This window comes from Phyllostomus hastatus, unplaced genomic scaffold (assembly GCF_019186645.2).
Source record: "Phyllostomus hastatus isolate PE091 unplaced genomic scaffold, TTU_PhHast_1.1 phas_scaffold_78, whole genome shotgun sequence".
In the NCBI taxonomy this organism is placed as follows: Eukaryota; Metazoa; Chordata; class Mammalia; order Chiroptera; family Phyllostomidae; genus Phyllostomus; species Phyllostomus hastatus.
The window spans coordinates 65579341-65682279 of record NW_025334041.1 but is presented as its reverse complement, the minus strand read 5'-3'; the positions used below and the strand labels follow the sequence as shown (position 1 = coordinate 65682279).

At 44.6% G+C, this 102939-nt stretch overlaps 2 protein-coding genes, 1 non-coding gene and 1 pseudogene across 7 annotated transcripts; 3 read left to right on the top strand and 1 right to left on the bottom strand.

Annotated features, from left to right (window-relative positions):
- Positions 1-4852: 4852 nt before the first annotated feature.
- On the top strand, positions 4853-32235 carry LMAN2L (lectin, mannose binding 2 like). Of its 5 annotated transcripts, none has more exons than XM_045827172.1 (9): positions 4854-4873; positions 6285-6403; positions 9269-9386; positions 10413-10495; positions 24837-24869; positions 25837-25998; positions 26081-26195; positions 31038-31157; positions 31471-32235. In XM_045827172.1, exons 2-9 carry the CDS (start codon positions 6320-6322, stop codon positions 31611-31613), a joined length of 858 nt encoding a protein of 285 aa, XP_045683128.1. In that variant the 5' UTR covers positions 4854-4873; positions 6285-6319; the 3' UTR covers positions 31614-32235. The 5 variants fall into 5 exon arrangements, with proteins under 5 accessions (XP_045683130.1, XP_045683128.1, XP_045683129.1 ...); XM_045827170.1 differs by lacking the exon at positions 4854-4873 and adding an exon at positions 4880-5063; XM_045827174.1 differs by lacking the exon at positions 24837-24869 and having other exon boundaries at positions 4853-5063.
- On the top strand, positions 21473-21579 carry LOC123812214. The gene has a single exon (XR_006784503.1). It is a non-coding gene; the product is annotated as a U6 spliceosomal RNA (small nuclear RNA).
- Positions 32236-33053: 818 nt separating the features above from the next.
- FER1L5 (fer-1 like family member 5) lies at positions 33054-87976 on the bottom strand. Its single transcript, XM_045827169.1, has 53 exons — positions 87892-87976; positions 86290-86342; positions 85585-85676; positions 84752-84860; positions 83533-83587; positions 82992-83101; positions 81023-81151; positions 80291-80353; positions 79275-79325; positions 75083-75113; positions 74341-74456; positions 74018-74138; positions 73555-73607; positions 72278-72346; positions 69084-69127; positions 68916-68998; positions 68742-68836; positions 67771-67899; positions 65963-66140; positions 52091-52215; positions 51104-51204; positions 50270-50447; positions 50040-50195; positions 48803-48934; positions 47734-47897; positions 47297-47411; positions 46350-46452; positions 45585-45781; positions 45365-45514; positions 44989-45130; positions 44789-44866; positions 43639-43820; positions 43287-43468; positions 42943-43033; positions 41209-41355; positions 40969-41131; positions 40826-40848; positions 40180-40230; positions 39970-40071; positions 39504-39623; positions 38810-38971; positions 38481-38572; positions 37891-38061; positions 37544-37692; positions 37186-37325; positions 36030-36118; positions 35695-35790; positions 35354-35495; positions 35057-35156; positions 34791-34984; positions 34520-34629; positions 34079-34226; positions 33054-33968 (listed from the first exon to the last, which is right to left on the bottom strand). Exons 1-53 carry the CDS (start codon positions 87974-87976, stop codon positions 33741-33743), a joined length of 6189 nt encoding a protein of 2062 aa, XP_045683125.1. The 3' UTR covers positions 33054-33740.
- LOC123811161 lies at positions 76110-76837 on the top strand (annotated as a pseudogene).
- Positions 87977-102939: the final 14963 nt, after the last annotated feature.

Sequence of the window (102939 nt, the reverse complement as noted above, 5' to 3'; positions counted from 1 at the left end):
AATTATAAACCCCAGTGACAGGATTTGCACATTATATACTTCCACTCTGTACCCCAGATTCCTCAGTGATATCCTCAAGTGAGCCAGTGGTTTCTACTTCATTTATAAACCGACTTCTGACACATGTACTTTTTTCTAAAGGGACCAAACCCACTCTCCCAAACACATTTCAGAACACAAGCAGGCAAGCCTTAACAAACAGTAATAATTTAGACATATATAGAACTCTCTAGAATCTATAGTATGCCTATGCATTCCTTATACAATCTTTCACATAATGGCTCACAATAATCAGGTGTGGTAGGCATCATCACTCTCAATTTACAGAGAGGAAATTTGAGGCTCAGAGAGATTATGTAATGTGCCCAAGGTCATACAGTAGAGCCTGGTCTCAAAAGGGTAGATGTTTCTATTCTGACTCAAATATGTGAAAGTTCTCCCTCTTGCCCACCTATTCTGCAGTCTTTGGTGACCTTACTGCCTTCATTCAGTGACAAGCAGGCACATGGATGCCTAGAGGCAATCCCTAAATTTTGGGATTTCTGCCACTTCATGGAGTCACCACAGATCTGAGATCTAGTCCTCAGGACATCAATTTTTATCAATTCACTAAAAGGTGAAGAGACTGGGGAGAGAAAGTCACACTGACTAAACAAGTAACTAAGTGATAAATCTAAATGTTAATTTCTTAATTAATATACTAATATTAGCAATAAAATAATATGCTAATACTAATTCCTTGATATACTGAGAAATCAAACTGCTCAGAGAGCTAGAATGTTAAGTGGGAAGTCCTTACTAAGGTGTTAGGTGGGTAGGCTTGATTTGAATAACCAACACAGGACACTTAGAAATACTTTGTCCCCTGAACAGAACTGACATGCTCTGACATATTTTCATCTTTTGATTGCTCTCCTAGATTGCAGACTCTTCTCTTTTTAGTTATGACAACTATATTGGATGGATCATAATGAACTTTACTAGATTATAGTTAATTATAGTTTTCATTCCTTGGAAGAAATTTAGAAAACACCACAAATGCATACCCAGCATATTTTCTAATCATCACCAAGGGAGATTTTTAAAAGTTTTTTATTATGGCAACTCCCAAACATACAGAGAGCAAGAGGGACTCCCCATGTACCCATATCCCGGCTTCAACATTGATCAACAACCTGCAGCTTTCTTTCATCTATCCTACCTGCCCCCCAACTTGCATATAATCTTACTCTAAACTATTTTAAAGTAAATCTCCAAATCTTATTTTTCAATTCAGACGCTGTACCCTGTTTGAAATTCACTCTCTGAACTGAGGATGAGTACAAATGCCCAACGCACCAAGACATGTGATGTGAAATGAGATTTGCTGTTTATCAGATACTCTGGGGGGAGATTTTCAAAACCAAACCCCTGGGCCTTACACCAGACCTATGAATCAGGTGTCTGGGAGTGGGAACCAGGCATCTGGCCATGCCAAAAGTATTCCAGGCTATTTAATTGTGACTTTTTCAGAGGCCAGAATTTGTAAGTCACCACTGGAAAGTAGTTAGTCAGTGTTAGAGCTACTGTCCCCTTCTATGCTCCAGAGTCTGCTCCAGGGTCACATTAGCTTCAACTTTAGGGATAAAGATGGGCCCAACCTCAGGGCCCAATGTGGATCCCTGAGGAGGGACTAATGGTCTACCTAGCTTTGGGAGGGCTGTTGGTAGGCTCTGCTTTGGACCTAGGCTTGGGGTAGGGGTGGATTTAAATGGAATGGCATGGTTTAAAAGTGAAGAGTGTGAGGGATGGAAAGGATGGGGTCAAGAGGCTGTCTTGGAGCCCCTGTCATGGAGGGTGGGGTGGGCATCAGGCTTTAAGGTGCTCCTAAGTGAAGATACCAGTTAGGCTTTGAAGACAGGGAAGTAGAGGAATCACACAGAACTGTTAGAATGCACATCTCACATTGTATATGAATGCCCCATACCCTGTTAGTGTGCAGTCCTAGGTCATGGGAGATGATTCCATGGAGAAAAAGAAGGATATTAAACAGCTGAAAGGGTGGTAGGTCAAGACCTGACTGAGCTTTCAGAAGGTGCCCCTAGGTATGTATAGAGCAGTGTTGGTAGGGGCATGGCTCTTTTTTCTCTTTCCCTCCACCTGCCCTCAATAACTTGATGGTGTTGAGCTTTGTCTGAACCCCATGCTTCTGGAAAGCAGCTACAGTCAAGATATTCCCCCCAACCCTTTTGTGCCCCCACCCACACACCCCATTTTGAATTCTAAGAAACAGCTGACCTTAAAAGAGTATTCCAAGATAAGACCCACTTCTACCTTTCCTCAATGACTCAGATAAGACCCTCCATCTTTCCTTACAATGACTCTGTTGTTGACCTGCCTCCATACCAGGCCACCTTCCTTTTCTTTGATACATTCCTCATTAATGAGCATTCTCCCTATTGGAAGAATCTGAACAAAATCATTAAATTTATTGTCCTGTGCATTTTGTCTTTCACATGCTCTCTTTTGTTCTCCCTTTCTTCATCATAATGAATTTTACAATGAGAGATATGCTGAGATAATATATTGAAAATCCAGTTGATAGGTTGCATTACGGTATGAGTGTACTAATGCCTCTGAACTGAATACTTAAAATGGTAAACTTAAAATAATGGATATTTTACCACACTAAAAATTTCCAGCTGACCTACAAATACAATGAAAATTATTTTATTCAAAACAATTAGGACCCCTACTACGTGCTGGATGATGGGTTAGGGTGAGGGGGAAGTAGGTGGGGCCTAAGATACGAAATGAGTAAGACCTGCTTCCTGTGGTCCAGGAGCTCCCAGCCTTGTTGGGGAGACAAATACATAATCGGCTAATTGAGCTACATGATTCAGGGTGACATATTGTAATAGATATGTGCACCGCCCGATTTAAGCCAGGTTGTGAAAGGCCTTGAATGCTACACTAAGGAGTTTGGATTTTAAAGCAAGGGTGTGACAACGAATAGATTCATTGCAATACCTAATGTCTTATCACCAAACATCTGCTCTGTGGAGTGTGTAGAAGATCAATGACCGCAACAGCTTTAATTTTTAAAGTAGATTCCCTATACAGCAAGCTTTCATCCATGTTTCTCTTATTAAACATATTTCTGCTCAAGAAAGAAAGAGTCAACTTGGTTAAGTCTGTTGGCAAGCGCTCTGTAAGAAATATGCTTGGGGCACATTGAATGCTTAGAGTGGGGCACCTGCCTGAAGGAGTCAAGGGAGGCCTCCAGGAGGAATGGGCTGGGGAAAAGAAGAGGGAAGAGGTGACGCTGGACCATAGAGGTGAAGGGAGGGACCTGTGGGCAATAAAGCCAGAGGAGGGTCAGGGCCAATGGCAGGGGACTTTGTGTGTCAGGATAAGGGCCCTGAATCTTTTCTCCACAGGTGATGGTTAGCCAAAAAGGGCTCTATTAATAATAATGATGATAATAATATAGTGTTTACTATGTGCCAGGCACTACTGTAAGAGCCTTATCAATTTCGACTTATTTTACCTTATTTTAACTTAGGAAATAGCATGGTAGACGGTTTAGATAAGTTGGGTAGCCATGTGGATGATGGTGGCCAGGAACACAATACTAGGGACACATGTTGTGGTTCCAGAGAAATTGCAGAATGGACAGGATGCAATGGCTTTGCAAAATAGAAATAAAGACATCAAGACTTGATTCATTATTGGTTGCATGGTGAGGAAAAGGTAAAACGGGGATGACTCACTTTTTTTGGCTTTGGGAACTGGGTATGTATATTATTGTGCTTACCCAGGTGAAGGATTGATTACTCTGTTCTATTTCTTTTTTTTTAAGATTTTATTTATTTATTTTTGAGAGATGGGGAAGAAGGAAGAAAGAGAGGGAGTGAAACATCAATGTATGGTTGCCTCTAGCACACCCCATACTGGGGATATAGCCTGCAACCCAGGCCCTGACTGGGACTCAAACCAGGAATGCTTTGGTTTGCAAGACTGCACTCAATCCACTGAGCTACACCAGCCAGGGCCTCTGTTCCATTTCTTAGAGGACTTGCTTAAGTCTTCTAGTACCTCCTACTCACTCCTGGGTTATTTAAAAGTGAGTTGTTCAATTTTCAAATATTTGGGATTTCTCCTAAATATTTTTGTTATTGATTTCTAGTCAAATTCCATCACAATAGAACATCATTTATGTACTTTCAATTCTTTTAAATTTGTGAAGGTTTTGTGTGTGGGTGGTGGTGGCGGCAGGGGGAGTTTGCTGTTTGTTGACCCAAACTATCTTGGCAAATGTTTCTTTTGCACTTGAAGAGGACATGTTTTCTGCTGTTGTCGGGTGAAGTTTCTATTAAGGTCATCAGGTCCAGTTGTTTGATAGTGCTGTTCAAGTGTTTTATAAATCTGCTAATTTTCCTGACAATTTTCCAGCTACTTCCATTGTGTAATTTCTCTTCTCTATTTCTCCTTTCAGTTCTATATCCTCCCGATAGTTTCGCAGTCAGGAGGGTACTATGGCAGAGAGGTTAAAACGTTTGCGTGGGGCAGGAAGAAACATTTAAATTTAATCTGGATAAGAGAAGAAACATTTTATCTCTTTAAATTTTCTTCAGATTGCAAAGACAAAATGAAAATCACTACATACACCAGTATGCCTAGCGGAACTCAGGACAAAAGCAAATACGGGAGTCCAGGCACTTGGCCACGCCCCCTTCCTGGGTTGGCAAGGCAACTGATATCAAGCCAGCCAATCAATAAGATACTCACCTGCGGCGCCGGAGAATTGACCAGAGCCAATGGGACGCGGAGCAGATGGTTCCATGGGCCAATGGCTTGTGAGGCAGGGCGGAGTTTTGATGAAGGGACAGTGGTGAGAAAGATGGCGCCCACTTTAGGACCCTCGGGGTGGCGGTGGCGGCGGGGTTTGTCGGCTCGGGATGGGTCCAGGATATTTCTCCTTTTTCTTTTGTTGGGGTCTGAGCAGGGACCCCGAAAAGTCGGGGCGGGTCAGACGTTCGAGTACTTGAAACGGGAGCACTCGCTGTCGAAGCCCTACCAGGGTGAGGCGCCCGGGACTAGGTGGTCGTGCTCGGGGAGGGCTTCAGGACCTGAGTTCCTCGGTACAGACGGGCGGCCTCGGGCTTCGCGGCTTCGGAAACTGCCACCGGTGGGAGGGGGCCCATGGGGACTCCTGCCGCTTTGGGGAGCCACGGGCCTGCAGGGCAGGGGTCAGGCTTCCTCCACACCTACCCTCTCGCACCGCCCCGTACTTAGCGGTGGGTGTTTCCAGCGGGTAGTAACTGGGCTTTTGGAAGCGGGTAGGGCTAGGCCTGAACAAAGAGGAGAACGGTGTTGGACAGGAGGAATGTGGGAAGGGGAGGGGACTGCGAATAGGGGGCGAGCGATGGAAGCCCAGTAACAAGGAGCTTGTCTCTGGAGCTGTAGTTGTACTAGAAATAAAGCAAGAGGCAGAGCTGAGGTCGAACTTGGCCGAACTGAGACAGAAGATAAATCTGTTGCGGTTTAAAACACCTGTTTCCCAGTCTAGGAACCATATTGATGAAAGAGACTGGTAGCTTTGCTCTGTTTAGGGTTCGTAGGCCCTTAGGCTCAGCTTATCAACCAGAAAATGTGTATACTTGGCTGCAGAGAGGACCAAATCAGTGCAGATGGCGTGACACAAAGCCATCTTTGGTTGGGTAGGAGGACAGCAAACAAACACACACAAACTCCAAGTGCAAGAGCATTTGTTAAGCACCCTTAACACTGCTGTTAAGGGTGATTATTCGCTTAGCAGATGCATGGAGTGCCTCCTGTGTGTGGGTCTCTGCTAATGCTGTGGGTTATACAGACACAGTTCTCACTCCCAAGGGGCTTATAGTCTGAGGTATCTGGTGAAGTCGTGCTTGGATTGTTTAAAGAAACAAGGTGATTAAGCCCCAGAGGCCTGAGGATCAAGCTCTTTTTGGCTTAACCAGGGATTTTTTTTTAATGGTGCTACAATTAGTCACACATAAAAAAGGGAAGAATGGATTTGAGCAATGGTTAACAGTGGCATGGATAAAGTGATAGCTCTGATGTGCTTTGGGGTCTTTACCTGAGAAGGGCTTTGTGAAAGGAAGCTGTAAAGATCATAAGGATATAAAGTTTATGATAGAAAGTGGGAGATTGACATGAAAAGGGAAAAAAAGATGATAACTCCAGCTTTTGGAAGGCCTTGTGGTGGCTTTCTGAATGGGTTGGTGTTGAAGAATGTGAACTGATCTACTTCCTCTATGTAGGTGTGGGCACTGGAAGTTCCTCATTGTGGAATCTGATGGGCAATGCCATGGTGATGACGCAATATATCCGCCTTACCCCAGATATGCAAAGTAAACAGGGTGCCCTATGGAACCGGATGGTAAGAATCTTCCTCCTGTGTTGGTGACTCCAAAAATCCTAGAAAGTTCACCAGGGGCATGTTGACTTAATTTTACTGTTTATTTCCAGTATTCTATCTTCTGTGTTTATCAGGGGTTTTCATTTCATAGACTTTGATGACCTTCATAATGAAATCAAATATTTAGGGAAATGCTCTCCATTGCCCTAATTATAACAAATAACTCATTTTGATTCTGTTTTCTGAAATGTCTTCAATTCCTTATTGACTTGATAGTATGACTTCTTGAAGGTTAATAACTCATGTTTAGTTACTTTGCTTTGTAAAGTAGAAGACTTGTCTTCTAAATTTATCCCAAATTTCATTCCAGTTTCTTCTTCCCCTTCTTTGTTATTTCACTTTGAGGAGTCTAATTTTAAGTTTTATTTTCATGTGAAAGCCACTTTGCACCCTTGGTCATTTTATTTGTCCTTTGGACCTTTTCTAGTACATTGTCTTTCTTGAGGTGTGACGGCAAGAAGTGAATGTGGTGTTTCTGGTGCAGCTGCATTTTGTGTACAAGTGTAAGATGATGCTTTCTTTTTGGTTTCCAGGGCTCTTTGTAAGTCTTTTACTACCACTTTACTTTTGGGAATGACCTTGACGTCACCCTTGCATACCTTCTTTTGGGTTCACATAAGCTAAGAACTCACTATTCTGTGTTTTTTTTTTAATCATTAGGTTTAGATAAGTTGAATCTCGGAAAAGAGCACTATTTCTTCTGCCTGTTCATGTTATGTGTAGAGAATACTAAAGGAGCATAGGGAGAAGAGAAGTTTCAGCATGAGCCATTTGCACAAGCTGGTCCCTTAACCCAGACTATGGGGCTGAGCTTATTCCTAGACAGAGTGTAGGATGGTGTGTTGTGGTAGAGGAGGTGAAGGGCTGCCAGTTGAAAGACTCAGGTTGCAGATCTAGCTGTTTATCACCCACTGTGAGCCCTAGGAGGTTAGTTAACCTCTCAGTTTTCAGTTTCTCCATTTGTCAGATGTACTTCATAATTCTTGTTCTACTTGCCCACCAGGGTTGTTCTGAGAATAGGCATGAAAAAGCTGTGGAAAGTTAAAATGGTTACAGAAATGCACGTTGTTATGTTCTATATCCCTTACAAGGTTCATTGATGGAGGTCTCTCAGTTACTAAATGATTGTATCCAGGGCTAGCACTTTGCTTCTCTCTTGCTAGCAGTCTCTACATAACTTTTAGCAGCACTTCTAGTCTAGTTTCCAGTTTTCCTTTTTTGGATTTGCTGCTACCTGTATTTTTTGATAACTGACTGCCAGAAAGAACCTTGGGATTCGTTTCTGAGTTATTTAGATAGGAAGCACTGGTTTGAGCAGTGGTTCTCCAGTTTGGCTGACCATTGGAGTTGATACCTGGATCCCACCCCCAGAAATTCTGATTTAATTGGAATGGGGTGCTGTCTGGCCATTGGGATTTTTTAAAGCCCTCTAGGACTGGGTGAATCTAATGTGCAGCAAAGTTTCAGAACCACTATTAGACATAGTCCGGAGCAAAATTGTATAGCATTGTGCTACATGAGGCCAAGGATAAGTGGCAGACACCTGTTGGGTCAATGTGAACCTCTCTGGCCCTGCCCTCTTTCCAGGGGCATAAAGTCCACCCATTAGCTCCCTACCACTGAATTTTACTCTTGCCCTGAAATATAAATGTAACAGGAGAAAGATGAGAACCCAGAATGACTATAGAGAGGCTGAGTTCATCAGAGTAGGGTAAGCTGATGGAGATTTCAGGGTTTACTGGTGAATTTAGAAGTATCTGCACTCCTTTCATTTGGACCATGTACTCCCAATTTTAACACTTTTTGGAAGATTTCCCAGAAATTAAACTGAAAACTGAAAATGATCTAGCAACATGTTGCTTGAGAGCCAGAACAATCTATTTGGAGAGACTTCAGCTGAATCCTATTGGTCTGTCCACTCCTCCTTCTCTTTTTTCATGGTGAACTTTAACCAGGAACCTCTCTAAACCAAATACTCACTGTGGTTTCTACTTGAAAGTGTTCAAAATAGTGTCAACAATAAAATTTTTTTTTAAATAATTAAAAAAAGAAAGTGTTAGACTATTTGGAGTACTTACCTCCTTCTTCATTTTTCCAAGGTTTGCTACACAGTTCAAAAATAGAAACAGGTGTCTGATTCATACCCACCTCCTTAAATAAGGTTTTCCCATCAGAAGCTGTCCCTGTTGTGGGGGTGGGGTTGTTCTCTTTTGGTACATTTATGCTTCTTGATCACAGGCATGAGGTTTTGGGGGATTGTAACTTATGCCTCCTCATGGGAACTCCAGCTTATTCCTTAGCTTGCCATAGAGCCAAGTCTAACTAATTAGAGGTATGTATAGCATCTGTTAATTATTCTTGGAAACCTTTGTAAAATGACTTTGTCTTTCTTATTCTTTCACAATTCATAAGGCTTTGACCTTTCTTTAAATTCAAGCTTTTTAGAGTATATCTGTCAGAGAGGTGTTCTTAAGCTACAGATGAGATATTTTAGCCACCTGTACTCTACGGCCTGAGATGTTTTTCTGGATCTGTGTAGAATGATAGCAGCCTCATGTGGTGGTCTCGTGTCTTTTCCCACTTCAGAGCACTATACTGTTCCTATTGGGAGACATTGAGGGAAATTAAGAGGTTGATTTACTTTTTATATTAAATTTCATATAGAGTTGAATGACTCTATTTATTTAACTTTGTGACACAAACACTTAGCAAGTTTTAACCCTTAGCCTCATGTTACCTGCATGTATATTTTCCTAGTCCGTAGACTGCTGATGAGGGGTTTCACATTCATGCCCTTTATTGATCCCAATGTGTTTTTCACTTCAGCCATGTTTCCTGAGAGACTGGGAATTGCAGGTGCACTTCAAAATCCATGGACAAGGAAAGAAGAATCTGCATGGGGATGGCTTGGCAATCTGGTACACAAAGGATCGGATGCAGCCAGGTATTGGGACCCTAGGTTGCTTTTGTGTAAGGGGTGAATGACTGCTTTCTTTCTTTTTCTTTATTTAAAAGATTTTGTTTATTTATTTTTAGAGAGAGAGGAGGGGAGGGAAAAAGAGAGGGAAAGAAACATTGAGGTGCAAGAGAAACATCCATCGGTTTCCTCTTGTACACCCCCAGCCAGGGACATGTGCCCTGACCAGGAATCGGAACGGCAACCTTTTGGTTTGTGGGATGATACCCAACCCATTGAGCCACACCGGTCAGGACCCAACCTGCTTTCTCATGTGCCCTCTTTTTGAGAAGGGTACATCCCCACAATGCCAGCAATTTTTCCTCTCCCTTGATGTCTGTGGGTGCAGACTGGCCTGTCTAGTCTCTAGAGTGGGGTCTGAATCCTCATAAGGAGCCGAATTTGACTCATCCTGAGGTGATTCTTGCTTATTAGTTCTTTCTGATTTTCCTGTGACCCAATCTGGCCTGTTGACTAGGTGAAAGCAATGGCTCTCCCGAAGACTGATGACCCGGTGAGCAGATTCCTTCTGGGTGTTCATAGTGACCGATCTCAGCACTCCTGAGTTAGGAAAACAGTGTCTGTTTTTCCCTATTGTGTGGGAGCCCCAAGCAGATGGAAAATTCCAGCTGATTCAGCCTGATCTCTTTTGCAACAAGAAGTCAAATTTGGGAAATCAAATCTCTCTTAGGGGCATGGCCATCACCAAGTGTTGTGAAGCAGAATTCTTTAGGGGCGCCTCAGCAGCTAGTCAGGATCGGGGAGCAGATATAGTGCTAAACAAGGTCGCAGTGGCCTTTTCTCTTTCCCCTACCTTCAGTCGAAGCCACAGCTATTTATTGGCTGCTTGTTATAGGCCCTGTACTTTTCTGGGTGCTTTTACATGTATTTTCTCATCTTAATTGAGGCCTGAGAGGCATTTGAATTTTACTTTTTCTCCATCATAGTGATATATTATTCTTATTTCAACTCTTGACTTTTTTTCATTGTTCATCATCTGTTCTCTCTCTCTAGGGCCTGTGTTTGGAAACATGGACAAATTTGTGGGGCTGGGAGTATTTGTAGACACCTACCCCAATGAGGAGAAGCAGCAAGAGGTAATGGCAAGTGTCAGAGCTTAGGTCAGCCACATGGACGTTCCCATTCTCTGCTGTAGGAATGCTGTTCAGAAGGGAACAGAGAGGCTAGGAAGTGAGGGGTTCACTTCTGCTTTCTTCATCTACCGAACTTCAAAAGTTAATATCTTTGTCAGTGTTTTTACTGGAGAGATCTGTTTATGGTGCATAGTCTTTTGGGAATGGCTGTCTGAATGAGGGCTTTCTCTTCAATATTAATGGTGTTCTATGTTGGGCACATTAGGTGGTTGCTGGAAGTGAGCATGTTTGGCTAGTTGGTGATATGTCTGCGAGGCCAGCAGCACCAGAGCAAGCTGAATTTATGTAACTAAGCTCCCCTGATGATGTAATATATCACTGCTCTGTTTTGCAGCTTGCTCACCCTTTCCAGCATCCTTTTCTTCCTCCTCTTCTCAGACCTGAACAGCATTTCTCTTCTTCTCTAGAAAAGGCTATCAAATGAAAGGGATGGAATCTCAGGATTTTGTGGGAACCCAGTATCTGGCTGTTGGCAGAAGCTTCTTTCTATTTGTTAGCAAATCCTAGGGGTTCTTTAGTATTTTCTTATGCTAGCAACAGGTTGGTACTCTCTGCCCAATGGTCCCGCCATCATATGGTGGGAAAATGATAATGACAGGTTGTTGCTGGACATCCTATAACTGAATAATATTTAGCAAGAAAGGCAGGATTAGGAGTGGAGGTAGAACTCACTTTATTTTTAAGCCCTAAAATTTTCAAACTTATAAAAATATTGGGAGAACAGATCACTGTATATGCAACACCCAGATTCAGCAGTTTTTAACATTTTCCACAGAGTTCACCTTAGAGGATGTGGAGAGTAAGACCTGAGTTAGAATAAACTTTTGTTGTGGGTCAGTTACCAGAGTTGTTTCTGAGTCCCTCTTCACTCCACCGTCCTCAGGCCCTGAGAATCTTGAGCAAGACCAATATGATCCTTGTACTCAGTAGCACTGATGTGTGAGAATGCTGGTGGGGGTCTAGGGGATGTGGAAGGAAGACGGCAGCAGCATCTGATTGGGGCAGGACTTTGATGGTGGTGGTGGCTGTTGGGGAAGATTTTTTCCAGGACATGACATTTACATTGAAGTCTGCAAAATGAGGAACCAGTGAGGAAAGAGCATGTATTAAGGTGATGAAGTGAGAGAAGGGGTAACAATTGTAAGGACAAAAAAGGAATCAGAAAGAGATGAGGCCAAAGAGAAGAATAGAGCCAGCAGTGTTGCCATCGTGCACAGTTCCAGGAGCCACCGTTCACATTGCACTCTTTTGTATTAACACTGTTCTTTCTTGAGCATATTAACTGGCCACTGAGATTGAACACTGTCTCTTTGGGTGGGCAGTGGTTTGGCTATTTAGACCAGCACCAGAGCAGTCTGCATGTATGTGACTTACCCTCAGCACGCACACTGTTGGGCCAGGTATTGAAGGTGTTCCCATTAAGAAATATGGACTGTATTCTAAGGGGGTAAGTGCATTAAAGGATTTTAATGAGGAGCTTATCATGACTGGGTGTTTACTTGTGCTGAGGAAGTATTGGTGGTTAGAAGTGCATCAGAATAAGAGGTCTGGGCTTCAGGGACTAACTACAGTTTTAAATCTGCCTCTGTTTCTTCCAGAAATGAATTGTTCAAACTGTCTTGGCTTCCATTTCACTGTCAGATACTAGTAATTCTGGTTTGAGAGGGCAAATCCAATGAGCTTATTTTATAAGGATAGTAGCTGTTAATAAAAATTAGTTTCAGGTGGTAAAAAGTGGGCCTTCTTTTCTGGCTAGCAATTGTGGTTCTGACTCCCAACTGCACATTGGAATTACCTAGATAGTGTTTAAAAATGCTAGTGTCCAGACATAACCTCAGAGAGTCTGATTCCATTTGTCTTAGGTGAAATTTAGGCAACCTTACTTTCCAAAAGTCTCAAAGCTCTCCAGGTGAGTCACATGTATTGGCTATATATTGAGAACCCCTCACCCAACATCAGGTCCTTTTTTTTTATTGTTTGTTTATTAAACAAATTTTAAAATTAAAACTAAATTTAAAAAATGAATAAAACCAGTTTTGTTTACTACTTTGGCTATTTTGTGCTGGGCACTTTACAAGTACTGTCTTAATCCTCATCAAATCTCCTTGTAGTCAGTATTATTTTTCCCATTTTACCAGTGAGTAAACAGACACTTAGATAAATTAACTGTCTCAGAACAAGTAATATAAGATGGTGTCAGATTTTGAACACAGGTCCACCTGATTCCAGAAACGTGCTTTTAATTATGATGCTCTATTACTTCCCACCCACTGTTTTCTTCTGCAGGGTAGATTTCCTTGAGAATGTAGGCATTCACTATTCTCATGTGATCTGTGCAATTTCAGTTCTTAGAGCTTCTACTTGGTGAGTGCAGAGAACATAGAAAGTGTATTCCTTTCCACATATTAACAACCTGGACTATCTTAGATGTGTTTTGTTAGCAGCATGGTTTACTATGATATGATATGATATGATATGTAAGGGTGCCAGCTATTGTTCCATGCACTTTTACAGTTATTATTTGCGTATCAAAACAGTACTTTGGAGCATATATTATTTGTATCTGTACATTATGGGTAAGAAACTGAAGTCCAGAAGGCTAAAAAACTTGTGACACACAAATAGTGGGTTTAACTCCAATAATCTCAGCCTCATTATTTTCTTTATTATTTTCAGCACATGAGGAGAAGGTGACAAGTACAATACCTCTTAATAACTTGCAGATGTTATGTCATGTTTAGAAGATGTGCTGGATGAGGAGGACAAGGAGCTGATAGGAGGGGTGTGGAATAATAATTCATCAAATCCCTTAAGCTATTGTAGTGAAAATGTTTCCCTGGTTTCTTGTTTCTTTGTCACCAGAGTGTACATGACCTTGTTGCTCAACTCACTTGGTAGCACATTTGTTCATGAGGAAATACTGGGAGAATGCTAGCAACTAATAATGCATCTCGGAAGAGGTGAAGGGAGTTCAGCATATGAGTAGAGTTTGGGCTTAGCTATCTGAAATCAGGACAGATTGTCCAAAGTCACATAGTTTCCCCACCAATGATACAGGAATTGCAATTTAGGTGATTAAATGAGGAGCTTCAGTATTTGGGAGTACACGGTACTACTACCTGTGCTGCAATGAGGTTGCCAGATCATAAATGGTTGTTGAAATAATACTTGAAGAAATAGAAAATCTGGATAGATCTATATAAATAAAGTGATTGAATTAGTAATTTAAAATAATTCACAAAGAAAGGCCCAGGACCAGATGGTTTCACTGATAAATTCTAACAAATATATAAAGTAGAATTAATACAGAATTCTCCAACCCTTACAAAATGTAGAAGGAAGGGACACTACCAACTAATTCTTGAATTGGTATTACCCTGATACTAAAACTAGATAAGGATATCATAAGAAAACTATAGAATAATATCTCTTATAATTATAGGTGGAAAATCTATACAAAACACTAGCAAACCAAATCCAGCAGCATGTGAAGAGGATTATATACTATGACTGAGTATGTTTATCCTAAAATTAATGTTTGGTTTAATATCTGACAATTAATATGCTAGACTGTAGTAATAGAATAAAAGGCAAAAGTCATTTGATCATAGTAATAGATGTAGAGAAAAGTATTAGACAAAATATAATACTTCTGTGATAAGAAAAGTACTCAACAGATTAGGAATAGAAGGGAACTTCCTCAACCTGGTAAAGGGCATCTGGAAAACCCCCAGATAACATTACACTTCATTATAAAAGATTGAAAGCTTTCCTCCTAAGGTCAGGAACAAGACAAGTATTCTACTCTTGCCACTTCTATTCATCATAGCCCTAGGTGGTCTAGTCAGCACAAGTAGGCAGGAAAATAGAAGACATCTAGATTAGAAAGAAAGAAGTAAAACTCTTTCTGCTTGCAGTTGACATTATCTTGCATGTCAAAAACCCTAAAGAACCCACAAACTTAGAACTAATAAATGAATTCAGCAAGGTTGCAGGACACAGGAGCAACATACAAAAATCAGTTATATTTCTATATGTTTGCATTGAACAATTGGAAAATGAAAGTAAGAAAATTCCATTTATACTATTACCAAAAAGGAATAAAATGTTAGAAATAAATTTAAAGAACATATATTCTGAAAACTATGATATATTGTTAAAAGAAATTAAAGAATATCTAAGTAAATGGAAAGACATACCAGATCATGAATTAGAAACTTAGTATTGTTACGATTGTGACATTCCTCATATTAATCTACAGATTTGGTTATCAGAAGCCTTATTAGAAGCCAATCCCTATCAGAAGCCTAGCTGGCTTCTTTGATAAATTGATAAGCTGATCCTAAGATCAACAAAAATGCAAGAGAATCAGAATAGCTAAAATAATTTTAATAAAGAGCAAAGTTGGGGCACTCACACTTTCTGATTTTAAAATGTACTACAGACTCCAGTCAAGATGGCAGCGTAGGCAGACATGGCTTGTGTCTTTGCATGACCACATCAAAATTACAACTAAAAGAAGAACAGCCATCACTCAGGAATGGCAGAAATTGAGCTGAATAGAAGCCTGACTATGGAATTAAAGAAAGCACATCCATCCAGACTGGTAGGAGGGGCACAGAGGCAGAACAGGCTGGTCCCACACCCACGTGAATAAAAATTCAGGAGGGATATTTTGGGAGTGAGGAGTCACAGACCCACACCAGGACCCCCAGCCCAGGATTCCAATGCGAGGAAGATAAGTCTCCATAACTTCTGGCTCCAAAAACCAGTGAGGATTGAGTTTGTGGAAGAAACTTCTAGAGCCCCAGCAGCTCCTTGTAAAGAACCAACACACAGATTCACTTAGACATCATTGGCATATAGGGAAAAACTGAAGTGTCTGGCATCATGGTGAGCCTAGGCCATTGTCCCTTTGCTAAACCTCCCTCACAACAGAACCATTAAGCTGGTGGCATATCTGAGACTCTATCAACCTGGGTAACACTGACTCACCTTGGAGAGCCTCAAAGGCTTTGCCCCACCCAATTCACAGGCCCACGTAAATCACTTTTCCATAAGAATCGCTGGTCTTAGCTCCTAAATTCTATCCAACAGGCAACAGTTGCCTTTCAGTGAGCCCTAGTGACAGCCAGATTGCTTTACAGCTCAGTCAGGGTGGCCCTGGGCAATACACAGGCGGGGGCTAACCTTGGTCTGCACCATCTGAGAAACCCCATAGCCATCAAATCCAGTGGACAGCTACAGACCACATTGGAGCACCACCACCCTGCCCCTGCATAGCTGGTCCTCCGTGGAGGGCAGAGGTTGGTGGTGAGTGGTCACAGCCAATCCTTGCAGCTGACTGGCCTGGGTAAATCCCTCCCATTGATCAGCCCACACAAAGGGCGTACCTCGAACACCCAGCGTGAGTGATAGGGGAGATTGTGCCACTGGACCCTACAGGACACCTACTACATTTGGCCACACTATCAACACCTGGAGTCAAAGCAGCTGTAACTAATACATAGAAACAAACACAGGGAGGCTGCTAAAATTAGGAGACAAACACCGCCCAAATGAAAGAACAGATAAAAACTCCAGGAAAAGGTAAATGAAAGGGATATAAGCAACCTATCAGATGCAGAATCCAAAACACTATAAAGATGCTCAAGGGACTTAGTGAGGACCTTGGCAGCATAAAAATGGCCCAGTCAGAAAAGGAGGATACACTAATTGAAATACAGAACAATTTACAGGGAAACAACAGTAGAATGGATGAAGCTGATAATCAGATCAATGATTTGAACATAAGGAAGCAAAAACCAACCAATCAGAACAACAAGAAGAAAAAAGAATTAAAAAAATGAGGATAGTACAAACAGCCTCTGGGACAACTTCAAGAGATCCAACATTTGCATCATAGGGGTGCCCGAAGGAGAAGAGAAAGCAAGAAATTGGAAATCTACCTGAAAAAAATAGTGAAAGAAAACTTACCTAATTTGGTGAAGGAAATAGACCTGAAAGTCCAGGAAGCACAGAGAGTCCCAATTATGATGGGTGCAAAGAGACCCACTCCAAGACATCATAATTAAAAGGCCAAAGGTTAAAGATAAAGAGAGACCTTTTTTTTTGCAAACTGCTTTATTTTTTTTAAACTTTTAAAAACTTGCTCCAGTTATAGAGAAACTCTTAAAAGTAGCACAAGAAAAGAAGTTACCAGGTGGTTGCCAGATGGGAGGAGGGAGGGGGAGAATGGGTGAGGAGGTGAGTATTAAGAAGTACAAATAGGTGCCCTGGCCAGTGTGGCTCAGTGGATTGAGCTCCAGCCTGTGAACCAAAAGGTTGCTGGTTCAATTCCCAGTCAAGGCACATGCCTAGGTTTCAGGCCTGGTCCCTAGTGTGGGGGGTGGGGCGTGAGAAGCAACCACACATTGATGTTTCTCTCCCTCTCCCTCTCTCTACCTACTCCTCTGTCTAAAACTAAATAAATAAAATCTTAATAAAACAAAACAAAACACAGGCAGTTACAGAATAACCATGGGGATGTAAAGTACAGTGTAGGAAAAGGAGTAGCCAAGAACTTACACGCATGACCCATGGACATGAACATGGGGGGATTGCCTGAGGGAGTAGGGGGCGCTGGGTGGAGGAGGGCAAAGGGGAGAAAATCAGGATAAAAGTAATAGCATAATCAATTATAATTTTAAAAAATTACTACAAACCTCTGATAATAAAACAGTGTGGTATTGGCATAAAGACAGACCTGTAGATCAATGGAATACAATTGAAAGTTCAGAAGTAAATCATCACTTTTTTGAGCAATTGATTTTTGATAAGGGGGCTAAGACAATTCAATGGGGAGAGAATCGTCTTTTCAGCAAATGGTGTTGGGACAACTAGAAACCCACAGGGAGAATAATGAAGTTTCCCCAGCTCCACACCATACACTCAAGTGGATCAAAGAACTAAAAGTAAAAGCTAAAACTATAAAACTCTTAGGAAAATATAGGGTTAATTCTTCATGACCTTGGATCAGACAATGGTTTCTTAGATTTGACATCAAAAACAAGAGCCACAAAAGAAAAAAAAATAGATAAGTTGGACTTCATTAAAAAATGTGCTTCAAAGGTTACCATCAAGGAAGTGAGAGGACAACGCACAGGCTGGGAGAAAATAAATGTACATCATATATCTGATCAGGAACTTGTAGCAGTTTTTTATATATTCTAGATACAGTGCAATAATGAAAGAGACAACCCAATTAAAAAAATGGCCAAAACATCCGAATAGGTTATTTTCCCAAAGAAGTTATACAGATAACCAATAAACACAGGAAAAGATGGCTTCACATCTTAGCCAATAGGGACATACAGATAAAAACCACAATGAGGCCCTGGCTGGCGTAGCTCAGTGGATTGAGCGCGGGCTGGGAACCAAAGTGTCCCAGGTTCGATTCCCAGCCAGGGTACATTCCTGGGTTGCAGGCCATAACCCCCAGCAACCGCACATTGATGTCTCTCTCTCTCTCTCTCTCTCTCTCTCTCTCTCTCTCTCTCTCTCTCTCTCTCTCTCTCTATCTCTCTCTCTCCCTCCTTTCCCTCCCTAAAAATAAATAAATAAAATCTTAAAACAAAAAACAAAACTTTCACTGTTTCTGAATGAAAGTTTAAAAAAAAAAAACCACAATGAGATGCCACTTCACACTCACTTATACGGCTAAAACAGAAAAATCAGATTATAACATGTTGACAAATCTGTGGAGTTCTTGGAACCCTCATGCACAGCTGGTAGGAATGTAAAATGGACTAGTTGTTTTGGAAAACAGTTGAGCAGTTCTTCAAATGGTTAAACAGAGAGTTTATATGATCCAGCAATTCCAGTCCTAGGTATATACCCAAGAGAAATGAAAACATGTCTACATGAAAACTTTCATGTGAATGTTCATAGCATTATTCATGATAGCCAAAAAAATGACAACCACCCAGATGACCATCAACTGATGAGTGAATAAATAAATAGGATATATCCTTACAATGAGGTATTATTCAGCATTAAAGAGAAGCATTAATATGTGCTCCAATGTGGATGACCCTTGAAAATATGCTAAGTGAAAGAAGCCAGCCAGCAAGGTGACATTTTGTGATCCCATGTGTATGAACTGTCTAGAACAGGCAAATCTAGGAACAGAAATTAGAAGAGTAGATGCCTGAGACTGGGTTAGAGGATGGGAGTGGGGAGAGTGGCTGCTAGTGGGCACAGGGTTTCTTTTTGAGGCAATGAAAATGCCCTAAAATTCATGGTGGTAATAATAATCTTAACTCTGAATATACTAAAGGCCAATGAATCATAGACTTCAAATAGGTGAATGGTGTGGTGTATGAATTATATCATAGTATTGCTGTTTTGTTAAAATTGTTGACTAAAGCATGGCTTGATCATTTTTTCTCAGCTCTGTGGAGTCATCAGCTGATGGTCATGGTTTTTCATGAGAACCCAGATTTTGGTGAAAAGTTTCAGGGAACTCTAAGAGGGGAGTGTCTTTTTCAGTTGAAATAAGAGTAAGATGATAGAGAGCTTCTGGAAGGAGAGCTCAAAAGTGCAGCCCTTTGCAGCCTTGGCCCTCATTCTTCCCAGAGGCAGACACTGGGGCCTCACTCTGTGGAGGTGAGGCAAGTGGTAGGAGAGTGGGGAGAAAGCTCACTGCTCTTTCCAGGTATGGCCAGCTTGGAAGTCGAGTTTGCGACATATCCTATGTTTTTACTGTGGTAATTTTTTCCTCCTTCGAAGCTGCAAAAAAATTAACAATACTGTGTCATCCAGTGTAAAAACATATTCCCTCGGTGAAGACACTGATTCCTCTTGGTCTCTGTTGTTGGCAGAGAGAATCTTTATGTTATTAAAGGAACTTTATAACTTCTGAATTCTGTTATCATCCAACATGGATATGATTTACAGTTGTTGTTTTTTTAAGATTTTATGTATTTATTTTAGAGAGGGAAAGAGGGAGAGAAACACCAGTGTGCGGTTGCCTCTGATATGCCCCCTGTTGGGAACCTGGCCAGCAACCCAGGCATGTGCCCTGACTGGGAATCAAACTGGTGACCCCTTGGTTTGCAAGCCAGCACTCAATCCACTAAGCCACACCAGCCAGGGCTGACTTAGGGTTTTTGTTTCAGTCTCAGGTAAGGTAGTGTTTTCCAAGATACTCTTGGAAAATAGGTGGGGACAGTATTGACAAACTCTGATATGAGTAGGCTTTGAAGCTGAATTTTGGTAACAGCTAGTTTTTGAGGGAAGTAGAAATGTATGGCTTTCTGCTAGAATTGAGAGAAGTTGAAAATGTAATGTTTCTTTTCTGAGACTGAAAGAGGGAAAGAGGAAGGAGAAAAAAAGCAAGAACCCATGCTTAGCTCTGCGTTAGTTCTTTACCTTTCGGTTTTGACCCTTTTAAGAATATGACAAAAGTGGTTGGCTCACTGAAAGATATAGGTACACAGAGGATTTTACATACAATTTTAGGAGGTTCAGGAACTCCCCAAAGTAGGACTGTAGGTAGACAAGATCTTCTCATTAACAAGATGTATTCACCTACTATCAGACTGTTGAGCAGCAGCAAAATGGAGGTATACATATTAGGCTGGATTCTGAACCTTGGCAATTGTAATCAGGGTAGATAAATTATGAACTTCAGTATTTGGCATTTGGGCATACCTCAAGTTTAATGCTTTCTGATTTTAAAATACTCTTTATTGAAGTCCTCAAATTTGGGTTTATTCTAGTGGGGTCACAACTAAAATAAATGGGATTAAAATCATCCCATGAGTTTTAAGAGATAATGGTAATGTTCATGAATGTGAAAGTCTTCTAGGCAGTCAGCTGGCTGGTTTCACCCCTTTCATGTGTCCTCAGTTGAGGAGCTTTAAAACTTAGGGACAGAGTTCCTAGGATAAGTTAGCAGTAGTTTGGGGACTGCGGGAGCAGGGGCCTTCTCATGCTGCTCAGTAATGTGAGAATCTCACTGGTCTAACTTGTAGGAGGGGTATTGCTGAGTTATCCTGTCATCTTTGTATCCAGATTCCTGCATAAAGGGTATTGGGAGAAGATTGCTGTAAGACCAGCAACTTACAATGTTTTAAAAGCCTGAAAAATGTCTGTAGAAGTGACAGTGTATTCCTCTAGTGATCCAAGGGGAGGGTCACATGGAGGCATGAAAGGAGATGCTATAGAAGAGGCATTTGTTTGTTCTTATTTTTATATAAAAGCTCACTATAGAAAAATCAGAAAAGGCTAAAACAAAAGCAAAATGTACAAAACCTTTTAAAAAATAAGACATTGCATCACATGAACTTTCATTTAAAACTTTTTTGATACATAGAAAAATTGAGAATATGGCAAATACTAGATTCACATTAATCTTCTAAAAATTTTGACATAATTTCATACTTACAGAGGTTATAATACAACAAAGAATTAGGAGTGCTCTTTACCCAGATTCCCCAAAATGTTAATTTCTTACTACATTTGCTTTGCCTTTTCTTTAACTTCTGTGTGTGTCTGTTGGTCTCTGTCTGTACATATTTCTGAACTATACCAATACTCAGGAGTAAATTGGTTTCATGATATTCTCTTAATCCTAAATACTTCACTTGTTTTTCCTAAACACAAGGAATTCTCTTATATAACCATAGCACAGTGATAAAATCAGGAACTTAATATTGATATCAATACTATTACCTAATCTACTGAATTTATTCAGATTTCAACAGTTGTTCAAGTGTGTTCTTTAAGGGACAAGAAGATCCCAGATGCGATGTTGCATTCAGCTGTTAAATCTGTCTTTCCCTTAATCTGGATAAGGGAAAGATGCTAAATGTTTTATTATGACATTGTATATTTCTTTTTGGGGTATTAAAATGTTCTTTTAAAAATGATGTTCATGTGCTCACTTCGGCAGCACATATACTAAAATTGGAACGATACAGAGAAGATTAGCATGGCCCCTGCGCAAGGAAGACATGCAAATTCATGAAGCGTTCCATATTTTTCAATGATTAAAAAAATAATAATAAAAAAAAGAAGTAAAAAAATGATGTTCATAAAAAATTGATGTTTATAAAGATGGTTGCTTATTTTGTCATTATTGTTTTTAATAGGTCAGAAAAGTAACAAAGACAAACCCATTAACCCCCAAAATATTTTTGGAGATTTTACTGGCCCATGACAAGCCAGTGGTTTGGGAATTACTGTTCTAAACGATGTGTGTTTGGCTTTGTGCTTATATACGAGCACCTGTGAACAGGGTTTCTATCTAGAAATTCATTAATTTAGTTATAGATTGAATGAACATTTTTTGACACTCTCCTGAATGTGAGACACTGTACCAGATGCTTTTTATGTCTCATTTCATCTTCATAACTAACCCTGTGAGCTGTGCATTATTTTCCCTGCTTCTACTGAGGAGATAGAATCTCAGAGATGATGGCGTTCACCCAAGTTTATGGAGCCAGGAGTGGTCTATCTGACCGCAGTTGGAACCCAGCTCTCCCTGGTGACAGAGGCCATGTTTGCTTTTTTCTCTTCATTGTTCACAGCTCATGTGCTGTGGAATTTTAGTAATGGTTCATAAATCCCCAAGTTCACGGGTCTCCTTTCAATCAAGATATGCTGAAGGTACAATGATGTTTAGAGAACTTTTTTTTAAGTGGCCTTGCAGTACAAAAATGAGAAAGCATTTCTCCACCCTATAGAGAGCTATTTGTACAATAGCAGGAGTTCCTCATTTTTTGGTGACTCTTGGGTTAGGAATGAAACTGCCGCCTTTGCCTGAGTCAGTGTGATTCTTCAGTGTTCCGTTCTAGCTGCATATAGGCTGCCTTCCAAGGAAAGGAAATTGCCTCTGTGTGATATTAGTGGGTGCCTTAGAAACACTTCATGATCTCCTACCTGGGCATAGGAAATAAGATGCATTTAAATAATTACTAATAGTATGAAGGGCAAAGTTGGAAGCTAAGTCATGAGTTGCTGAAGGAGACAGATTTTAGCTCTAAAGCTGTGGGGCTCTGTCTAGTGCAGTGTTTCTTAAATTTGGCTGTCTGCGCTGCTTTTTAAAAAATAAACCTGTTCCCTACTCTCAACCTACTGAATGAGATTATGTGACTGAGGGACACACATGTACGTGCAGCCAAAAAGCTCCCCCAGGCGATCCTGAGGACCAAGTTGCCTCTGACTGCATAGCTGGATGCCACACCAGCCTTGGAAAGAATAAGGCCCCTTTAGGTTAAGGATGGTTCTCTTAGGCACTTCCTTGAGTTGGTACATGAAGCAAACCTTGGGATCATCAGAACTCCCCAGGGCATTTTTAATTCTTTCCTTTTCCTGACTGGCCACTGAAGTTAGAAGCTTTCTCGTCAAGCCCATTTCTGTAAAATGTTTGATAAGCACACTCACAAATCTGTTCTTCTAGATCAGCAAATTTCAACATTATTCATCTCATGGCACATGTAAACTAATTGCTAAAATTCTACTGCACACCAAAAAATGTATTTTTTGCTGACCTGACCAAAAAAAACAGGTATAAGTTTGATTTATTCATACCGGATGGCTGCTGTTGTGTTGGCTGTTGTCATTTTTCTTATTTGACAATCTAAGGAAGAAGAGGTCAGTGCTGCTGACTCAATAGTCAGGTATTGCATATTTTTAAAATTCTTGCAGCACAGTGGTTTAAAATAGCTATCCTAGATGTAGTTGTAGAAGAGTAGTTTTTTGGCAGTTTGATCATTCCCTGATTCATTTAATCTATTGCCGTAGCCCTGTATGTATTCCACCAGAAGCCTGAAGGAAAACAGCTGGGAGCTGCTCTGAGGCCCACCCTGAACTCCCTACTGTGGCCTCTAGAGCCCAGTGGGATCTGGCTTCTGCCTCAGCTCACACCAGCCTCTTCCTCACTAGCTTAGTTTCAGACACCCATGTCTTCTACGAATGTGCCAAACTCATGTTGCTTTTGGGGGACTCCCTCTAACTAACTCTCTTGGTCTCAGCTTAGATGTTGACTCCTAATCAATCTCTGTTGTGTCACCTCTTCATCATAGTATTCATCATAGTATTTATCACTGTCTGAAATGTTATTATCATTTGTCTCTTCCACTCTGTTGTCAGCTCCATGAGAGCAGGTACCTGTCTATGTTGTTTCCCATCAAACTTAAAGCATCTGGAATACTGCCTGGCTGGTAATAGGTGCTCAGGAAGCATTAGAGGAAGGAGTGCTTTGGGCCGTGCACTCCTCATGCACCCTCATGCACCTTTACTTCAGGGCAGGACTGTGCTGACCCTTCATTGGTATCTCTTGGTGCTAGAACTGTAGCAGTTTTCTGGAGCAAAACTAAATACCCTTGAGCTATTTGTCATGTTGCAACGTTCTTGTGGAGCTTGTCCTTGCCCACATGTAGGTTAGAGTGACAATAGCTATTTGGAAATATATGTCCGTAGGCCCAACTAGAGGGTAAACGATCTTTTAGGATTAGTGTTAATTTCACAGTCTGTCCACTCCTGGGCTGTATACATTCCAGGCATTAGCAGTATTCTGAGACCCTGCACAGTAAAGGACATCTTTTTACTTTTTTATTTTTATTTTTTAGATTTTATTTTTATAGAGGGGGGATGGGAGGGAGAAAGAGAGGGAGAGAGACAATGTGCAAGAGAAACATCGATCCATTGCCTCTTGCACACCCCCAACTCGGGACCTGGTCTGCAACCCAGGCATGTGCCCTGACTGGGAATCGAACCAGCGACCTTTTGATTTGCAGGATGATGCCCACCCCACTGAGCCACACCAGTCAGGGCAAAGGACGTCTTCACTTTGGAAGAACTCAGCCCTATTTGTCATTTTTGTCTCTCTCTTTGCAATAGAAATATTGCTGTCTGGGTACAAACCTGTGGCCTGATCTCCTGACTCTCAGAGACATAAGTGGGGACTGTTTGGATGATGAAATGCTGTGTGTTTCATAAAGCTTCTGAAAGCTTCAGGACCTTAGAGAGGTTTTCCTAGAGGACCTCTGGAAATCTGGTGATAGTAACACATCCTCCCTCAGGAAATGTACAAGCACCAGTGTATATAGTTTTGCCTATAATATTTAGGGGCGTAAGGACTTGAATGCCCTTCATAGACCCTAAATTTCTGTTTGAGGTTTAGATTGGTTTGCTTATCCACCACAGCTGGGTCTTGGCTCTTCCATGGCTGTTTCTTTCTGACTTGGTCTCCCGTCTTCTGTGCCCTCTCATTTTTAAACCTGTTGGACTCCCTCAGGCCCAGAAGAGGCGATACTCTCCAGGAGTCCAGGTACTCAGTTTTTGATCCACTATGGCCACCCTTTATTCCCTGTGTTCATCCAACATTTGCTACTGTTAAGTATCCATGTGGCTACTGATTCAAGAGTCACGAGTCTCTGATTTTGAGTGCAGCTTCTCTGTGCATGTTGACTGTTGGGGACAGTGTGGAATTCATTGAGTGGCATGTGTCATGTGACCTCTCCCTTCATCTACACTGCCTAGCACTGGGCTTGCTCTGGAATGGTTAGCTTATCATTTCTAAGGAAAAATTTGCTCCTACAACTCTGTTGGAGAGAGGGCCTCTGAAGTAGGTGGGGAAATGGGTGGGATTTGGGGAAACCTGCAGTGGGAGAACTTTGCCCTGTGTATTATTGGGAGAAGTTGTGTGTGACTAAAGCTTAAATGGGCTGGAAGTTTTTTTGGCTAAGAACAGTCATCTTGGCTGGAGAACACCATCCAGAAGCCTGGTTCTGGCAGTGCTCTTTCTGAGTCTTAATCCATTCAGCATTATGTGCTCATAGGATTTAGAATTTAAAAGGAGCTATCCTGAATGGAAAGATTTCCCTGATCAAACAGGTATTTTCAGAATACCTGTTGTGTGCAAAACGCTTACTCTGGGGTGGCAGGGGCCGGGGTGGCGCGGGGGATATGGGCCTAGGTGGAGACATGTAAAGGAGCATAATAAATTATTTTATTCAAGAAGTTGACATGGCAGTGGGTAGATAGGTACATACACATAAAAAGAAAGCCACTAGTCTGAGGCAGAATACCCGTGCAGAATGTTTATCTCTGGGAAGAGATTGAGAGTCAGACTCCAGAGCCTTAGAAGAGGATTCCTGAAGTCAAGTACAGAGTTCAGTCGCTTACTGGGCCATATGGTTTTGAGTGTGGGTTCTCGTGGATTGTTAACGATGTGCGCAGGCATTCCTAGGAGCACTTCCTTACTGTCCTCTGCTTCTCCTTCCCTACTTTCCTAGCGGGTGTTCCCCTACATCTCAGCCATGGTGAACAATGGCTCCCTCAGCTATGATCATGAGCGGGATGGGAGGCCAACAGAGCTGGGGGGCTGTACAGCCATTGTCCGAAATCTCCATTATGACACCTTCCTTGTGATTCGCTATGTCAAGAGGCATTTGACGGTGAGTCTCTGTTCTGGAGCAATATGGCTGTCTGGTTCCTACTCCCATGGCCTGGCCCTGATTTCTCTCCTTTTTATTTTAGATAATGATGGACATCGATGGCAAGCATGAGTGGAGGGACTGCATTGAAGTGCCAGGGGTCCGCCTGCCCCGGGGTTACTACTTTGGCACCTCCTCCATCACGGGGGATCTTTCAGGTATTGCCACATGCACTTCTTATTTGCCCCAACTGAAGTCACATCTTGGTAGCCAGGCCTTAGTGATGGTGAGGCTTCTCAGAAGAGAGAGACAAACAGAACTCTGGGAAACAGATACCCTAAAAGTGTTTATCTTCCTGCATTCCCATGCCCAGATTCCTTAAGACCCCAGGCTTAGGTTGTCTTCAAACAGCTGTCCCAGGAGATAGAGCTATGGAAAAGTAGTTTGCCTCTTTGTGGAGCCACCTCTCCAGCTTGTGTTTTAAGGTCTGTACTTTCCTGTTTCTGGTGCCATCTTTCTAGTCCACTTCCTCTCTTTCCCCTCCTAATATACTCAGTTTCCCTTCTCTTAACAGGGCTTCCCCACAGCTCTGCCATCCCTCTTCCAACTGATACTGAGGCCCTCCTTTATGGCCAGACTTGTGACTGTCACATGTGGAGATGCTCCTGTTTCCAGCCATCCCCCTCTGAACATGTTGCCCTGGATCTGTGTCTCTGCCGTGATGTAAACACTCTTCTAGTGGAAGTTACTTCTGTGTCCAGGCCGTGTGTGGCACTCTGTTCTCAGTCCTTGCTCTGTTTCCTCTTCAGGTCTTTTATTTTTCTTTAGTGAGAGAAGGGAGGGAGTGAGGAAGAGAAGCATTGATGTGAGAGAGAAACATTAATTGGTTGCCTGTTATACGCATCCCATCCAGGGCCAACCCACAACCCAGGCATGTATGTGTCCTAACCAGGAATCAAACCCGTGACCTTTCTGTCTATGGGACAATGTTTCAACCAACTGGGCCACACCAGCCAGGGCTCTTTAGCTCCTTTGACCATTTGCCTTGAGGGTCTTACCTGCCATGACATTTGCGGCACTGACAATACCTGCTGCTTTTCCTTTCCCTGCTCTTTAGGACTTTCTTTCTCCTTGTCCAGATTTGTGGCTTCTCCCCTTTTTAAATTATTTATTTATTTTTTAAAGAATGGGGAAGAGCCCTGGCTGGTGTGTGGCTCAGTGGATTGAGCACTGGCCTGCAAATTAAAGGGTCGCTGGTTTAATTCCTAGTTGGTGCACGTGCCTAGGTTGCTAGCCCAGTCCCCAGTGGGGGGTGCACGAGAGGCAGCCACATGTTGATGTTTCTCTCCCTCCTTTTCTCCCTCCCTTCCCCTCTGTCTAAAAGTAAACAAAATCTTTAAAAAAAAAAAAAAAAGAATGGGGAAGGGAGAAAGAGAGAGAGAGAAACTCTATCAGTTGCTTCTTATACATGCCCCGACGGAGTGCACTGAACTTGCAACCCAGGTATGTGCCCTGACCAGGAATGGAACCCGCCAACCTTTCACTTTGTGGGATGACACCCAACCAACTGAGCCACATGGGTCAGGGCTCGATTTATGGCTTCTCTCTATTTGCTTCTTCTCCCCCTTGGCTTTAGCCCCAATCATAACATTATTTGAGAAGAGGTAAAGAACTGAACGCACAGGTTTTTTTAAATCCATAATTTATTACGAATAAAGCTAATAGGACACAGAATTTTCTTCTGGCAGAAAGGAAAGGCAAACATTCATGGGAATGGGCAGCAGCTGCTCGGTTCCAGCCATCACTGCCAAGAGAAAATGTGGGCTCAGTCAGACCATGCTTTAGTTTTTTAAGAGAAACTGGGAACTTGGATCTCTAAAATGAAATCTAATTTTTTAAATTCTGGCTTTTTAAAAATATATTTTATTGATTATGCTATTACAGTTGTCCCATTTCCCCCTTTACTCCCCTCCACCCTGTACACCCTGTACACCCTGTTCTCCCACCCACATCCCCCCCTTTAGTTCATGTCCATGTATCATACTTATCAGTTCTTTAGCTTCTACATTTCTCATACTGTTCTTACCCTCCCCCTATCTATTTTCAACCTACAATCTATGCTACTTATTCTCTATACCTTTTCCCCCTCTCTCCTCCTCCCACTCCCCTGTTGCTAACCCTCCATGTGATCTCCATTTCTGTGGTTCTGTTCCTGTCCTAGTTGTTTGCTTAGTTTCTTTTTGTTTTGCTTTAGGTGTGGTTGTTAATAATTGTGAGTTTGCTGTCCTTTTACTATACATGTTTTTTTTTAATCTTCTTTTCTTAGATAAGTCCCTTTAACATTTCATAAAATAAGGGCTTGGTGATAATGAACTCCTTTAACTTGACCTTATCTGAGAAGCACTTTATCTGCCCTTCCATTCTAAGTGAAAGCTTTGCTGGATAGAGTAATCTGGGATATAGGTCCTTGTCTTTCATGACTTGGAATACTTCTTTCCAGCTCCTTCTTGCCTGCAAGGTCTCTTTGGAGAAATCAGCTGACAGTCTGATGGGAACTCCTTTGTACTTACTATCCCCTTATCTCTTGCTGCTTCTAGGATTCTCTCCTTCATTTTTACCTTGGCTAATGTAATTATGATGTGCCTTGGTGTGTTTCTTCTTGGGTCCAACTTCTTTGGGACTCTCTGAGCTTCCTGGACTTCCTGGAAGTCTATTTCCTTTGCCAGAATGGGGAAGTTCTCCTTTATTATTTGTTCAAATACGTGTTCAATCTGTTACTTTTCCTCTTCCCCTTCTGGTACCCCTATGATTTGGATGTTGGAACGTTTAAAGATGTCCTGGAGGTTCCTAAGCTTCACCTCGTTTTTTTTGAATTTTTATTTCTCCATTCTTTCCTGTTTGGTTGTTTCTTTCTTCCTTCTGGTCCACTCCATTGTTTTGAGTCCCAGCTTCCTTCCCATCACTATTGGTTTCCTGTGCATTTTCCTTCATTTCTTCTATGGTAACCTGCATTTGTTCATCTAATTTGCACCCAAAATCAACCAATTCTGTGAGCTTCCTGATCACCCGTGTTTTGAACTGTGCATCTGATAGATTGGCTATCTCTCGGTTGCTTAAAAGGATGAGTCCTGGGGCATTGATTTGTTCTTCTGTTTGAGCCATCTCTCTCTCTCTCTCTCTCTCTCTCTTTTTTGGGTCTGGTCGCTCCTGTTACGGTGAGGGGCGGAGCCTTAGGTGTTTACCAGGGCTGGGCACCCCAGTCACTAGATTGTGATGTTGTATGTGGGGGTGGGGTTGGGAAGGAACAATGGCAGTAGCTCTGTTCTCCATGGGACCTCAGTCCCTTGGGTTGCATGCTCTGCCCTGCTCCACAATCGCCGCCTCACTGGATCTGCCAGCTGCCACTTGTGTACTCAGGGTCCACCCGCTGCGATCCTACCTGCATGCCCCCGGTTGCCTTAAGCGCCCAACTCTCTCTGCTCTCGCCGCGACCTGAGCCTGGCTGCTTGTCTCTGCCCCTCCTACCGGTCTGGATGAACGGATCTACTTCAACTTCTTGGCTGTCTGACTTCCATTCAGATAAATTCTCTGTCAGTTCTGGGTGTTGTTCTGCCTCTAAATTGTTGTTGTTCCAGTCTTGGTTGTGCATGGAGCTACAGTGCGTTCACCTGTGCCTCCATCTTGGCCGGAAGTCAAATTCTGGCTTTTTTAAAACTCAACTTTATTGAGATATATTTTCCACAGAATAGAAGTACATAGTTTGAAGTGTTTTGACAAATATTTACACCTATGTCCTCACCTCCACAGTCAAGCTACAGAGAGTGTTTCTGTCACTTCAAGACGTTCCCTGTGTCCCTTTGCAGCGTTCTCCCCTCACCTTCTGCTTTGGTAGCCAGGCTCTAACTACTATGAGACAGGCTGCAGCTGTGGGACAGAGCTCACCTTGGCTCAGGGACAGGAGGCACAAGCTTTAGATCTTTGCTATGCAATCTTGTTACATGACTCAAGTTGAAAGCGGTGTCCTTGTCTACTTTGAATTTTCCTTTGAATTTATAGGTTTCTAGGGCCTGTCGGTTAACTGCCTATTGTACTTTTCAATGGGAAGTTGTTCTCAACTGTTAGAAATGATCAAAGAGAATATAGTCAATTTTTGTTTGTCCTAAGGCGTCCTTTGCTCAAGGTTTTGGGTGGTAATGCCTAGGTTAGTAGGTCTGTGTTCTCTGCCCATAGGTTGTCCCTCAATAGAAACTGTGTCATCCTCTTAAGGTCTTTCTTGTTGATATTTTCTTACCATTAATGCAGCAGATTATTGAACATGCTGAGAAAGTTGGGACATGTTCCAGATGTCCCAGCCTTTGGTGCCCCACGTTGTGAGGAGTGTTGCCCTGGCTTTTTATTCTGTCCATGGGTCAAACTCAGCCCTAGCAGTGAAAATATCTAATTGAAAGCAAATCTAGATTTTTCTATCTAGGGATTCTCTAAAGATTCTGAGTCCAGGCAGGTGTAGATGCCATCCTAGTAATAGAAATGGCAAGAAATCCAGTCCCTGATAACCAACCAAGTAGCCATGAGCTAGCTCTATGGCATGGAGATTTGTGGTATACATAGTCATAGTTACAAAGAGCCACAAAGCATTAGGCCCAGTCAGGAAGGGAAACGTTTTGTTACGTGCCACAGCTGAGCCCTGCAAGCAGCCATCAAACTGCTGCCACCGGGAGGCCCTTTCCTGTCTTGCAAGTGTGTCGTTTCCATCAAAGGGAAGCTCAGTGCTGCTGGTTCTCCTCTTACTATTCTGGAACATTTTATGTATCATGGAGGAATTCATTCTTGTATTATCTCTAAATTTGTAAATTATGTAGGTAATGCTTGTTAATAAAAGCTTTCAATATGGAATAATATAGAATATTCCTGTTCCTTATTTTTATTAGATGAGAAAACAGGCCACAATTATTCTTTCAAGGTTGTTGCTATTTAGGTGTGAATCAGAGGCTTGAGCCCAGATACTCCAAGATACCTCTTTTTGAGAGGGCTTGAGCAATCCATGTTTTTTTTTTCTTTAGACAACCATGACATTATTTCCCTGAAGCTATTTGAATTGACAGTGGAGAGAACCCCAGAAGAGGAGAAGCTGCATCGAGATGTGTTCTTACCCTCGGTGGACAACATGAAGCTGCCCGAGAGTGAGCACAGGGACCCTGGGAAGCAGCCCGTGGTGGGAGAGGAATCGCAATACTGGGGGTGGGCTGAGGGACCTGCAACCCTCACCTCGCAGGACCATCTCCTCTCTGTCCTTCCTCTGCCCAATATGGAGCACTGCCTCCAGGTTACAGATGAGCAGCTGCTTCATTTTAGATTAAAGCATCTGGAAAGGGAGAGTGAGCTCTGGCTCCCAGAAATGGGCATCAGGTCCTGGGGCATTAATAGCTTGTTGGGTGGTCTTTCCCAGTAGGGTAGGCTCCCTGGTGCTGACTTTCTTCTCTTTCACTTCCTCAGTGACAGCCCCTCTGCCACCCCTGAGTGGCTTGGCCCTCTTCCTCATCGTCTTCTTCTCTCTGGTATTTTCTGTATTTGCCATTGTCATTGGGATCATACTCTATAACAAGTGGCAGGAACAGAGCCGAAAGCGTTTCTACTGAGCCCTTCTGTGACCACCAGCCCTGTGCTGTCACCATGAGGTGTGGGAGCAGCAGGCGCTCTCCTGAGCGCATAGCCCGGCAGTCTTCTTCAGTGTCCAGCAGCTGGTCAGGGACTCTGTTCTGTCACTGGAGCTTTAAATTCAGGGACACTGTATTCCCATGGTCATCCTTGAGGACCTCTGTCTCTGGTTCAGGAAGCCCACCCACCCCAGGGCAATGCTTCTGTGATGTGCCTTTCCCTGCAGTCTGTCTACTGGGAGCGCAGAGGGATGGAGATAGTACCTGCTGTTATGATGCCAAGATCACAGAAAAGAGCTTCATTGCCCTGGCTGCCTTGATGTGGGACTCAGGACCCTTACCCTTCTCATTTAAATTTGCAAAGAACAGAAAACTGATAATTCCTCATACCTTCCTGACATCCATTCATTGGTTTTTGCTTTTTGTCTGAGCCTTTCTTCACCTGAGGAGGTCTCCTTGGAAATCTGGATGGAAACTTCTCCACTTTGCCTTCCTCTCCCTCCTTTTATTGTCCTCTCCAAATGCAGCCTGAGCTTGAGAAGACATTTTATGCCTCTCTGTTGGGGTCTGAGCCTGCAGAACAAATATATTACACTGACCCTCACTAGGTGTCCATTGGAAGAGAGCTTTCAGCGTTGGCTTGCTGCTCTAGCCTTTGCTCGTCAGTGTGGATCCTGGTTCTGTTGGTGTGTTTTTGATTTTCCCAATTAGGTACCATTAGGCCCTTAGTCATGTTTGGCTGGAAGTTGGTGTACAAGTCAAGAGAATCTTGGAAGATCTCAGGATAAAATAGGAATAATTGTGATACTAATCTGCTCCAGGTTTTGACACCAAAAGCAATGTTTGCCGTGTGATCTGACCACCTGGAGATGCTTCTGGACCATCTGGAGCTTTCTTAGCTGCATGTTTTGTATCATGATCTTCGGAATCCCACTTTGAGTGTTCAAAATGTAAGGAAGATTTCTTTGTATAGCCGTGGCCTGGATACCCCCCAGGGGGAAATCTGGCTTCTTTTTCCTAATGGATAAGAAACAGTTGCTGTTCTCATGATGCAAACCTGCGGTCAATAGGCTTGCATCATCTGTGCCAGGAAGCATTCACTGTCATGGAGTAACAGTCTGAGTGAATCCTCCAGGGGTCAGCCCTTATTCCACTGCCTTATTTGACAAAGGGTCACACACCGTTCTGCTCACCTGTCTGCCTGCGATGAAATCAGCTAATGGAGGGCTTAGAACTTCTGTAGCCTAAGGGAAATTCGTAAAATGGCTGATGGAAACAAAACACTAGCTTCTGACTCAGTGCTCTTCCTTCTAGGGATGGGTTTGGGGGAGGGTCCAGGCCTTCTTCCTGAACCCGTAAGTCCTTGCTCTGTCTTCTCTGTTGGGAAATCCTCAGCTCAACACAGAAAGAAAGGAGGGTCACCTTTCCTGGGTATGGGTTTCTGTCCTCTTGGGCTTTTTTATATCCTTCCCAGGTGCTTAATTAAACCTCATGGGCAGCAATTCCCTCCTGCAGATGAGATTAAGGTGAAACCCTCCTAACACCTTCCCCACAACAGCAGGGTACCACCAGAGTGCCAGAGGACAGACAGATCTAGAGCTTCACCTTGTGATCGAGTAGAACTGAAAAAGCAAATGGTTCTTTTGTGACTTTGAATTCAGGAGGAGACTGGATAGAGCCCTATGGTGAGAAGGCCTAGGTGCAAGAGGAGCGGGGTCTTCTCGTGTGGGAGGCATGTTAGAGAGCTTGACCTCGTAAGTTTTGTGTGATTTCAGCTCATGAGTGCCTTGAGGCTTCTTAAAAAAGGCAGGGAAGACATGTAATGTAGTCCCCACCTGGCCTAGGGCCTCCTTAGAGCTGTGTGGTACAGGAAGCAGTCTAACCGTTATGTGGTGTGTCCTGTCTGACCATACACAGTGTTCTTTGTTACAAAACTTGTTTATTTTAGTGGAAAATTATAGCTTTGCCTTTCTTGCTGGAAGTGGCTTCTGAACAGACTAGCCAGAATATCACTAGCCCCTTGCTACCTTAGAAGATAGAAACAAGGAATTGGCAGGAAGCTCCAGGGTAGGGCTGACAGTGGGCAAAGAAAAGCCAAATATGGGCAAATTAGTCTTGTGGGGCTGGAAGTTCTGGGAAAATATCTTGCAGGTGATTCATGGGTCCCCTCAGGAGTTTCAGCTGATGGCCTGTTGTAGGCTCTAGGTTAGGACGCTGGGTGGTGATGTCGGAAGAGCTGGCATTGCTGGTGTTCGGTGAATTGATGATATTGGTGAATATTTTAATGGGCATATTCATCCGAAGTGCAGGCTTGATCCAGCTCATGGCCAAATAGTTCTAGAGAGAACAGGCAACAAACAGAGGTAGCAACCAGAAGGCTCCCTCTCTCCAGAGGCAGCCCATGAGCAACTAGTGCCTTTGTCCCTGTCCCCATGGTCGTCACTCACCGGAGCTGAATACATGAAGCTAAACAGCATAAACCCAACAATCAGTATGATTGAGCCGACTATGATTTTGAAGCGGTAGCGTTTCCATAAAGCATGGCAGAAGTTTTTAACAGGTGACTGAAACCATGAGAGCAAGGTGTTGCTGCGTCTGTCCATGAGCAGAGTTGATGTCAGAGAATGGAAGGCAAAGGGGACCTTCAGGTCAGCTTTTCCAGAGCAAAGACCTTTCTTTTTTAAAAGCAGCTTCTGCCCCATTCCCCACCTCCCATGGCTGTTCTCTCCTGATTGTGACTGAGCATTGAAGCTGAGGTGGTGGGAAGTAATTACCCCTCCACTTGTAGGCTCACTGGGCACCATCCTGGACAAATTGCCAGGCTCAGCAGCTCAACTTTATGAATAAGGAAGAAAGATTTGGTGCTTGCACCCCCACAGGACTCTTACAGGGGAGGGTGAAGTGTAGGGAATTGGTTGGGTTCTGACTGGCCTCGTCCTGCTGGCCTGATCAAGGCTTCCTTTTCCGACAGAATCTCCAGTGTCATCTTCACTTTACCCTAGAAACACCACAGAGGGTAAGAGGCTGAGTTATGATAGCAGGAGCCTCTTCTCAGGATCCACAAAGGAAAGGGGATTTAGCTAAGGTCCCCAGGGGTCTGTTAGAGCCAAGTGATGGGGCTCAGCAGTCTTGTGCAGGAGCACCTTCCCCAGCTCCTACCGATAAGCGCCATCTGCCATTCTCGAGGACTTGGCAAGGCCACCAGCCGGTTACAGTCTTCTTCTGAAAGAGGGAGAAGTGCTTGTGCTGGAGGAAGTGGGGCCACTTGGGGTCGGCGTCCATCATCCTGATGGAACACATCTTTGCATGTTGGGCTGGGAAGGGCATGTCAGACAGATCCAGCTCCAGGACCCCTGAGCACAGAGAAATGCTGTCAGCAAGGAGCTGCCTGTCCTGAGGTTGTAGGCCCTATGCCAGAATCTCACCTAGGAAGTCATCAGTGGAGAAGACGTTATTGTCCCAGACCTGGATGATGAGTCGGGCTGGAAACTTCATCACTGTGGGATCCAGGCTCCATATGTAGTCCTGCAGGATGGCAGGAGAGCTTGTTACTGCTACTCTCCTTTGAGAATCCCTTTGGTCATCTTAGGAGCCCATTACCCAGCATAATGGACTGTCAAGAAAGAGGGTTTCTGCCTGAGGCCTCATTCCACGTGTTCTGGTGTAGCTTGCAAGTCTCTGAAGGGAGGGCAGGAAGAGAAGTCCACCTCCGGGCCCATTACCTTCTGGCTCAGGACGCACACTTGCTCAGCTGCCAGGTAATCCAAGGTGAAGATGAATCGCCAGTTAAAGCTGCTCTCCCCAGTCAGGGAGTGGTAGTGGATATCTGTCTTCTGCATGTCCTTCTCTAGCCCGAATAACCACCTGGGGTCAGAGTCCTTTCACCTGGGGTTCATGTGCACTGCCCCCATCCCTGAGCTGGAGTCCTGTGGGAAGGGCTGCCCAGCAGACACCAGGTGCAGTGGATGTGGAGAGATGTCACCCCAGGATGAGAAAGATATGCAGGGAAGCTAGAACTGGGGAACTCAGGGAACTCTTCTAGAGCCCTGCTCCTGTGCCTTACCCTTTGATGAAGATGTCGCTCATCTTCTCGTTACTTAAACTGACATTCTTCAGGTCCATGTTGGCAGTTTTCCAGATAATGCAACGCAGCTCATACCTGCGGCCATGGCTCTCTAAGGCTTTGCCGCCGAGGACTTGCTCCCCAGCCGCAGCCTTGGTAAGGGAGAGAGGCCTGGGTGGCTGCCCTCCATGCCCACACTCATGCTGCACTGGCCAGACTCAGGAAGAAAGCCCCCCTAGATTCTCAGCAGAAGAAAGCATGCCTGCTGCTCCTTACTGAGAACACTGGTGCTCCGCCCCTGGGAAGGCTGTCCCGGGAGGTGCACCCACACTCACCTTCTAGGCTTCCTTGGTCTGATGTTGACTGGTGGGCCAGGAGGACCCAGTTTCTTGGGGAAGATGTCCACCCACAGTTGTACCTTGCCCTAAAGCAGAGATGAGTTAACTGGCTGGGGTTTGCTAGCCTCTGTCCTCAGTGTGCTGGCCTGGGGAGCCTCGGCTTAGTTCTGCCGAGGTCCTGCTCCCAGCACTGAGAAGGTGGGGTACAGTATCTGAGGTGGAACGACCTTAGACAGGGAGAACAGTGCAGTCAGGTTGGTGGTGTGATGGCTTTGAGGTGACAGTCACGGGGCTGGGGTGTCACTTGTGGCTGAGATCTGGAGAGTTAATGCCATTTAGATGATGATGCTTAGGAGCTCCTGGAAGGCTCCAGAATGGGGTTGGGGTTTCATTTATTAACCAGTAATATAGATGGCCAGTCCAGATCTCCAGATTGTTTTCGGGTATGTAACCATATTCTAAGGATATAAAGCTATTCACAAAGCACAGAGGTCCAAGAGAAGGGTGAAACTGGTGAGAAAAACTGAAAAGGGAGAAACTGCCCACCCTGGAAGAAAGTTAAATATAGTCTTTCAAATTGTCTGACCTAATTTTTATTTTTTGAACTTGACTTAATATTTTTAAGAGAATAGTTTTAATAAGAATGTTTTTTAAAAACATTTTAAAAAAATGCTTGGCAAAAAACTTTGTCTAGAATGTGGTATCAGCTTGAGGAACGTGAAGGATGCAGTGAGCCACTCTGGTGGCTACAGGGTAGATGATAATAGGGGCCTCTGGGGTTTTGGTTCTCTCTTCTGGGTTCCTGTAATTAACAGCCAAACCAGGTTTGTGATGTCTGCACACCGACCCTGCTGCGGCTCTGCCCTCCCTCAGACGAGACTGAGGCAGTGTTGGCCTGGCTGCTAGAGCACCTCAGCACATCCTGCAGTGGACACTTGGCCTGGTTTCCTGTGCACAGTTTTCCAGCTCTGAATCTCTCTGTTCTAGGTGGCATCACTGGAACTTCTTGTTTGTTAACATGCACACTGTGCATATCTTCTGTCTGTTTGCGTCTATGAATGTGCGGCCTGTCCTTCCTCTTGTAAGTCTCTGTCCTGGATGGGTTAGGTATGCACTGCACCTACCCCCTGATCCAGATCCTCCAGCCTCATACCTGGCCAATGCCTGGCTGACTGTTGCTATACAGCGTGCGAGTCTCCACGTGCTCAGGTACCAGCCCCTGGGTATGCAGGAGGTACAGTGCAAGCCGCTCCTTCTTGGGTCCCAAGTATTGAGCAGTAGGGGGTTTTGACTCTAGATTGGAGGGAGACAGGAGGGGATCTTGAGGTCATTAGTCTTTCCCTCTCCCAGGTAGCCCCCCACTTTCCTTGTGTCCATCCTGGACAGTGGCCATGGTTGCCTTCTACAGGAGAAAGGGGAAAGGGATGTTCTCTGGCATCTCTTCCATCCTGGAGCCTCCCTAGTTTCTGAGGCCTGGGCTATGCTTTCTGGCAGTGTGCTGTACTTCTCACCAAAGCGTTGCAGCTTGAATTTTTTCCCATTGTAAAAAACAGAGTCACCCTCAGGGTTGAACAGAGGTGGAGGCAATCCTTTCCGCTTGGCATGGTGTTCCAAGAGGAAGCTTGGGGGCACCTGATCCCGCCACCTAAAGGGCCCTGACCTGTGGGGAGTAAGAGGAAAAGGTGTGGCTCCTGGAGAACATGCCGCTTTCAGCTGCAGGATGACCAGTGGTGGGAGTGGGGAAGACAAGTTCAGGCTCTAGATCCCCAGCTCAGGATGCAGGCCTCTTGGAAGGGGGCTGTGGGCTCACTCCTCCACCCCTCTCTCTGCCCTTGCCCTTGGTTAGGTCCACTCTTACTGGCAGTAGGATTGGGAGAGCCCACAGCGAGCTCCGAAGCCAGACAGGAGTCGGTTTTCAAGGTCAATGACTGTGGTTCCAATGTTATCATCAGGTGAAAACAGGTCAAAGTCATACAACTCAATCTCTAGGTCCTTCTCCAGAGGGATGGTGCAGCTCAGTTCAAACATCCTGGTGGGAGGGTGTTGGAGACTGCAGAGACCCTTGACTACGTTACCTACTGCTTCCCCTCCAGCATCTCTGCCCCGAAGGCCATGTTCCACCCTATGGTTTGGTCATGTGACTACCGACAACAGAGCCTGGGTGGCTGTTGTCTGCCAATAACCGTCCCCCAGCATGGCTGGAAATACTGTTCATAGGCTGGATGTGGAACTCAGCTCCCATCCCAGGCAGTGTGTGAGAGGGAGGGTAGCACTGGGCTGCCCCCCACCCCCATTTATCTTCTATCTGTTGAGCACCTTCAGTGTGTAAGATACCATGCTAGGAATTGTGTGGCCAGAAAGCAATGCAAGTTCTTTGCTTGTGGAGCTTTCCGCTGGCACACATGGATGGGGTGGAGAAGTGGGGTTGGGCAAGTTGGGGCAGCTCACATGCCGAAGATAGGATCCAGAGTGTTGGGCTGGTACGTGTCCCGGTTGCCAAGTTTTGTTTGCCCCACTTTCAGGATCACATAAGGGTCACACTAGGGGTCAGATACAATGAGGGAAGGACAGGAAATGGATAGTCAACCCAGGCAGGTCAGGCAGAAATGAGCCACTTGTACCAGATGGAGCTTTTGGGGAGGTGGCAGTCTGGGTGGCAGCAACCTGAGGGAGCTCCAGGACATGGGGTTTAGGGCAAGGTGTGGGAGGTGCCTGGGCTGGGTGGGGCACTGCACCACCCAGAAGATGGACACTGCAGGTTTGGGGTTGATCGTTACCAGGCCATTGTAGTCTTGGGGCTGTAAGTTGATTGCTCGTACCACGTACACCCGCACCAAGCATTGCTGAGGGAAGTCGTCTTTACCAGGCCACACTGAGAACTGGCGGGGGGGCTGGGGGCCTTCTGGGTTCTCAGGAAAGGGATAGACACGGAAAAGGCCCTGTTTGTTGGGGAGGTTAGTGTTGGCAGTTCTAGTGTACAGAACCCTCCAGGAGGTGCCCTGGTCCAAGCTTAGGAGAAAATGGGTTGTGTGCGGGTGGCAGGGGTAAGAGGCCACAAGGACAGGTAGAGGCAGGTGCAGCAGAGATGCTGTACAGGGGTACCTCTGTCTAGGAGGGCGCTAGGCAAAGGGATTGTGCTTGCTAGGTGATTGCCAGCCTCTGCTGATGTGAAGTCCCATCTCAGTCCCATCCCCTTCAGGTTTGAACTCCTTCTCTAAGGCTCTCAGGCCTTGGGAAACTGGCATAAGCCAGAGCTGAAATGAGAAGGTCCTCATCTTCCTGTGTAAGGGGAGGTCACTCTGAATCCCTGTGTAGTTCAGTCTCTGCTTCCCCACTCCCCAAATGATTTTTCAAGCCCTCCCTGCCCCATCCTTTAAGGAGCATATACAGCCAGGGCTTTAATTAGAGTCCTTTGGTCACAGAAGGGGCATGAGAAGACGGGGCAGCTTAGCTGCTGGGCTAGACGCACACCTTGAACTCCCCTACCACAGGGCTGTAGGACGTGGGCTGTTCCTTGTAGAGTTTGAAGGTTTGGCAGAAGTCCTGCAGGCCTTGGAAGGCTGGCACAGCCTCCAACTCACAGTCATACACCTGTAAGAGGGTACATGGGGCCCAGGCTGCTGGGGAGCAGGCCTGGGCTTGACCAGAAGAGGTCTTTCCTGGGATCAGGGGATTGAGGGACCACCTGCTCCCAGTTCTTGCTTCCAAGTGGGCTGCTGCCCACTCAGCAGCCCCAGGGGCAGCACTGCCTGCTTTGGCTGGGGTAGCACTGGTCCCTGAATGGGTGCCACTGGTAGAGAGATGTGGCCTGGAGTAAGGTGACAGCGAACCCCCACCACCATCTTGGTGGTTCCCAGAGGAACCAAGTCTAGGTCTGCTGGCCTTCCCATCAGGTTTTATTCCACCTCTGTAGTCTTTCTCCTTGGAACTTCCAAACCTTCAGGGTGTGGTAGTCTTTGTCCTTGTACTTCAGTGACTTGGGGTCTCCTGTGGCCCAGAACAGCTTGCTCCACCAGTCCACTTCATGCTCGTATTCATCCTGGCCAGGAAGAGGGGCAGCTGGCCTTCCTCTGCCCAGTCTTGTGCTACTCCCACCCATAAGCTGCATGGAGTTGTTCCATGTTCCCCAGGGCTAAGCCCATATCACCTTGGCTTTGCTGGACTTGAACCAGAACTTTTCAGTGAGATAGTCTAGGAGCTGAGAAAGGAGAGGGGGTGAGTCAGGTACAGCTGGGCAGCCCATAGCCCACTCACCACTGGCTCCCGAGAGGAGTGGGTGGAGGCCAGAGCAGACCTCATACGGGCCTTTTCATTCAGGAGTTTTCAGACATGGGATTGGGGCCAGAAAGAGGGTGAGTACAGTTCCTAGTTCTCATCACTCACAGCTTCAGACTGAATTTGAAGGCCTCAGAACTGCAGGACCTCAGGCCCCACTCCAGACCTACTGAGTCTGCCTTTGCTCAGGAGGTCCCAGGGATTTCTGTACATTCGAGTGTAACAAGAGCTGCTCTAGAGTAGTAGTTCTGAACCTGAAAACATTGTTACCATCCAGGGGGGTTGAAAAAAGTGCTGATGCCTGGGTCCTGCCCCCAGCAATTCTGATGGAGTTAGTCAGTGGCCTGGTTCTCAGAATTTTTTAAAACTCTCAGGCAATTTCAAATTTGCAGTTGAGGTTGAGAATTCGCTGCTTTAGGGTCCTCGTGTACAATCAGGCCTCATGCAGAGGGCATGGGACAAGAGCTGTGCCTTGGAAACGATGTGGGAGAAGGTGGGATCTCAAGCCCATTACTTACCTGGTGCTTGTTCACTGACAGCTCTGTGGAGAAAGTGTAATCATGAATCTCAGGAGAGAGGAGAGGGTGGGGATGGAGACCTTATCCCTCCCCATGCCAACTTGTTGGTGAGGCCTGGGGAAGGGCCAGAAGAAAGGGCGTACTTGGAAGCTGTGGGGGCACATAGTCCGAGGCCCAGGGGTCACAGAAGTAGGGCTGCAGGGAGTTGATGTTGGCCTGACCCACCATGGTCTGCTGGCCGAAGTCCTGATTGTCCACTACCTTCAACACTAGGGGCAGTGCATAGGCCTCCTCTGTTGGCATGAACTGCAAGCCCAAAGAAAGTCCCAGTGAGACTTCTTTTGAGGAGTGGGTTGCCCAGCTCTTGCCTAGGCCCCTCGTACCAATGTGAGGAAGAGGACCGACTGGGAGAAGTTAGGGTTGGTCCGGAAGTCCGTGATGGGCTCTGTCTGCACAGTCTCTTCCCAGCACTCCACCAGCAGCCAGGGGGAATGCACCTGCTTTATGTTCCGGAGCCCCCAGACCAGGATCTGCCAGAAGAGATGGGGGGCAGCAACACCTCTGTGAAGGGGTCCTGGCAGAAAGGGAAGCTGTGCTGGCAGTGAGAGTGCATCAGGGAGCACACAGTACCAGGGGGTCAGTAGTTCTTCTCCAGGCCTGGACACTGTCTCCGTGAGGGAGGTGCCCTGTGGCCACTGTGTGACTGTCCATCACTGACCTCCATTGCTCCTTAAGTGTTGCCCTTCCTCATCTGCTGCTCTGGCTTCTCATCAGTTTTCTCAGGAGTGAGTTCCTGAGGCTGGCTACCTCGAAGACCCCAGGAGTGGGGGTGCCCAGATTTCTCAGGCATCCCTACCATCAGCTAGCTCACTGCTGGCTTGTCTTCAGTAGAATGCTGTGGCCATTCAGTGGTCCATGCTCTATGATAGTGCTTTCAACCAGCAGACCCCCAGGAAATGTCCATGTCCCTACTTGTAGGAGACCGTTCTGCATGGCAAGGGCCCACACAGGACCCACGCCCACGGATAGGTTCTCCCGTGGGGAATCAGGCCTGCCTTGTACCTAGGCTGCTTTGAGACTTGCTTTTTGCTAAAATTCGCTCATCCTGAATTGAAGCAGCAAATGTTTACTGCATATCTTTAAAGTAACTTCCTAAAATCTGTGCTAAACCTTCCAAGGTTGAGTGTAACCAGTTCAACCACTTTTCCCTTTGCATTTGCAAATATCGTGATGTGATTAGCAGCACCCTCTCCTTTGTTTTCTATAAAAGGTCACCATGTAAAGTGAACCTCTGCATAGTAAATGAGGACCATCCTCAATGTAACGTGCCCAGAAAAGCAATAAAAGGCTGTCAGGGCAAGGGTTGAGGCGTTCTCCTCTTGAGAGAGTGGCTGTGCCTTTCCTTTACCTCCACGGGACTCGGTAGTCCCTGTGAATTTGTCTCGTATCTCATCCACAATGCCGCGGACCCCATGAGCTGGGGTTCACTTCAGCTGGTGCCCAAACAGGGACCCCAGGAGCCGGGTTTCCACATCACCTACTCATCAAGCCCTTCTCAGGGACCAGAGCAGGAACCAGCCTGGAAGCCTCACCATGGGAAGGATCCAGTGCCAGCAGGCCCTGACCATCTCTTGCTCTTTGCCAGATTTGTGGCCAGGTACACAGGCTCCCAGAGGAGGGCCTCCATGCTACTCTCAAAGGGAAGTGAGAAACATCCTAGTGCTGGAGTCAGGCAGGGCCTGGCCCAAATTCTGGCTCTGACACTTAGCCCCATGTCACCGTCTCTTGGAGCCTCATTTCCTTCTCTGAAAAGAAGCGATGCTGCAGTGGGCAGTGTGAGGCTCAGGCGTGATCATGAATGCTGAAGCCTCTTGCCTGCTCCTCACTGCAAGATGTATGATAAAATAATTCGATATATTCTCTCAGAGCTCGTGTTCCTCATTCTTTCCTGTCTCCCTCCATCTCAGCTTATATATTAGTTGGGTGCAAGCTTTGGATCAGGTGGTCAGGATGACCCATCAGAAGGATCAGCAGAGACCTCCACAGTGTTCCACTGCCCTGGGTGAGGCTTGCTCCCTACCTGCCCTCCCACCCTCCTCACCCTGCGGGGTCATCACCTCAACCGCCATTTTCCTTAGTGTGGGCTGCATGCTCTTGGGGAGTGTGTAGACCCCATTCTTCCAGGGAACACTTAAGATTGGCAGCTTCCTTCTCAGACTCTGAAGGGGTAAGGTGGGAGAGCAGGGAGCATGCAGTCCCATTGAGCTTGTCCTGCTATCCTCCACCCCCAATTCAAGCAAGTTCCTGAGAGCTCAACTGAGGAGGCCCCTGAGCCCAGGAATAGGTGCTGGCAGGGAAGCTGGGCAGGTGTTGGGTGGGCTGGCCGGTTCACCAGGTCCCAGGCCTTTCCTGAGGGGTGGAGCTGGGGGGCTGCTGGCAGTGGAACTTGTGGTAGGGGCACGGGGCCCTCTCTCTTAGTACCTCAGTCTCAAGGATCAGCTCACAGGATGCCAGGATCTCACCCACTTCCTCCCCCAACTCTTTTCCAAGCGGGTGCCACCTCATGGGGGGCAGGATCCGATGTTGAACATCCAGCCACACCATTGGTGGCCACATGCTCCGTCCCCAGAAGATCTCTTTGCCCTGGAAGGAGGGGAACTTTGCAGAGCATGGTGGCTAAGCTTGTGGATTCTGGCTCCTTGCCTGGGATCCTGACAAGTCTAGGAAAAGGGCTAACATTTGTGTATACATGATGTGCTATGAATCAGGCCCACTGGAGCATGTCCCACTCTGCCCAACCCAGCCCTCCACACCTTGGAGTCCTGCTGCCACAGTTCCAACACCACAAGTGGCGGGCTCTCTCTGGTATCTTGAGGGTTCTCGTACAGAAGGAGGTGCTGGAAGATGAGTGTCTGGGCCCATGTTGGGGCTGCAGAGCTCCTCAGGGTTTGGGTGCACTGGCTATGGTTCAAAAAGACCAACCGAACAAAGGGCCCTGGAGGGTGGAAGGAAAGGGGAGAGTCTCACCACTGAGTTAAGTTAGACTTTCCTCTCCTCTGGCTGCTGCCACCACTGGACTGGATACCCAGGGAGGCCCAGCCTGGGCAGCCCAACCACACTGCCCTCTGAGTAAAAGGCCACCTCAGTGTAAGCCACAGAACAAATGGATGGATAACCAAAGGCCAAGGGTCATTTGGTTCCACCCACGTCTGTTTTATAGTACCATGGTTGAGGCCTGGGCATCACAGAGATGGAGGACTGGATGACTCCTCTGGAGGAGTTCTGGGGACCAGGCTACATGTGGCTGCCTTTTCATAGTATCAGTGAGTGACTTAGGCATGGGGAACATCAAACAGCCCTCTTGGTGTGGGTGCTGAAGTGCAATGGACACTGCCCTGGCTCAGCCCCTCCTCCAGCAACCTGGTTCCCTACACAGTGGCACTAACAGGACAGGGCAGGAGTATTCACTCACCTGGAACCTTCCATAGGTCCTCCTCACAGGACAAAGGACAGGCTCCTAAACAGGGCCAGAAATTGCCACCCCTCCTCCCTACCCCTCAGTTTCTGTCCAACACAAGGGGCATGTGATTTTCAAAGGTGGCTATGGTTCAAAAAGACCAACTGAACAAAGGGCCCTGGAGGATGCCCTCTTTTGCCTTCATGTCTCATCAGTACTTTTCCACTAAACTCTTCCCTTTTCAAAGCCCAGCTAAGTGGTCCCCACGAAGTGATGCCTCCCCAACTCCTTATGGATTCCATAGCACTGGGGATGCACCTCTAGAACAGCCTCCCCTCGTATTCCTTGTTTTTGTGTCTTTTCCCCAAACTAGGGGTGTGAGCTGCTGGGGTTGGGAGGTGGTCTGCATGTTTGTCACCCCCTTCCTTTGCCATACTTTTCATACTATGAGTGACCACAGCATGGGGCCCCTGGGGGCTGCGGGAGAAGAGGTGCCTGCCACCTACCCTGGAATGTCTGGATCTGGGTGGCCATCAGGTTCCGGGCCTGGTAGATGTAGCAGAAAAGCTGGTAGTAGTGTGGCTCTGGGTAAGGGAGGAGCCGAGTCCATCTCCTGCCCCCAGACCCTCCCCGACCACTCCTCATTCCCTGCCCTCAGACATGGGGCCTCAGGGACACCCAGACTGACTCTCAATTAAGTGCTCACTGTTAAAGATGCAATAGATGAAGGGCAGGTGAGGCGGCTTGGTGTTCTCTGGGGCAGGCCTCCAGGCATCCCTGAATGTTTTGTTCACACTCCGTGATGATGTCCTGCTCTCGTCCTCAGCCTGATGTTTCAGATCAATTCCCTGCCCCCATGACAGTCTCCCTGAGGCTTTGGTTCCCCGGGCCCAGGTTGCCCTTCTTCCCTTCTGGGCTCCACCTTCCAAAGCCTGTTGGTGTGGATCCGGGCCCAGACTCCCCACCCTCCTTCTGTGAGCACCCCAGCCTAGGACATCTGCTGCTGCCTGCCAAGCCTACATTGGCCCTGGCACCAGGAGGTGGGGTGCAGGGAGGAGATGTCTAGCCTGCTGAGGCTTTACCAAGGATCCCTCCAAGAGGAATATAGGTGCAATGCCCTTGTCCTTGTTGGGGGCCAGCCTGCGGTGCCAGCAGCGGCGGCGAAAATGGCTCTGGGGCTGAGGGCTCAGGTCGAACTTGGAGCCTATGGTGCCGTATTCCCAGCCCTCCTCCTGGGTTGAGACAGGATGGTGCTGCAGAAAGGACAACAGAGTCACTCTCCTGCTATAGCCTGGGGTAGACACAGCCAGCGTTCCTGCCAGATGGCCCCCTCACCAGCTGCAGGAAGGACAGGGTCTCCTGCTCCAGGTTTAGCTTCCCGTGGTTCCGCCAACGCACACGTGCCCAGCGCCGCCGGCGGCGTGAGTAGTAGGTCTTCTCCACTGAGTTCCAGACCAGGGGCAGGCCCGAGGGCTGGATTCCCACTCCATACTCCCAGCCTGCAGAAGCAGGACCGTGGCCTGTGGGTGCCCATGTGCCCACAGGCTTGGAGGCACAGACAGGTCTGAGAGATGGGCCAGAGAGGGAAGGCTATGGGGGCAGCTCTTTCCCTCATGTCTAAGCCTCTGGCCATGGGAGGTGTGGTCACACTGTGTCACCTTGGTGGCCTGGGCCCAACTGCCCACCTTACAGTTGAGGAAGGTGAGGCTCAGAAATGTCATGTAACCTATATAAGGTCACACTGTTTATAAGTACCAAGGTTTGCAGTTTGAGTTCGGGTCTTCAAACTTCCTGTTCATGGCACCTCCCCTGGAGCCACATAGGGTGAACACAGGCTCCATAACTCGGTCCTTGCTCAGGTGCTTGGGAGGCACTTACTACCTGCCCTGTCTCAGAACTGGGGCCCATGTCTGTGGAAAGGGTGAAGGCTGTTCTCTGGAAGCTGGGAGACCTCCAGGAACTCAGGCCCATCCCGCCTGAGAGCTTGGCTGCTTTCAGGCTGTGGTAAGTGTTGGAACCTGGCAGCTCCAGGCCCTCCTGCCCGCAGCCGGTGAGCAGAGGACTGACCCTCATTGTCCACCGCGTGGTTCAGCTCCACAGTCCAGTTCTTCTTCACGTGCCAGCCTGGGGGGCACTTCACATTCTCCCGGGCCTCTACAGGCTGTCCATCCTATGGGCAGAGGGAGGGCAGGCTGAGCTACGAGGCCACCTTTACTTACCTTCTGAACATGTGTTTGCCTCCCACGGCCACAGTGGCCACCTCCCCTTGGGAGCAGAGAGCACTTGCGATGTCTGATGCCACTCTCAGAGTCTATATGCTTTTACTGACACACCCTTCCAAACTATAAGTAAATGTCTTTTTAAAAAGAAACTATATGTCTGCTATCAGTGGAAAATCAATATCCCTCCTCATAAATAGGAGATAACCATCATAATGACTGTGAAAGCAAAATTTTGCAATTGGCCATCACCTGAATGTTGCTGCCTGCCCCAGCCCAGGCTGCCAGTCCTTGGGGAGGGGAGCCCAGCTTGCATGAGAGGGGCTGGACCAGCCCTGTCCCATGCAGCAGTCAGCAGCCTCCTGGGGCCGCTTACATTTAAATTAACTAAAATAAAGCAAAACTCAGAGTTCAGTTTGTCCCTCTCACAATGCCACGATTCAAGTACTTGGTAGCCACACCTGGACAGCACAGATAAAGAACCTTTCCATCATCGCAGGAAACTATTGGACAGCGTCGCTTAGGCCAGCCCCAAACAATTCTCCCTCTCAGGGGAAGCCCGGCCTTTAAAGAGGCCTGGAAAGAAAACACTGCCCTGTGTTGTTCGTCGCCATTTGACTGAAGGCCTCTCTACTCGCCACCATCAGTGCTAGCCCAGGGTCCATGCAGCAGTGGGAGCAGGGCTCAGGTGGCAGGCTGAGGTCCAGTGCTCTTTCCGTTTGGACAACCTAGGTTCCAAGGTGCCCATCCGGTTGCATTGTTCCCGTATTCTGAGACAGTTTCACCCCTGCTTACCACGTCCGTGTTGGGCATGGCTGCTGGCACCCAGGCCCCCGTGATGTCCCGCTGTTGGTTCTCATACACCTCCTCTAGCACCTGGCTCTTGTTGATGTCTGTGTCCAGGAGAAGTCTGGGGACAGCGAGACCCCAAATTCTGAACACATCTCTCCAAACTTCCCGACCCCTTGGGTCCTCCTCTGCTGGCTAAGTGCTCCCTCAGTGGGCAGCCCCACCTGCTCTGGGAAGGGCTAGGCAGTGAGTGGGCTGGCATGCAGAGATGGGTGATGGGCAGGCCTTCTGTCTGGGCATCCCATCCCCAGGACTGGCCTCCAGTGGCTGTGTGCCTGCCTGTCTAAGCTGCTGCTGACCAGCCTCCCAGATGAAAAGAAGGGCTGACTCCAGGGCTGCATGTCCAGGGCACACAGTCTCCATGCCCTGTACCCCAGACTTACCTCCTCTGAGGCTCCACTGTCCACTGCCCCTGCCAGTGCCAACCCGGGGGCTCCTTGAAATCCTCCTTGGGGAGAGCCTTCTGCCCCAGGACGTCAGAGAAGTTGGGGCAGTGGTGCAGCCTGTGCTGCCCCCATTGGTCTTTATACTTGGCCTGGTTCTCATACTGGGGTGGGGGTGGGAAGGAAGGTTATCGGTGCCTGCTGCCTTCCCAACACACAGGAGGACAGCTTACAGCCTGGCTGTGCCTGCAGTGTGGTCTCTCCACTGTTACTGTTGACCCAGGGAGCCCCAGTCCTGCCCCACCACTTGCCACCTCTTTGCTGCCTTTCTTCCCCATTCTCCTGCTGGGTGTGCTGTCTCTGCACCTCCTCCTGCATCTCCCCTCCTCGGCATCTATCTCCAAGCCCTATGTACGAGCTAGTTATGAATATTATTATTCACCTGCAACACGCAACTTAGGAACCAAGAAAATGGTTTTAATTCAGTAAATTACAAAGCCTGAAATTCAAAACCTATTTTCATTCTGCTCTCACAGCCTTCTCCCAAGCCCTGCCTGCCTGCCCTCCTGTCCCTGGATTCTAGAGCCATCTCTGGTTGGCTGCTCACCCACCCCCTGGATTCAGTGCTCTGTGGGAAGGTGCCTTGCTTCCCGCCCCTCTGATTGTTCCAGGCCTTCCCCTCCCTGGAACCACCAGACTTGCCTGAAGGACCTAGCTGGGGGCTTCAGGGGCCCCAGGCTGCCCTCTTGGTGATGGACAAGGCCCCCGTAAGTTGGAGACTTGCTCCCTCACATGTTCTGAACTAACAGGCAGAAACTCCCCATAAACCTCCACCAGGGAGAGTGACTGGCCTCAAAGGACCACTCAGCTGGCTCTTCTGTCACCACATGCCTATGGATTGTCAACTAGGGACCCCAAGCTGGCAGTGTCTGAGGTAGCTCTAGTGTCTACTGCCTTTCTCTATCAGACCCCCTGTCACAATCCCAGCTTCTCCAGTAACATTTTCATGGTGCCGGGCCACTACAACCCCTACCACCTGCACTCCCCTGCTCCCCACCTCCACACTCACCGTCTCTGCATACACAACCACCTTGCCCTCTCGGCGCAGCTGCAGGTTTGCGCTGTCAGCGATGTTGCCCAGCCACATGCAGACCCGGAGGTGGGCTGGGAGCGTGTCCTTCTGTCCTTCACCCTCTGGGTACTGAGCCAGAGGCAGGTCAGCCCCACAAGGATGTGGGTCCCCCAGGGGCAGGGGTACAAGTGAGAGAGGGACACATCCTGCCCCTTCACCCTGAGCCCTGGGAGCAGGGGCCTCACACTGAGTTGGGCTAGCAAATGATTGTACGCGTGACCCCATGCTGGTGGGGCCTGGGCGGAGAGGGGCAGTGCTGCCTAAGGAGCCTGGGAGGCTCCCAAAAGGAGCAGTGATGATGGTGACATTGACAATGATCCCTGCAATCATTGACTGTAATCTTGCAGTGTGCTGGGCACGGTGCTGAGTGCTAAATGTACAGCGTGTGCTCTGACCCTCACACACCACCGTGAGCTGGACACCATCATCACCCGGCCCATTCTACGGAAGAGCAGACGAAGTGGGCCGGGGGCATGCAATTCAGTGAGCGGTGCAGCCAGGGCTCAAGTTTCAGTGCTTCTTACAGGATGAGAAGGACTCAGAGGGCACAAGAGGAGCCCCCAAGATGGCAGGAGGGCAGAGGGGCAGAGGGCAGGCAGGTGTGCGGGGGGAGCCCAGCATGGCCTGACCGTTGAGTGTATGGGGCCTGAGAGGGCTGAGGAGAGGTGGCTAGGGCCACACCAGGGAGGTTGAACCTTGTCCAGTCTGTAGTGGGGAGCCAGGTACATGTCCCCCACTTGCCTCCTGGGGAAGGGTTGGAAGCAGGGGCTATTATAAAGGCAGGGGTAATGGTTGTCAGCCTTATTTGTGGCTTATATCTGATAAGAGAGGCTGGTGCCCAAACCTTATAGGCATTAAATATTTTGGATTGCACCCAACTATGGTCAGAGGAGAGATAAAAAGGGACTGAACCAAGTGTGGTGTAAGGATGACAGAGGAGGCAAATCTGAGGAACATTTAGTAGGGATATGGACTTGGTGTCACCCCATGATGATGGACCCTTCCCCTGGAGACTGTTCATACCCCATTAACCTGGTACAGGGTCTGGGAGACAGTGGCAGGCCCTCAGGGGTGCTCATGGGAGCTTCCCCCAGAGCTCAGGGATTCTCCTGAGGGTGTTTCTGGGCCTCCCTTCCAAAGGACTGGGGCTGCCCAAGGACTTCTGCTTCCAAACCTGTAGGAGGAGTGTCTGTGTCTTTCCACAGAACTTGCCGCAGTATAGGGCCCCCGTCGGGGAGAACAGGATGCTGTGGGCGGGCACCTGTGCAAAGGCCACTCTTTGCTCCTTGGCCATCAGCCAGATCATCACGTCTGGCAGACTCACCTGGGGCTGCCGTGGCAGGAGAGTCAGGCCTGTGTACAGGCTATAAGTCCTGCTCCCCAGCCAGGGTGTCCAGTACCCACCTCTGAGAGCACCGTGTTGAGGCGGTATAGCCAGCCCTCCACAGTGGCCACCATGTTCCTAGGCTGGACTTCCTTGGCCTTTTGGGCCAGTTCCTGCAGGAGGTGGCTACGGAGCTGCCACCTCTTCTTGTCCAGATCTGTGGCTTTGGGATGAGTGGTCATGCAGGGCAGAGGACGCCTGTGGCCAGGACCAGAAAGAAGGGGAATGAACCATTCACAACCTCCAATGCTAGTTTAGACCAATGTGCCCTACCTAGACTCAAGATCCTGCACATGCCCTGCTGGACTGACCCAAGGAACCCTTCCCACCCATCCTGAGGAAGCCTGCTCACTGTGGGCCCGCCCCCAGTTTCTCATCCACCCCTGCCTCCTGTCCTCCCAGTCCCTGCAGTGAGCCAGGCCTGTGCTCAAGAACCACTTGTTAGAGAGGGGTATGAGCCAACCAAATCCTGAGGTGTAGGAGTGGGGATCCAAGTGGGGTGGGGGGCTGGCAAAGGCCTTACAATCTTCCAGAACAGTTAGAGCCCTGAAAAAGGCATTGTGGAGAGAAGAAACAGCAAAGGAAAAGTGTGGGGCTGTGATGCACAGAGCTTGTCTGGAAACACAAAGAGGCTTGTTTTGGTGGGAGCACCAGGTTGAGTATGGAGACAAGGGATAATGCTTGGAGTAGGGTGGGGGAGGTGGGGAAGGTCGGGGCCATTTTCTGCAAGGTCTGATGGGAAAAAAGAAGCTGGTCTGCTGTTTGGGTCTTAATCCAGGGAGAGATTTGAGGAGGTGGGGGGGTAGGCAAGGGCACTGGTCTGAAGCCCCTCAGATGTGGCACCCCGCTCCTACTTGCAGTCCTCCACCAGCTCCCTCAGCAGTTTCTTCCACTGGAGGAGCAGGGCAGGGTCCCTCGGGTTCCTCATAGATTTCAGGGTGTCCAGGTTGGCTTTCTGCCCAGCAAGAAAAAAAGGGCAGGTGAGCATGGGTCACCCAGGTAGGCTACAAGGCTGATTTGCCCAAGACATTTTCAGTCTGGACTTGGGAAACTTTGACAGACATCCTGGAGATGCCAGTCCAAGGTGTCACAGGCCCTTGCAGGGTTAGGATCCCACATGCCCTCCCCACTACCCAACAGAAGAAATGCATAGCAGGAAGGAGCCAGGATAGGCAGGACCGTGGAGGAACACAGATCCTGATGCTGGGCTTCCCTTTGTATGTGCGAGAAAGTCATATCTGAGGTGGAGGCCCCAGGTAACTCTCCTGCCTGAAACTGTGCAGTGGCTTCCTTCCTTGACAAACACCTAAGATCTTTTGTGATCTGACCCCTCTCAGTTTCTCTGGCCTTATTTTCATTCACTTCCATGTGTCCACCACCCCTGAACTTTTACATAACCATGGCTTTGCACATTGTCCCTTCTCTATACCCCAACACACCCCCAACAAACTCCTTATTCCTTAGGACTGTGCTCAAATACCACCCCCTTTTTGAACACCTCTCCTCTCATCTATGTAGATGAGAGGAGAACTATCCTCTCATCTCCCCTCCCTGACCCCAGTCTCTGTCCTGATGGCTCCTAGTGCCTGTATGTCCACTGCAGCCCTAGTTGCACTGTCCAGTAACTATGTGCATCTCTGACTTCCCTAGGGGTGAAGTCAGGGGCTATGTTTACTCACCTCCATGTCTTCAGAACCTAGCCCTGTGTCAATCACTTCCATCTCAATTGGTGTGGAAGGCATGAGTGAGCCAAGTAACTGATTTCCTCTAACTTGACTCATTATCCCAAGTTTCCCATCATTGATCTGGGTCCTCCCTGCACCCACTCCTGCACCACTTACCAGGCGGTCCCGAGTGAAGTGGAGAAGGTTGAGGCAGTTCATGCGGAAGCTGACGTCCTCCCAGTAGGAGGTCACAGCCACAACTGGCTTGGTGTTGTACCAGGGTACATAATGGTAGATGTTCCCTGAGACACAGAGACACAATGGGGGCTGTCTGAGGGTCTCTGGGGGTCTCCCCTCAGTGTGTCCCTCAGAGGACCTTCCCTGAGCTACTTCATTCCTCAAAAATGCCATCAGCTAACTTTAAATGGACACTTTCCCCCAGTGGGGTATGCTGGCCTTGCTGAGCATTCATCATGCTCAGTGTGTCACACAGCCTTTTAAAGCTCCCAGTGTGCAGGTTGGAAAACTGCAGGCTATCGGTGAGAAGTAGTTTGCCTGAGGTGGCACAGCCAAGTGATCATAATGCTGGCATCTAGTCCCGTGCCCTTAACCTCAGACAAGATGTCAAGGCAAGATGCATGGCTTGAGGTGGGTCTCACATCTGGGTGGTCTGCAAGGCAGGAGAGGAGTGGGCCCTGGGTTCAGGGGGAGACATGGAGTTTGGCTGGGGTGGGCAGACATCTAACATGAAGGTCCTGGCAGTATGGAAGTGTGAGGTCCAGGGCAAGTATAGATAAAACCCATGATTGTGTGGCAGGCTGGGTTCTGTGGCAGTGTTCGTTATTGAAATGAGGGGGGAAACTTAGACTTAAGGGATCTTTTTTCTGAAGTGTATTGTTGAGCTGACATAAAAGGAAGAAACCCACAGAAGCCAAAAATAAAGTAAAAGCCAAAAGGAAAGTCTGAGGCAAGTAGAAGTAAAGCTGGCTTCTATCCACTGAGTTTCTGGCCAGTCTTGGAGAAATCGCACTTCTTTTTGGCAACTGCCAGAGCCTAGTGGTCAGGAGAGAAAGCCTACCACTGCCCAACATGGGCAGTCTAACAGGAGACCCCATGTGTTATGAGTTGACTTGTGTTTTATATAAAGATATGTGGAAGTCCTAACCTCCAGGACCTCAGAATGCAACCTTATTTGGAAGTAGGGTCATTGCAGCTGTAATTAGTTAAAATGAGGTCATACTGGAGTAGGCTGCATCCTTAACCCAATAAGACTGGTGTCTACATAGCAAGAGGAGAGTCACACAGAGAGATGATGGCCATGTGAAGACACAGAGACAAATAGAGACAGAGGCAGTGATAAAGTGTTGTGCCTGCAAGCCAAGCAACACCAAAGATTGCAGGCAACTGCCAGAAGCTGGAAGGAGAGGCCTGGAACAGATCCTCCCTTAGATCCATCAGAAGAAACCACTCCTGCCAACACCTTAGTCTCACACTTCTGGCTTCCAGAACTGTGAGAGAATGCATTTCTGTTGTTATAAGCCACTCAGTTTGTGGTGCTTGGTTATAGCATCCCTATCAAATTAATATGCCATTCAGAGCTGGAATTTTAAAAACTAAACCCTCAATCAGTGAAAAATAATCTACCACACAGAAGAACACAGGCAGGAAACATACCTGTCTCTGGCATGGCTCTGTGGGGAGGGGATGGGAAATTTTCTCAAAAATTTGTAACCACAAATGGGGCCTCATGCAAGTTTCATTCTGCATTCACGCCACCTATAAGGTCTGCAGAAAATTTAAAGTGATCTCTGTTTGGCAGTGCCCCAGGTAACTGGAGGAAAAAAAGACAAACCCTCTTTGGGACATGAAACTGTAGTCAAGTCCCAAAAGATTCCACAAACAAAGTTCCAAGAAAAAGGAACAACTTAGAACCAATACACAATCTCTAACCCAACAATTCCACTCCTAGGTGCACATGCAATGGAAGGGCATAAGCGGCATTATTAAAAGATGTGTAGAAAAATGTTCATATCAGCACCATTCTTAATAGCCCCAAATTGAAAACCACTAAAGTCTCCCTCAGAAATAGAAGGAATAAATGATGGTATATCTGCACAATGGAATACTACACAGCAATAAGAATAAGTGAGCTCTGACTACACCCAACAACATCTAGGTCTGTAAATATTTTATTCACAAATAAAGCAATGAGCAAAAGATGCCAGACGAATGAGAATACATACTATATGATGTATTTTATATGAAGATAAAAACCAGACAAAACAAATGGGAGACTAGAAGAGTGATTGCCCTTGGTGGAGTAGGGGTTGGGAGTTTCAAGAGGCCTCTGTGAGGTTGGGACTCTGTTTCACAGTCTGACATCTTTACACAGTTATGTTTGCTTTTTGAGCCGGACACTTTGGTTTGTGTACTTTCCTATAGATATGGTATACTCAAATACAAATTCCCTTAAGAATTTTAAAAATAGTAGGGGCAAAGAACAAAATACATAAAATACAGTGTGTCAAATGGTGGAAAATTCTATGTGGAACAAAAGTGAAGAAGAAGGACAAGGAGATGCTAAAAAACTTTAAATAAAATGGCTACCTAAAGCCTTTCCTAGAAGACCCAGAGAGATGACAAATATGGAAGAGAGACTTAAAGATATGAAGAATAAAATAAGTAGTTCCACAGATGATAGAGTGAATTCAAGAAGGAAATACAAGAGAAAAGGGAGAAAAGTAATTTTCAATGAAAAATATCTTATAATTTTTCAGAACTGTTGCAAGACATGAGTTTTAGACCCTGGCACTGAGGGAATAGTTAGAATGATAAATAATCAGAGATCTGACACTGGGTTGTCAAATAGGAGCATGAGGAGAGAAGACGGTAATTTTCTTCTACTCTTGGATGGCGTACAAAAGCAACAGGAGAAGGAAAATAACTCCATTTTCAGCAAAACAAGGAGACAGATATCTCCAGATTCAGAATACACCTAAGAACTGCCAAAAGCAACTGTGATTTGCTTTAGGAGCCCTAAGGGGTGAAGTGCAGCAGAAGTTGCCTATGGAGACATGAAGACCAAGTCGGACAGCAGGGAGCCCAGCTTGACAGGAGCAGAGAGCAGAAAGTGCCAGCAAAAATGCACTCCCAGAAGGAACTCAGGAATCAGATGAGGAAATGTGAGCCGGCAAAACTCAGGAAACAGTAAAAGAAAAACAAAAGTATCAAAGAAAGGAAAGACAGTAGAAAAAGAAGTCCCTGGGGATTAGACCTTGCAGACATGCTGTGAGAAACACAGAAATAAGAAAAGGGACCGTGGACTGGGAGTAAAAAGGAGAAAACTGTATTTGAACAATGATTAAAATAAAATTAAAAAAAAAGAAAAAAAGAAAATCTGCAAAAAAAGAAAGAAAGAAAAGGGACCAAATATAATGAAAATAAAGAGTCAAAAAGGATCAGGGAGAAAATGACATATAGAAGTAAACCAAGGAGAATGGAGAAACCCGTAAACTGAGCCCCTAAGAAGAAAACCTACACAATGAAACAATGGGAAAAGGATAGACTTTTTGACAAATTGCTCTTAAAAAAATGGATTGCAACATGCAAATAAATTCAAAGTGGATCATAGAACTAAATGTAAGAACTAAAACTGTAAAACGTTTAGAAGAAAAAAAGAGGAAGAAATCTTCATGACCTTGGGTTAGGCAAAGAGTTCTTGGATATGATACCATAAAGAAAAATGTAGTGGGGATAAATGGTAATGGAAAAAATTCAATAAGAAAAAGAAAAAAGAAAGAAAAAATGGACTTTTTTCCAAATTAGATGTTTGCTTGTGAAAAGACACTATTAATAAAATGAAAAGAAGCCACAGAATACTTGCAAGTAATATGATAAAAGACATGTATTCAGAATATAAAAGAACTCTTACAACTTAATAGTAAGAAGACAAACAACCCAATTTAAAAATGGGCAAAAGATTTGTATAGACATACCACAGAAGAAATTACACGAGTGCTTAATGAGCACACAAAAAGATGCTTAGCATCTTTAGCTGTTAGGAAAATGCAAATTAAAACCACAGGATACATGCCCACTATAATAAATATTATAAAAACAAATAAGAACAAACATTGGTAAGGATGTAGGGACACTGAATCCATTATGTCTTTTTGCAAGGAAATGGAAAACTGTGCAGGTACTTCATAAAATGTTAGCAGTTTTTTAAAAAAAAACTCGTAAGTATACACCCAAGAGAAATGAAAACGTCTGCTCCTAAGTGTACACCCAAGAGAAATGAAAACATGTGCCCACACAAAGACTTTGCACAAATATTCATAGCAGCTTCATTCATAATAGACAGGAGTGTAGCAGTAGAAACAATGCTCATCAACTGATGAGTGGCTTAACAAATGATGAATGGTACATCCTTACAATGGAATAGTATTTGTCAGTATAAAGGGATGGAGTGCTGGTGGATACTACACCAGGGATAAACCTCAAGACATTATGCCAAGTGAAAGAAGACAGTTGTGAAGACCACATATTGTGTGATTTCATTTATATGAAAGGTTCAGGAAAAATAAACATACAGAGACACGAGTGAGCCTGGGGGTGCAAAGGGGAGAATGACTAGCATGAGAGGTTGTGGGGTGATAGAAATGCTCTAAGACCAGGCACAGTGATGGCTACTCAGCTCTTTAAATTTACTAAAAATTTTTGAATTGTACAAAACAAGTAAATTTTATGTAATGTAAATTATACCACTAAATAAGTTATTAACAACAACAAAAAGGAAGACAACTCTACGTATTGAGAGAGTACACTACATACCAGAGAAAATTGACCTAGAAGGATCATCATGTGGACATATCCTAGTGATGTTATTGCAGTTACAAGATAAAAAGAGGATCTCTGGGCAGCTGGGTGAAAAAATCAAGAGATCATAGGAGGGACTTCCGGCCAAGATGGAGGAGTAAGTAGACACACTGTGCCTCTTCACATAACCAAAAGGACAACAACAATTTAACCAGTACTGACAGAAAATTGAACTGTATGGAAGTGTGACAACCAAGGAGTTAAAGAAGAAACATTCATCCAGACTGGTAGGAGGGGTGGAGTTGGGTGGCTGAGTGGAAAGGGGTCATGGCAAAACGGTGGCTGGTGGACTCTGTGCGTGCAAGGCAGCAACTGGTGGACCCAGCAAGGTGGCAGATTGTAGATGGGTGCAGTGCACAGGGTGGCTAGCGGACCGGGTGGTCCCACATTCGTGTACAGATAAACCTGGCAAAACTGGGAAGTGAGAGAGACCACACAACCCAGGGTCCCAGCACGGGGAAATAAAGGCTCAAAACACCGATTGAAAACACCTGAGGGGGTTGAGGTGCCAGGAGAAACTCCCAGCCTTACAGGAGAGTTTGTTGGAGAGACCCACAGGGTCCTAGAATATGCACAAACCCACCCACATGAGAATCAGCACCAGAAGGGCCCAGTTTGCTTGTGGGAAGCGGGGGAAGTGACTGGAATCTGGCAGAGAGCAGAGCAAGCACCATTGTTCCCTCTCGGACCCTTGCCCCACATACAGCATCACAACCCAGTGACTGGGTTTCCCTGCTCTGGTGAACACCTAAGGCTCTGCCCCTCACAATGTAACAGGCACACTGAGACCAAAAAAAAAAAAAAGGCGGAAATGACAGAACAGATCAAAGCCTCAGAACAAATACAACTAAGTGATGAAAAGCTAGCCAACCTATCAGATGCACAGTTCAAAACACTGGTAATCAGGATGCTCACAGAATTGGTTGAATTTGATCACAAATTAGATGAAAAAATGAAGGCTATGCTAAGTGACATAAAGGAAAATGTACAGGGAATCAACAGTGATGGGAAGGAAACTGGAACTCAAATCAATGGAGTAGACTAGATGGAACAAAGAAACATCCAATCAGAAAAGAAGGAAGAAACAAGAATTCAAAAAATGAGTAGAGGCTTGGGAACCTCTGGGACAACTTTAAACATTCCAGCATCTGAATTATAGGGATACCAGAAGGAGACGAGGAAGAGCAACAAGTGGAAAAGTTATTTGAACAAATAATAAAGAAGAACTTCCCCAATCTGGCAAAGGAAATAGACTTCCAGGAAATACAGGAAGCTCAGAGAGTCCCAAAGAAGTTGGACCCAGGGAGGAACACACCAGGGCACATCATAATTACATTAGCTAAGATAAAAATGAAGGAAAGAATCCTAGAAAAACAAGAGATAAGGAGACAGTTACCTACAAAGGAGTTCCCATCAGAATGTCAGCGGATTTCTCAAAAGAGACCTTGCATGCAAGAAAGGGCTGGAAAGAAGTATTCCAAGTCATGAAAGGCAAGGACCTACATCCAAGATGACTCTATTCAGCAAAGCTTTCATTTAGAATGGAAAGGCAGATAAAGTGTTTCCCAGATGAAGTCAGGTTAAAGGAGTTCATCATCATCAAGCCCTTATTATATGAAATATTGAAGGGACTTATCTAAGAAAAAGAAGATAAAAAACATGTACAGGTAAATGACAGCAAACTCATAATTATAACAACCATACCTAAAGCAAAAACAAAAGCAAACAACTAGGACAGGAACAGAACCACAGAAATGGAGATCACATGGAGGGTTAGCAACAGGGGAGTGGGAAGAGGAGAGAGGGGGAAAAGGTAGAGAGAATAAGTAGCATAGATGGTAGGTAGAAAATAGACAGGAGGAGGGCAAGAATAGTATAGGAAATGTAGAAGCTAAAGAACTTATAAGTATGATACATGGACATGAACTAAAGGGGGAGAATGTGGGTAGGAGGGGGGTGCAGGGTGGAGGGGAGTGAAGGGGGGAAAATGGGACAACTGTAATAACATAATCAATATAGTAGATTTAAAAAGATCATAAGAAAAATATCAAAAAGAGAAAAGTTATGAGTTATGAAACTTTAAGAAACAACAAATCTAGAAGAAAACAGGAGATAATTCCTTAATAAATCTGGAGTGGAAAAGACCTTTCTAATTATAATTCAAGAGCTGGAGCCATAAAATAAATAATTTGAGTGTGCATGAGGGAAATAGAGGAGAGGACAACAGTGTGTCTACTGCCTGGCAAAAGAGTCTGGAACAAGGAGTTTGCAGGTGTCTAGACCCTGAGAACCAGAGTGCAGAAGGGCAAGAATGAACCTTGACAAAGACTTGTAGAAGAATGTTCATAGCAGCTTTATTCATAACCAAAAATTGAAACAATCCAAATGTCAATAGGTAAGAGGTAAATAGGTAATTAAAGTGTCATATCCCTACAATGGAATACTATCAGAAATAAAAGGAATAAAATACTGATATATGCAAATACACAGAAGAATATTTAAAACACTGGCTGAATCAAAGAAGTCAAAGTACTGTATGTATAGTTTAACTTATAAGTTGTAGAATAAGCAAAACGAATTTATAGTGATAGCTATCACAACAGTGTTTGCCCACAGGGGCTGGGAGATCCACTGAGAAGGGGAGCATGGCAGCTCTCTGGGGTTTTTTTTTACCCATGGTGGTTACACAGGTGTATGTATTTGTGAAAACTCATCTAACTGTACATTTAAAATCTTATTGTTTGTAAATAAAGAAATAGTCATCATTAAGAGAATGAAAAGCCCCAAACTTAGAGGAGATATTTGTGACACACACACATCAATGAAAGAATGTTCCTAGAAAAAATAATGTACAAATCAATAAAAAGAATACAGCCAAATAGAATAATGGAAAAAAGATATTGATAGGCTTTTATAGATAAGGAAAAACATATATATGTAAACATATAAAAAGATGCCCAAATTTCACTTTTAATCAGGAAAATGTCAAATAAAGATGTTACGAGATTCCATTTTACATCCACCAGATTACTTGGGGTGGTGAATATACAACACAATATATAGATGGTGTATTATGGAATTGTACATCTGAAACCTATATAATTTTTTTAACCAATGTCACCCCAATAAATTCAATTAAAAAGTTAAAAAATGAATACATCCATCATACTGTCAAAAAGAAAATTAAAAGGCTGGGCAACAGCAAGTACTGGTGAGAATGCAGAGTAGTAGGAATTCTTATACCACACTGATGTAAGTGTAATTTAGCAAAATTACTTTTACTTTATATTTCTCTTCCACTCCTGGGCATACAATTTAGAGGAAGTCTTGCTCCTGTGACCAGGACACATGTACAAGAATGTTTATAAAAAATTATTATAGTAGAAAAAAGATACAACTTAAATGTGTATGTATACCACATTAGAGGTGAGTTGTACCAAACTTTCAAGGGAGGTTATAATCCTACAGGAGGATATATACAGAACTAAAAATGAACTTCAGCTATGAACATCAATATAAAAAATTTAATATTGAGCAAAAGATGCAAAAACATATGAGTACAGGCTAAAAAATTCCACTGATTGAAAATGCAACAATAGCTCTGGCTGGTATGACTCACTGGATTGAGTGCTGGCCTGCAAAACAAAGGGGCATCCATTCGATTATCAGTGAGGGTACAAGCCTGGACTGTGGGCCAGGTCCCCATTGTGGGTTACTGTGTACAATGTGAGTGAGAGGCAACCACACACTGATGTTTCTGTCCCTCTCTTTCTCCCTCCCTCCCCTCTCTCTAAATATAAATAAATAAAATCTTTAAAAATAAAAAAAAATCCACAAAATTTTTTGTTAAGAAAGAAAATGCAACAATAATGTGCTGTTTAGGGCTACACACATAGGTGGTAAAAATTTTTTAAAAACAAGGGTATGAATATCACAAGAGTCAGAATTGTGGTTATTTCTTAGGTAAATGGATCTGGAAAGAATATGGGGGGGGTGGGTGTCTAAGAGACTGACAATTTTCTCTCTTTTAAGCTGAGTGATAAGCTCGTGGGTACTCCCTATTTTTTCTTTATTAAAGATTTTATTCATTTATCTTTAGAACGAGGGATAGGGAGGTAAAAAGAGCGGGAGGGAAACATCAGCATAGGAGAAAAACATCCATCAGTTGCCTCTCGCACATGCCTGCCCCAACAGGGGACCAGCCTGCAACACAGGCATGAGTCCTGACCAGGAATTGAACCAACAACCTTTCATTTTGCAGGACGATGCTCAACCAACTGAGCATAACAGTCAGGGCCATGGGTAATACTTTTATTCCTCTTCTTCAAAATACATATGCATTTATATATTTTTGTATATTTATTTTATAATTTAAAAACAAGTAGAAGGCATGACTGAATACTTTCTTTAAATACTATGTTCATGGGAACTTCTGGGCAAGAGGGAGATGTAGGTAAACACACTGTGCCTCCTTGCACAACCAAAATAAGGACAACAAATTTAAAAACAAAAAACAACAAGAACTGACAGAAAATTGAACTGTATGGAAATCTGACAACCAACGAGTTAAAGAAGAAATATTCATCCAGACCAGTAGGAGGGGTGGGGATGGGAGCCAGATGGAGAGGACTCTCAGCAAGGCAGCTGGTGGAGCAGGTGGTCCTACATTTGAGTGCAGATAAACCAAGGGGAACAACTGGGGACTCAGACAGACCACACAACCCAGGATTCCGGTGTGGGGAAATAAAGCTTCAAAACCCCTGACTGAAAAAACCTGTGAGGGTAGCAGCAGTGGGAGAAACTCCCAGGCCCACAGGAGAGTTCTTGGAGAGACCCATGGGGTCTGAGAATGTACACAAAACCACCCACCTGGGAATTAGCACCAGAAGGACCCAATTTGATTGTGGGTAGTGGCAGAAGTGACTGAAAGCCAGCAGAGAGTGGAGCAAGTGGCATTATTCCCTCTCAGACCCCTCCCCCCCACACAGCCCTGCAACTCAGTGACCTGGGTTGCTCTGCCCTGGTGAACACCTAAGGCTCCACCCCTTACTATGTAAATGGTGGCCTAGGCAAAAGAGAAGAGGCCCAAATGAAAGAACAGATAAGACTCCAGAAAAAATACAACTGAGTGACGAAGAAATAGCCAACCTATCAGATGCAGAGTTCAAAACACTGGTAATCAGGATGCTCACAGAATTGGTTTAGTATGGTCACAAAAGAGAGGAAAAAATGAAGGCTATGAAAAGTGAAATAAAGGAAAATGTACAGGGAACCAACAGTGAAGGGAAGGAAACTAGGACTTAAATCAACTGTTTGGACCAAAAAGAAGAAATAAACATGCAACCAGAACATAATGAAAAAACAGGAATTCAAAAATATGAGGAGAGGCTTAGGAACGTCCAGGACAACTTTAAATGTTCCAACATCCAAATCATAGGGATACCAGGAGAAGAGGAAGAGCAAGAAATTGAAAACTTAGTTGGAGAAATAATGAAGGAGAACTTCCCCAACCTGGCAAAGGAAATAGATCTCTAGAAAGTCCAGGAAGCTCAGAGAGTCCCAAAGAAGTTGGACCCAAGGAGGCTCACACCAAGGCAGATCATCATTAAGTTATCCAAGATTAAAGATAAAGAGAGAATCTTAAAAGCAGCAAGAGAAGAGCAGAAGTTATCTACAAAGGAGTTCCCATCAGACTGTCAGCTGATTTCTCAAAAGAGACCTTACAGACAAGAAGGGGCTGGAAAGAAGTATTCCAAGTCATGAAAGGCAAGGACCTACCTCTAAGATGACTTTATCCAGCAAAGCTTTCATTTAGATGGAAGGGCAGATAAAGTGTTTCCCAGATAAGGTCAAATTAAAGGAGTTCATCATCACCAAACCCTTATTATATGAAATGTTAAAGGGACTTATCTAAGGAAAATAAGAAGATAAAAATCTATGAACAGTAAAATGACAACAAACTTACAACTACCAACAACCGAACCTAGAAAAAACAAAAACAAACTAAGCAAACAATTAGAACAGGAACAGAATCACAGAAATGGAGATCACATGGAGGGTTTTAAACAGGGGAGTGGAAGGGGAAGAGAGGGGGAAAAGATACAGAGAATAAGAAGCATAAATTGTAAGTACAAAATACACAGGAGGAGGTTAAGAATAGTATGGGAAATGGAGAAGCCGAAGAATTTATATGTATGACCCATAGACATGAACTAAGGAGGGGGATGCTGGAGGGAATGGAGGCACCAGGCAGAGAGGAATATGGGGAAAAAAATGGGACAACTGTAATAGCATAATCAATAAAATATATTAAAAAATAAATAAATGGTGTGTTCTTTTTATCAATAGATTATACCATGCAAAAGTAAAGTCTTCCTTTTCAAATAGCTATGATGGTATGCCAATTTTTTTCAGAGCATCATCACTAAAACTGGATGCAAATTAAAAAATAAATAAAAACATGTAGCATGTTGTGTTAAATTAAAGAAGCCAGTCTTTCTTCATATTCTATGATTTTGTGTATATGAAAGATCCAGAATAGGAAACTCTATTATAGAGACAGAAAGTAGATAAGTGGTTGCCTAAGGTTGGGGAGGTGGGGGAGAATAGAAAGTGACTGCTAGTGGGTACAGGATTTCTTTTTGGTGTGATGAATGTCCTAAAATTGACCATGGTGGTAGTGCACAGTTCTGTGAATATACTAAAAATCACTGAATGCCTACTTTACATGGATGGATTGTATGGTATTGTGAATTATAGTTCAATAAAACTGTTTAAAAAAAAAACCAACACAGGTAGAGTGGCCTTCAAAAGAGGCCAACATCTGGCTAAGATGGAGGCTTGGGTAGATATGCTTCACTTCTTCACACAACCGAAAGAGGGATAATGACCATTTTAAAAGCAAAAACAACCAGAACTGGCAGAAAATCGAACTGTATGGAAGTATGACAACCAAGGAGTTACAGAAGAAATGTTCATCCAGACTGGTGTACCAATACAAGGAAATATGTTCCAGCATGGGGAAATAAAGCCTCAAAACCTCTGGCTATAAAAACATGTGGGGCTTGCAGCTGCAGGAGAAACTCCCAGTCTCATAGGAGAGTCCACTGGAAAGACCCACATGGTTCTAGAATGTACAGAAACCCACCCACCCAGGAATCATCACCAGAAGGACCCAATTTGCTTGTGGGAAGTGGGGAAAGTGACTGAAAGTGGGCGAGAGTTGAGCAAATGGCATTTTTCCCTTACTGACCCCTTCCCCACATACAGCATCACAGCACATTAAAGTGGATTGCCCTGCTCCCGAGAACACCTAAGTCTCTGTCCCTTGAAACATAACAGGTGTGCCAAGACAAAGAAACATGGCCCAAATGAAAGAGCAGATTAAAAATCCAGAAAAATAACTAAGTGATGAGGAAATAGCCAACCTATCAGATGCAGAGTTCAAAACACTGCTAATCAGGATGCTCACAGAGATGGTTGAGTATGGTTTCAAAATAGAGGAAGAAGTGAAGGCTATGCAAAGTAAAATAAAGAAAAATATACAGGGAGCCAACAATGAAGGGAAGGAAACCAGGATTCACATCAACTGTTTGGACCAGAAGGAAGAAATAAACATGCAACCAGAACAGAATGAAGAAACAAGAATTCAAAAAAAAAAAAAAAGAGGAGAGACTTAGGAACCTCCAGGACAACTTTAAACGTTCCAACATCTGAATCATAGGGCTGCCAGCAGGAGTACAGGAAAAGCAAGAAATCAAAAACTTATTTGAAAAAATACTGAAAGAAAACTTCCCCAATCTGGAGACACTTCATAATTAAGTTGCCAAAGATTAAAGATAAAGAGAATTTTAAAAGCAACAAGAGAAAAGGAGACAGTTACCTACAGAGGAGTTCCCATTAGACTATGAGCTGATTTCTTAAAAGAAATCTTGCAGGCAAGAAGGGGCTGGAAAGAACTATTCTAAGTCATGAAAAGCAAGGACCTGCAACTAAAATGACTCTATCCAGCAAAGTTATCATTTAGAATGGAAGGGCAGATAAAGTGTTTCCCAGATAAGGTCAAGTTAAAGGAGTTCATCATCACCAAACCCTTATTATATGAAATGTTAAAGGGACTTATCTAAGAAAAAGAAGATAACTATGAACAATAAAATGACAACAAACCTACAACTATCAACAACTGAACCTAAAACAAAAACAAACTATGCAAACAACTAGAGTAGGAACAGAATCATAGAAATGGAGATCATGTGGAGGGTTATCAGTGGGGAAAGGGAAGGAGGAGAATGGGGGAAAAAGGTACAGAGTATAAGAAGCATAACTGGTATGTGTAAAATAGGGGGAAGTTAAGAATAGTATGGGAAATGGAGAAGCCAAAGAACTTATATGTATAACCCATAGACATGAACTAAGGCCGGGGGGGAATGCTGGAGGGAATGGAGGTACCAGGCAGAGGGGGATATGGGGAGGAAAAAATGGGACAACTGTAATAGAATAATGAATAAAATATACTTTTAAAAACAGGAAGAGCAAAGGAATGCATGGAAAGCCTCTTAATGGGTGATAAAATGGTGAAGTTGGTGAGGATGAAAGGGAAACCATATTCCTCCAGAGCACTTATTCTCAAACTTAAGCACACATCTGAATCACCTGGAAGTCTTGTTAAATCACGGATTGCGGGGTTCCATCCCCAGAGATTCTGATTCTTTAGAACTGGGGTGGGTCAAAAATCTGCATTTCTCACAGTTCCCAATTGCTGCTGCCCAGACACTGCACTATGAGGACCATTTCTCTCTAGGGCCCAGTATGGGTGGTAGATATTGGATAAAGAGACAAACGGATGAATAGCAAGCAGGCAGATGAGCAGTGGATGGCAGTTGCATGAATGGATGAAGGAGGTTCTAAGTAGTAGGGAAGAAGATGGGGTTGGGGAAGTTGTAGTGTGGAGGACTTGAAGTCAAGACCTGGTTTCAACTCTTGTGGGTCACCATCCACTAGCTGTGCAATGTTTGTCAGGTGACTTCACTTCCCTGAAGCTCATTTTCCTAATGTGTGAAATGTGGGTTAACAATGCCTATGAATGTTCCATGAACTATAACACCCTTAGAAGGGCACAGAGCTTGGCATACAGTGGATGCTCTCCACCTTCTGGCTGGATCTGACCATTACCATCATATATCACTGGGCTATACTGTGTAGTTGAGATGAGAGGCTTGTAATTCAGGTCCATCTTGTTTCCATAGTGGCCGATGCTGACCTCGAATTGGATCAGGTCCTTAAAGTTGGGCATCATGGTACAGGAAAGGAAGATGACACACAGCCCATACTTTTGGCGGTTCTGTTGCCTCTAAAACAACAACCCCCATACCCCCAGCACATAAGACAAGGATGAACAAGGCTATAAAGACAGGCAGGGGGCAAGGATGAGGTGTACTGTTTCTATCAAAAGCCATCTTTGCTTCTCTTCAGGGTGAGCTAGATCATCACTGAACGCCCACTCACACTCAAAGCCTTGCCTTGACTCCTACTCATCTGGCTGATCAAGGAGGCAGTACCTTCTAATACTTCTATCACCTGGACCCCTCCACCCAGGCAGCCCTTCCCTTCCTGAAACTGGGCAGGAAGTCTTCTCTTTGCTCAGGCTAGGCTTTGGGATTGACTACCCATCTCCACCCACATTGGGCCATACCACCCCTCTCCTTTTGGCTTAAACATCCTCCTCAGATGAGACTGAGTGCAGGCAGGGTGCAGAATAGAGGTTGCATAAGCTCACACATCCTTTCTTGGCCCTTTTCAAGCCCTTTCTCCACTATGCCTCATGTCTGCTTAGGGTCTTCTCTCATCATGTTAACCTTTCTCTCATTTCTGTTGCCAACCTCTGCCCTACTCTTGCATGTTCCCAGTCTGTTCCCTAGCTGAGGTCTCCCCTGTCTTAAACATAGCCCTTCTTCTCCACTGTGACCCTGTTTAGCTACCACCTGCTCTTGTCTCCCTCTACTTCCTAGTCAAGTTGCTACGCATCTGTCTCCATGCACTATCTGCAACTTCTTCCTGCTTGCCTATGGCACCTGACTGAAAGCTACTGGTGCCTTCCCAATAACCAGTGGACACTTGTGAGTCCTCACCTTTTCTCTTTGATACCTTCAGAGAGCTGATGGCTCCTTTCTGCAGCTCTCCCTCCATAGGCTGCTCCAATGCTCCCCTTCACAAATCCCTCCTCCTCCTGCCTCCCAGGTTGTGGCGTCCTTATAGGCTCCAGCCTCAGCTCCCTTCTCCTTTTACTTTGCCTACTACCCCTGGGCAAGTCCTCCATAACCATGGTTCAGATCCTAGTGTGCTTATGGCATGCCCATCTGTCCAGCAGCCTTGAGACTGGTCTTCATGGATGTCTCACAAGCACAGGTCAAAGTGGGGTTCATCATCTCCCCTAGACCTGCTCCTCCTTCAGGATGTAAGCCACCCAATCACCTTGCCTCCCAAGCAGAAAATGGATGTTAGCTTAGGGGAATTGGCCTCACTTCTTATGTTCTGCTAGTTGGTGGCTCTGATCATTCTGCTTCCAAAGGGACTCTGGAACCACTCCCTGCTGTCCAGCTCTCTTCCTCTGTGACTGTACCCCATTTCTCTAGGATAAGTGAGTGGTTTACCTTACTCTCTCCTGACTATTCTTAACACTTTCGTGCCTTATGGCCCTCCCCTGCCTTCAGAAAGAAAGCCACATTCCTTAAAATGCCCCTTAGAATGTTTTTCCTTAACTAGATGGCACATTCCTTAAACCAAAACCTTATCTTGTTTTTCCTGAGTCCCCTGGCCACCTGGGATTTGGCACAGCAAGAAGCTCTAGTGGCTCAGTGGAGACTCAGGCAGGTTGACCATGATCCTCATGCACCCATCACTGCATTCAGCTTGTGGCCAGGGCCAAAAGTGGGAGGCACAGTGGATTGAGGCAGCAGAACACCACTTTCATCCTGGGTTACCTCTGCACTGGTCACGTCCCGGGAGAGGTCCTTCATCCTGGCATCTTGGAGAGACGTGATGTGGGTGACTAACTCCAGGAAGACCCGGCCTCGATACTCCAAACCATCCTTAACAGAGCTGGGTATACTCTGGGGTAAAAGGGAGGAAAATGGTGAGAAAGGGAATGAGAGAAACAGAGCAGGCTAATCTCCCAACACCTGTGCAGCAAAGACAGTAGTCCAGTAACTTCAACCCCAGGGAGGAATTCCAGACCCCAGAAACAGTATTGCTGGAAACCTCTAGGCCCTGACCCCTCTTCTGAACCCCTCAACCTCTCCTCCCCTTGCACTCTGCCTTTAGATCCTCATAAATACTTCCTGATGGGAGAGGACTGTGATAACTAGTGTGTTCTCCCTGCCTGGCCAAACAGAACTCGTCCTGCCTCTAAGATGCCAGTGAGAATACTTCCGTGGCCTTCCCTGTTAGAAACCCTGGGGACCATGTTCTCAGCATGGAAACCCGATTGCAGTGGGGAAAAACGAGGCCTGGGTTAGATAGCAGTGGAAATGAGAGATGGAGGGAGGGTAAAGTCTCCTGATGGCACTGAGGTTCTGGTGCCTGCCTCTTCCTCACTCAGAGTCTCTCCCAGCCTCATTCCCTGGACTTGGCTTTCTGGCATTTGTAACCAGGCCTAAATAACCCAGTGCTTTTCTACATTTACCTGTGCTGTTTCTTTTGCCTCATAGGCCCTTTCCACCTGTTGAAAATCTTACCCATTTCCATCTGAATGTCCTCCATCTGTTAATTTCTTGTACCATCCCATACATCCCACACATCTGCAGCCATTTACATGCAGGCTTCATGTTCTCTACCAGCATGTAGTGGACAGACACCAGGGTCACGTCCTCCCTGGGTATCTCCCAGGGCGCAGTGACTCACATATGGTCGGTTTTACCTCCTCTGTTCCCTAGAACTGACTTAAGAAGCTTACAGAGCCTTCCTCTTGGATCTGGAAAGGAGCCTTTTTACCACCATGGAGAGTCAGAAAGCTGGGGCCAAAGCAGGGTAGAAAACCAGAGTATGTTCCTACAAGAAGAGAGGATGAGAGAGTGGCCAGGTGGAAGAAGAACAGGGTGGGGGTGGGGGTGGTAGGGGGATTGCTTGCCTTCCATTTCTGCTCCTGTGGATGAGATCTGGTTGAGGGACAGGCTGACAGTCCCAATTTCATCCCTGCAGTTGCTCTTGGTGCTGGAGAGAGACTGCTATCTGAGCCCTGACCCATTTCTGATTTTCTCTTCCCACCATGTTTTCCAGCCCCCACCCAGTTGCTCACCAGTCCAAGACTCTGAACTTGATGTAGCTGGAGAGGCAGGGCAGCTGCAGGGGGAGGCAAGAGGCACAATGGGTAAATTGCACTTGTACTTGGAGGGTCTGGTCCTCGTGGGAAATGTAAGCACTTGGAAGTCCTGGGTCTGAATCCAAGGCCTGGCTCAGTTATCAATGAGCCATTTAACTACAGCCAAGATGGATTTACCGTGGGAGCTTCTAGGCCCTAAGCTTGAGGTCCCTCACTTGCCTGGGTCCCTCATGAGGTCTTAAGAGAGACTAGGACTGTGTCCCATGATCATTTTGTATGCTTTTTTATTTTTAATCCTCACTCAAGGACATGCTTATTGATTTTAGAGAGAGAAGAAGGGAGGGAGAGAGAGAAGGAGAGAAACAGCGATTGCCTCCCATATGTGCCCTGACCAGGGACCAAACCTACAAGCTAAGCATGTTCCCTGACCGGGAATTGAATATTCAAGCTTTTGTTTACAGGACGATGCTCCAACTGAGTCATACTGGCTAGGGCCATTTCGTATTCTTGTTCTTCAGATGGCCCCCTAATGCATAAGCTCAGGACCTATGAGAGCTGGGTGCTCCCTGACTGTGGATTTCAAGACTACAGTTTTCATACAGCACTGCACAGTCTAAATGCATGTTTATCAAACCATCCTGCAGGAGAAGTCATGAGCCTGAATGTCTTCATCACACTAGCAGTTAACTTTCAAGCAGTCAGTCATCTATCTCCTCAAAGAGTAAATAACAATGGCTACCCATCTGGTGAGGAATTCCATGTCCCCTGACCTGTGCTGAATGATTTATCTGTACCAACTGAATGATCCCTCCCAACAACCCCATTAGCTAGGTGCTATTCTGAGTGCATTTTCTGACAGGAAAACTGAGGCACAGAGAGGCTGAGTTCCTGAAGTTCTCATGTTACACTCAGTGGGTAATGGCAACCCCAGAGCTCCTAAGCACACTGGCAAAGCCCAGTGAGGGCTGAGACTGTCCCTATTTGCAGATGGGGGATGAGGCACAGAGAAACGGAGAGACTTGCTCAAGGTCACATAGTAAGGGGTAGAGTCAGGATTGGAAGCCATGCTTCTGAGTCTTATTTCCACTCTGCTACAGGGTTCCCATAATTATGAGAACAAAATTAAAAATCCATGTTTAAAGCAGAGCTCCTAGCCCTGGCTGCTGTGGCTCAGTGGATTGAGTGCCAGCCTGTGAACTGAAAGGTTGCCAGTTTGATTCCTGGTCAGGGCACATGCCTGGATTGCAAGTCAGGTCCTCAGTTGGGATCATGCAAGAGGTAGCCAATCAATGTATCTCTCACACACTGATGTTTCTCTCCCTCTCTTTCTCTCTGCCCCTCTCTAAAAATAAACACAATATTAAAACAGAGCTATTAGGTTGAGTCCTGAGTTAGACTCCCATCTTCTCAGCTGGGAACTCTTCCCTCACAGCAGTTCCTGGGGCCCAGCCAGGATCCTTCCAGTTTTCCATTCTCCTCATCCATTCTCCCCTTGGTGTGCTGGCTGGGGGCCAAAGGGAGGTAAGAAAAAGGCTTTCCAGTTGAGCAGCTTGGTGTTAAGAAATGGGGAAGCCATGGCTCAGTTGGTAGGTGCATTGTCCCATAAACTGGAAAGTCATGGGTTTGATTCCCTGTCAGGGTACGTTCCTAGAGCAGATTTGGTCTCTGATCAGGGTGCATATGAGAGGCAGCCGATTAATGTTCCTGTCTCACATCGATGTCTTCCTCTCTCTTTCTCCCTTCCCCTTTCTCTCTAAAATCAATAAGAATGTCCTTAATGAGGATAACAAAACAAAAATAAAAAATAAAAGACATTACAAAAATAAATGAGGAAATTCCCCAGGTTAAGGAAGAATATTGGAAGTGGAAACATGAGCACTGTCAGGGATTCAGGTCTTCCAAAATTATGAACCCTTCAAATTCAAATTCGTGGCTAAACTATCTTTTATCTACCATGTTGAGAATACTCCTCCCCTTTCCTAGTTCCTTATCTTGACTCCCATCCTGTCCTGGGGACCCTGGACTGTAAACTGGCACACCCCCATTTTCAGCAGTTTTCCCCTACAGCCTGCCTTGCTGGGGCCCTGACCAGCTGGCCTCAAATGCTACCATCTGTGTGGTCATCCAGCCACATCAGAGTGAATAATCAGTCTTGCACCCAGCTGGTCCTAGTCCTGGACACTGTGTTTTGACAGAAATGGGTGAGGGTCCAGGGGACATGTGGACACCTTCAAATGTTGGAAAGCCTCTTTCAGGAATGAAGGAGGGCCTGGCCTGTGCCACTGGTTCTGAGCCTGAAGACAGTTGAGCATCTGAGGATCTGGGCCTCATCACTGCCAGGGCCAGGAAGGAGTAAGCTGGGCAAGGGTGGGGGATGAACTTGACCTCCTCTAAATTGTCTTTCTACTTTAAGAGTCAATAAAATCATCCAAGGAGATAGGGAATATGGGGAATGGTTAAAAATGATGACTCACTAGGAGGCAGAGGGGAGCTTATTAGCTACTTTCACATCACACAAATGTAAATATAAGGAACTCAAATGCTCTCTGGGTGGCCAAATAGATGGCACCCAAAGTTCTGTGCACTGGCACTCATGAGAGTGCTCAAGTTCTCTCAGAATTGTCTCCTCTTATTTTTCACATAATCCTTAGAAGCCTAGCTTCCAGAGCTTGAAGCAAACTGGCATCCACACCATTGACAAGTGGCTGAGAAGGCTATAAAAATCAGACCACAGAACCCCACAAAGAGGAACATCTTGGGGCAGTTAGTGTAGGAACAAATAGCCTGGCCACATGCAGCTCAGAATAACTACAGGCTCATTGTACCTCTAGGCCATCAACAAAGAGCTGTCAATCTGTTCAGGGCATTTGGCCTAAGAGATAATTCATAATACAATTTAGAATGAGTCTTTAAAGTGATTGTTTTGTTTTTTAATGTAGGTAAAAGGACACATTTAAATTTTCTGGAAAATTCAATTGTATGGCTCACTCATCAATAGTGGATATAGTAAGATTTTCCATAATAGTCCTGGGCTTCTTTATGCTCTCTATAGGCAGAGCCCTTCCCCTCGCATGCTTCTTGGTCCACCCTTCCATCCAGACCTCTACACACACCAACACCCAAACATCCTTTCTGTCTGTGGGGCAGGGAAGGTGATGGGATGGCAATACCTGAATCTGGAAGGTCAGGATCTGGTTCCAGATAGGATTCTCTGTTTGGGTCTTCACCTGTGTCTTAAGCTGGGAACATCCCAAAGCAGTGTCAGTGTCAGTTCCAGCCTGTCCCCTCTTTCTTCCACAGGCCTCACCTTCTAGTCCTTCCAGTCTAGCCCACAGAAGGACACTGTCTGCAACCAAGGGCTGATCATGGGACTCCCTGGTCTAAAGATACTTGGACAACTTCTAAACAGCTACAACTTTAGTCTTCTATGCACCTACCCGGGTCCAGATTCCTTAATATTTGTCCTTACGTCAGCTTTTAATTAGACTAGATTTTAAAATAAATGTAGGGCTCTAACTTTATTATATGAGTACATATACATAGATTGTGTATATTCTTAAGATCCTAACAGAAAAGTGATCAAAACAACTCCCGTGGCAGCAGCACACATGGCATCCCCTTCTCAAAGCATCATTTTAAAACCCAGCCTTACTCTAAGCAATCATGTCAGTAAAATCAAAGGTTTGTTATATTGGTTAAACTTTTTAGTAGACACTCAGAAAAACACAGAAGTATTAAAAATTTGGAGAAATTAGGTGTCATCTACCACTCAAGATCATCTCACTAGATTGGGAATACAAACCACCTTCAGTGTGGTGGTTCTAAGGTATGCCTACCAATCCTTTGGTACTTTTTCCTTTAAAAAGTGTACACTAAACCCTCTTCTCTTGTGTATAGGCTGCATTTAATAACTACTAATAGGTAGAATATGTCAGAATTGATGGTTTATAAATTCTGAGGCAAACCTATTTTTTAGCCCAGCATTCCCCAAATTTGAACATAGGACTCTTTTTTTGCATAAATGTCCATCAGCACACTGGACAATGCTACTCTGTTCATAGAGGTTCATGGAATGTCAGCAACTCTCGTGCCAGAACCCTCAATTTATGGAAAAAGAAACTGAGGTGCAGAGGGGATGTGACAGTTTCAGTGGTGTTCATTTGCAGGCATGTTGCTTCATTCAGTCATTCACTCATCAAACATCTGTGTCTTTGGTTTTCAGGGGGCATGTTCTCCATGCTGGGCACTGCACACAGCTCTAGGAGACAGTGGTGAAGCCATGGCCTCCAGCTTCACAGAGTTCATGGCCCAGTGGGATCACATGGCCCATGAATGGATGGACTGGGAGATGATTCCTGGGGTTCTGCCTACCAACCCAGTCTTACCCCCACATTATTTTTTTTCTAAGTGACCATTTCTCTAAGCCACATACCCTTTCTGTGCTTACCTTTTCCCCAATTAGTTCCACCTCCAAAACAGGACTCACTAAGTGGTGTTTCTCTGTGAATAAGAAGTTAAAAGATTTCTGAGCCAACAGCATATTTTTTTGAGAAGGAGGAAAAGGAGAGGTGACAGAACAACTTAAAACCCTTCCCCATAATGTGATTTGGTGTTCCCTGGTCAGACCCCTCCCATTTTCACTCTCTCTGTGTGACCCATAATGACAGTGGGGGGGCTGGCATATGGAACCTCTGCACCTGAGCATCAAAGACAGGCCAGGGACATATGCCCATTTTAAAGGATGTCTGTGGGGCCGTTATAAAACTACTCTTAGTGGATTTTTAGTTTCACCTTTTCCCTCCACCCTGAATCTTGGGTTAGTGTCCACATGGAACTGGGAAGCCCCAGTGGACCTAGGGTGCCACTGTGTAGGGCACCTGAAGGTCACACCCTCCCTGCCACCCTCTCACTGAAGTGAAGGTCCTCTGCGCAGTAGATGAAGAACTGTAAGTGGGCCATGTTGATGGGGACCATTGTTGACTTCAAGATCTGAATATTGTCATCAGCTCCATATGGCATCTTTTGATCTACCTGGAAAGATCAGAGAGCTGACAGAGTCAGAGTCATGGGAGGTCACAGCCAAGACCACTGAGGGGTAGTGAGTGGACAACCCTGAAGTGACACAGTGGACAAGTAAAGCACATGAAGATCAATGGCCACTTGGAAGGCCCAGGGGTGCCCTACAGAAGCAGCCAAGGTAGGAAATGTTACTGGAATGTAGGGGTAGCCTCACCGGTGCCTGATCTCCCACACCAAGGGCACAGATGGTGACCTTCAGGTAACCTCTCACACCGCTGCTGGGTTCATTTGGCTGGCAGAGGCCTAACCATTTCCTTAGTAGTGTGTGACCTGGAGAGGGAGAGGGTCCATGGGAGTCCAGCTTCCAGTCTCCCCTGAAACCAGTCTTTGTTTGTGTGGGAGAGGGATGTGGAAACATGTCTCATATATTCTGATTGCAATCCAGTAGTAGAAAAATGAGAGTCACTCTTACCATTAAGGCAAGAGAGTACACTCACCAAGCTGCCAGCTATTGCCTTTAGAAAATAGGGACCCCTCTTTCCCATCCTGGGAACCTACAGTTGTTACTGTTCTGGTATGAGAAAGATAAGAATTTTCCTCAATTTTAAGTCCCAATCTCAACCTGGTATGTATGTGGTAACCAAGTCACAGAGGAAACCTCCACAAAAACTTCAATTCCCCAACACTGGCCTCAAAAATAGAAAGTCAGCCCAAGGCCACATTAAAAGATTAGTACTTGACCCAAAGGGATGCCTTAAGTTTTACAGAGAAAGGTGTTCTTATAAAGCAAGATAAACTACCATAAAGTACAGTAAAATATTATTAAGTACAGAAAATAATTCACACCCTTGAATACTCTCCCCAATGTATTGAACACCCATGAATTTTGTGATGTTTTGACACCTGGCCTGTGTTTTCTCAGAAAATACACATATTTGCAACAACTGTTTACTTACCTGGAGAATGGTATATGAAACCAATATCTGTCTGAAAAGACAAGAGTGGAAAAAAGATTAGTTAGGACTTCCAGCCAAGATTTGTAATACCAGCTAAGCTGATGACAGTAGTAGCTACTGGCCTGCCCTAACTTTTTAAATCTGTGCAACAAGATAGAAGTTGGCCCATATCTCCACCACTCTACAGAGGAAGATACTGAGTTTGGGAGAAGTGCTCAACATCTTACAGTTAGAAAATAGGGAGGCCTGGATTGAAAGGACCCGTAACCACCACTGCTTGGCCAACATAATACTGACTCTTTTCTCTGCTTGAGTGTAGGTAGGGTTTTTCCTGTCCTGAGGAAGAGGGTGACCAAAGGAGGAGTTGGCAGAGAGACTATGAGTTTCCCCTTTGCCCTGGGAGAAGGGTTCTGACTGAGGACAGAGAGATGTGGTGCAGGATTGAAGTGGTGGTGGGGCAAGGTCACCCTTGTAACTCACATCTGAAAAGTCCACAGAGCAGTCCCCAGATCTTGCACATTAGGGCTGCTTTGAAACCAGTTACCCTCTTGAATTAGATAGGCAAAGATTTCTTAGATACAACAACAAAAGCACATCTATAAAAGAAAAATCTGAGAAAATGGGTTTCATCGAAATAAAAAACTTCCACTATTTGAAAGACACTATTAAGCAAATGAAAGGACAAATTATATACTGGGAGAAAATAATTCCATGTCATGAATCTGATAAAGGACTTGTATCCAGAATATATAAGAAAATCTCAAAAGTCAATAGTGAGCAAACAACTCAATGAAAACAAGCAAAAAATTTGAATAGGCATTTTGAACAAAGAAGATATGTAGATGACAAATAAGCACATGAAAAGATGCTTAACATCATTAGTCATCAGGAAAGTGAATAACCATGAGATACAACTGCATAATTAGAATGGCTAAAATAAAAAAGACTGACTATAGACAGTCTTCACGGAGAGATGCCTTGGTTTTCTGCTTCAACAATGCTTATACGGCACCTGGCACTTGACTCCCCATCCCAGCCGGCTGCCCAGATCCAATCTTCTCACAGCATCCTCGGACTGCCCCAAAGTCCCCACCACCGCTCCAGCGCTGTGAAGCCTCCTATCCTCAGCCACCATCATGACCACGTCTGTCTGGCAAGTGTACCACACCTATCACTGGGACTCAGTGGCCACCATCAACCACCAGATCAACCTGGAGCTCTACGCTTCCTACATCTACCTGTCCATATGTTACTACTTTGACCACGATGATGTGGCTTTGCAGAACTTTGCCAGGTATTTTCTTCACCAATCTCATGTGGAGAGGGAACATGCTGAGAAACTGATGAAGGTGCAGAACCAACAAGGCGGCCGAATCTTCCTCCAGGATATGAAAAAAACAGAACATGATGACTGGGAGAATAGGCTGAATGCAATGGAGTATGCAATACACTTGGAAAAAAGTGTGAATCAGTCACTACTGGACTTACACAAACTGGCCACTGGAAAAAAAAAATAATTCTCATTGGTGTGACTTCATTGAGACTCACTACCTGGATGAGCAGATGAAATCCAGTGAAGAAGTGGGTGACCACGTAACCAACCTGTGCAGGTTGGGGGCCCCTGGATCTGGCATGGCAGAGGATCTCTTTGACAAGCACACTCTGGGAGGCAGTATAGAGAGCTAAGCCTTAGGCTGCCTTCCCACAGTCACTGGAATGACATCCTTGGTCACCAAAGCAGTATGTGCATGTTGGAATTATCTTTATTTTTTCTATAATTTGTACCAATAATCCACTTATGTCCTTCATTTGTACCATTCCTTCAAGTAAAGTTTGGTACCCCACCCCCAGAAAAAAGATGGACTATATCAAGTGTTGATGAGACTATGGAGTGACTGGAACTCAAATATACCTCTGGTATGAATGTAAAATGATAAAAATTGTTTAGAACTTTTGGGAAAAAACCATTAAGAATTTTCTTTAATAGTCAAACATATATGTACCATATGAGCTAGTCACTCAAGAGAAATTAAAGCATATGTCCACATTAAGATTTATGCTCAATTTTATAGCAGCTTTCTTGTAATAGCCCCAAACTGGAAATAATCTAAATGTTCATCAGCAGATGAATGGATAAGCAAACTGTGGTATATCCATACAGGTGGGTACTACTCAGCAATAAAAAGGAATGAAATATTGATACATGCATCATGGATAAAACCTCAGAATAATTATGCTGAGTGAAAGTAGCCAAACAAAAAGACTACAGGCTGTATGATTTCATTTATATAAAATTCTAGAAAATGCAAAGTAATCTATAGTTACAGAAGGCATACCATTGGTTGTCTGGGGATGGGAGGGGGCAGGATAAGAGTTAGAGGGAAGAAGTACAAAGGGGCACAAGGAAACTTTTGGGGATGATGGCTGGGATAGATATGTTCATTATCTTGACTATGATGATGGTTTCAGGTGTCCATACAAATTTTTAAGTGTATCAAGTTATATATTTTAAATATGTGTGGTCCATTGTCCACCAATTATACTTCAATAAAGCTAGAAGAAAACAAAACAAAACTCAGTCATACCTAAAAAGCTCCTAAAACCTTAGTCACTCCTAATGAAGCAGTAGACCTAGGCAGTGGTTACCAGTAGCTGTTAATGACAGAGACCAACAGACATTCTGTGCCTCCTGCTGAAGTCATCTTGCCAAATCATTGACCCAAGTCTAATGGAGCCTCTAGATGGAAATACCTCGGCAGGGGGAACCTGTGAAATGAGCCCCTGGAGATGCAATCAGCAAAACCCAGACTAGGGGAAACTCTATAGGACAAACAAATTTGTTTAACAAATAAGTTGCAAGGGAAAAAAAAGGGATGGGACCAACAGAATAGAAGAGACCTGAAAACACACTTTAATCAACAACAATGTAGGCACCTGGTTTGGATCCTGGTTGGGCAAACTTTAAAAGGAGTTGACAAGACAATTAGGGGAATTTGAATATCAAATTAGAAAGGGCTTTAATTAACTGTGATAGCCATATTTGGTTGTGCATAATAAAATATTTTAGAATAATATGCTGAAATATTTAAAAGTAAAATGATATCATGTTTGAGATTTGCTTCAAAATAATCCAGTGGGGTTGTGGAAATGGGCTAGGTATGGATAAAAACCTGATTGGCAATGAATCGGTAAAGCTGAGTGATGAGGAAGTGGGAATTTATACTATTTTCTCTACTTCTGTGTATGTTTAAAATTTTCCAAAAAAGTAATATATTTTTAAAAAGCTCAGGTTTTCTCTGCCCTCTGTATTTTACTCAACATTTCATATGGTTGCTCATTGTCTGAAAATTTCACAGCGGCCTTTGCCAAAATCTCAACATTTCTGACCTCCTGCCATCTACCCTCTCTAGAATCTTAATTTCTAAGCCTGCACTGCTGCTTGGAGGGTCAGATGGGAGAGAGATAGTTCATGACTGTTTATATGCTTATTACAAGTAGTGAGAAAGTAACCTAACTTTACTTTGTCCTAAATTTGCCTTTTCCAAGGGTAGAGACTTTTGTTGTGGGTTGCCAGATTTAGGAAATAAAAATACAGATGCCTGCTTAAATTTGAATTGCACGTAAACAGTGACTACTTTTCAGTACATATTTGTTCTCTGCGATATTTCTTGAGGAGCCATGCAATATTTGGGACATGCTTCTATTTACAAATAGAATTCAGATTTAATGGGACATCCTGTATTTAACCTGGCAACCCCACCCTTTTCTGGTCTTCCTAGATTTGGGGAATCTTCATGTAGCCCTTCACGAAGCAAGCTTCGTCTGGATTTCTCCAACAATTAGGTTGGTCTTTTCGAGTGCTCTGCTTCCATTTCCTGGAAACAGAGGCTTGAACTGTGCCTATCATATTATAAGCACAGGGACTTCAACAAGGCATCCAGCGCTTTCATGAATGTTATACATTTTAATCCTCACAACAACCCTGTGGTTGAGTAAATTATTGTCCTCATTTTACAGACGAGGAAGTAGAGGCTCAGAATACTTGTCTAAGTCACCCAGTTGTAGGTGGATCCAAATCTGGAACTTTCTGCATAAAAATTCAAGTCCTTTCCCCAGGACCTGTGCATGGAGCCCAGGGTGGGTGGCTTTCTATGACCAGTTCCCCAAACCTTCTCCTTTCTCCAGTACTCACTTGGAATCTCCCGATCTCTGCATTGTATCTCATCACTGAGGAATTCATCACCTGCGGGGGAATTCCGAGAAAGAACTCAATTATGCACAGCCCAGTTTCCCCCACCCGCACCACACTGGAGGAACTATGAGGGCACATTCAGAATTCTCTAGGGTTTACTCCACACTTCCTAATGGCCCATTCTGAAAGCCCACATAGGTTTTCTCCTTTAGTTCTGAGAGAAACCCTGTGAAGTTTAGGTTTTTAGTTCCATTTTCCTGATGGGAAAACTGATTAGAGAAGCCAATTCACTTGGTCAACGTAAAGCCAAGGGTTGCACTTTACTCTCTCATGGTCTGCTATCGTGGTTGTTTCCTATGTGCCTGTGTTCTTACAAATGTGGGAACTCTTCAAGGGAGAGGCGTTCTCCTTCTCCTCAGCCTTGTGCTGGGCATATAGGAGGCATATGATAAACACATTTTCACCACTGTTACCAGGCCCCCTCTGGTAGGGGAATAGAATGTGCCACGCCAAGGGGACATTAGAAGGGTCCTCTGGCACATGGGAGGAGACTGCTTTGTTCACCTCAGTGTCCAGGTCAGGGCCTAACAGTTGGCATTCTATATTTGTTTTTTGTTTAAAAAAGTGTTTTTTTAATTTATTGATTTTAGAGAGAGAGAGGGAAGGAGAGAGAGAGAGAGAAACATCGATTTATTGTTTCACTTATTGATGCATTCATTGATTGATTCTTATATGTGCCCTGACCAGGAATTGAACAAGCAATCTTGGTGCCTTGTGACAATGCTCTAACCAACTCAGCTACCCGGCCAGGGCACCATTCCATATTTGTTGAATGAATGCATGAATGTGGGTCTGGGCTGCCAGGGAGTGAAGAAGGTGGTAGAGATGCTGTCTTGGGGTCAGAAAGACCATATGAAGTGACTTTGGCTCTACAGGTAAGGCTTGGGGAAAAGCTAAAGTGCTTCCCAGAATTGAGGTGGGACAAGAAAGTGAATGTATCTTGTCTAGTTATTCACCTGGATTAAGATGGTGTCATCGAAGAACTTTGCAGGAACCTCATGGAAATTCTGAAAGAAGATCTGAAGGGCGGGACGGGGATGGGAGTAGACAACATTTCTTCCACCACTTGACCCAGCAACTCAATAAACCCAAAGGCTCAGAGTGGTGGGCTTCTTTCTGTCATTTGCCCATTTCAATAATTCTCAGCTTATACTGCCCTCACGCTCCTCCTCAGGAAGCAGAGGCCTGCCAAGCTCCTGAGGGGTTTTTTGCCTAGATAAATGGCAGGGATAGGGGATTCCCAGAAAACCTGTCACGAGCAGCTCAAGACCCAGCTAACCACCCTGGGATGGTGACTGGAGCCTCTGTGTCCTTCCAGATTGTACTATTAGTCTACTACTTGCTGCAGCCAGAACTTCTCTTCCCAAATGCAAACCTGGCTCTGTCACTCTCCTACTTCAATCCCTCCATGTTTCTCAAGTGCCATCTGTGACAGGTCCCAGTGCATTTTGCAGGCTCCCCTCCCCATGTCTACAGTTCTATCAATAATTCCTACAAATTCTCCATATGTACTCCTAGTGCCAAACACAGTGCTCTACCCTATGCAGGTGCTCAGTAAGTGCTTGTGGAACACATGAAACACCCTGGTTAAGAGGCAAGCTGGCTGCCTGCCTGTAGAAAATTCCCAGCCCGACTGGGCCACGTGGCCAAAGTGCCCCACTGAGCCCTAAAGGGCACATGTGGCCCACCTCATTGAAGAAAGGGTTGTTTCCCATCTTGGTCCGTGTGAAGTACTGCTTCCCTCCAATGACCACCTTCACCAGTGGCTTGAGATTGTTGCCCATGAGCTGGCGGGCTTCAAACACCTTCACTTGGACCTACCGGCAACAAAATGAGACCCTGATGTTGGGGACCTGGGCTCCCTTGTTTCACAGGGACTCTCTCTGAAAGAACCAAATAGGGTGATAATAAACATCTACTGTGCACAAATAGAAGGAGAGACCACAGGGAGGAGGCTGGCAGGAGCGGGTCCGCCTGCCTGGAGACAAGCCTGGAGATGGACTTGGCCTTGTTTCTTTCTGGGAATTGTCACTTCCGCTGCTTTGCCCTTTTCATCTAGTGTGGACTTAATTTTTCTTCTCTACTGGTATGGGCTGGCTACAGAATAAGAAAAAAAGTCTAATGTTTCTGTTTGTTAATTTTTATCTATGACATTTTTAAGTTCCATGCAGTTGCATCTATAATCTGTGGTATAATCTCTGATTTGTGATTTCTTCTGCTGCTTTTATGTATGTACTTTACTGAGACTCAGTAAAGAGACTGTAACATATGAGCCTAGAATTAGAAGGTAGGAGGGAGAAGAGCAACTTGGAGCCACATAAGATCCAGGCTGGCTAATCCTGGTGGAGAACGAAATAATGATGGAAGTGATGAGCAGGGCATAGTCATGGCAGCTTACCATCTGACTATGAGTAGTAAATAGCATACAGCACTCCCAGACCAGGCCATGGGTCCAGTCATTCTCCATGAGGCCTCCTGTGTCTCCTCAAGTCCAGAGGCCCTTCAGAGACTGACACATTAGCATCGTACAAGAATAGACCAAACCAGCCTAACAGCCCTCATGTCAGCATTTTGTCCTAACCACTACGACAGAGGAAGGGGACTGGCATTGGCATACTGACCTTCTATCCTGTGGTAAACTAACCTGGTGAAAAAGGACAGGGCAGAGAGGGAATGTATTACAAAGGCAGCATGTGCAAAGGCCTGGTGGCTAGAGAGAGGCTTGAAAATGGGGACTGTGAGTGGTCCAGGGTGTTAGTACAGGGTGGAGAGTGTCAGGGGCAATGGAGAGGGTGGCTTGGAGGGGCGAGGCTTGGGGTATCTAGGGCTTGGGAAGCCATTGTAAGGAGTTTGGCTTTTGTCTGTAGACATTGGGGTGTTCTTACTTTTAAGGACACCTTTAAACAGGTGCATGGCATGATAAAAATGATGTCTCTGAAAGACCACTTTGACTGAAGAATGGACAGGAAAGAACTGGAAGACTGGAGCTTGGGAGGAACCTATCAAGGTGGTCCATGGGAGTGATGGCTCAAGCCAAGGAATGGAAATGGTGATGGAGCAGTGGGAGCAGTCGTGTGATATTAAGAGTTGGCCTTGGCCAGTGACTGGATGCAGGGAGTAGGGTGAGAAAGAGGAGTAGTCAAGGATGACTCTGAACTTCCTGAGCAACTGGAACATTGAAGCATGCAAAACCATGGCAGAAATGTTAGGTCACAAGCTAGAGATTCGAGGGAAGTTAGGGCTTCCAGAATTCACAGTGGAACTGTGAACCTTCCCAGGATTCCCCTCAAACTTCCCTCAGCATCTTCCATACAGCTAATTTAACCTTGCATGTGGCTAGCCTTGTGTTGTCAATAATCCCGTGGACTCCTGCAGGCAGGGCCCAGGTCTTCTGCTCTGTCTCCCTGGCCCCTGCCAGGACCTGCTTACGCACAGCCAGCAGCACCTCCTATTGCCCCACTGAGACAGTCTCTAGCTTCAGCTATGTACGCAAGTACCCCCAGAGTGGCCCCTGGACCAGCAGGGATGCAGTGAGAACCTGTAGCCCTGTCTGCAGCTCTAAGACTCTGCCATGACCTTGTGAAGAGGTGGTGATAACCTGGGAACACTGTGAGGTGTCAGGCAAATTACATAAGCTTTCACCTAGAAGGTCCTCACCTGAAAGTGCTGAGGCTTTGAAGACAGCTCCTTGTGTGCAACATAGCTGTGAACCATCAGTTTTTGCCTGGCTACTTCTCCTGCAGTTATGCCCAGGAGGTCTTTATCCCCTGGAGAAACATAGTCCAAAGTGAGCTCTCAGAGCCTGGGGCTCAAGACATTTTGAGGCATTTCCTCCATTTTATCATTCTATCCCCTGAGTGAAAACATGGCCAAGACTTGACAGGGGGACATGTCTGCTCAGAACATTCCATGGTCCCCCTCTACCCTCAGTAACCCTAGGTCCCACTCTCCACACATGTGGGCTCTTGGAAATGGCCATCCTTACCTGCCACCCATTGGAGGCTGCATGTCTAGAGATGGCACATGGATATTTTAAGGAGACAGATAGCTTCAACTAAGTGTCTGGAGATCTGGCCTCTAGACCTTAACCTGATCACAATCCTTCTATAGCCCTCAAGGATTGGGTCTTGATGGTCCCAGAATGCCCATCCAGTCATGCTTGGGGAAAGGCAAGGGTAAGCTCCATGAAAAGATATACCTGTCTTCTCAATATCCTGGTTGGTCATGTGGGCCACATGTAGGGTAATAGTGCACTACAAGGCAAAGAGAGGGGAGCTATAAGCCAGACCATGCAATCCTTGACTAAGTCACAGCACCAGAACCCAGCCCAGACTGGTGGGTGCATGCCCAATTCTGCTGGGTGTAATGATGCTGGCCATATTGCAGGGCCATATCATGGGGGCCTGTGCAGTCTGGGATGCAGGGAGATTATAAACTGGTGGTTATAAACTGAGGAATTGTATAGACAGATGGACAACGGCCAGAGCATGTATGAAAATAGAACCTGGACCCACAATCTGCAGCACTCAGCCCAGGAAACCAACTTACAGTAACCAGCCCAGGAACCAGTGTGTTGTAAATCAGACTTACAGGAAGGAAGTCAGACCACCAGCCCTCGCAACAGTCCAGGAAGCAAACAATAATGATTAGCCCCAAATAGCCAGAACTCAGTTAATAACTGCAACTTCCCTCATTTTGGTTCCCACTTACAGCTTAGGACCAACCACAGAAAACTAAATGTTCACCTTACCAGATAGGATGCCTAGCTTCTAGTGAGATCACTTTCAGCTTCCCCAGGCCAGCAGCCTTCCATCCATACACACCTGAGCCTTCCTTTTTTTCTGCTATAGAGTTTTCCCTCTCCTCTGCCTGCATTTGAGTCTCTGCCAAAACCAAGTGATGGTGGCTGACTCCTTTTCTATAGCCAATTCTGAATACATAGCATTTGCTGGTTTTCATCTGGTTGGTCCTTGCTTGTTGTTACACATCTTAATCACCTCCTGTGTAAGCCTCCCATGACTCCCAAGAAGAATCATTCATTTCCTCTTGACTGCAGTGACCTAGCTCTCTTTACCCTTGTACATGTGTGTACTTGTCAGTGTGAGTGGTGCCCACTCCAATAGGCTGTAGGTTTCGTTTACTACAGTATCCCAGGCCTACCACCATTTTAGTGGCCTGATCACCCACTGAATGATCAACTAAATAGTCTAAATGGGTAGGTAGGTGGAAGTGTGGGTGAAGGGATGGGTGGATGGAAGGGTGGGGAAGTCAGGGAGACACTGACAGTGTGATGGGGCCCCCTGAGGACAGGAAGTGCTCTTTCTGGGTGAGGTCACAGGGGATCTGCTGGGGCAGAGGAGCCCAGTTTCTCTGGCTGTCCCCAGTCCCCTAGCCACCCTTCCTGGGGCCCAACTCACGTCTGTGGGCTTCATGAAATGGTTGAGTAGGGCCAGGTCCTTCACAAAAAGGACCTCTCTTGGTTTTTTCACCAAGGGCTTCAGCAGTATTGTGGCCAGGCCAATGAACCTGGGGAGATGAGGAGCAGGTATGGGTGCCTGAACCAGAAGAATGGGTGTCTTTCCCTGTCTCAATCAGAACTTTATGCAGAGATAGTTTTTCTCCTAGAGGCTGTGTTGTCCACAGAGGGGCTGAAGGAAGAACAAGGTGATGGGGAGCATCCACCAGAGGACACAGGGCTTTTGAGTCTCTGGTAATTGGCTTTGGGGCTGCCTGGGCAGTGGGTGCCCCAATTACTGGCTCTGCTTGCCCTTTCCAGAAGCTCAGCTCCCACACTCATCCTGAATAGGAGTTGTGCCAATTTACAGCTGACTCAACCAGGGGGTGGACACCTGATTGAAATCGAGCCAATCAGATTCTTTCATCCTAGGAATTTTGATCTAGGACACCATAGCTTCCATCTCAGTGGATGTCAGTCTCAGCTGAATGGGGCCTTGATGGGAAGCAGGGATAGGCAGAGAAAAGCCGAGATTTGAGAGTCCTGTGGCTCCAGAAGAGATGGAACTGCTCCTGGGTTCCTAGGTTCCTAGTTCTAATTGATCTGCACTTCTAGTCTCACTACCTTTTCACAAGTACCTCCCACCTACCCCCCACCCCCTTTTTTTTTTTCTCAGTAGCTGGATGGAGTGGATTCGGTCCTTGTGTCTGAGTTATGGATTAGAGACAAGGAGATGCAGCATTTGCTGTAGCTTTAGTCAGAGAGTCAGGCTCCTCTTGCCTCTCCCCATCTCACCTTTCTTTCTTTATTGAGCCCAAGTCCCGAAGGATGACTTGCAGGAAAGAGTCATTCTGTAAGGGGCGGTTCCAGAGGTGCCAGATTAGGGTCTGTGGAGGTACAGAGAGATCAGTATCCCTCCTCTACCTTTCCCTTCCCACCCTTCTAGGAAATGAGGGAAGATGCAGACAATGGGTTAGTACTGTGTTTCTCTCAAACTGAGGAACCTCCCTCAAGTTTAATTTCCCCAGAGGATGGAATAGCATTTGCTACCATTCACCAAGGTGCTGGGCACCTACCTGGGCCCCCAGAACATGAACGGCAGTAGTGTGGGAATGTTGGTTAAGAGGTTTGGGGACTGAGGGGTGGGGTCGGGGGGCATGTATGAAAGGAAAGTGAGAATGGATTCTGCATAGGGAGCCCTGTCTCTGCTTCAGGTTTCTGGGGATATCAGGATGGTCAGGTTGGACAAGGTGAACCATACCATGGTCCATATACAGATTGGAGGAGAAGGGCCAGGGCAGCGATGGGCAGATGTGGCTGCTGCAGCCCCCAGGTCTTCATAGCCTTGTCAGCTCAGAGGCTACTCCCAGACAAAGATGCCCAGCTCTGGGAAAAGCTGGGGAGGCTCCATGTTCTCTCTCTAGACTTATGAGCATGTTTTGACCCATCCTCACTATTGGGTGACATTGCCTCTTTTAGGTTCACCCTGGTACATTTTACCTCATTCCATGTGGGGTTATTTCCCTCCACCTCACGAGTTTTCTTCTTGACATCTGCAAAGACACCCAGGGGCTGGCACTGATGACAGGAAATATTTCAAAGTCTAGCTTAAGTTGGGTAAACAAAGGTGGGAAGCTCTGAGAAAACTCCAGGTCTATAAAAGCAGGTGTGATATGGTACTGATTCCTTCTTCTTCAGGGGGTTTCAAAATTTCTCACTTTTTATAAGAGTATCACCCCACATGACAGATAATTTTTTTGTGTCTGTTTCCTTGTCTTCCTGAGTATATAGTTCCCAGCCGTTCTGCAGCCAGTTGGTGTCATGTGATTCCATCTGGCCAAAGGGGCATGGTAGGGATATTCACCACTGCTAGACCTGGCTCCTAAAATCTCCCATGGGATTCTCCATTCTCCTTCTTCCCACTCTCTAAATCCACACTCATGATCTACCGAGAGGGTGGTGCCAGGAGGCTTGGCAGCCACAAGAAGCAATCGGCTGGTCTCTAAACCACTCAGGAGAGCTGCCTGACCAGCACCATCCATGCAGAGCTTGGTGTAAACAAAAGGTAAACTTTTATTGTGTTCTGGCACTGAGATGTAAGGGTTTATTTATTCTCAGAGCAAAGTCTAGTATACCAGAAGGGACATCCTAAAACATCTATAATGAATTAAAAGCTCTTTATATGCTATAATCCTCCTCTTTTAGAAATATCTTTAAAAAAAGAACAGCCTGTAGCCCTGCAAATAACCACTACATTGTTGAATTACTTTGAGATTCTTCCCAAGGAAAGACAGTGTGTGTATGAGAGAGGAGAGACCAGTAATAAAATGGCAGGAATTACATACTTAACTCATGTCTCTTATGAAAAGTACTTGGAAAACCTTACTTGTTTATAGCTACCTTCCCGTGCTCTCCACCAACAGATGGTTTATTTTTTCCTTCTCTTCTTCCCCTTTGATCCCAGTTCTTTGTTATGAAGATATACTTAATCTCTTTCTTTCTCTCTCATAAACACTTTAATCCCCTCACCACCTTTCTTGGACCTTTTACTTTATCTATACAAAATGGAAACAAAAAAAAACTGGCCTCATTTGCCTCATGTAATTGTTGTGAAGAGCAAAAATCATTATATTTACCATAATATAAATTGTTGATTATAAAATTAATTAATGTTCTTGGGCAATTACTAGAAGTTGTAGAAAGAGTTGTACATATATTTATTATCTTTTAAAATCTTCACAGTCATCCTATGGAGCAGGTACATTTTTTTTTTCTTTTAACCTGAATTTGTGTCACAGCTCTAGTTCATAGAATCTTGAGGTTAATAATTTGAGAAAAGTATTAATCTTCTCTTTTTCTCCTAACCATTCCCTGGAAAAAATGGAGGCAGAAATGTCTCCATTTTTACAAAGAATGCAAAGAAATAATAAAAGATATAATAGCAATAAAGATAACTTTTGAAAGACCTGGAGGTATATGCTTCAACTTTCTGTCAGATAGAGCATCTTTCACATAATAGGGCATCAATAATCCTATTTTTTTTCATCAAATACATGCTGCCTCTTGGGGCACCTCTCTTTCATCCAGGACCCTGGTGCTTACCTCTGAAGTAGGCAGACACACAGGGTCTGGGTGAGGGAGTTAGGGGTGGATTAATCTTTGCTGACTCCACAACAAGCCGCAGCATGCCAGCAACCTTCTTCCCTCTGAAGCTTCCTTCTTAGAGCACCTTGGTCCAAGTCTTCTTCCAGGGCTCATGAGGCTCGAGAACCTGAGTCTGTTGCTTAGCAATAGAGATGATGTCACAAAGGTGGGTGGTTCCTGGTTCTCGAGAGGAATCAAGGGGAATGAGAGGAAGAATAAATCAGAGTATGAAGCCTGTGGTTTGAGGTAACCAGGTCTCTAGAAACAAAACAATATGGCTGCTTCTCATTTCCTCTTTGTGAAACCAAACCCAAGTTCGGCTGCTTGCCACAATGAAAGCCAAACTTGTGAGACACGTGCTGGTGAGAAGGAAAGAGATTTATTCAAGTGCTGGCCACCTGAGGAGATGGGGGACTTAAGTCCTCAAAAACCCACCTTCATATCTCAGTGCGGGCAGAGGTTTTTATAAGGAAGGAGAGGAAAAGCAAAACAAAGAGATCAAGTGGAAGGGGTTGAGCCATGATTGGTGTTGCTCAGTGGGTTGGGCGTCCTCCCACAAACCAAAAGGTTACTAATTCCATTCCTGGTCTGGGCACATGCCTGGGTTGCATGTCCTGGTTGGGAGCATGCAAGGCAACCAATCGGTGCTTCTCTTGCACATTGATATTTCTATCCCTCTCTTTGTCTCTCCCCCCTCTCTAAAAATAAATAAATCAAATCCTTTAAAAGGGGTAGGAGGAGGGGGTTGAAAAGTTCTCTATGTGCAGACCAGCACAGTCCATTCCAATAAGAATATTGAAACTGGTCAAGCAAACTGGTCTGCTGTGCATCATCCTGGTTTAACATAATCCTGCTTTTACAACTGCAGGTCAGCAGATCTACCAGAGCTGGGATGACAGAAGGTCGGAGTCTGTATCTTTTCAAGTTAGTTCCTAGAATTCTTACACAAACATGCTTGTGTATCTATAAGCTACATTTTAGTCAGAGCCAGCATGCAGATAAACAATGTCAAAATAATGGTGGCGTGGGTTACAATTCCCCACTGTTATATTTCTTTTCTCCTTTCTCTTGTGTTCTTGCTATCCTTCTGATTTCAAAGTCAGATACATGTTCTCTTTATACAAACAAATTACCTGAAGTTAACTGTTACCAAAGTCATACAATTTAGATAAGAAAATAAGAGAAGTGAGGCAATCTGAGAAAAGTAAAAGATGATTTTGGTGACATTTTAGGAGAAGTCCTGCCTAATGTGCAAGCAAACATTTAGGTCTTCTTTTTTTCTGAAGGAAATCTAAGTTCATATATGACTTCCTCTTTAAAAAAAGAAATTAGGTTTTTAATTAGTAAAGTCTTACACCCTCTGGGTTTGTAAAGCTTTAAAAAGTCTCAACACCACTGCAATTTTGCTGTGACATCTTGACTGCTCTGCAGGCATGTGGGCATGAGGGTAAAGTTGGGCCATTTACTCTGCCATCACATGAAGACTTTTTATGCTTGAACATTATATGTTATATCTTATCCAGTAATTACTATGAAAATTAATGCATGTTTTAAAATGCATATGAGTTGATGAAATGCATATAAAGACCTTTGAAGGTCTTTATGTGTCTTCATTCTGCCCTTATACTTGATTGATAATCTGACTGGATAATATGATTGATGTAGGGAAGGAAGATGGTGGCTTTGCTCTAGGCAGTGTTTTTCTCGGTTTCTGTGAAGAGGAGGGAAACTCTCCGATCGGTGGAGAGGCAGAGCAAGTGGACTGGGTTACTGAATAACTTTTGAAAGCAGGACATCAGGGATTATTGCGATCACCGGGAAACCAGACGGTAGGGAGACTGCTTCGGGACAAAAGGGACCCGGGGATCAGTGCGGGGTCTGGGGGTGTGCAGTCCCCAGGCCCGGGGCTCCAGGGTCTGCCTCAGGGCTCCCGGGAGAGGGGAGTCGCTGCTCCCTCCACCGAATACGGGGGTTGAGCAACTCCAGGGGAGAACATGCTGCTTGAAGGAACAGATTGGCCAATTGGTCTGGGAAAAAATCGCCCAGGGACTATGAACACCCACCCAGAGACCTGGGAGAAGTGAGGGCCCCCAGCCAACATGACCACACCTGGTCAGGAAAGGCGCCAACACCCCTGGCCCGGTTGGGGTGCGGATCGGTGGAAAACAAAGAGCTAGGAAGGACTCCGCTCACACCCCATTGAGAGGCCTGACTCGCTCGTGCTGTGAACCCAGGGGGGTCGCGCACTCCATCGGGAAGCCTGACCCGTGCTTGCTGTGAACTGCGGGGGGGGGGGGGGTCCATGCACTCCATCAGGAGGCCTGTCTCACGCTCGCTGTGACCTCGGAAGAGTCATGGCATGGCGCTTAGGGCAAACCTAGAGCCCAAATCTCAAAAGTTTGGTGGAGGGGCACACACTTTTACGATTCCCAGGGAGGGCACAGTGAATCCCAAAACAACTCAGGTGCCTTCTGAAATCATAGAGCTGGAACCCTGCAGGACCCCGGAGTCCCGAAGAACGTGGCAGTGAGCTCTAGAGAGTGAGTATGCTCAGGAGCGCCCAGGGCACCTGACAGTCTTGCTGAGATCTGACTGGGAAGAGAGAGAAGCATTTCAAAGGTCCCTCAGACAGCTGAAGCCAGCAAAATCAGAAAAACTGGTCTGGCCAGTTAGAAACCAACAAGAGGCTTTTCTTGTTTTGTTTTGTTTTGTTTTTGTGGCTGTTGTTGGTTGATTGATTTTATCTTGTGTTTTATGTGACATTTTATTTTTCAGTTCTTATTATCTATTATCTTTATACCTCGCAATCCCTTATGTTTCTCTTCCATTCATCCTAATATTATTCTTTCTACTCCAAATTTATCTCTCCTGCACTACATCTTCTGCTTTTCTTTCCTTTCTTTTTTTCAATCTTGCAAGTTACTGTAAATTTGTATTATCTTTTTCTCACTTTTCTGACATTTTTTATTTTAATAGTATTTTGGTATTCTTTTCCTTTCTGTATAATCTTCTTTGCTTGGCTGGTTATACTGTCATTTGATAGGTTCCCCCTGGTATCTCAGTCACAATGTGTTGATAATTTACTATTCTTCATCTGTGTTCCATTAATACACCTCTCAAGGTTCTATACTCTTCATTCTTGTTATCTAGATCTCATCAAATCTGCCATGTGACTGTCACTTTACTATTACTGTTAATAAGACCTAGTTCATACAATTGTAAATACTACTCAATACCCCTACCTGATCTCAGCCCACCTTGCAATTTTCTGATCTATATTATTGTGGGGGTTGTCTCTATTCTTTTACACACTACTCCTATATACTAATCTTTAATCCAACCATACCTTAGAATCTGACCTCCCACAGCCTCACACTTTCTAGATACAACTAACAATCCTCTCGTCCCCAATAAGAGTCTTACCCTCTTTCCATCCTTTCTAAAATGTGGATAGTGGGGTGGAGGATCACGGTTAACACTATAAGGAGCAAAAGGATAACCCATCTCTTCTCTACTGGCTGCTAATGTAAATATCATAGTAGATTGTATTGCTGTCTTAAACCATTTCACTTTACTCCTCCAACTGATCACAAAAAAAGAGTAGGGGGAAGCTGTGAACACCAGGATACAAAAAGGAGATTGCACCACTGAATCTCACAAATATTCTACCACAGAAGTTCACACCATAATTTCAGGGAATCAGAACAGATCAAATTAAGAAACAAGAAGAAAAAAGAAGAAACCCACGAACAAGGAGAAAAGAAAGAAACAACCCCCAATTGAAGGGAAACGAGGAAGCCTAGGGAAAAATGCAAAATGAAATAGAGGCAACCCAACTATCTGACAGTGAGTTCAAAACAATGATTACCAGGAAGTTCAATGAACTCACAATGAGCTATCAGAAATTACAGGGAAACTACATCAACCTCACAGCAAACTATATAAACATGAAAAAGGAAATAGAAACTCTCAACAAAGGTCAAGAGGAAATGAAGAATACAATTTCTGAACTGAAGAACACAGTAGAAGGAATGAAAAGCAGGATCAATGAAGCAGAAGATCGGATTAGCGAGCTGGAGGACAAAGTAGAAAACAACATCCAGAAAGAGCAAGAAAAGGAAAAGAGGCTCAGAAAGAATGAAGAGGGATTAAGAGAAATGCAAGACAATATGAAACATAATAATATCCATATAATAGGGATACCAGAAGGAGAAGAAGAAGAGCAAGGGATTGAAAACCTAGTTGAAAAATAAAGGAGAACTTCCCTAATTTGATGAGAGAAAAAGTCACACAAATCCAGGAAACACAGAGAGTCCCAATCAAGAGGAACCCAAAGAGGCCCACCTCAAGACACATCATAATTAAAATGGCAAAATTTCAAGACAAAGAGAGAATCTTGAAGGCAGCAAGGGAGAAAAAAGGAAGTAACATACAAGGGAGCCCCAATAAGGCTAACAGCTGACTTCTCAATGGAAACACTTCAAGCCAGAAGAGAATGGCAAGAAATACTCCAGGTAATGAGAACCAGAGGTCTGCAACCAAGGCTACTATATCCAGCAAGGCTCTCAATCAAAATAGAAGGCCAAATAAGAAGCTTCCCAGACAAAAGCAGTCTAAAAGAATACACCTCGACCAAACCAGCTCTGCAAGAGATCCTAAAGGGACTGTTTTAAGGAAGGGAAGGAAAAGAGAGAGCGAGAGCGAGAGAGAGAGAGAGAGAGAGAGAGAGAGAGAGGGAACGCACGTACATAAAAGAAAATGAATAAGGACTTATCAATAATAACTTTAAATGTAAATGGATTAAATGCTCCAATCAAAAGACATAGAATTGCTGAATGGATAAGAAAAAATGACCCACATATCTGCTGTCTACAAGAGACCCACCTCAGGGTAAAAGACCTACACAGGCTGAAAGTGAAGGGCTGGAAACAAATCTTCCAAGCAAATGGACAGGGAAAAAAAGCCGGGGTAGCAATACTCATATCAGACAAAACAGACTTCCAAAAAAGGTCCATAAAGAGAGACCCAGAAGGTCACTTCATAATACTCAAGGGAAGAATCCATCAGGAAGACATAAATATTGTAAATATATATGCACCCAACATAGGAGCACCCAAATACATAAAGAAAATCTTAGAGGACTTCAAGAAAGATATGGGACAGCAACACAATTATAGTGAGAGATTTTAACACCCCACTATCAAAAATGGACAGATCTTCTAAACAAAATATCAACAAAGATATTGTGGCATTGAACAATACCCTTGATGAAATGGACTTTACTGATATATACATAGCCCTCCATCCAAAAGAAGCTAAATATACATTCTTTTCAAATGTATACGGAACATTCTCAAAGATAGACCACATAATAGGACACAAAACAAGCCTCAAGAATTTCAAGAAAATTGAAATCATACCAAGCATTTTGTCAGACCACAAGGAACTGAAGCTAGAAACTAACCCCAAGGAAAAAAAACAAAAACACTCAAAATCATGGAGATTAAATAGCATGCTATTAAACAATGAATGGGTCAAGAATGATATTAGGGAAGAAATCAAAAGGTTTCTGGAAACAAATGAAAACGAACTCACAACAACCCAAAACTTATGGGACACAGCCAAGGCAGTCCTGAGAGGGAAGTTCATAGCGATGCAGGCCCACCTAAAAAGGTTAGAAACAATCCAAACAAACAACTTAACCCTACATCTACAAGAACTCAAGGGACAACAACAAAGGCAGCCCAGAGCAAGCAGAAGGAAGGAAATAACCAAGATCAGAGCAGAATTAAATGACATAGAGACTAAAAGCACAATTCTAAGGATCAGTGAATCCAAGAGATGGTTCTTTGAAAAGATAAACAAAATCGACAAGCCTTTAAGCAGACTCATCAAGAAAAAAAGAGAGAAGACCCAAATAAACACAATCAGAAATGAAAGAGGAGAGATTACAACAGATACCACAGAAATACAAAGGATTGTAAGAAATTACTACAAAGAACTGTATGCCAAGAAATTTGAAAACCTAGGTGAAATGGACAAATTTCTAGAAAAATATAATCTTCCAAAACTCAATGAAAAAGAAGCAGAAAGCCTGAACAGACCAATAACAACAAAAGAAATTGAAGCAGTAATCAAAAAAAATTCCCAACATACAAAAAGCCCTGGACCAGATGGTTTCACAGGAGAATTCTACAAAGCATTTAAGGAAGAGCTAACCCTCTATCCTTCACAGACTATTCCAAAAAAATCCAAAAAGATGGGAGTCTCCCAAACTCTTTTTATGAGGCCAACATCATCCTAATTCCAAAACCAGATAAAAGACACAACAAAGAAAGAAAACTTCAGGCCAATATCACTGATGAACATTGACGCTAAAATCCTCAACAAAATACTGGCAAACCGCATCCAACAATACATTAAAAAGATCATACACCATGACCAAGTGGGATTCATTCCAGGGATGCAAGGATGGTTCAATATTCACAAGTCAGTAAATGTAATACATCACATAAACAAAAGCAAAGACAAAAACCACATGATTATATCAATTGATGCAGAAAAAGCATTTGATAAGGTACAGCACCCATTCATGATAAAAACACTCAGCAAAGTGGGAATAGAGGGAGCATTCCTCAACATAATAAAGGCCATATATGAGAGACCTACAGGCAGCATCATACTCAATGGGCAAAAATTAAAATCTTTTCCACTAAGATCAGGAACAAGACAAGGCTGTCCACTTTCACCACTCCAATTCAATATAGTACTGGAAGTTTTAGCCACAGCAATCAGACAAGAAAAAGAAATAAAAGGCATCCAAATCGGAAAGGAGGAAACAAAACTGTCACTGTTTGCAGATGACATGATAGTATACATAGAAAATCCTATAGACTCTACCAAAAAACTGCTTGACCTAATAAATGAATTTGGCAGAACAGCGGGATACAAAGTCAATATCCAGAAATCAAAGGCATTTCTGTACACCAACAATGAAACAGCAGAAGCAGAGATCAAGGAAAAAAATTCCATTTGAAATAGCAAAAAGAAAAATAAAATACCTAGGAATAAACCTAACCAAACAGGTAAAAGACCTGTATTCAGAAAACTATATAGCACTCAGGAAAGAAATCAAGGAAGACACAAACAAATGGAAACATATACCGTGTTCATGGATTGGAAGAATTAATATCATCAAAATGTCCATACTATCTAAAGCAATTTACACATTCAATGCAATTCCCATTAAAGTACCAATGGCATATTTCACAGACATAGAACAAACACTTCAAAAATTTATATGGAATTATAAACGACCCTGAATAGCTGCTGCAATTTTGAGAAAGAAGAGTAAAGTAGGAGGGATCACAATACCCTGACACTAAACTATACTACAAGGCCACTGTAATCAAAACAGCCTGGTACTGGCATAAAAACAGGCACATGGACCAATGGAACAGAACAGAGAGCCCAGAAATAAACCCAAGTCTCTATGGTCAATTAATATTTGACAAAGGAGGCAGCAACATAAAATGGAGCAAAAATTGCCTCTTCAACAAATGGTGTTGGGAGAACTGGACAGCCACATGCAAAAAAATGAAACTTGAGCACCAACTTACACCATATACAAAAATAAATTCAAGGTGGATAAAAGACGTAAATATAAAACGTGACACTATTAAAGTCCTAGAGGAGAACGTAGGTAGGAAACTCTCAGAAATTTCACACAGAAACTTTTTTACTGACTTGTCCCCTAGAGCAAGGAACATAAAGGAAAGAATAAACAAATGGGACCTCATTAAAATTAAATGCTTCTGCACAGCTAAAGAAAAGAGTGTCAAAATTAAAAGAGAACCAACTATATGGGAAAACATATTTGCCAATGACACCTCAGATAAGGGTTTAATCTCCAAAATATACAAAGAACTTACAAGACTGCACTCTAAGAAGACAAGGAATCCAATTAAAAAGTGGGCAAAGGACTTGAACAGACACTTCTCCAAGGAGGACATACAGAAAATCCAAAGACACATGAAATGATGATCAATATTGCTAGTTATCAGAGAGATGCAAATTAAAACCACAGTGAGATACCACTTCACACCAGACAGAATGGCCATCATAAACAAAGCAACAAACAACAAGTGTTGGAGAGGTTGTGGAGAAAAGGGATCCCTAGTGCACTGTTGGTGGGACTGCAGACTGGTACAACCACTATGGAAAGCAGTATGGAACTTCCTCAGAAAACTAAAAATGGATCTGCCTTTTGACCCTGCGATTCCACTGCTGGGACTCTATCCTAAGAATACTAAAACACCAATTCAAAAGAACCTGTGCATCCCAATGTTCATAGCAGCACAATTTACAATAGCTAGATGCTGGCAGCAACCGAGATGCCCATCAGTGAATGAATGGATCAAAAAACTATGGTACATTTACACAATGGAATTTTTTGCAGCAGAAAGAAAGAAGGAGCTCCTACCCTTTGCAACAGCTTGGATGGAGCTGGAAAACATTATGCTAAGCAAAACAAGCCAGGCAGTGAAAGACAAACACCATATGATCTCACCTTTAACAGGATCCTAAACAACAAAACAAAGAAACAAGCAAAATATAATCAAAGACACTGAAATAGAGGTCAGGCTGACAGTGCCCACAGAAGAGAGTAGAGGGAATTTCAGGGGACAGTGGGAAGGGTTCACGGGAACAAACTTAAAGGACACATGGTCATAAACTAAGAGGAAGGTGGTAATGGGAGGGAAGTGGGGAGGGGTGGGAGGGGGTGCTGGATTGGGAGTAAAAAGGAGAAAACTGTAATTGAACAATGATTAAAATAAAATAAAAAAATATGATTGATGTAGCAGTCAGGATGGACTCCCTTATGCTGAGTTAACAAACAAACCCAAAATCTCAGTGGCTCAAAATAATAAAGCCTTTAAAAAATAGCATTACTGAACTATAATTCAGATACCACAAATTCTGCCTTTTAAACTATACAATTCAGGTTTTTAGTATGTTCACAAGGTTGTGCAACTATTACCACTAATTTCAGAAGATTTCATCATGCTTAAAAGAAACCTCGTATCCATTAGCAATCACTCCTCATTTCTCCCTTCCTATAGCCCATGGAAACCATGAATCCATTTTTTGTCTCTACAGATTTGTTGATTCTGGACATTTCATATATATGGAATCATACAATATATGGTCTTTCTGACAGGCTTCCTTCACTTAGTGTAATATTTTCAAGCTTTATCCATGGTGTAACATATACCAGCTTCATTCCTTTTTATAGCTTAATAAATCTATTGTATAAATGTACCACATTTTGTTTATCCATTCATCAGCTGATGGACACTTAGGTTAACACTTTTTGATTATTAAGAATAATGCTGCTCTAGATATTTGTATACTTGGACATATGTTTTCAATTATCTTGAGCACATACCTAAGAGTGGAATTGCTGAGACATACGGTAACTCTGTTTAACTTTTGAGGCACTGCCAGACTGTTTTCCAAAGTGCCTGCATGATTTACAACCCAACCAAAAACATATGAAGATTTTAATTTTTCCACATACTTGTCAACAATTTTTTTATCATTTATTGTTGTTATTGTTGGCTTTTTCCTCTTCTTAGTGGGTGTGAAGTTGTAAAGATTTATTTTTCATCTTACTTCCAGCCAAGATGGAGGCGTAGGTAGATAAACTTTGCCTCCTTGCACAACCAAAAGAAGGACAACAACAAATTTAAAAACAAAAATGACCTGAACTGACAGAAAATCAAACTGAATGAAAGTCCAACAACCAAGGAGTTAAAGAAGAAATATTCATCCAGAAGGATAGGAGGGGTGGAGTTGGGAAGCCGGGTGGAGAGGACTCACAGAGAGGCAGCGGCTTTCTGACTGGGTGGTCCCACATTCGAATACTTATAATCCTGGAGGAACAACTGGGGAACGACACAGACCATGCAACCCAGGGTTCCAGTTCTGGGAAATAAAGCCTCAAAGCCTCTGAAAACACCTGTGGGGGTTGAGTTGGCAGTGGGGGAAACTCCCAGCCTCACAGGAGAGTTCTTTGGAGAGACCCACAGGGTCCTAGAATGTACACAAACCCACCCACACGAGAATCAATACCAGAAGGGTCCAATTTGATTTTGGGTAGCAGGGGAAATAACAGAAAACCAGTAGACAGTGGAGCAAATGGCACTGTTCAATCTTGGACCCCTCCCCCACATACAGCATCACAAGTCTGTGACTCAGGTTGCTCTGCCCCGGTGAACACCTAAGTCTCCGCTCTTATTATGTAACAGGCATGCTGAGGAAAAAAAAATGGCCCAATGAAACAACAGATCAAAGCTCCAGAAAAAATGCAACTTAGAGACGAAGAGATAGCCAACTATCAGATGCAGAGTTCAAAACAATGGTAATCAGGATGCTCACAGAATTGGCTGAATTTGGTCTCAAATTAGATGAAAAAATGAAGGCTACACTAAGTGAAATAAAGGAAAATGTACAGGGAACCAACAGTGATGGGAAGGAAACCAGGACTCAAATCATGGTTTGGAGCAGAAGGAAAAAAACATTCAACCAGAACAGAAGGAAGACACAAGAATTAAAAAAAAATGAGGAGAGGCTTAGGAACCTCCAGGACATCTTTAAATGTTCCAACATCTGAATCATAGGGGTGCCAGAAGGAAAAGAAGAAGAGCAAGAAATTGAAAACTTAGTTGAACAAATAATGAGGTAGAACTTCCCCAATCTGGCAAAGGAAATAGACTTCTAGGAAGTCCAGGAAGCTCAGAGAGTCCCAAAGAAGTTGGACCCAAGGAGGAACACACCAAGGCACATCATAATTACATTACCCAAGATTAAAGATAAGGAGAGAATCTTAAAAGCAGCAAGACAAAATGAGTTACCTACAGAGGAGTTCCCATCAGACTGTCAGCTGATTTCTCAAGAGACCTTGCAGGCAAGAAGGGGCTGGAAAGAAGTATTCCAAGTCATGAAAAACAAGGACCTATATCCCAGATTACTCTATCCAGCAAAGCTTTCACTTAGAATGGAAGGGCAGATAAAGTGCTTCCCAGATAAGGTCAAGTTAAAGGAGTTCATCATCACCAAGCTCTTATATGAAATGTTAAAAGGACTTATCTAACAAAAAGAAGACAAAAAATATGAAAAGTAAAATGACAACAGACTCACAGCTATTAACAATAGAATCTAAAACAAAAACGAACTAAGCAATCAATTAGAACAGGAACAGAATCACGGAAATGGAGATCAAATGGAGGGTTATCAGTGGGGGAGTGGGAAGGGAAGAGAGGGGGAAAAGGTACAGACAGTAAGTAGCATAGATGGTAGGTAGAAAATAGACAGGGGGGATGGCAAGATTAGTATAGGAAATGTAGAAGCTAAAGAACTTATGACACATGGACATGAACTAAAGGAGGGGAATGTGGGTGTGCAGGGTGGAGGGGAATGAAGGGGGCGGGAAATGGGACAACTGTAATAGCATAATCAATAAAATATATTTTAAAAATTAAAAAACGGTTTATTTTTCATCTTGAACTATGTCTCATGTTGGTATCAACCAGTCAATCAATCAATCAATCATCAATCAGTGAAAACAGAAACCATCCACTATGTCCTGAGCTATGTTCTGTGAAGGACACAAAGAATCCGTGACTTTGAGGATTTATGCTCTCTTTACAAAACAAAGAGAAAAGTTAACACAAAACAGTCTGTGATCAGTGGCAAAATTCTTTCTTCAATTAATTAATATTGATTTTAGACAGAGAGAGAAGGTAACAGTGATTTGTTGTTCCACTTATTTGTGCATTCATTGGTTGATTATTTTATGTGCCCTGACTGGGGATCAAACCCACAGCTTTATGGTATCAGGATGTGCTCTAACCAACTGAGCTACCCAGCCAGGGCCAGTACCAAAATTCTTTCTGGGACATCCAGGGCCCTGCAGGCTCTGTCCTAAGTCTGTCTCTCCAACTTCATCTTTCTCCACTATTCCATTCACTGACCACTGCTACCTAGCTACACTTTTCTCACCCCCTCTTTTTTGATGTTATCAAGCTCCTTTCTACCTCAGAGCCTTTGCCTTTGTCATTTCTTCTCCTGAAGAGCTTCTCTCCCACTTTCTACTGTGTTACTTCATACTCCTCTTTTGGTTTCAGCTTCAATGTCACCTTCACAAGTACACCTTCCCCACCATGTAAGCCATGGCTGGGTTACTATTCTACTCACATTCACCACCTTGCACTTTTCCTTATTGCAATTGGAGTTGCAAGGGATTAAATGCCCAGGTTCTGGAGCCACATTGCCTGGATACCAGTTCTGCCTTTGATATAAATTAGCTGTGTGACCTTGGGCAAGATACTTTACATCTCTGGACATGACTATAATAGAACCTAGTAGTTGAAAGGGTTAAATGAAGTAAATAATTTATGTCATTTAGACCTTATTTGGTGTTCTCTAAATATTAGACCTTACTATCACAATTATAAGTTAAACAATTATTTATGTAGATTATAAAGAAGTATGCTTTGTCAGTGCTATACCCTCAGCACCTAGCACAGTATTTATCACATAGTAGGAATTTAAGAAATATTTGTGAATAGACTTCCACCAAGATAGAGGCGTAGGTAGATACACTTTGCCTTCTTGCAGTACCAAAAGAAGGAAAACAACAAATTTAAAAACAAAAACAACCAGAACTTCCAGAAAATTGAACTGTATGGAAGTCTGACAACCAAAGAGTTAAAGAAGAAACATTCATGCAGACTAGTAAGAGGGGCAAGACAGTAGCCAGGGCAGAAAGGAGGAGCAGCAAGGCGGTGGCTGGAGGACTGGGGTGGCTGGCAGAGTAGGTGGTCCCACACATGTGTGGAAAAACAGGGAGGAACAACTGGGGAGGGAAACAGACTATGAAACCCGGGGTTCTAGCATGGGGAAGTAAAGCCTCAAAACCTGTGGCTATTAAAAACCTGTGGGAGTTACAGGAGTGGGAGAAACTCCCGCCCTACAGGAGAGTTTGTTGGAGAGACCCACAGGGTCCTAAAATGTACACAAACCCATTGCAGGGTAAATGGAGGCAGTCTGACTTCCTAATCCAGGTGTCTGGGTAACTAAGGGGAGCAGTGTTCTCATAACCTTGGAGGGACCTGATAACTAGTGTTCTCATAACCTTGAGACCTGGCCCTGATAAACTGTTTCCATAACGTGAAGTGAGCTCGCATGTACAGAATTATGTTATGTAATGTTCTGGCAGTTTTCTGGCTTTGCTCTCCCCTAGTACTTAAAAAGGTAGGGACTCCCTACTGGGGGCGATGATGATGAGAGACACACAAGGCTACAGGTGCCACGATGGATGCCACGCTGGGGACAGGGGCCATGGGATGAGCCATGCAAATAGACACGCAGCTTCCAGTGTGTGTGGCTTGTCCATCCATGAATAAAGGCATGCCAGACATCCTGATGGCTCTGTGAATATTTTTCCATCTGCATGAATGCCATGAACCTGCCTGGCCTTGAAGGGTAGCAACACATCCACCCACTCGGGAATCAGCACCAGAAGGGCCCAATTTGCTTGTTGGTAGTGGGGAAGTGACTGAAAGCTGGAGAGAGCCGAGTAAGTGGTGTTCCCTCTCAGACCCTGCCCCCACATACAGCGCCACTATGCAGCAATGTGGGTTTCCCTGCCCTGGTGAATACCTAAGGCTCCTCTCTTATAATGTAACAGATGAACCAAGACAAAGAAATATGGCTCAAATGAAAGAACAGATGGAAAAGCTAGAAAAACAACTAAGAGATGAGGAAATAGCCAACCTATCAGATGCAGAGTTCAAAACACTGGTAATCAGGATGCTCACAGAAATGATTGAGTATGGTTGCAAAATAGAGAATGAAGTGAAGGCTATGCAAAGTGAAATAAAGAAAAATATACAAGGAACCAAGAGTGAAGGGAAGGAAACTGGAACTCTAATCAACAATTTGAAACAAAAGGAAGAAATAAACATTCAACCAGGACAGAATGAAGAAACGAGAATGCCGAAAAAAAAATGAGGAGAGGCTTAGGAACCTCTGGGACAACTTTAAATGTTCCAGCATCTGAATGATAGGGGTGCCAGAAGGAGAAGAGGAAAAGCAAGAAATTAAAAACTTAGTTGAACAAATAATGGAGAACTTCCCCAATCTGGAAAAGGAAATAGACTTCCAGGAAGTCCAGGAAGCTCAGAGAGTCCCAAAGAAGTTGGACCCAAGGAGGCACACACCAAGGCACATCATCATTAAGTTACCCGAGATTAAAGATAAAGAGAGAATCTTAAAAGCAGCAAGAGAAGAGCAGAAGTTATCTACAAAGGAGTTCCCATCAGACTGTCAGCTGATTTCTCAAAAGAGACCTTACAGGCAAGGAGGGGCTGGAAAGAACTATTCCAAATCATGAATGGCAAGGACCTACCCCTAAGATGACTCTATTCAGCAAAGCTATTATTTGGAATGGAAGGGCAGATAAAGTGTTTCCCAGAAAAGGTCAAGTTAAAGGAGTTCACTATCTCCAAGCCCTTATTATAAGAAATGTTAAAGTAATTTATCTAAGAAAAAGATGATCAAAACTATGAAGAGTAAAACACCCATGAAATCACAACTATCAACAACAGAACCTAAAAAAAAAAACAAAAAACCCCTAAACAAAAATAAACTAAGCAAACAACTAGAACAGGAACAGAATTACAGAAATAGAGATCACATGGAAGGTTATCAGTGGGGAAAGGGAAGGGGGAGAATGGGGGAAAAGGCACAGGGAATAAGGAACATAATTGGTAGGTACAAAATAGACAAGGGAGGTTAAGAATAGTATAGGAAATGTAGAAGCCAAAGAACTTATATGCATGGCCCATGGACATGAACTAGGGTGGGTGAATTCTGGTGGTAGGGGGAGTACAGGGCAGAGGGGAATAAAGGAGAGAAAAAAAATTGGGACAACTGTAATAG

Coding starts and splice junctions, on each gene's coding strand:
- LMAN2L (XM_045827170.1), top strand. CDS start 4,883: ATGGCGCCCACTTTAGGACCCTCGGGGTGGCGGTGGCGGCGGGGTTTG. Junction 10,496..24,836: donor ATGAGGAGAAGCAGCAAGAG/GTAATGGCAAGT, acceptor GGACTCCCTCAG/GCCCAGAAGAGGCGATACTC. Junction 24,870..25,836: donor GATACTCTCCAGGAGTCCAG/GTACTCAGTTTT, acceptor CTACTTTCCTAG/CGGGTGTTCCCCTACATCTC.
- FER1L5 (XM_045827169.1), bottom strand. CDS start 87,976: ATGCTGCGGCTTGTTGTGGAGTCAGCAAAGATTAATCCACCCCTAACT. Junction 35,157..35,353: donor TGTGCGTCCTGAGCCAGAAG/GTAATGGGCCCG, acceptor GCCATCCTGCAG/GACTACATATGGAGCCTGGA. Junction 34,985..35,056: donor CTCCACTGATGACTTCCTAG/GTGAGATTCTGG, acceptor CTCTGTGCTCAG/GGGTCCTGGAGCTGGATCTG.